The sequence below is a fragment of the Rhamphochromis sp. 'chilingali' genome (assembly GCF_963969265.1).
Source record: "Rhamphochromis sp. 'chilingali' genome assembly, chromosome: 6".
Lineage (NCBI taxonomy): Eukaryota > Metazoa > Chordata > Actinopteri > Cichliformes > Cichlidae > Rhamphochromis > Rhamphochromis sp. 'chilingali'.
Window position 1 is genome coordinate 17,427,673 of NC_137933.1, and position 144,179 is coordinate 17,571,851.

General features: G+C 40.6%; 2 protein-coding genes and 1 pseudogene across 4 annotated transcripts; all 3 read right to left on the reverse strand.

Annotated features, from left to right (window-relative positions):
• Positions 1–16,281: 16,281 nt before the first annotated feature.
• On the reverse strand, positions 16,282–85,106 carry pcdh17 (protocadherin 17). Of its 2 annotated transcripts, none has more exons than XM_080885842.1 (5): positions 84,316–85,106; positions 80,964–83,549; positions 55,582–55,640; positions 54,978–55,150; positions 16,282–21,046 (listed from the first exon to the last, which is right to left on the reverse strand). In XM_080885842.1, the coding sequence occupies exons 2-5, from the start codon at positions 83,247–83,249 to the stop codon at positions 20,349–20,351; spliced, it is 3,216 nt and encodes a 1,071-aa protein (XP_080741968.1). In that variant the 5' UTR covers positions 83,250–83,549; positions 84,316–85,106; the 3' UTR covers positions 16,282–20,348. The 2 variants fall into 2 exon arrangements, with proteins under 2 accessions (XP_080741968.1, XP_080741967.1); XM_080885841.1 differs by having other exon boundaries at positions 80,754–83,549.
• Positions 85,107–109,937: 24,831 nt separating this feature from the next.
• On the reverse strand, positions 109,938–115,174 carry LOC308398542 (annotated as a pseudogene). Its single transcript has 2 exons — positions 113,883–115,174; positions 109,938–110,192 (listed from the first exon to the last, which is right to left on the reverse strand). The product of its transcript is annotated as an uncharacterized misc_RNA (transcript).
• Positions 115,175–127,572: 12,398 nt separating this feature from the next.
• LOC308398473 (uncharacterized protein) lies at positions 127,573–131,644 on the reverse strand (the record flags this gene model as incomplete). Its single annotated transcript, XM_080885132.1, has 6 exons — positions 131,208–131,644; positions 130,972–131,071; positions 130,554–130,649; positions 129,938–130,072; positions 128,177–128,255; positions 127,573–127,652 (listed from the first exon to the last, which is right to left on the reverse strand). The coding sequence occupies exons 2-6, from the start codon at positions 131,053–131,055 to the stop codon at positions 127,573–127,575; spliced, it is 474 nt and encodes a 157-aa protein (XP_080741258.1). The 5' UTR covers positions 131,056–131,071; positions 131,208–131,644.
• Between the last annotated feature and the right edge of the window lie 12,535 nt (positions 131,645–144,179).

Here is a 144,179-nt window from a genome sequence, read left to right on the forward strand (position 1 = left end):
GTAAGATGTTTTGCGCGATGACTCCATTTCCTGTTATCTACTCTGGGTATGTTTGTTTTTTAGGAGAAAATTGATTTGAACATGTTTGGATGGAAGACAAGCAATAAACCCAGAGTGCACATCGACAAAATTTGAAAGTACTGTAAGAAAATCGTAAAAGATAACTCTCTGGACATTTCTCTCTCTGTTGATAAGTGTTAAAAAATGGATTTACTATTTCAACCGCCCAACAAAAATCAAAAACTACACCTTATTTAAATTGGTATGAATCCCCTCTTGGTTTTTTGATAGCAGGTCAAAAAGGTGATGAGACACTGCAGTACAGCAATAGCAATGGATTCATGATTGCTACTACTGGCTGCCTGGAAGTCTACTGCCTTTCTAGTATATGCTTAAACCTGTTGATAGGTGATTTTTGTTTAGATCAAAGTTCAGTGATTTAAACAGGATAGGATAATTGTAAAGTAAGTTGCAGTATGGTATTAAAAAGTACAATTTACAAACCCGTGTTAGACAGGTTTTCTACACTAGTAACTCGTGACCTAATCTGCCATTATTATTCCAGCTTCCTGAATCAGCATTAAGATAGACATTTTCAAAACAGGTTTTCCATCCACCCATCCATCCATCCACCCATCCATCCATCCATTCTCTAAACTAATCATTAAAAGAAAAGAAAACAATAAAACAGATAGTCGTTGAAGTTTAATACATCATCATCAGTTTTCAGTTCTAAGACTTTTTAATATTTGGCAGATAGCAACCTAAAATAAAAAAAACAAAAACATGCACAGTTTGTTTCACCTTACCTTACCTTAGTTAATCGGTTATTGCTTTGGTTATTTCATAATTATTTGTTGTAAAAAAAATTGTCCTATTAAAATAATATTATTATTATTTTTTCAGCTTTCTGACTTCCTGACTAAACAAAGATAAACATCCTCCAACCAGAGTTTCTAGCACTGCACACACTTAACTTTTTTTTAGAGGTTTGAAGGTTAGAGAAACAGCAGTCTGACTGAAAATTTGCCAGATCTGAGCTGATTACAAAAGCTGAGTGAATACCACTCTTACCCTCAATAGCAGCCATCAAAATGCAGTTGAGCAAGGCACTGAAGCATCAGCTGTTCTGGGGGTATTACATAGTTGCCAACATAGAAAAACCTGTAATGGTACTGGCCAAGTGTGAGAGCAAAACCCTGAGTGGGTGTCAGGCTCGCAAGCTTTTGGCTGCCTGCTGTGACTCTTACCTTGCCTCGTTTTGTTAAGTCGACATTAGAAAATCAGGTTGTTTTTTGTTTTTTAAGAGCTGTCTTAAGATACTATACTGTAACCATCAAAGTACATTTTATAATTCATAACATCACCTTGCCTAATTTCTTTTTTTGTATCATTGTGAAAGTGGCAGAAGATGTGAGCAGACTACTGATATGCCTTCATTTTGCATTTGAAAGTTGCAGCGATTTGTGTTATTACGGCTCTGTCAAGCTGATGGAGGCAGAATTGATGGGGCCGCTGAGCTGTTGCCGAATGCTCGTATGAGAATACAGGTTACAGTCTTTTTCTCATCAGCACCTATGACACTGTGATGAGTGGAGGCTTGTAGCTTTGACTGACACCTAAATATGGAGGCCTGCCACATACTTATATTTGGATAAGAGGCAGCATGGGACTCTAATTTCAGGGAAACACTTCAATTCATGAAGCATAGCAAGACATCGTTATAGAGTTGTATGACAAGGAGAGATATAATGGAAGAGAGGAGGGTGGCAGGGTGGGTGGGGGATGAGAGTGAAAAGTTGGCAAAAAGACTTTAAAGCCAAGAGAAGCAGAAACAAAAAAAAATATCATGAAATAACAGGGAGGAAAGAAACTCAAATGAGATTGCAGCATCAGCAGAGTGATGCATAACACCAGCTAACTAGTGTATAGCCTGCTTTATTTTGTGCTAGAATAAGCAGAGGTCTAGACATAGGCAAGGGCAGAAACTGCTCATGGAAGTCTATCAAACTATCCCACCAGGGTTTGGATACGCAACTGATATAAAAGAAGAGGTGAAACAAGCTAGTGTTGTGCCATACTGCAAATTTAGGTTTTAATCTGATACCAAGTAAACGCAGGGTCATTATTATACCAGTACTCATACTGATACTGATACTTTTACAATATAAAGCTTATACAGGGAAAAGCAGTGAGTTATCATTTATGAAATGAATCCTCATTAATTTACAAAATGTGAACATATTTTAATGACTACTAAATCAGTGTAATTTACTATGATTACTGTGATTACTTGCTACATTAATTAGTTAATACAACAAAACAAAACGTTTAGCTTTTAATTCATTTTGAAATCTTTTTTTTCGTGTAGACCTGAAATGTAAACCTTCCTGTCTCTAAAGCACTTGGAGTCAGCTTCTGTTTAAATGTGCTACAGCATATAAATAAAACTGATTTGTTTGAGGTATATTTCCAAAAATAAATACATAATTATTTAACACATTTCAGTGGGCTGCTGTGTACTGAACTTAGTACTTAAAGTATCAATCCTATTGTGCTATTATCGATCTGATACCAATACCAGTGTAGGTATCAATACTATCGGTATTTCTATCCGCTAAACCAAATCCAGGTGCAGGCAATGGATTCGTTTGAAAGGTATCAAAAGTGATGACTGGCAACCAAAATTTTTGGTTTAAAGGTAAACCTGAGTTAGTCAAGGTAGAAATCCAGTTGTAATGATAATAATAATCATTATTACAATATTAATAATAATAACAAAGTTAGCCTGGTCAGCCAAATGTTACTGCAAATTTTACAGCGGGGCTAAGATGGCTTGACCTTTTCAGTGTCATGGTGTTCATCTGTTCTAGCATCTGTTCTTGGAAAAAACAGCCAAGACAGAAACAAGAATCAGGACATGTGAGTGGAGACTGTTTGATGATCTGCCCTCTCTTCTCCATTTTGTTTACATGCAGCGTTTACAGTGACCTCTACGATTCTGGCACAGAACCTCACGAGCGCCTCAGTCAAAAAGTGAAGTTAGAAGATGCACCAGATGACAAACAGATATTATAGTCAACACGCTCCTTTCCACGCACATGCCGCTTCTTTAATCTTTTTGTCTATCTCTCAGTCGAGTTCAGTCTGCTAGTGTGAGTGGCTGTATCACAGAGCCCGCTGCCTTCTAAAGCAGACATCAGTGGGTAGTTTATCTAACTCCACAGCCCTCCCTCATCACAACAGACTTCCAGCTGCTGTAGTAGACATCTTTCCAGCCACCACACTGAGGAGAGAAGAGGTTGAGTCCAGCAGAGATGCTCTCCAACACATCAAGCCCTCCTAGGACGTAGGAAGCAGGAGCAAAGGGAGCTTTTCCTCTTTCCTGTGGCTCTCAGTGTGCAAAGATAGTTATTATCAGTAGGAGAAGGTGAGGGAGCACCTTATAAGGCAATGAGGCGCTGAATGATTGCACCTTTTTCTTCCTTTTCTTTCTTCCTTTCACCCCCTCTTGTGTACCTTCCCCTACAGTGCTTCTCTCTCACCTTTCCTCTCCCCATACCTCCTGTGCTGCTCCTTCTCCACACAGCTGACACCAACACAGGTAATTCTGACTAATGTGACAAATAAAGTCTTCTAATCTCAACAAAGCGGCTGTTGCTTTCTTCTGAGCATTCATCTGTGTTAAATCAAAGGTTTTATGCAAATAAATGTTTTTATGGGGTACTTTCCATCCAAATAAGCAGCTGTATCACGTTGTAAGCTGAACAGTTTTGAATTTACTGCGTAAACAAGTGTCAGGCTTCGTGCTGAAAAGCAAACCTCGCCAACATTCGCCTGTCAAAAGCAGACTTTTTTTTTCTCCCACCTCTCTAAATTACACCTTTTCTAACGAAGAAACATCTCCTGCAGGCAGAGAGCTTTAAGTTTTTAATCAGGTGTGTCTGCTGTGTGATTCACCTTCTTTGCTATTTGAAACTGCTGTGACCTTAAAGAGCTTAGCACAACATCTCTGCTTCCGCCACGGAGCTGTACTCTGCATGTAAAGCTTTATGCTGTCACCTGTGCAAACTAGATAAATAATGCCGGCGAAATGCTGCAATTCCACAAGTAAAGATGTCAGATTTGTGGGTCTGTGCAGTCTCATCAGTCATATTCAAACTCTCATCTCCAAGGGCTTCACACACCCTATTTTTTCCATTTCTACATCTCATGCTTGTGGGGAAGTACATTACCGTGTTTTTGTATTGGCGTGACAGTAAAAGCGTTTAAACTTTAACAACTATACAACTGAATATATGGTGGCTGTCAGGCTGTATGCTGTGTTTGGCTGGGAAGAACATTGCCAAAGCACAGCTGTCTTGTAAGTGAGGGTAGGTTTAGTGCAGCAGCAAGACAAAGCGTCACGCTGCAGTATTTATGAACAGTTTTTAGGGGGAGGTACTGAGTGCTCTCTCACTCTGTGTACTCTCCAGTCTACATATCCTGGCCTACATAACCTATATGTGACAACAAGCAGTCGTCTGTTGAGTGCTGTCTGCTATCCAAGGGAAAGTTTTGTGTTCCATACACACTGGCAGCTCATGCAATTTAATGTGCAAAATACCTATTCATTGAGCTATAGGTACACAGTGAAATGCCACTTCACAGCGATCATAATATTTAGCTTCTCTAAGGAAGATCTACGCAGACAGTCTTGGGTGTAAAATGCCAAGGTTTTGAAAGTGTGATGATAAGAGTTACTTTTAATTGAGGTCAGTGGAATGTAATTGTGCATTTAAAGTTAGAATGACCAGAAATGTGAAATTGGTAGTTATTCAATTCAGTTTTATGCACATCGCACCAAATCACAAAAGCAGTGGCTTCAAGGCGCTTTATATTGTAAGGTAAAGACCCTACAAAAATACAATAAAGATTTCAAGTACCATAGTGTGTTGTTAATGCAAGTATATCGTGTTAAAAGGTTTAAAAAAAAAAAATCCAATTATGCCAGCATAACCAAAAAGGGCTGTGCTAATTAAAGAAGCAATTTGCCTTAGGACTTTTGATTTTTGGTAATGTAATTTAATATTTACCAATTTACAGGCGTGATTTATGAAAGGCTACCACAAGTATTTCCAGGTAAGAAGTTGCAGTATTATTCAGATTAAGACTTTATAATGTAAAAAAAATAAAAGAATAAAATATAAATTCAATTAAAAAAAATCACTGTAATATGTCATCATGATACCATTTTGGAATCCAAATTTTGTACAAATAAAGCATTTTAATTATTAGAAACATCCCCACAATGTTATTAACTTCTTGTAATACTATTGGTATTGATTTTACCTCGCTTTCTATTATTATCCAGATATTTCCATTGGCTATTATAACCTTTTTACCTTGCCTTAGTTAATTGTATCTGGTTATTACTTTCACTATTACAAGGTATTATGAAATTATTTGTTTTTAATCAATATGATCATCCCAGTATGAATATAGCTTAAAACAAAGCTACACACATACACTACCAAAAAGTTTGTCAAAAAAAGTCAAAAGTTTGGACACACACTTTCTTTTGATGGTTCTTCTTTATTTTCATGACTATTTACATTGTAGATTCTCACTGAAGGCATCAAAACTATGGATGAAAACACAGGAATTATGTAGTAAACAAAAACGTGTGAAATAACTCAAAACATTTTTTATATTTTAGATTCTTCAAAATAGCCTTTTTTTTTTTTTTTGCTTTGATTACTGCTGTGCACACTCTTGACATTCTCTCCATGAGCTTCAGTCACCTGAAATGGTTTTCCAACAGTCTTGGAGGATTTCCCAGAGATGTGCATGATGAGCATTTGTTGGCCCTTTTGCCTTCACTCTGCGGTCCGTCTCATCCCAAACCATCTTGACTGGATTTAGGAAACTGTAGGTTATCTGGTGCACAACTCCATCACTCTCCTTCTTGGTCAAATAGCCCTTACACAGCCTGGAGGTGTGTTTGGGGTCATTGTCATATCAAAAAATAAATGATGGTCCAAATAAATGCAAACCTAATGGGATGGCATTTCACTGAAGGATGCTGTGGTAGCCATGGTGGTTCTGTGTCACCAGCAAAACACCCCCAAACCATCACTCCTTCACCTCCATGCTTCACGGTGTGGAACGACGCATGTAGAGACCATCCGTTCACCTTTTCTGTATCGCACAAAGATATGGCGGATGGAACCAAAGATCTCAAATTTGGAATCATTAGACCAAAGCACAGTTTTTCACTGGTCTAATGTCAATTCCTTGTTTTTTGGCCCAAACAAATCTCTTGTGTTTGCTGGTTTTCCTTAGTAGTGGTTTCGTAGCAGTTATTTGACCATAAAGGCCTGATTCATGCAGTCTCCTCTGAACAGTTCATGTAGAGATGTCTCTACTACTACTGTGTCTACTACTGGAACTCTGTGTAGCATTTATTTGGGCTCTAATCTGACGTGCTGTTAACTTGCCATTTCTGAGGCTGGTGACTCGTCAGCAGCAGAGGTGACTCTCAGTCTTCCTTTCCTGGGGTGGTCATCATGTACTTAGCTGACTGGACTGGTTCTTGCCATAATATGAATTCTAACATTTGTCAAATAGGGCTGTCAGCTGCCAACCTGGCTTCTGCACAACATAACTGACGGTCCCAACCCAATTAAGAAGGCAAGAAATTCAGGCACCTGTCAACACAAAGGTGTTGACAGCAAAGAGCTGTCAACACCTTTGTTGACAGCAAAGAGCGGCTACTTTGAGTAATTTGAGGAAAATATAAGACATAGTTATTTATCAATTTTTCCTTTGCTATATAAGTCCATATATCTTGCTAAAAATAAAGAAAAGCCATTAAAGAAGGTAGTCTAAACTTTGGACTGGTAGTGTTACATACATTATTCCTACAAATACATGCATACAACGCTACAAACTACCACCTCATGTAAACTTTATGTCACAGCTGCCCTAAATTAACAGTGCTGGTAATTACCAAAATTATATTTATTGTTTCTATAATCATTAATCTACCAGCATGTTCAAACTCTTTGATAAAAATGATTTTTATAATGCTAAAATCTAATTATTGTTGTTGTTATCCATTAATTTTCATATTAACTGTTTCACCCAAAGAAAAGCTGACAAAATAGTAAAACACATGATTATTCTTTTAATTAATATGCTAAATTGGTTGTTTACTTGCATTTCAGAACAAAAAAAATATTTTTAGTGGTTGAATGTTATGCTTGATTAATTTATGACTTTTTTTTTAAAGAAGTCCATTATGCCGGCGCAAATTTGGGTGTAAAGTTTTGAATTTGATTAGTTATTTTCTTTAAAAAGCAAACAAAACAAAAAACCTACAATTTATAGTTTCAAAGAAGTTTTTGATAGATTTCTAAAATATTTGTATTTTGTTTTTATGACAGATAAGCACTGGACATATATACAACCATACATACATATGTACATACATCACAGGCATGCAGGCATTGGGAAATGCTTTAAATGACCCTGTTAGTCATCACTGGGCATCAGTCTGTACCCCTGTGGTTGGTGCCATCAGGAATGGATGTGGTCTAGATACCGCACAGGCCTCTCACTACCATGCCAGATGCAGCTTTGCCACTCGTGGCACCATCTCAACCTTTGAAAATTTAACGGTTCATGTACATCAGGTCTGAACCATCTGGCCCTCTAAAGAGTGTTTGCATGTCAAAATGACCTTGGAGGTGATGAATGGACAACATGATCAGCGCAAAATTCCCCTTTTTTATTTTATAATTTATGCTTCTTGATCACATAGTTCAGTTTGTCACACTAAAATTAAAAAGGGTGTTGTCGTTTAAATGTTTGCCACACTTTTATTTTTAAATATAATTATATGTCATATCTGTCCTTCTGTGCTTCACGAAATCTGAATCCCTGTCACTGGACATGTTACACAGAGCCAACTTGTCACCTTTTAAGGCTGTTTGCTTTTCCAAGTTCATCTTAACATATTTTTACAATTTTTTATTTCTTTCATCTCTAAAACATCATATTTGAGTTTCAGTTCACATATGTATAAATCAAATAAGATTTGCTGTCAGTTCAATAACCCAGTGATCCTCTATTGCACCTTTGTTTCCTCTCTCTGAAGTAGTTCTTGCTTCTCCGCTCGCCCTCTCCCTGTCTCTTTCTGCCGGTATCTCTGCCTCTTGAATTGAATGTTTCTGATATGTGGTTACTGGCTCCACCACCCTGCCAAGTGTTCATTGTTTGTTGTTTCTCAAGTTTTCATCTTTTCTCACTCTGCGTCTCTCTCACCCCAACCGGTGAAGGCAGATGGTTACCCTCTCTGTGGCTGGTTCTGCTGGGGATTGCTTCCTGTTAAAAGGATATTTTCCTCCCCACTGTTTCCAAGTGCATGCTCAAAGGGGAATAATCGTATTTCTCCTATAATATTGTCTCGTACTGTATTGTTGACCTTTGTAGGTAAACTGCACTGAAATGACTTATGATTATGATTAGTTGTCGTATGAATACAAATGAAGTGGTCATTTTGTGTGGTCTAATCTGCCACCTCTATGATTAAGATATAAAGCTACTTCGTTATGGTAATTACTGACAAGTAAGATTGATCACTCTATGGTTAGAAGAAACACATGTTATATGCATTTACATAATACAGTATATGCATATAAGACTTGCTATACAAAGTGTAGAGGCAGAAAAACAAGGTCATGATAATGTTTTCCAATGCTTCTTTGCTTCTAGTTTCTCCTTTAGAAGGATTTTATTTCCTTTTCTGTAGAAATATGTTTATGTGCAAAACACTGGTATATTGATGTGTCTCATTAGCAAATATGGGCTAGGCAGCTTGGGTATGTGAATCTAGTGTGAAAACAATCAATAGTTTTATCAATAGTGCCATCTGTTGAGCAGTCATCTGGTCAATAAATTGATACATTAATCAACTTAGAACTACACATGAGTTCTAGACTCAAAATGAGCCATTTGGCTTGATTAATTTATCCCCGTTCGCAGGCTTTGACGCACAGTGTGTCACCTTATTGTAAACGGGTGTCAGGCACATTGTGTCACACAGGCAGAGGATCTGAGACAGCACTGTCACTATCCCCCTGCCACTCAACTGACACTCGAAAACAGGGTGTTCAGATGTGCACTGGGCTGTGATCTGAGCTGTAACACTAGCCCAGATGCACAACACACGCACAGTTACACACTCACGTAACTCGTTCGCTGGGTGGTCTGGAGGAGGAGGGAGGCAAAGAGAGGCAGGAAAAGAGCAGTATATCTGAAGGGTGAAACATTAGAAGGGCATCTCTAATGTTTTCCATTAAGGTAACGGAGATGTGATGGCAAGGATGTTTGACCAGATAAGCACAGAAAGAGACATAAATGGAGATGCACCAATGTTTTTTTCACGGATAACCTAAGGGTAACATGACTTAACTGTGACTCCTAATGCACAGCTTGCAGCAGTGCTTCAGTGTTAAATTGCGCTTTCATATAAAGTTGAATTACTACCCCGCCCAAATACAGGCAAAATACTGTATGTGCAGTGCATTACCCATTATGTGCAAGATATTTTAATCCAATATATGCAGTGCAGACATTTGTGCAGTGGAACCTCAAACACAGACAGGCAAATGGTAAAATGATTTTACTATTGTTGAGCCAAACTGAGAATCTTTTAAGATAATTTCCGTGCAACTGGTTAAGTAAATGTCAGATAGCAGTCAAACAAATCAAACACCCAAACCAGGGAGCCTTTGTGCTATGTGGCACACATCTCTGGGGAGTGCCTGTTATTTACACCCTCTCATCCTGTCGAGGTTGGTGCTGTGCGGATTCATCACATTCTCACTTTGTTGGAGATCAGCTTTAGACTGCTTTAACTGTCAGCCGCAGCCCTTTAAATCCCACAAGGCCCATTCTATTTGCAATAGCCATTAGCCGAGGAAAAGGCCTCTGTCTGTCGCGCTGCTTATTTAGCAACTCTTTGTTTGTTTTTCCCTTGCTGATTCTTATTTGATCGTTCAGTTTCTCACTCCTAGATGTGGACTGCGTATTCATTGTGTTTCATTGTATAAGTTTGGGGAATAGTTGACGGTGGAGTTGGGGGGGTTCAAAGCTCTAAAGGATGGTCTAATCATATGCAGGCATGCTGTCAGAGGCTTTAATCGCCTTTGTCAGCCATGCCTCTGAGTTCAGAGAGGGGCCGACATCCCTGCATGATACCCACTGCTGTGCTCATACTGGATATACATAAACTTTGAAAACAATGGTGCAAGGCAGAAGAATAGGGGTTTCATCCGACTAAAAGTTGCCCGTTGCCATTGTTGTATACGCTATAGCATACCAAAGCCAGTAGTTTCACTGAAATAGAACAATTGAAAATGTGCCAACAGACAAATGTCTCACAGATTTTCAGCGGACAGTTGGGTTTCAAGGCCAAAGCCTTAAGCCAACACAGTGAAGAATTTTCCTGGTAAAACCATTCATCATGCAGTTCATGCAGACTTTCAATGAGCTGCCATAAATTCTCCACTCTATAGATGACAGGAAATGTGTAACATTTTGTTTAAAACTGCAAAGCATATTTTCACTGGATCAGTGGATCTCTGTTTAATGGTTTGCCATGTATTTCTCTGCCACACCCTCTACCAACTACCCTGCGTAGGCCACTTCAGGATAGCGGCAGTGCCGGCGAGGAAAAAGCCCACAGACCAGACAGAACTCGTAGCACTGATTTGTATAATTGCTTGGAAATGTCATTCATGTTCTTACTTTTAACAAAGAGAGTCAATATGGCAGATAAAGAGCACAAGCTAGTTAAAATTAATTATATGCCCCACTAATTTATTTTCCTTATCATGAGATTTATTGTGCAACAAAACATAATTGGAGTTTGTATGGAATCACTTCAGTATGCGTGTGTGTGTTTGCTTTTCTGCCTGCATACATATTTGAGTGAAATTTAACTCAGCGTCGTGCACGGTTTGTTTTTTGTGTTGCGCTGACCTCAGATTGGATGATGCTTGTTCTTTTTAAAGTTTTCTAACCTTGTCTTTAGTCCTACCCGGGAACTTATTTCACAAAGATGACTCTTGGACAAAGAAAGTTTAAATATAGAGTTCACTGAGTGGGTAGCTCAGGATATATTCCAAGGAACATTGTCAAAATGACATTGTGGTAAGGCTCAGTTAATGATGGCATGGCTAATTGATATTAGAGCATAGGATCAATGGTGCAGCTGTGCCAAAGGAGAAAAGCTTCAGTAGTAAGAAGAATATCCCGAAGGTCATATTCTGTTACTGTAATATTGACCTTCCTGTTCCCTCCTGACATTCTGTCCAAATCACATCCTGTTGTTATCATCCAGCCATTTAGGTATCTGTCTTCTCTTTCATCCAATACATCCTTTCTGTGATGGCCTCTGTGGCAAGCTATCAACAAAGCCGCAAAGCCTAACAACCAAATCGCTTGCTTGTTCACTGTTAAAATAACGGTGCGAGCATAATGCAATAAGGAAGTGAAAGGAAATTGTCATCATGTCCACAGATTTACAGATTACAGGCAGCAGTGTACTGCAGATGTTTAGTGGAACGCACCACTTTCTATCTGCTATAAATGTGAACAAACATGAAAGACCACATGTTCAAACATCCATATGTACAGTAGTAGGTAGTGAAACTGCAAGAAATTCAGAGACTCCAACAACTTCAGAGTTCTCAAACTTGAGCTGAAACATCAAAAAGTAAAATAAATAAATAAATGAGATAAAATGAAGTAATCATAATACCCATAATGGGAAACAAAATAGGTGAACAGCATTGCTTTAAAAGTCTAGGTGGCATTTAGTGAAAGGTCCTCTTAACACTTGAGTGTCTTACACATGAGACATTGGATATTTATTGATTCAGCAGTGTCAGTCAGTCCTGCACTTTGCCAGGGGCGCTAATCCATGTGATGGAATTCATATGTCTACTTCATATTAAGTTTCCCGTGTTGCTTATTGACCTTTTCATCTAGCATTTTCCCTCACTGATGTGAGCTGGCCCCTTCACGGAAGCTGTCTAGAGCCATTATTTTGCTGCTTTCGATTCTGCTCCGGGTAAGAAACACGTGGACACTTACACACTTGAAAGGAGGGTTTTCATGTGTAGAGAACCGACAGTCTAAGGTACTGGGTGCAGTAATAAGTACAGTCAGGTCCATAAGTATTTACACAATGATGCAGTCTTTGTAATTTTGTCTCTGGACGCCACCGCGGTGGATTTTAAATCAAACAATCAAGCTCTGATTGAAGTGCAGACTGTTACCTTTAATTGCAGGGGTTTTGCAAAATGTGAACGGATTACAGTTATTTTCATGCATATTCCCATTTTCAGAGGCTCAAAAGTAATTGTTCATTTGACTGACAGCAGTCTCACAGCCAGTTGAGGCCTGTTCCCTCATTATTTCATGACAAACTAAGCAGATAAAAGACTCCAGTTGGTGAACTTGCATTTTGGGAGCTGTTCATTGGAATGAGGTCCAAAGAGATGTTGAAGAAAATTAAGGAGGCCACCACAAGGCTACCCCCCCCGCAAAACGAACAAACAAACAAACAATCAAACAAACAAATAACCAAATACATCTTAAAAAGAAGGAATGCATTCACAAGTTCAGCAAGCCTGAGAGGCCTTTAAGACCAAGGAAAACAATAAAAGCAGAGAATCACAGAAATCTTTCTTTGGTTAAGGAAAGAGCATTTTCAAGGAGGTAGGTGTATCATTCTCCAATCAGAATACTTCACCATGAATGCTGATAAAGAGGGTTTACCAACTGGTTATACTCAAGATTAGGAAGGCCATATTAGACTTTGCCAGAAAGGATCAATAAGAGGCTGCTCAGTTCTGGAAAAACATTTGGAAATAATCAACTTGATATAATTTGTACCAGAATGATTGGGACTGATAAGAAGGAGAGATTCTGCTCATGATGTGAACCATACCACATTACCGTCAAACATGGTGGAGGCAGCATTATGGTATAGGCATGTATGGTTGCCAGGGAAACCGGCTCACTAATGTTTATTGATAACAAAAGTAACAGGTTGACTCCTAAAGTGTACAAAAGTGGAATAGCACTTAAATGGATAATGAGCCAAAGCATACTGCAAAAACCAACCCAAAAATTTCTCAAGGCAAAGACATGGAATATTCTTCAGTGACCCAGGCAACCAACTAATCTCAACCCAATAGAGCATGCTTTTCAGTTACTGAAGACAAAAACGAAGGCAGCGAGACACACAAGCAGGCAGCAACTGGAGAAAAAGCAGATTTTGGTGATACCTGTGGATTCTAGACGTCAGGCAGTCATTGGATTTTTATCCAAGTGGTAAAAACAAACGTTCACATTTAAAATGATGTTAGTTTGTCCAATTATTTTTCAGCCTCTGAAAGTGGAACAAAATAAATTAAAATGTAAATGCAATACTTCTGTTAAACCCCTTGAATTAAAACTGAAAGTCTGCACTTCATTTAAAAGTTGAGTTTTAACAATTGGCAAGTTTTAATTTTTCTCATCTGCCAAACTTTTAACATTAACTGAGGGTGAAAAACGGTCACAACAGACGGCAGAGAGACGGGAATCTTTCCGGACATTTGCATGCTATGGTCAAAGAATCGTGAGCAGTTCCAAAAGTATTCAAATGAAGTCATGTTTAAATCATGTTTAGTAGTAATTTGGTGGCAATGAAGCTATTAAGGCTAATGATTTATAGGTGCATTGATGCTTCCGAATAACAGAAAAGAAATGTATAACAATCAGCGTAAATAGCTAACGATGATATACACGTACAGAATGGGGCCATTGCCACTCCTTCTTTTCTCCTGAGTTATACTTTCCTACTGCATTTCTAACGTTTCCAAATTGTTAGTAAATAAACATTTTCTTTTTCTCAGCTGTAACTGAGTTTAATGCATGCCGGGCAGAAACAGCCCGTAGCGCTGGTTTTCGCTAGGTTATATAATGGAAATAAGGAAAGTTAGAAAAAGGTCATCTGGTTTTAAAAAATAAATAAATCCACAATTACTGTTATTTAAGGCGTAAAGGTGTTGCACTTTGTAAACCTGCCATCCAACACAACCTTCTCTGGCTGACTCCAGTAAAGCTGAAGCTGGGAAAGCACAAGAAAGGAAAGCAGTTTAACTGTATAGGAACATCATTTTTAGGTGACAGGGTTGTGTTGTGAGGCATACATTTATATTACCAGGGTCCCTCACGTCTCTTTTATGAAACCACACACACACAATTACAGCCATACACATAACGCACATATTTTCAATTTGCAGTACCTTCCTGACCACAAATGAAAGGAGGATCCTTGTCCTTTAACAATACAATATGATGAATACTTTCTTGTCTTCATGTTGAAAAGATCTTCTCTCCATTTGCCCTTTTAGCCAGCTCAATACAGAACAGCACTTGATTAAATCCCATCAGCACAGTTATTTGGATCAAGGACCTTGATTAAAATGCTGAAATATGAGTTTGCTATCTTGTGTTAGGCTTAAATCACAAACTCATTTTAGTGACTGACAAAACGAGCAAACAATCAAACAAATAGAAACACCATGTTCCTGTTCTTATTACTGAAGCTATAAATAGAATTTATGATTCTGTCCTCTCTTTGACATCAGTTTGTTTTTTTACTCATGCATGCTGTGAAATACAGTGTACACAATGTACTAACAGACACTGAGAGGTGCCTATTGCGCACTTGTGGCTTCTACTTATCGCGTATTACATCACGTCATTACTGTTTCGCACTTTACTGCAGTTTCAATAACAACTTGTGTGAGTTCAGAGAAATTCTGATTAGAAACGATTGGCACATATAATATAGGTAGGAAGGTACAATTTAGGTTGAAAGGAAACTCTTATCACTGGGCCAAATGAGACAACCATGCGATGCGTGTACAGCCACTGCAGTCCTACAAGCTGTGTGTGAGCGCCTCGACTATCTTTTTAATTAATATCTGCCTCGAGGCAACTAGTTAGATGAAAAACATAGAAAAAGCTTTGGTGCATACCAATGGTCTGTAAATCCAGGCTGGAGTAAAACACTCTCTCTGTGGCCAAAATAAAAAGAGTTTGTTTGAGTCCAATTCAAAAAAGTTTTTTTTGTTCTTTTTGTTATTGAAATGTTGCACAGATCGATATTACTGATACAATTCATTTTAGCGTATTTAGAATAAAAAACGCAAGTATGTGGGGAAAAAAAATCGTGATATTTTATCACATCAGCATTGAGAAATGATCCACTTTCAGGTTGTAGGACATCTCCGTGTGAATGCTTAGAAGGACCGCAGTCTGGAAAATTACTGACTCGAATCCTTAGACAGCAGTACGCTGATGGATCCGTGGAGTCGCAAACACAAAGAGCCATATGTACTTCTGCAATTAAACAGTAATGATGGAATAGGTTCCTTAGATAAATGTAATGGTGTATCATTAGCTCCCATGGTCTGTCATTTTGTATTGGGAAACACTGAAATAAGACATTAAAAACCCATTTCAAAGCAATAATACTTTAAGCACCAGTCAGCAGTTCAAAAGAAAGAAAAAAGTTTGTCTACACTAAACACTAAAAAGAAGGTCAAACCTGCCACTCGGAGCATCTCTAACGTAACACACAAACAAATTAGGAATTAAGCAAACCAGATTTGGGAGCAATGTGGTATATCTAACCAGACCAGCATTGAAAAGGCATCAAATTGGCCGCTGAATGAAAATCTAGCTGAAGGGTAGAATACAAAATCTTATTTGAGAAGCAGTAGTAGACATAATTTCAACCGCCAATTTGTTTGCCTCTAAGCAATTCAAAAAAAAAAAAAAGAAAAAGAGGCATGAGCAGTAATCTTTATGTGGTGAAAATGTGAACTAATGTAATGAATCGAGGATCATTTGCCCACAGCAAGTTTCTATGTGTGTGTACTTTGGTAGGATTTGCTCTGCGCATGTGAATTTAACATTGAAGAACACAATTGGAAATATTTCTGAAGTCTTTTATCTGTTCCAAACTAATCTGGCACTCGCTGAGTAAACAATGCATTCCTATTTGACAAGAAAAAGATTGGCTCCGTGGACGCACATGTGAGGTTATCGCTCGGGAGACGAAGGGGAAATCAAAACAAAGCTGCGACTAACCAATCCTCAACCGGCTCATAAAAGGACAAGAGCAAACGTTATTAGTAATTGCTTTTTTTATTTGAACTTTTCATCTTTTTTTTTCTTTTTTTTTTTCAGATAGATCACAATGAACACAGCCTTTAGACAATAGCAGTTGAAATAATCCATACAAATGAATGTCTCTGGTCTTTTCACCAGCTGCCCATTGTAGCGTGGAGTCCTATGCTATCAGTGCGGGCCTGGAGGGTGAGGGGACAACACTGACAAACATTGGGTGCTTGCTGTAACTACCAAAAAAAAAAAAGGCATGTTGTCTGTGTGTGTGAAGCAGTGGCTGTCTGAGTCCATGTGCACCTGCGTCGGTGTGAGTCAGAGACCAGAGGTGGTTAGCCACATTCAACAAGGCCCTGTCCTAATCACTTGATAAAACCAACAGTCTCAAGTGGGCAAAAATAACCCACTCTAGAGTTCAGTAATGCACTGCTAACAGTGTATGATGCCAACAGTGTGTAATTAGACAACAATGAAAGGCCTTACATTGTGCTCCACCTCCCACTATGTGTTGACCTCAGCAGCAGCCTCTGCTTTATTAAACAGCAAAAAGCCTGAGAGGGGGGCCATGGCTTTAAAGAATACCTTCTGTCCACTGAACCCAGCTCATTTCCCCATTTGCCCTCACGTTTGGGAGCGTACAGACAGTGGCTGGGCCTGTGGAACGCCATTAGAGGGGACAGCACTTTCAGCAGCAGGGCTCAAGAATCCTGGGATGACCTCTGACCTTTGTTGTTCAGTGAATGTCAAAGTAAAAAAAAAAGAAAAAGAAAAAAAGAAAGAGACAGTGCAACAAAAGCGGTTTAATTTAAGGGCGAATTAAACCTCTCGAAAAGAAGGAACAGAAATCAAGGAGTGTTTAGTCAAAATATGAAGGCATGAAAGTGAATTCTGCACGCGCACACACACGCACAGAAAGCTTGTTCGAGCATGAAGACTGAGCACAAAGAGATAAAAAGAAAAATAAAGCATGAAGAAAAGTGTGGAAGTGTCACATTTGTCTGGGTAGTGTTTTGCCCTCTCTTTGAGCCTTTACCTCCAAGGGGCTAGCATTTAAATAAAAGGCAGTGTGTAGCTGAAGTGCCTTGGTGTTATTTTTGTGTATGTGTGTGTGACAAGACTTTTTTTATGGATCACAGTTGTAGCGTGCTCGTAGAACAGCACATTTTAACTGTTTGTATGTTGTGAATGTCAGGTTTGCTTGATTTATCCAGATATTTGAAAGAGATAACAACAAGGAGAGAGGAAAAAAACTCATTTAAAAAGAGCCATAAATATTTTCTTCCTCTGTCAAAATCCTCCAAGTCCTCTCTAAAAACAGCCTCTGCCATCTCCCAGGAAAAAGAGCAAGGGTAAGACGAAACCAAATACTCTGCAGATGAAAGAAAGGAGAAAAAGGCAACGCATACTTTGCTCCACAGAGGCGAGAAAGCCAGTGGCTTAGGAGGAGAAAAGTAAGCAAATGAAGGGTAGAATGCACAAAATGTAAAAAAACATGGCAAGTAGGTACAACAAAATGGCAGACTGACAAGAGAATGTCCAAACATGCATCTCAATTAAGAAAAAGGAAGCAAAAGAACTCGGATGTGATGTGTTCACAGGACTGAGGGTGTTATATCTGCTGTTGAGATTCCCATTCAGCTCTTCCCGGTGTTAAACGTACCAGGAGTCGTATGGATCTGAAGTCACTGTTCCCTCTCATGGCTGCATCTCCACATACATTTGGTGATTGTGGTCACATTTTTCCAAAACACATCTAATCTAGTAGCCTACTGTTCTGCGTATTTTACCACCAGAGAATATTAGAAAAAGCACCTCCCGCTATTATTTCAGAGAGTGGCCGAAATGTGCCAAAATTGTTTCAAAAATAAATGTCTGTATCTTTTTTATTCCTCTTAAGAAAGCCTGAATGCGAAGTCACATGGCTCTATAAAACCATGTACCTAAACAGCAAAGACATCAAAAAAAAGGAAAAAAAAGAGAACTTCAGATAGAATTTTAGATGTCAAGTTTCTCTGCAAACTATGATAATTCTAACAGGTATTGAGTACATACATAAACAACACAGACTGCTGAAAAAAGAACCTCGTTTGGTCCTTTATAGAAAATGCACATTCTGGTGGACCAGGGCTTTATAAGCAGTCACAAGCTCCACAGATACAACAAGCTCTCTGCAGAGACAGTAAGGCAGTTTTATGATCACCAAGGAAACCACTCCACTTTCCATATGGCAGGTTTCTTTTTTTGGAGATAAAGTAAAAACATAATGAACAGAAAATACGTATACTAGTTAAAGAAAATAGCTGCCCTGTAAAAATCTGCTCAGCAAAAATATTTGAACTGTTTTTTTTCTTGTGGTTGTTGCTTTTTGTCGTTGGTTCGAACCGTATTCTAGATCAGCTGGCTCATGAAGCTTTCAACAGTTATTGTATCTGATCCAGCTGGATCTCAGGGTAAAAAGAGGCGACATCTCAAAAGCACTGAAGCCAGCCTGCAAAGATGCAGAATAGAGATGGAAAAAAACGAAACAAAAGAGAAAACACCAACATAAAACCCAAACTAAAGCAAACTCACAGAGTTCGACAACTACTAAGGCAACTTTTGCCAAATACAATATAAGCCCAAGTATATTGCAACACAACTATATATTAATTTAATAAAATACACAATATAGCTTTTGTACACATAACAATTTGGCTCAAATGCACAGAAATTGCAGTAAAATCAATAAAAAATATGTCAATTTTTTTGATGTAAACACATCTAAATTGGATACATTTACACATATAATGATATTATGTATAGTGAGAATGTGAAGGGACATTTTCTTCTTCGCTTATATTTTTGGATATTTGTCTTCGAAACAATGGCAGTGTCCTCTGTAGTTCTTTCAGTTAATACGCCGCTCTCGACCTTAACGCCAGGACACATTTCGTTTAGTTTCCTCATTTCGTCTTCTTTTTTTTTTCGTTTTCTTACAAAATGTATAAATATTTTTGTTAATATTTGGACACTATACATGGATTCATACATACAGTCATCTATATAATCATATAGATATCATCTTTTCACAGTTGAGGAAAAATGTCCCTTTTTTTTTTTTACAACTTGCCTTAAGGCAGAGCCACACACATGATAATTCACCGTACACAAGGGACTGAAAGCTGATGACGTACATGTATAGGACAATTCCACAGATGGACAGTTGTGTTTAAGCATTTGTGTCTATGTGTGCGTGTGTGTGTTTGTTTGAGTGTGGTGAGGCATCAGTGCGTGTGTCAGCGTATGTTTGCGCAAAGTGTAGTGCACGTGTGTAAACTTGTGTGCGTGCAGCTACACCGGTCAGCAACGTGAACATTTAAATAGAGGTGTGAGACAGACACAGCTTACACATGTAGCTACAGATGACAGAAGAAGCATGGTTACACTGGTAATAATTCACCTTCAGCGGGACACTGAAGCCACTCCGACCCCCCAGTTCATAACAAACCCCTGCGAACACACCCCTGATTAACCAATCTTTTCAGACACAGGATCCAAACACTTAGATTAAATTCAAAAAGGATAAGGTCGGCTTGTGGATTTCGGTCTTTTGACTGCCCCAAAACGATTAGAATTTGTTTCTGCGTCCACGTCGATTGTCGCATCTGACCATAAATAGTCCTTTTTCGATCGTTTTTCATGTCCATCACACATAACAGAAATCCACCTACACACTTAAATATGTAGGATTTCACGAGACCATGAACAACACACTTATGAGCTGGTGGGCACTTAGATAATAAGCTTGCGAGGTGCCTGAGGCGAGAACCTCTGCAATTTGCTTAGGAATCCAAAACATAAGAGTTTATAAATTCAGAAGAATTCAGATGTTTGTTACCAAGTTCCTTTCTGTTGGTAGGGATCTCAGCACCGAAACTGGTGCTGAATGACTGATATATTAAATGTTCAGTGTTTTCTTACGACAAATACAGTGAAAAGAGCTCCTGTCATAAGAGCCATTTAAGCTTTTTTCAGTTTGTTTTGGTGAGAGTTTTGGTATGAGAGTTTGTGGAATAGCACCCTACTCCTCTCTCTACCGTCTTGACTTCTTTTTGCTGCAGTTCTTTGTGTCACTTCCTGAGTGTGCCAGTGGCTTCACTTCCCCTGCAGTCCTGCAATAGTTTGTCGATGTCTCTCACCACCTGGTCAGCGTCCATTCCGTCACGGCTTGCATCTGGCTCCACCTGCTCCAGGACACACTCCATTTCACCTGCTGCCTCTTGGCTGATCCTAGAGCGAGCCTCTGCGAGCACCTTGGCCACTGGGTCTGAAGGAGGCAAGGAAGGGTAGACCCCCTGTTCTCTGGTTTGTTTGGTGGGTGACAGGTACTGACCATCAGGAGGACCATAGTGACCAGAGCAGGTGGCCGGAGGTGGTTTGCCTTCGGCCCCGTCGGCGGGGCTTTTGACTGAGGAGCAAGGAGACATGGTGAAGCAGCCCTTGGTAGGACTGCTGGAGGCTGAGGGTACCTCTTGGAGCAGTGGGCTGAGAGCACGTTTCGCCTTCAAGTAGGGCTTGACGTTGGCAACCAGGACGGTGTGGTCACGTCTCTCCTTGCCAAAAGTACAGAATGTTTTCTTGCCATTGGGGTTGACAGTCTCGTAGGTCTCTGTCTCTGGCACAGTCTCCATCCCTGCTGGCACAAACATATTGTTGCGGTAGTCGATACCCTCTGCCTGGTTTCCTCCAGTGGGGAACTGGGGCATCCAGCAGCGGTCAGAATGACCGAGTACTCGGCACTCCTCTGTACAGTTCAGACAATCCTCATCTGCAGAGAGAAAAAAAGGGAGAAGGAGTGAGTGGACGGAGAAGAAAGTGATCTTTATGTCAGTAGTGAGCACAGAATTGAGTACAACCACACAGGGAGAGGGTAGAAGATTCATAGAAGTATCATGGAACTGAGCTGCACAGGAAGTTGGAGCCTTAAGTCTTAGAACTAGAGCCAGTCCTAATGAAATGATGCAAAAAAGGAAGTGCCCGATCAGGCTCCCCCTATCAAAACACGCATGCACACACACTTATATTCATGAACACATGCACATATAGTACGTGCACATAGCTTTTCAAGGGGACTGGGGGACACCTGCTAGCAATTTCCAAAGCCCTGATCAAGGGGATGGCAAAGCATACAGAAAGGATGGGGAGGGAGCAAGAGGAAAAACAACAACAGTTGAGGTTTGGCAAAGGCATAGTGCCGTTATCATAAATTCATGTCAGTGGGCTTTGAAGCCCTCCCTAGACAGAGAGGCTGTGCCAAATGGCTTGTGCTTCTTCCCTGTGTGTTTGTGCCTGTTTATTTGTGTGCTCTTGTTGCTGGCGTGTGCACGCATGTGTGTATAAGTGTGTGTGTGTGTTCCCCGCTTTCATCTCTATGCAGAAGGATGCACACTCTGGCTGATTATGGGAGTGTTCATGCCTGTGTCAAACGGATCCAGAACTTGGTTTTAAAAAGAATAATAATAAAAGAAGAAGCACTTTTTTCCCCTCCTTTTGGGCATAAGTGAAAAAAAAATGTGAAAAATGAAACAAAACAAACAACCAAAAAAAAGCATCTGTTGTCCCATACTAAATGGAATTTCTACATTGGCTGGGTGGGACGAAATCAAGAGGACACACAGAAAGACAATATCTGAACAGTTCCAAGAGCACAAATAAAATGAACACAAATAGGTCCTTGTTTCCCATCATCATGAGATGTGACCGTGAAATATACTGTAAATGTGACAGAAAAACATTATCACGCCATTAGTTAAAGACGCATAAACTTAAAAAGGGACAGGTTGGGGCAATCTCACAAATGTTATAACACACAGGAAAATTTAACAGCCATCTCCGGTATAATAGAAAAGGTTATTTGCACAGACGTCTAAAGAGCTCAAGCTAATTGCATATTACTTTTGAGATACGCCATGCGCCTCTTTCTGTTTGTGGAACCATATATGGTAAACACCATATTTCCAATTTCTTGCAGAAATGCAACACTAAGGCAGCTGTCTCCAGGGAGAGAAGCAAGGCAGTTCTAGTCACAGGATTTTCATATCTGTTTATGTAGCCCAGTAAAAGTGAGAGCAGAACAGGTGGCAGACAGAAATAATTGAACATAGCCATCTCTCTTGCTCATTTTCATTACAGCTTGTCACCTCTTTCACCTCTCTGGCTGATAGGGTTGCCAACTCCCTGAAAAATAAATAAGGGACACCTCGTGGTCAGGGCCGGGCGACCCAGTTGTCTTCACCCTTCCCAGTGTGGTGAATTTTCTAGCTCTTTTTTTGTGTGTGAAATTATTTTTTTAACCATTTGACTTGAATTTGATTTAAGTAGATGTGTATTCTTTGTGATATGAACACATGGGAAACAAATGATCATTTAGCCATTTATTTTTAGCTCAAAATGACAACATTAACACAATAAAACAGGTCTCCTTCTTAAACAGAAGCCTGTCATGCTTAACTTTTGAGAATATAAGTAAATCTTTCTTTAAAAGAACTCTGTCCTGCTTAACTTAAAATAATAGAAAACAATAGAAAGAAAAACATTCTTGTAACAGTGCACATTTAGTGCATTTAGTACAATTGGCTTCAGTTGAGGTATTATTTCAGCTTTTCTAATGCTAATCAGCTGCTCCTGTTTGTAAACCCACTTGCTCCGATGATTACGCATCATAACTCATCATCATTATTCATCTATGTATTACTTTTATGTATTAGTCATCAATTTGTTGTAATCATCTATCCTTGCAGTTGTTTATTACACAAAATAAATTATATTATCACACTTCTGGCCACATAGTGCTGATATTCACTGCACATGCCCATATTAACTTTTTCCAGCCAGGTGTTTTCCTTTTTCCATTCTTCCCTTTCTCTGAGGGGAACAAACATTGCTGCTCTAAAGCTGGGCTCACACTGTGCGATTTTTGGCCCATTTTGAGCCGATTTTTGAGTGATCGGACCGATTTTGGCCTTCATCGTGCGTCGTGTAGTATACGTGGGGTAACGAGAAGTGATTAACACCTCACGACCAGCTCCCGATCATCAATCGCTCGTGAGGGTGTCACCACAGCCGCTCACACTGCTCGCGCGCAAACACGTAAACATCGGTGAAAAAGATGGAGCAGCGCGGCTGTGCAGCGTGTGATCTGGACACAAGCGATGGAGGCACAACTTGTAGAACTTTGGAAAGCTCATCCGAGCCTTTTCGATGTGGCATCACAAAATTATCACGACCACAACAACCGTGAAAATAGTTGGATTTACATTGCTGCTCAGTCACAGCTGCCCGATCATGTTTTTCATTAGCAATTTAGCAAAGTTGATGGTGGTGGTGTGTGTGTCTGTGTGAGTGTAAGACGGAGAGAGAGAGCGCGACAGATTTTCTGTTATAACCTTCATTTTATGGAGGCACAGTGTGAGCACTCAGGTCGCATCAGAGCATCGGGCGGTATAGTGTGAGACCTGCATCGTGACCTACCAACTGCGAGTCAATCGTGCAGTTTGAGCAGGAGCTGAATAACGTGACTGAAAAAATCGCACAGTGTCTGTCCAGCTTTAGGTGTACTGTCGTCCGAGACTTGCACCGCAGTGTCGGCGTTTGTTTCCCTGTTGGCCATGCTTCTTGTTGTGGTCATTTGTTGTCTTCCGGTATTTTCTCCGTAAGCGACCTTTCCTCGACCAATGAGATGAGTGGTAATCTGAATTGTCATACTCGTAAGTGTGCTGTCAGCTCATTGGTCACAAAGCAGGAGAGGGGCTGGGAATTATGTTTTCAAACAAAGCGTTAATTCCATTAACATTTATAGACTACTTTTGATTCTCACTGTATTACGGGACAAAGTGCGTCCCTTATTAGCTCAATACGGGACGTGTACTTTTGTTTCGAAATACGGGACGATTCCGTATTTTAAGGGACGGTTGGCAACCCTACTGGCTGACTGTTAATGATTTAAACCTTGATTTCTTCATTGTTGCACACTAAGTTTGGAACCAAAGCACATTTTAAAAATCAGCGTAATTTATCTTCGTCTAACAAGCCTGTTGTGGTTTCAGCTCTTGAAATGCAAATCGGTAGGTGGAATTTAGATGAATTTGTTACCAAGGAGAGTGTTTGCTTTGGCTTTGTTTTAAAGGCAACATTAATTGCAGTTAAAATGAGGCTACTAAGTGCAGCATTCCACTATTGTTTCCAACTAAATGTGAAAAGACAACATTGCTGTTAAGAGCTGCGACGCTACCCCCATCAATTCCATTGTGCAATGCATGAACCTCTGCAGCACGGTGAGAGTGCTGCTTTAGAGACCACAAACTTGGGACTAATACAATCTTTGGTTGATGCGAATGAGCAGGCAGAGTGGATGTGCTTGAGTGCACTTGGCTAGGCTGTCTTTGCTGTGTTGCGGGTCAGCAGTCTAGATTCCTAAGAGACTGCCCTCCTAAGCTGTAGAGATGAGCTTAACACTTCACAAATGTTTGAAGAAGCCAAACAGTGCTGGCAAAGAGAGCTTGACATTTCCCATGCTGAAGCAGTCATCTGAAGAAGAAATAAGGTGAGCTGGAAAGCAGAGGCCAGACCAGTACGAGACGGACTACATTTAAATAGTGTGGGGGTGAGTGCATGCGTCTGCACGCACTGAGAAATGGGAGAGTGTGTGCCTGTGTTTTGTGCAAAAAGTGATTTGGGTAAGAAAGTATAAACAACATGTCAAAGCGATTCGGTCCAAAGCTTGTGCATGAAAAACAAAAAAACAAACCTGAATGCACTTTCTAATGACAACGCGCTGTTATTGTGATCCATCACCAAGCTACAGCGTACAGGGAATACATGTAACCACGCTTGGTTAACAAACCAGTGTGTGAATTCCAGACACAAACAATTCATCTGGCCTCAGCAATGTCTCGTGATTGTCCATTCAACACGTGTAAATTAAATTATAAATAATCCATTTTGACATATTTCCCTCTGTTTAGTTGGAGGAATCCTCTGATAGATTATTCATGTCTCAGCTGCACGTTCAACCTTGAGGCGTTCTCCTCATATCTATGACTACCAATATGACATATGAGAGCAGAGGTGACATTCATCTCGCACTCTCCCTCCTTCTCTCACTTTCTTCACCTAGGCTTCACCAGCTCTCTGGGATGGGCAGTAGATGTCTGGATCAAGGACACATTTGCCTGTGTTGATATGGCCACCAGGGGCATGCTCAGCAGGTTCTCTCTTGCGATTATGTGGTCCAATATAAGCTACACCGATTGACTGAAAATCTGCTCATCTGAACTGATACGGCAGTATAAATATTTCCTATTTATATTAGCCAATCATCGAGGAAGCACATTACCTGCATTATATCTCCACCGCTTTATACCTGCACTCGTTTGGCATCTTCAATTTGAAGTCGGTATTCTAGATATTTGTTGTAAAATCAAAACCTTGAGATGAAAATGAAGATATTAATATATACTTTCACCATGCACAGAGATTTTTTTTTATCTTTCTTTGTTCACTCATTTACAAAACTGGCCTAAACACCAGGCACTGACATTATAAAGAGATATATATATTTTTTTAGACTTCATCTTACATTCAAGTCTCAAAAAGGCCTTAAAGAGAAACAGAGCTGCTACGTTTAGCAGGGTTAATTGCCTTACTTACGGGCAAAATTTCAAGAATGCGCGACAGTGACTTTGATAGGACATCTCTGTAGCTGCCAGTTATCTTCAATGCTAAAAGCACATTAAAATGGATATAAAAGTCAGAAAGCTGCTCTAAGAAATATTTCAGCAATAGCAAAAGGACACAATGTTTCAAAAGAAAGCAAATAAGTACATGATTCGTGTTCACTGTTTTATTTGTCAACATCAGTTTTGTGAGATGAGCCAGAATAAGATAATACGTTTGGTGAAAAGAAAAAAAAAAACGCTGAATGAAGGAACTTTATTGTCTTTAAAATGACCTAATGATCAGTAGTAACACCATGTAACCCACAACATCATTAAGGCTATGTTCACACTGCAGGCGAAAGCGCATCAAATCCGATTTTTTTGACCCTATGCGACCCATATCTGATCATGCTATGACAGTGTGAACGGCACAAATCCGATATTTTCAAATCCGATCTGGGTCACTTTCGTATGTGGTACTGAATCCGATACATATCCGATGTTTTAGAAAGCGACTGCTGTTTGAACGGTCAAGTCGCATTAAATCCGTCTTTTACGTCACTGACACAAGACAGACGGCAATTATCAGCGCCAGAGAAGCACCCGACAAGACATTGCGAACGCTTCCTGGCCATCCGGTGAAACTGCTGGGAAGACAACGTTGGAGAAACGTTAACATTTTATTTGTACTGCATAACCTGCAGATTCTGACAGAAATCTGTAACTATCCTTTGAAGCACAGCTCCTCTAAAACAGCAATAAGGATCATTATTAGGTTATCTACATTATTATGTAAATAACAAAATAACAAAGCAAAAATTGGGAAACATGAAGTCCAAAGTCTTTATATTAAGGGCCATCAGTCAAACAATATTGTTTGCTCTTGGTCTAAACAGAGCGCGTTGTGTGTGACGTCTTCTTTTGCGCATGCGGGCCGCTTTGAGCGTTCACACTAGAGCGTGTTTGCTGTCGCATTTTATTTGTAGTGTGAACGAGCAGACAAAAAAAAATCGGATTTGATCAAAAAATCGGAATTGAGCATTAAGGCTACGTTCATACTGCAGGTCTTATTGCTCAATTCTGATTCTTTGATCAAATCCGATTTTTTTTGTCTGCTCGTTCACACTACAAATAAAATGCGACAGCAAACACGCTCTAGTGTGAACGCTCAAAGCGGTCCGCATGCGCAAAAGAAGACGTCACACACAACGCGCTCTGTTTAGACCAAGAGCAAACAATATTGTTTGACAGATGGCCGTTGATATAAAGACTTTGGACTTTCCGTTTCCCAATTTTTGCTTTAAGTTATTTTGTTATTTACATAATAATGTAAATTTACATAATAATGCAAATAACCTAATAATGATCCTTATTGCTGTTTTAGAGAGGAGCGGTGCTTCAAAGGATAGTTGCAGATTTCTGTCAGAATCTGCAGATTATACAGTACAAATAAAATGTTCACGTTTCTCCAACGATTTCTTCCCAACAGTTTCACTGTCAGTTTCGATGTCTTCTCCGGAGCTGATAATTGGCGTCTGTCTTGTGTCGGTGACATAGAAGACGGATTTAATGCGACATGACCGTTCAAACAGCAGTCGCTTTCTAAAACATCGGATATGTATCGGATTCAGTACCACATACGAAAGTGACCCAGATCGGATTTGAAAATATCGGATTTGTGCCGTTCACACTGTCATAGCATGATCGGATATGGGTCGCATAGGGTCAAAAAAATCGGATTTGATGCGCTTTCGCCTGCAGTGTGAACGTAGCCTAAATCTCTCTGAGAGCTAGCTAAACTGAAAGCTAGCCATTACCCTTTTTTGTTATGCTACATTTGATCAAATTTAGAACAGAACATTTTGTGTATGATTAATACTTATTAACACCAATTTGAATTCCTCTGTGATGTTGTCCTTGGCCTTGTTTTCCAAGGAAATCCATGTACTGTAAATAAGTTTTAAGAATTTAAGAATTATCGCAAAAAACACGTCTTTTGAGGAAGATTTAAAGCTGATTTATTAGTAATGGTTGAATTAGAGTCTTTACATAGTCCAAAAGTTTGGTTTACATTTTTTTCTGCTTTCAGTCAGTTCAATAGGTCGATCTTAAGGATCTACCGGGCTGAAGCTGTGTTTCACAGAAGTGTAGGATCTATAATCGGGAACCTTTCATAAACCTACTACATGAATAACAATCGAGTTTCCAGAGTGAAAAGCCAAGAAAGAATGAAGATGATGTTACCAAAAAAAAAGAGGCTGAAAAGTTACACAACCAGTAGATTAAAGAACTGTGTCGTGCTATCGTTTAGTAAGTGATCACATGCATTCACACTCTTTTACTGTTTCACATTTTCAGCTTAACAGAAATTTCCATTCACCTCAGCAGCACAGCAGCAGTTAAGGTGTTATTCTTTAATGAGCCGCAAACACCTATTGAGTCTTTCTAAATTGCAAAAAAACCAAAAACCTCCCTCTCATTTGCTGACAAAAAGAAAGTCTTTCTAAATTAACACTTCATTAACAAGGACCGGACCACATGACATGACACAAGCAGGCAAAGCAGTGACTAATAGAGAGGTAATGGTCACATCTCTCTAAATAATGAGTTGTTTTTTTTCTCTCCTCTTCAACTAATTTTTCAAAGTTTTAGGCTGGATGCTTTCAATATGATGTGCACAGGGTGTGCAACGAAACCTGTGAGTGTAAAAGTGTGCCTGTGTATCAGTGTGTGTCATAAAGCATGGTGTGATTTCCCTAAACAGCCTTTTCTCCCTCCAGACGCCTGCCCCCCTGGCCCTACATGCCCATCCCTCCTCGCTTTATTACCCAGCCCTGTGATTAATGTCCCACTGTCACACACTGTGGTTCCTGAGAAGGGAGGGGTGAACCAAGAGGGAGGTGTACTCAAAGGCTGCGGCTAGCAAAAACATAACACTGGGAAAATCCATAGCATGTTAGAGTGCTCCCTAAGTTCAAGAACTTGTTAAAAAGTTACAAATCATAAATTTCATCAGTCGTTTTCCTCACAGTCACACCTGGGGAGTCTTTAGACAGCTCTATAAGCTACAGAAGTAGCCTATGAGGCTAAAAAAAAAAAAAAAAATCAGTCAGTGCATTTGTGTATATTTGCGGTTGTGTTGTGGTGAATTTCTCCCATACCACCCAAGGTGGACAGGAGGAATGGCAGCTGACGAATCGCGCAGAGCATCTGTGACAGACCATGACTGCACCTGTTCACCTGGGGGAGCTCGCAGTGTGGGTTTAGGTGTGCATGTGTGTGTGTCATTTTCCTTTTAATCTCCTCACCTAGTTCTATCTAGCCCAGCTGATCCATCCGTATACACCCACCCACCCCACACGCACACACATTCCCACATTCTCAGCCAATCAGGGTAACTAAATATTTGGACTGCACAGATGAGAGAGTCTCCACTCTGACTGAGCCTAATGTTTGCTAAATATCTGACTTCTCAGGTCGCCGGTCGACCAAAAACAGTACTTAAATAGAGTATTTCAGACTTTGGGCCTTAGTGAGCCGACTGTGCTACATTATCTTGTCAAGAATTCAGTTGTCAAGGTAGACTGGAGGGGCTACACAAGAAAATAAATTATATATAAAAGAAAGCAGTATTAATTAATGATTATTAATGAAATAGATTTTAATGTAAATGCATTTAAAATCTATGGAAGTGGTTTTATGCTGCCTCTGTCATTTAAGTTGTTGACAGACCTGTTATGCTTTAGTTTCTTCCAGATTAAAGTCAGTCTATATTTCTTTTTAGCAGCACAGTTTTGCTGTGTTGAAAATGAGGACATTACTCAAGTGAATTACTGCATCCGATACTGTTATGAATCTAAAACAAAGCTGTGCTGGGAACGTTGGCTGTTCTCTACAGTTGGCCAGTATATTTTGCCAACTTAATTTCAAGAGGCTGGAAAACAATAGTATTTCCATGAAACTGCTGCTTTGGTGTACTCATCACAGTTTGCTAGGGGACCAGCATTTTACGCCGGTCTACTGCTCCGCTTGAAACCAAAAACAACACTAAATTTTGCCTGTGATGTGATATAAATTGGTAATTTGGAGCAAGCTGAACGTTTAAATAGACTTTTTTGCTCCTCTTTAACTTATGTTCCTGCTAAATTGTGGAGTCGATGTAAAGCATACCTTAGAGATGTTGAGTGAGTAGATTTTATTTTTCATGTGCAGTGGGTGACTTTGCACAATGAGAAGGGTAGTCCTCTCCAGCGTGATAGATTTTATCTCAGTTGGAGGCATAAGAATGCCGACTTATAGGCAGAAATGCTTGGCAGCGGCGGTGGGGAGCACTGGGTGGCTGGCACAGAAGAGACAGAATCAAGGGCAGATATCTTAGGATCAAACACGTCCTCTCTTCAGGCGTTCCCTCATGAGCTACAAGTCCCTCCGTCAGCTAATGCCTGGCTAAGTTGTTCAAAGAACACCTTGGGGAAAGAGTCTTTGTGCATAGGAGAGAGAGGGATAAAAACTCAAGAGGAAGAGGAAGAGGAGCATAAGCTCATATTCAAACAAAAACAAACACACAAAGCCCAATCAATGATGAGCAAGCACTGCTGTGTGCAGTGGGTGGCAAGAAGGGTCTGTGGGTTGTGTAGATGAGGGCAGGCGGATGCTCCTTAGCTTAAATGACACGGTGTGCTCAAACAGCACTTTTCCTTTAACACAAAGCAGAAATGAGGGCAGTAAAATGTGGGATGCAGTCCTTATAAATACAAATGTGTTTGCAAATGATTTACGTGGTTTTATAACCGCTGCTGCTTGTGAGCGCACATGTGTGTGCCTGTTGACGTCCTTGCGGAGTGACCACTTACAGTTTTCCCGTGCCAGTGTGCAGGCAACTTGAGGACATATCGATTGGTTTTTAATGAACCTCGATTAATATACCCAGTTCGAATATGAATAGACTTCCCTGAATTTAGTGCATTTTGAGAACATGTTTTAGACTTGCAATTCACACACAATCCATGAGCTCCCTGACAAAAATATCAATTACAGAAGATTTCCACCCGCTTAATTGTTAGCAAAGGTCAGCCTACGCACAAGTGCGATAAAAAAGAGGTGAATGTCAGCATTTCTCTGTTTGTTGACAGGCAAATCTCAGACTAGAAGAACAGGTTCCACAGTAATAAACGGCCACGGGAACCTATTCAAAGCCAAAAAAGAGCTGAGGACAGACAAACTGTTGTTTATCTGTAACCACATCTTCGACATGTGACAAAGTTCCCACTGTTGTGTTTGAGAAACCCGCTCAGCCAAGTTCTGCGTGTTCTTCAATAAGAGATTTTCAATGCTGGAGACACAGAAACAAAGGAAAAGAAGGCTAACCGCAGAATAAACAAAGAAAAAATATATATTATCGAGCATGCAGCAGCTCTGAGTATTCTGTGTTCACGGCAGTCAGTCACTAAATATTGTATGGTCAGTCAAGACAGATTCTTTCCACGGACAATCCTCCCAACCCCCCGAAAAAAAAGTCTTCCTTTCCAACCTGTGACTTAAGACCTTGTATAATTCACATTTCCTCTGGCAATAGATCGCTCCTCTTTCTTTCACCCTGTAAGTGTTTTAATGGTGGAGCAATTTCAGGAGAGTAGCCACAGGGAAGCTATTAGATATAGATGTCTGAGAGGAACAGCCCTCAGACATCTATCCTACTGTCATTAAGCTATTTATACCTAGCAAACAATAAATCTGAAAAATCTATAGCATTGAAGAACATTAGCCATTGTTTATACAAGCTAACTCTACAACAACTCTGCACTAATCAGCTCCAATGCAATGTGTTTATCATAAGTTAATTTAACAAAATCTTAATGTTGCCAGAGTCCAGAGGACTTTAAAGACAATTCCTCACAAACATCCTGCAATGGGTTATCAATATGCATTTGGCATAAGCCATATAAAGTCATATAAATACAGGATTACAAAAAATATTTTAAATATCTGTAAAAATAAATATAGAAATTGTACTATAAATAATCTTTAAATGTTTTTTCTTATATTGAAAGCATGTAGAACTACATAAATGTTCAAAAACAGATCCACAGGTGAGTAATATTTTCAAACACCTCTTTAAGACTCTTTATGGCGACGTGTTTGAAAGTAAAACATGCTCATGCTCTCTGAGCCTGGCATGCCGACAAGATGTAACAAAGAAAGAGAGAAAGCCGCAAGTCAATAGTATCTTGCTACCTTTACCTGGAGAGAAAGACATGGAGGGTGGCACAAAGGGTGGCAAGGAGACAAGAAAGGAACTTATTAGAAGATGAGGCGAGAAGCGTGGTGAATCAGTGGCTAATCCTCCGTTTCCTCTAAGCCTGTGTAATTAGGACATGGGGGATTGCACCGTGACAGGGGATGCTTCTGGACCGCCTTGCTTCTCTCCCCCCCTCTCTCTTTTGTTTATTTCTTCCCCCTTTAGCCTGGGTTTATGGCAGTTTGTCATCTAAATATAGCGTACTTGTGTGTGCCTTGTCTTTAGAGTGTGCGCATCACAGCATGTTCACTCATAAGCAACACAAATAGACACAGCAGGCCTGCACAATGCTTTATTTCTACTCACTACTACTTACTGTTTGCAGATGTGAAGACAGTGCACTCTATTTTTTCTCTTCTTTTGTCTTCGTCTCTGCATGACACTTTTAAATCGTTTTGGGGTATATTTGTGCGAATCAAATGGGCTTTTCAGTTAAACAGCACTTCTTCCACCGCATGCCAGTTCAAAACAAACGCAATGTGTTCAAAGGGAGTCTATAGCCCAGGATCCTCAGGAGGAGGAGAGCACAGTATGGACCGAGCATTAGAGCAGAGACCAGAAAGGCTGATCAGCATCCTTCTGCCTGTTAACAGCCTTAATCTACTTCCTTCCCCCAGTAGACGGCAAAGAAAGTTGCCTTGGCCCATTTAGAGAGACAGTGAGCACAAGAAATAAAGTGAGAGCGAGAAAGAGAAAAAAAGAGGGAGGAGGCAGGGAATTAAAAAAAAAAATTAAGCCGAGAGAATCAGTGACTCACCAGCTCATTACAGAAATCCTGTTTCTATCCAAGGAGAAAACAGGTTTAAAACACCCTATTAAAGAAAGAATGAAAGGAAACCTTTTGTTTCTAATTCACATAGGGTCGTCTTTTGAAGTGCTTCCCTCCGACAAATTTTTACATTTTAGCCATGCTGCATTAATGATCCACTTCCATTGCTCTAGAATTGGGGGATCTTTTCTTAAACTGACTCGATTTGTTGCCTAAAAATAAAGCGCCGCGGCCCTGTCCTGATAGCCGACCCAAAACAACACGAAGAACTGTGGAGGCTTCATTCGGGCAACCCATACAACAAGAAGATCAACTAGACATAAAATGATGTCACATTTACTGAATTAAATCACTTTCTTTTATTGTCTCCCGCTCTCTGTCTGCCCCTCTGTTTGTCGCTCTCTTTTGAACAAAAGGATTTGAACAACTCAGAGTGTCATGGCTTTGTGCAAGTAATCATTCCCATGTGTGCTGCTTTAGCAGGATTAGGGAAAGTGCTTCTGACGCTCTGTCTCCACAGAACCATCACTGTAATACAACACTTACACACACAGCATAAAGCAGAATAGTACTAACCTTACTATTGCATTAGGACATGGTTCTCCCTCATATCAAATGATAGCACTATTCTGCTTTGCAACCGAAGTCTGAGATAAAATGCATTATCATACAAAAGAAGGGCAAATGGAAAATTCTGCAAGCATTGTGGATATTCGACAGGTTGTTGCTACTAGCAATACTGTTTCCTTAGCAAGTAAAACAGCAGAGCCTGATCAATAATATCAGCAATACATATTATATATTAGCTGAACCGCATTGTTATGTTGTCATAGAAAGAACTCATAAATAATTATACTTGATAAATATTTTGGAAATTTGTTTAATGTGTGTGAAAGAAGAAAATCTTGTGCAATCTATCAGATTTTTCAATTACCAAGTATCAGTATCGGTGTTGCAAATCACAATTTTTTTAATTGTAATTTTTGCAAGAAGCCTTAAATATTACTAGATGACGATGGAGGACAAACCCTTGTGATTTGCTATGACATTCGTTTTTCTCAGACTAAATTCTACAGAATTGAAAAACCAACCAACCAGAGCATTTCGCATTTCTTAGTGACACTTTTAAAAATGTGTATTTCTCTTACATTACTTCGGCTGAACTAAAAGCATCCCCTGGGTGAAAATCCCCCCACAAAAAAAAAAAAAAAAATAATTGTGAATTTAATCACGTACCTGACATGACACCACTCAGATGTTTTCAAACAGACTAATCTGACAGACCAAGCCTGCTTGTTAGAGTGTGCATAATATTTTCATTTTTCTTCCACTTTGACTCACTGGAGCACAGAAAGTCAGTCTGTCTACATTAATCGAGTGTAATCACAATTCCTTTAATCAGAATCGGCTTTACTGGCAAAGTACGCGCACACATACAGGGAACTTGCCTCCGGATACGGACAGTATCAGCGTGACATATGCTCTACATATTGTTATTGTCTATTTATATGCGCAAAGGTCCAGAGTGCAAAAATGTTGGAGTAAATGATGAAATAAATAAGGGATGGATCAGCTGTTACATCATACGGAGTATCTGATATCGCCGTGTTGTCGTTGTTGTTCCTGCATCATCATAATAATGTTGGTTCAGGACCAACATTAGTCATGTTGTTCTGATGTCATAGAGAAAAAGGCCCTCATTTATATAAGAAATCTTTTAGAAGAAATGATGCACACTTTAAGCTTTTGCTTTATTCATTAATAAAATGCAGTAAATGCTGGGTTTGCTTTTGATAACTTCCTGGTTAACAACATCATTGGTCATTTGCGATGTTGATGCTTAACTAACATTACTATGATGGCGTAGGAAGAACAGCAACACGAGAATATGAGATCATGCACAATATATATGCACTATATATATATATATGCACTACATATATATATATATATATATATATATATATATATATAGATATATAGATATATATATATATATATATATATGCACTACCTATATATATATATATATATATATATATACATATATATATATATGTAATTTCTTTACAGGAATGTACACCATTTACATGTATTTTTAAATATTATGGCACAAGTTAATACTAGCTACACAATAAATGGCATATATTCAAGTTAAAATGACTTCTTCTGTGTGCATGATCTGTCATATAAAAAATAGTATGATGACTTACTGTCATAAAATGGGATCACCCACACCCCGACTGCCTGCTGAACACTGGAGCGAAGCTGCCAAAGGAGGGAAGTAAGTGTGAAAGCACACCAACTGTAAAGCTACCTGCCACGCTGCATACCACCTACCTTCTCTAAATTCAGCACTTCAGGACGTGTACTCATGAGACTAATATGTATAATAGGAAAACTGTACACTTTAGCACCGAGTCATCTGATCAGTCGTGCCAATGAGCAGCACTGGAAAAACCCCCACACCCCCAACCATCCCACCCCACCCACCCCCTCCAAGGATATTGGCGGGTGTTGAACAGAGGCTAAGTGGAAAGGTGAAGTGCGGTAGGTTGAGTCGATGGTGTTGGCTTTCTCAGCTCCGGGGCCTAACACATTTAGAGAGCTAACTGACACACTTTGGATGTATTAGCAACAGCGAGCTCTGCCAGCCTCTCTATTTCTGCTGCGCCACCTCCTCCTCCTCCTATCGCTCTCTGTCTGTCACTGCAATCTCCTCTCCATGCAGAAGAACATGCCTAGTGTTTCAGCAGCATTGCTTTAGCATTGATGTTCCTCCATGCGCCAGCCAAATTGGTGTTTGCCGTCTAGACACTGGTTGCTTATGTCTCTGTATGGATGAATATACGCAAACACTAACACTCTCACTCATCTGTTTATAAGCATGATTAGATTAAAAGAAACTGACGGAAATGCAATAATAGTCTATTAGTATAGCCGTCGGGGAGGATAATCATTTCAAATAGAAATGTGTTTTCCATCTCACTATCTAATTTATACTTTCTTTGCCTCTCCATCTGTTTCACTCCTGAGACTAGAGGGTTATAAGCGCGAGGCTTTAAAATAGGCTGGGTTCAAGTCCCGGCCACTGCAATAAAACACAAATAAATAGAAATATATAACAATAAATACCTTTCAGACTCAACTCATAAGACAGAAAACCCCAAGGCTGGAGGACCCCAGCTCTCGCTGACAAATGTATGCATTGAATTTGAAGGTGAGAAAAACAACTCTTGTCAATCTGCACTGCCCCATTCTATGTGACGCTTTAAGATTAGGGTCAAAGATTAGAAGGCTTACACAAGATAAGAATGGGATTAAAGGAGCTCAGAGATGTAAAATTACAGATCACAGAACCACTAAAAACACACCTGAATTGTAAACAAACTCATAACACAGCAGCCACCTGTCCTGCCGGACAATATCAGCGTCGTGGGGGGAAAAACAAAACAATGTATTCCTGACAAGAGAGAGGGAAGTGGGTATTATGGAAGCAGCATCCAATATTCCAGAGAGGGATTCAGCACACATCAAAGGCTGCCTCTGCAGTAAGTCTGTTAGATTTGGGATTAATGGACTCCAGAGGGGCCTGGACACACACACGCAGGCACACAAACTCACAAACACACACACACACACACACACACACACACACACACACACACACACACACACACACACACACACACACACACACACACACACACACAATCCACTACCACAACTCTGCCTGATAAGATTCACAACCCAGGCTAGCAAAGCACTGCAGTGCAGACTGAGCATCTATCCTAGTAACTCTCCTCAGTAGGCTCTCAGCTGCAGTGTGATACAGTGTAACAACATGTGATAAGTCAGCGAGGGGCGGTGAATGTAATTTCTTAACATTCCAGTAAATGTTGGAAAATAAACGCTTTGTATTTCCAGGTGATTTGGGGCCAAGAACCCAGGGAATGCGGCGCAGCTTCTTTCGGCCACGTTTATTAGATTGTTTGGACTAGTTCTTTATTTTGCTTGTCAAAGTACAAAGCACATGCCAGGAACGCACGCATGCCTGCACATGTGCACACACAACCGTAAGTTGCCTCCGAGCTCCAATGAGTTCATGCAAATTGCGAAAATGCAAATACGGGTGGGTAGTAAGGCTTAGCTGGCCTCTGATCCATTTTGAGGAATCTATTACGTTTAATCTCGACAGACAGAAAGACAGTCTAATCCGAAATCTGACTTCCTTTCCACGCCAGTGCCCAGCCTCTTCCTTTTTTGCCCCCCACCCCCTTCATGCATCCCATGCCCTCTGGGCCGAAACCACAGGTGCAGGCAAATGCAAACCACTGGGTGGAAAATGCTCGTTGACAGCATTCTGGTGTGTTTGCGATTGGTCAGTGAACAATGAGGGAGTTTCCTGAACCACTTGTCGTGCTGATGGAACAGCTGGACGCCAACACCAGACACAGATCAGGGTGGGAGGAGACCATGCAGAACAACAGGGAAGTTAAGACCTAAATGAGATTCAGCAGAGCTTAAGCTTACTGTCATTTTGCAAACTGTAAGTCGCAAAGAAATGCAAAAAAACCAAACAAACTCATAAACAAAGTCCCAGTTTGTTGCTGTTTCACACTGCAAATGTTGGGGGTTTTTTCTACCAAAAGAGGTGCACTGGATGAACATAACATCTCATAAACTGTTGAATTTTTCAACAGACTTGAACAACCAAACACTGCAACTTTTTTAAAACAATGGCAAGAAATAACAGTGATGCTCCTGAGCAAATGGCACCATCTTCATTATTTAAATAAATTGTTAAAAATTAATTGATATAAATTTTGGATACCTTTAAAGCCATAAAGATTACAATTATGTGTTTCATATTAGGGCAACTAATAAATAGCTCCTTAGGATCTGACAGATACAGCCTCGGTGCTTTAAATCTCTTTTGGTTTAAAGCATGTGGTGCCATCGTGGCAGAAGAAGAAGAGCTCTCTGTTTTAGTGATTTTCCTGCCAACTTATTTCCTAAGAAAGGAAAAGAAAAAAAAATCGAATGTAAAACTGAGAAAACACTCCGAAAACTCAAAATAAAATTGAGCACAATTTAAAGCTTCACACAACAACAGATTGGTTTGCAAAGTGAGTGTTTGCTAGCACTAGCAGCTTTCCATCATTTCAAATTAAAATCTATGTTTTTTGCTAAATCGGTTTAAATACTGAACTTGCTGCAGTCGTAACTAGAATAGCCAGAGAACCTGATGACGATTCAGTCATCCAGTCTAATCCCAAACACTTCAAATAATCACTAAGATCTTCAAAAGTTTGTGATCCTTAAGATTTCAAATATCTGCCAATCTGATCCGGTATTGGTCCCCTCTCCAAATTCAACAAGACCAACAAACCAACCAACCAGCCAAAGCACAGCTAAGACTTTGTTATTCAGCTCTACTGGAGAGACGCTGAAACTCCAAGACCATGTGACGATCCAAGAAGCTCATAAGAATCCCTCAAAATTCAAACGATTGGATCTGCTGCTAACTCTTTTAGTCGATGATGTCAAGGCACACAAGTCTAAAGTCAGAACAAAATTTGGCAAATCTGATGTATTTGGGACATGTGCCACAAAAATGGCCTTTGTTGGCCAAAAAAACCCATTAGAGCTAAATTACAGATTGGAATAATGCAAACCAGGCGTTTTTACAATAATGTGTTCTGGAAAGATGAATCAAAGATAGTTGCAGGGGGCAATGAGTGCTTGGCAGGTGTTAAACTCGATATAACGTGAACCTTTTTTTTTTCATTCGTGCACTTCAGTTAAGTTAAAAGTTAGGAGGAAATGAAACACATGAAAATGCATACTTTAAAGTTTAGTAACCCCATATTGCTTGTTAGGTAAATGAATAATCATGTGAAAAAATCAAGATGAAGATACTGATCACAATAGTTTTTTGTCAAAATTGAGCCGCTTTAAACCAACTCTGAATCTTTGCACAGGCAGTGTCACAGACTTTTAAAACTTGCAGTCATTTGATTCAACTAGAAATTATGTTATGAGTGCTAAATTTAACCCGGGGTCATCCTTTGTTGAATCGTAAGCTGGCTATGAATGGCCAAGTTATCAATTCTAATTAAATGCTTTTGAAGAGGCAGCACCTGCTAACATCTCACAAGTGAAGCACAGTCAATGTCAGAGACTTGTAGAGACTTGTGAAAAATGTTTTAAAGGGGTAATTTCTTCGAAAAGGATCTATTAATTGTATCCACATAGTAACACATCATCTATTGAAACTTTGTGGAATAAATGAAAAAATGATAACCGTCCTTGTAGTCTCATGAGTACACGTCCTTCACCTTCATCTGTAGGTGCTGTATCAAAGAGCAGTACCCACGTATGTCTGCCTGTCTAAATATGTCAAACTGCAATTTGTTTGTAAACAGCTGCATTGTTGCAAACCATCAATTAATATCTGATCACAATTAATCCGCCTAAAATTAAAAAGGAAGATGGTGGCGATCACCTGTTGTTTGATATGTCTTGAATTCTGATGTGGTTGCCTAGATACAGCAACATCCTATTTTCCATCAGGCTATGTGTACTATTCCAGTGGCTCACTCTGCTATTGTCTGCCTCTTCTCTTTTAAGCACCAACACATTGGCGCACAAGTACATGCAAGCATAAAACCCACAGGCAAGAGCACGCCCCAACCCGCTCTGATCCACACGATCATCCCGAGCAGCATTATCACAATCTAGGGAACTAGATTATCCCTGGGCTCAAAACTTCATCCTCTTTGATCCCCACTTGGGAGGGGATGAGAGTCAGCACAAGGGACCATTACCGAGATTTCCCACTTGTTAATCAAGGCAGATTTTGATCACCTCTAGGGGCAGATGGACAACTGTTTTCAAAACATCGCCACTGAATGGGCGCTACGCTATCAAGGAAATGTCCTCCAGCAACACTAACCCCACAACGCCGCTAAAGAGCCTACACTAATCTCAGCGGTGCTGATTTTCTAAAAACGGCATCAGATTAAAACATTTCAATTAACGTCATTCATTGTGTGTCCGCAAATTGCTGCCACTTCCCTTTAAAATGAGTAACATTGAGTGTTTATGCGTGATACTGGTAAATACTTTTAGCTTCCTAAAGTAAAAGCAAAACTTGAATGGATCTGGGGGATATGTGCTTTGATCAAATGCTTTCTTTAAACCTGTTACAGAAAAACCTACACATCAGCAAAACATCAATCCGTCTACCTCACTGTGGCTCTGAATTTCAATGAAGCACATGTATGCAAACACCCATAAGCACTGTAGGAAGATCCATCGCACTTAGTTGTTTACACTGCAAGCCTTCCAAATCTCCATAATAGATCTTTGTTGTGGTTTGAGGTGCGAAGGTGAGGTCAGCTTGTTAATTGGCTGCTGGTGATTACAGATGCATCTTAAGCTTGCTGACATTGTCCACCGGGCTTTGGAGACCCTTGCAGCTAATGCACTTAGGAGACGCCTGCAATGTACAGAAGAATTACACAAATCTCACTCGCGCATACTCAAGTAGCAATTAAAATCTGTCCCGTTAAGTCTAACCTAGCGTTAACCCTGTAAAGCAGGAAGCTATGGGAACAGCATTTACAGTAGCACATTAGTAATCAGATCAACCTTTCGTTGGCTCCACCCCTCTTTATTAAAATGTTCATGTCTGTCATTCGTGAGTCTTTTGCCAGTAGCCATGAGGGTGTTTCTCCCCATCTGTGGGGCTGCTTCGCGAAAAAGAGAGGCAACGCGGGGACATTTGCAGCCACCCAATTAAATCTGTGTTGGCCTGGCAATTCCTCAAGGTATTGCCATGTGACAGTTTAATTAACCAAGCCCCTTATCTTAATTTAGCAGGATCAAAAAGTAACAAACTGAGGTTATCGGAGAAAAACACTCCCAGTCGCCATCCTCACATGCTCGCAAAGAGACACATATACACATGCTCTCGATCTCCTTCGGTAAGGGAAAGCTATAGTGCGCCATCAAGCATGTGAAAAAGATGTTTGATGAAATTCTTGCGGCTACTAGGGCAAACAGCACAAAGTTACATTTATGTTACAAATGGTTCATCCCACATTTATCAGGGCTCTTTCTTTTTATGCTGCTGCAGTGACACCAAAGAACTTCCTGATTTTGTGTGCATGTGATTGGGTTTAGGCGTGTATTAGAAGGGCATGTGTTTGCTTTGACAGGTTTTCTTTCTTTTGAATTTGAACTTGAGGCTCAGTGACTGCAGGGGAGCCAGGCACCATGCTACTTAAGCCAATCTCCCATGGAGCCTGCCTGCTGTCCCGCCCCTCTTCATCCATCTTTCCATCCAACCACCCATGAGATTTTCTCATCCTCTGATTATTTACAACTGCCTGAGATATTCTTCCTTCCTTTTCGGCAACTGTTTCTTAGATTTCCTATATTTTAATCCATTTATATTTGTCTATATATATATTTCATGCATTCAAACCCCACTGCTATTTCTCTATATTATATCACATTTGCTTCTCCTCTGACATTTTTGATTATCCCATCCACTGCCATCACATAAACCACATCTCGTCTCTTTGTTTTAGCATTTCCTCTTCTTCAAATACTCCATTATCTATAGCACTGCAGGCAGAGGATGAAAGGACATTACTAGTTATGGTTGAGCAGAGAAGAAGTCCCGATGCCTTGGACAGGCCAAGCCCATTTATCTCCCTGGTTCCTGATGCTGTGTAACATGGGGAAACAATGCCCCAGGGCACCACAGATATTCATTTACATCAGCCAAGAAAATAGCCCAGACAGAGGGGCACTCGCACTCGCATCTCAGTGATTCAGAGGAAGATGTGCAGAATTCACTGCAGGAATTTTCACATAATCAAAGCGGAGTAATTCGCCCACTTTGTAGCCGACTGCACAGAATTGATCAAACAATCTGTCGTTTGTTGTTTTTATAATTTATATTGGTACTTCACTCAATATTGTATAACTGAGCACAATACAAGTCCAACTATACAGCATTGTGGCATCCAAATCTCACAAAACATTTTAGTCAACTGATTGTGACCACCCAATTAAATCGCACACGCACAAAACCACTGGTATTATAACATCATGTTGAGATGCCCTCTTTAAGCCGGGTCTGTTTTTTTAAGTTAAATACTTTCAGAAGAAAAGATATCCGGTGTAATGTTTACGTTTCAGAGGACATGAAACATGCAAAACATACACCAACTCAGACCTGGAACCTCAAATAAACTATGCACCTGTTAGAAACGAGGGATTCAGTGTTCAGACTATTATTGTCAGTAAAAGCAGATATCACTGCAGAAGAAAAAAAAATGCACCAATATCTGCAGTCTCCGAATCCAGCACCGGAGCTTCTGCCTTAAATGAGACAAGAATTCATTAAGAGATAGCAGGATGGTGAGATCAGAAACAAAGTCATGTGGAAAAAAAGAAAGATCTCTGCAACCCATAGCTTTACCTCCCACGATATTGTTAAAGCTGACAAGAGAACGGGCATCTCTACTTGTGTGAACTGTCTAGAGGAGTGAATCTGACATATGTAACACGGCCCCGCTTAAAGGTAAAAGCTGTGTCTTTCCGTCAGTCACTCTGTAACGAAGGCAGATGTTATATGTGCTTCATTTAAAGCCATAGCATAAAGTTGGGCTAAAGTAAAGCATAGAATAATCCTCAGCCCATTAAAAATACGAACTGTACCCAGAACAGGCAACTCTTGCTGTCAAAGGCACAACTTCCAATTTCTAGTATTTTACTGAAGACAAAAAAAAAAGTGCAAAAACACAGCATGTAAATACAATTATATGATCGTAAAAACTAAAACATGAACTGTCACATGTCACTTCCTGTGACCTTTGTAATGTGTCTCAAATTTTATAGCCTTTATCCTCTCGGCTCTTTAGCTTCTCGTGATTTGAAAGCGATCACGCTCGCTGGAGGTGGGAGTTTAATCAAATCAGTATTCTTTTTAAGCAGTCTGATAGGTGTTAACTTAAAGTAAAAACATAACCTTCACTTTGTCACTCACTATCATATTCTACTCACATATACAGTGGAACCCCGACTTACAAATACCCCATTTAACAAAAAATTAAAGTTACGAAGGCACTTAACGGCAATATTTCTGCCCGTGTTACTAGGGCTGTTTGATAAAACAATATATATCGGATGACGATATAAAAACATCTATCGTTTCATTTTACGTTTAGCGTTTGTTTCGTGGTGTCGCAAAATAAACTGTTTACGGCAATATTTTTTCATCGTTCTGATGGTCACTGTAGTGGCTATATTCATTTCTTAAAGTTCTCTCTTTCTCTTATATGTAATATAACCACACTACGGACGGACAAGCGCCTGTTTTTATGCGTTGTCGTTAGCAACAGCAATGGTAACACCTTTGCGTGTCCGCTTGTTTATATTCCACGTAAACCTTTCACAATAAAGCTCAAAATCCTGTTGAGACTTTTCAAAATAAACTGAATCACGTGAAAGAGCAGATTGTTTACGGATGAGAAGTAAAAAAGCCGTCAGGTGCTAAAAAAATAAACCTTAGACTCAAACGTTAGAACAGGCTTTTCCCCGCAGCACGCCGTGTAATAAATACAAAGAAAACGGCGGCCGTTACAACTTATGTCTAAAAATGTATAGTTTCATGCATCTGTTAAAAAACTCGACTCCAGGTACACGACGCGCAGCTGGAAACACTTCACTCAAGTCGAGCTGCCCGAGATTCACAGAATTTACAGAAAATGTTCAATTTTTGTGATTTATATCGTTATCGGGACGATAGAATTCTTATATCGGGATATGAGATTTTGGTCATATCACACAGCCCTACGTGTTACGGCAAAATGCCGCGTAACGAAATCCGCTGGCTCTGATTGGCTGAGCCCAGAATGCCCACAATACCTTTCGAATCATGTGACTTGCGCTTCGCTGTTGTTGCAGTCAGCAATTAGCTTATAGCCTATCGTTCACTCAAAAGGCGCGATGGGTGCTTTGACTTGCGAAAATTTTCGACTTACGAAAGACCCTCGGGAACAAATTACTTTTTTAAGTCGGGGTTCCACTGTACTCCGCTGAGGCCTTCAACTGTATTTTTTTATAACAGCTCTGGACATTATCATTATCTCCGTGCAAACAACTGCTTTTCATTTGGTGTTTGCGACTCACTGCCTGGCCATGCCGCAGCTGCAGAGAGCGAGTTTTTACTTTCACCTCGTGTTGTCCATAGCAAAGGAACAGCACAGTAGAAATTATATTAAGCCCTATCATTAAGTTCGTGTGCAGTGCATTTAAGAGCATAACGGCTGGCAGGTAACAGCATGTAGGGTTAATACTAGTTATACAGGATGTTCCTGAAGTCTAGGAGCTTTCTTTAATGACAGGTAAGGTCAGATTTACTTTCATAAATAACTGTTTGTTTGTTTTTTTCTTCTTTGCAGGTGCTTGCTGACTTGGAAAGAGTTAAAGGAAGCTATTGTAAGATGGCATATAAAAGATTTAACTTTGGCCTCAAAAAATAAAAAATAAATCAAATCAAATCTGGATATTTCACCGGTGTAAAAATGTTTCCAAAGTGGAAGTAGGTCATAAATTACCACAAAAACAAAAAGGCAAAAACTCCCGAGGCCAGCACTGCTCTGAGTGCCAAGATAGCAACAGATATCTGCAACAGCAGTAAACCTTCAAGGACTGTTTTTCCCCCACTAACAAACTCATCTTTTGCCTGTAAGCACTGCAAAGAATGACAACCGTCAATTAGTCAGTTAATTAATTTCCATTTGAATCTAATGTATAATGATTTGAAGAGCAGCAAAACAAGCAGCGCCTTGCTCATTAACAGTACAAGTTAGATATTTTTACTTTGTAAAACCCTAGCGTGCCTCAAAACTGGAAACCCAGAGGTGTACGCGAGAGAGCGCTGAGAGAGAGAGAGAGATGAGAATGGTCATGTATACGGCTGAAAAATGATAGGGGGGAAGCAGAGGCTATCAAAGCATATGTAAAAGAGCTTGGTTAATGTCTAGAATTACATCGGAAACTCTCTAACACACACACACGCACACACACACAAAAGCACAAATGCCCGGCTGTCCATGGAAAGAGGACAGATGGCCGCGGAGTGGCTCTGGTCCAGGGAGTGACGATGTTCTGTATCATTATAATCTGCTCCGTAGTATCCTCCCTACTGCTGTGCTGGACAACATGTTTCACCCACTGAGAGCAGATACTGGAACAATTCTGCTGCTGCTCTGCAGCACATACTCCAAGAGTGGCGCTGTGACAACAAACTTGCCTCGTAACTGTTCTTTTGTTTAACTTTTGGATAGTTGGGGGTGTGGAGGGAAAAAATGATCATTTTGCAGCCCACAATTCAGTGTCACACAATGATCGATGATTTTGTTTTTAATGCAGAAAAAGAAAGCCACAAGGACGGTCTGACTGTAATACACTGCCCGCTCTAAAACCCACTAAATCAGCCTTTTGCAAACCAGGGTGACAGGAGTTATTGCTGCCCTTCAGTCTGTGCATCTAACAGACACACACCACTTCCGAATAACCGTTTAAGCCTGTCGGATGTTTTTCGCTAAACGAATACTCCACGTGCCACCCAGGAGCTGAAAAAACCCCAGAACCCCGGGAATTTAGCGTGCGAGATCTTCTATCTTAAAATATCTTTGAATCAAAAGTTAGAAAAGATAATACCCTAATTGTGTTTGTTGTAATCGCAAATTTAATTTCCAGGGAGAGGTTATCGCCTGGAAAAAAAAAAGAAAAAAGAAAAGAGCTGCACAGCCATGGGGCTCAGGCACACAATGTTAATTTAATTTACAGTACAGACACTACATCTACAAGGTTGTTGTTCATGTGATTACAACGAGAACAACTAGGAGAGGAGACACGTCTGTCACGATGATGGAACTGATAAATAACTGGATTGTGTCTCTCTCTCTCGTGCACGCACGCAGGGTGAGTGATGGTGTGTAGAGCGCAAACACGTGTGGCAGTTATTTTTTTGTTACGTTTGCAGAATGAAAGCCTACGCTCCCTGGATGATGAACACGACGATGATGATATGAGCTACTAGTGTGTTTACAGCAAGCAAGACTGTGTGCGTGTATAAACTGTAAATATGAAACATGCAAACTATTCAAACCGCCCAGCCCAGCTTTCTGAGCTCTATTACGCTCAAATGAGGCAGTAAAACAAACGCATACAAATTCATCTGCCAGGTGTGGCGTCTGATACAAAACAAAGAAGATAGAAGCAGTTCTGGGTTAACAGTTGAATGTTACAGAGTGTTTTAATACTCGGTATCGTCCCTGAGGTTTTGCAGTTGGCCTGACAGTGGATGAAGCCCTAACAATATGGTTGAAGTGTGATTATGTTTAAATCTCCATGACTCTAATCCCTATACTTAGGGCACCTACATTTTTTTCATCAAGCTTCCAGTAACATTCTCACAGTGTTTAACGGCTTTGTGTGTCCTCTCGATGTATTATGAGCGGGCACACACTTGGATTAATGCCCTGTCATGTTCTCATTACACAGCGGTGCGAGGAGAGAGGGGCCGGGGCACCTGTAAGCATTCAGGTTCAGCGGGAGAAACGCATTCCCTGTGTTGTTTTTCTTTTCTTTTCTTTTTTTCCTGCAGAGTTTTTAAGATCAGAAGTCCAATCATGCTATGTCGAGAGGTTATAATGGTGCTTAGAATGAAATAAGACATATTTTTACTCACTGCTTCCATAAACATGCCGTAATTATTCATTGCGGCTACCAGGGGAAAGGGATAATGTCAGAGATTTACGGCCCGAGTGGTAAGAGTCTGAGATATTCATCAATCCTCTCCAACACTGTGGTGCCACAGTGCTTGAGAGAGGCTTCACTAGCTGAATGAGGATCAGGGGGTGATGCGCCATGCAGTCGGGCCCAGGTTTAGAGGTGGAACTCGCACTCCTGCAGCCAAGCTCATCAGCTGCAGCTCGAGAGGAAGGACACAAGAACGGACATTACCCTTCGTGAACTGCAATCATAACAGTGGAATTTAATAAAACTTTGTGTATTGAGGAAAATAGAATAATCCCTTTCAATCTCCCGTAATGAGAGAGAAGAAATCCTAAGACTGTGATATTTCCCCTCCCTTCACCCCACAAGATTTTAGGCTTTCAACAGGATTCCACTAGCTTAGCTGCAAATCGCCTCACTGCTGTGCGATACCGCCACATCCTCTAAGAACGGGGTGAACACAGGATCTGGCACATGTGTATGAGCACACAAACACTCACAAATCTTATTTGACTTTGAGTGAGAAGTCCAGATTGCTGATGGTTCTCATTTTCCCCACAAGGGAAGTGGTTGGTGATGCTGCCATGAATCAGACTATCAGCCCAGTCAGGGACAGGACACAGAAAGCTGAGAAGACGAGGAGCACGAGAAGATGAAAGACAAATCCTCGCTTCTCAATGGCTTGCACAAACAGTAAGAAGAAACACGAGCATCTGCTGTTTTCAGATGACGGTCGATTTTCTAATCTACTACCCAAGGCCATGCTACACACTTATAAATGGATTCTCTAGTGGTCTGATACTAAGACAGGACAGATACTTAATAAGGAGAAACTAAAACTCTGCTTGTTTTTTTGTTGTTGTTATTTTTTAAATTACTGATTACTCACGAAAAGAGCCAACAGGCATAAAAAAGACGCTCACGCTGCAAGAGTTCATCAGAACCATGCACATGCATGTCTCTGCTGGTGTAGACACAAAGCACTGGGTGTAAACATACCTCGATGGCCTCAATTAATCATGTTTAAAAAGACAGATGTGACGGCATCACACGAAACTATGACTCCTCCATATGCTACCTGTTTGGAGTAATGTTTGCAAACTGACTAATTACAACAGTCTCTGACGAAGCCTCTCTCTCAGCAGATGTTTGTCCATTAACCTGCAGGAAAAAAAGACTTTAACATCGTGTGAAGAATAACATATTAACAATGCCCCTTCTCTCAGGGTGCACACTAAAGTTTAGCTTTATCTATCTATCTATCTATCTATCTATCTATCTATCTATCTATCTATCTATCTATCTATCTATCTATCTATCTATCTATCTATCTATCTATATATATATATATATATGCGTTTCCATTTTCATTTACTGAAACACATATATGTGCAAACATACATTGAAATACAGAATATGATGCAAAATCAGTCTTCAGGAGTATTCTTCATGCTTCTTAAAGCCTACAAAAGCCAAACTGTTTCTATAATGTTGGTTGTGGGGAGGCCAGTCCATCACTGATGGTGTTCAATTGTGTATTTTTCTAGTCACATATGTTTTTTACTGCACTTGCAGTGTGTTTGGGATCACTGCCATGCTTAAAAATGAAGCCGTTGCTGATCAGATGCTTTCCAGATGGTATTGCATGGTGGATCAAAATCTGATGGTACTTTTCTGCATCTGCAATTTCATCAATTTTGACAAGATCTCCAGCACCACTGGCTATAATGCAGCTCCCAACAGTCACTGCTGTATCTCTCCTGACCTCCATCGTACAAACATATGATGATTTGAATCAAAGGCTTCTAATTTAGATTCATCACTTTAGTCCAGTTCTTGTGTAACTTGTCACACCTCAGCCTTTTCTCTCTGTTTTCCTAAGAATGGTTTGTTGACTACCAAACTTGTACTGAGACAATCTGATGAGGCTTCACTAAACAGTACTAAATGGATCGAGTGAAAGGCCATTTGCATCTCTGAGGTCCTATGTCAGGTCCTTGGTGACTTTTTTCCCTGTTTCTTCTGGTTTTTAGGTACTGATCGAATGTGGAAGATATTTTTTAGGCCTTCCACTACTTTTTTTTTCATCCTCCACTGGTCCAGTTTTCTCAATTTCTTATGACACACTGGACACCACGCTGAGATATGCCAAGTTTCCAGCTAATAGCTCTTTGGGAATCACCTTGTTGGTTCACAAATGCTATTTTGTGCCTGTCAAACTGGCATTTTTCATTCAGCTAAAGACATGGGAGGAAAATATGTGCTTTTGTGACATGCTGATGGTAACAATGTGCCTAAAGATACAATTTAAAATTGGTTCCATCTAAGTTGTCTATTTTATATAGACACAACACTAGTTCATTCATTGAATTAGGTGCTTTTTTTATTCAAAATGATTTATAGCTCAGTGGTAATTGCTTTAAAGAAAGGTCAGATACAAGAACTGGACGGAAAATGAGTTAAAAGGCAGAAAAAATGAAACATACATGAAAGGCTCAGTAGTAGCAGTACTGTGCAGAAAGTTCAGTGCTTCTGCACAGTACTGAAACTATTATGCTGCATTTGTCGTAGCTGATTATGTACAAATGTTCTAACTCCACGTTAAGATTTATAAGAGGTATGAAGATGAATCTGCAGAAAAATTTGATGCACATTAAGCTGTGATATTAAGAGCAGATTTGAAAACCAGCGAGTTCTAAAGCTCAAACCCTTCACACCTAAGCAGCCCACTATTTGACAGGCCAGAAGGATTACAGCTGCCCTTTGTGAGTATATCCAATTGTAATATTCATTTTTGCCTTTGCCTGTTAAACCTTTTAATGAGCAGCTCATGCAGGACAAACAGAGTACTGGGCAGGGGTTAAGTTAGGTGCAGGCTACACTGTGTAGAACTATCACAGGTATGGAGGATCTAGTAATAGGAATGTGAACCATTAACCACGTTTTCTGATACTGAGTCATCATTTTTCAGCTCCTTCGTCGCTGTTGCTTTTTAGTTTCATCCGATAAATCGGAGTCACGTTCTGGCTGTGCCGTAATTTCATCAAGACTCCAATTTGGATTCAATGCCCAGCGGAAATGTTTCAAGGAGAAGGATGCATCTTCAAGCAGCTTGTCTTTCAGCAGTTTGACTTTTTTTTATGACTTTTTTTTTCTTTCTGATTGCTCCGTCTTTCACTCACTTTGACTGAAAACTTTACTTTTATTCTAAGCAACAATTCATCCCTAAAAGGAAACCCACAAAAGAATTATTATTTAAAAAAAGAGTGGCATGAACTCATCCATCAGACTGTGACAAACCGTAATTCACCATAACTATTTATAATAAAACTTTGCGCTAACAAATACAACCAAGAAAACAATGATATCTCAGTAATATGTGTGTGCAGTGTTTTTGTTCCTTGTAGAATTAGTTGGCCACAAAAAAGGCTAAATATGAATATCTTCAAATGACATAAACACTGTGATCATGATTAAGCACAATAGGCACCGTTTACTGGCCAAAATTCACTATTTGTATCAATAATGTACGTGCACATAGCGAACAGACAGTGTACTTACTGAGCTGCATTCTGAATACAATTTCAGAAGGATTCAAATTAGAGATGTAATACACATCTACCCACCCTATGAAAAACGTGTCTGCATTTATCTGTCCATGAAATATGAATGATGCTGAATGGAACGGCCTTTTCCACAAGTCAGATAAAGGTTTATTGAAGGCCAGAGTGAGAAGGATAGAGGTTGCCATGGCTACAAGTGTGAAAAGGGCATCTGATCAGACTTCTGACCAGTCAATTAATCTTGGAATTGCATTTTCTTTTATCAAAAGGTTCACTCGCGATTCAAAATTAATTGCTCCGAATAAAAAGGAAAAAAAAAGAAGGAAATTGTGGGGAATCAAGACCCTTTGAAAAAATACAGTAACGCAGGAGTCTTAAGATTAAGGCTGCCACGGGGGGAAGATGGGTGAATATTTAAGATGGATTGAAGTCTGAATAGTTAGTTTGTTTCCAGTGTGCAATGGAAGAGAAAGCTTATTATTCAACAACATAACTTTTAAAAGACTTAATTTCCTCCTGATTGTTTCGGATGTAAAAATGTAAAGTCATGCCCTCTTTTATTTTTTATCTCCAAAGTGTTGCAAGGCCATAGTGAGGACTCTATGATATCCTATACGTATAAAAGTAAGGAATTCATTATATACTTTTATACTGAAATTGCAGATATTCCCCACATTATGCACATTATGTTCACATAACATAACAGAGTATGTTTTTAGCTATTCAACTGTCTATTTGAATAGCTGTATTCCCTTGTGTTGTCTTGTTGTTGTGTGTGTAAGTCGGGGGGGGGGGGGGGGGGGGGGGGGTGTCCTATTCCTCTGTGGGGCAACCTGCATATGGCCAATAAAGCATTCATTCATTCATTCATTTAGCCACCTACTAAGCCACTGTAGCAGCAAATACCTTGACCAAGACATAGTATGAGTACTGACAATAAAGATGAAGTCAATCTGAAGCCAATGCTGACCAACTTCAAATTTCTTGGGTTCTAATTGTAACGTTCTTGATCCCTTACCAACTTTTTAGGCAAGGAAAATGTTTAAAATCCACCAGGGAGGCAATCCAATTTCATAAAATGTACCCATTATATATATATTTATACATATAAACTGTTCGCCTCCCAGCTCCCAGGACTCACTCTCTTCTCATCACCATAAATTGCTGAACACCTACAGAGAAGACAACCATCTTGGAAACAAAGAGCTAAATACGGCATCATCATTTATTTATGTAGCAGATCTGTGCGTGCACTTACATCACTGTTTAGTCATATTTGTGCCAGGAGTTTGTGTGCGTGCGAAAAATTGACAAAAGTCTGACATTTCCCCTTATTCTGAGACATTCACGAGCTGTGGGATGCTGTGGGGGTGGGGATTTTTTATCACCCCTCAACAAATAACAGAGGAAAGTACATTTCATCACTTTCTACCATGCCGTCACAGAAACACGTCTTTCGCTGTCTTCCCTCACTGTACCCACACTGTCCTTGTAGTATCATATCCTCCCCCTGCCCCCCACCCCCTCCTCTTCTGTCACACTCGAGTATCTCTCTTTAAAACAAGGCAAGAGGCGTTTTGATTATCATAATCCAGTCGCAGCTAATTAGGATAGGTCAGCTGGTACAGTTAAACAGCATCCGGCCCCTTCTATTCTTTCTGCTCTTCCTCAATCATCAGCTCTCTCTCTCTCTCTTTCTCCATTTGCTCGGACAGCTATATCAGTGGGTAACATCTCCCAACACCACTGCCGCCTGTCTGTTCGTGATAGCGACTGTGGCAGTCATCTCCACAGAGGCGAGCGATGTGCTGCCAGCCACTCCGCTAGAGCCAGACAAGCCCACATTAATGTCTGCTGCAGCAGGCACGCTGGAGCATCAATTAATCGGCGTTTAAAACTGGCAAAAAAATGCATTTGATATACGCTTAATTATAAGCTCAATATAAGCTTAATTAATACATTGCTACCACTTTTGCGGAGCTAATTAATCAATTTGAGAGTGATCTGTGGTGCGAAGATGTCCAGATGATGTTGTCTAGCAGGATACTGCTGAACACTGGGCATCAGAGGAGGCGATGGATTGCACGGACGGTACGAGGTTAATGTATGTTACTCGTGGCAGTTACTGAAAAAGAGGAGAAAGGAGGAAAAAAGCCAACGAGAATGTTAAAAATAGAAATTAAAATAAAAAACAAAGACACAGTTGTAGATACGCTGTAGGCTACAACCTAGCAAGTATAGGGGCTATGACTAAAACAGGGTTGGGAATTGATTGGGACTTGAACTACATGCTTTGTGCACTTGTAGTTCTGTTTATACGGAGCCAGTGAATGAGGCCGCAGTGTTCTGGCAGGAAAGCAGAGAGAGCTACAGAGAGTAATTGGGAGGGCTACGCTTAGAGGGAAACAGAGGACTTAAGATGGGATGAACGAGGGAAGGAGAGGAGGGGGGCAGAGAGGGAGAGAGAGAGACCTATGAAGGAGATGCTAAGTGCTGAGATCTGAAGAAAATAAGCCTGCAGGAATACGACCCCAGAGACAGTGACCAATGACAATCTCCCTTTTCTTTCTCCTTTTTTTCTCCCATCTGATAATAGACAGACCTGCGTCCTTCCATGTGGAGCACGAGAGTGCGCGCGCGCACACACACACACACACACACACACACACACACACACACACACACACACACACACACACACACACAGAGTTTTATTTAAATATTAGGCAGAACCTGACTGTGGCCACATCATATTCCCTTTTAATAGTTCACGTTTGAGTTTCCTCTATTGCATTTATTCTTTGATTTTTGGTTATTTTTTTAAAAGAAAGTCTCATCAATTAGGCATAAAATGATTCAGTACCAATAAAGACAACAGTAGCACTAAGAGTGACTGACCATGACTGCATCGTGTAATATTTAGGTGTGGTTTAACTCACAGCGAGGCCTTTCAGCATTCAACTGGTATTTTTGCAAGTTAATAAAGACAAGCTGGAACACCGCCAGAGCGATGTGTACCACACCTCACTTCTCACTACCACTCCAGCACCAGGGTTTGGCCTCCTGCTCCAGCCCTCCCCCACAGGCCTAGCTAAGCCTGCATGTTATTGGCAAAACACAGCCAGCTGCAGCCAGTTAACTGTCTAATCTCACATCAATCGATTTCCCCAAACAAGGAGCGGTAGAGAAGTGTAACGAAAGTCATGGAGCGGGGCTGAAAACAGAGCAGAGGGTGAGAATAAAGTGAGCGAGAACAGGCAGTTTATAGCCCTTCACTGAGCTTCCAGCACCGCTGGCCTTCGCGCGTATATGTGCGTATTGATGCGATCTTTTGTACGAGAACAAGACATTCCTGATCGAAGCAACACGCAGGAAGGGCGGAAGGACGGGTCGCAGCTGGCGCAAAGGCCGACGGGGTCAGCACGCATTCGTCCGACACCACCAGCAACAGCTTTTGCACGCCGACTAATGCCCCAAACTCTCTCGTCTCCCTTTGTCATGTGTCTTGTGTGTAGAAATGCGATCCATTTACTCCCTCTTGGACAATTAAATGAGAACATTTTCAAAATGAGAAACATATGGAGCTTTTTAATTGTCCAATTTCTCTTGCCAACATGTGTGGGCTTTTTTTCCCATTCTAAAAACCAGTGAAAAGGAAAAAAAAAAAAACGCTATCCAGTGAGACATGCATATTGGAGCACAGAGTGTTGCACAAATTGTCATTGTCCTTCCGCAAGAAGTAAAAACAGCCCGTCTGTTCCCTGGATTAATAGCGTCATTATTGAGAATCCATGTTCAGGATACAGGACTGTACTGCCGCATCCTGTCAGCCAGACTTGGGAAATCTGTATCTCTGTGGGAATCTGTGTTTTTCCTAGCAGGTAATGATGCACGCCGATGTACACGACTGGCTGAAACCGCAGGGAGAATTTCACCTTCCCGCCCTATCACCTTACACCACACCCGTGTGTGATCTTGACTTCCTGCTTCCTTCCCCTGACCCTGCACGAATCATGTGAGGTCGCTGGGGTGCGAGGGACCCCAACAACTCATATCTGGGGAGTTATTGTTCTACACATGTCATGTGTAATCTGCCCGACCCGCAGCGCTTATAATTATTCATATTTAATCACCGCAGTACAAAGCTACATCGCCTGCCGCTCACTAAGTCATTTTCCATGTTACATTATCAAAGTTTCAGAGATGGGTGCTCGAGGAAGGGGACTAAATGGAGAAGCTGAAGTAGTTGGGCTTATAAAAACATAATGGGCTTGTCTGCTTTGATAAACTGAGGACGTGTATAGAATGCACACTCGCTCACACCCTCCGATACAACCGCACACCCCCATGCACTTTAAATGTGAAAAGTGCAGAGAACAAAGTTGGGGAAATAAAGTAGCCAAGTATAAGTTCAGATTGGGAGCGCTCAGGCAAGTCAAAAGCTCAACCATTAATACAAATAACTTGAGCTGAGCACAGAAAACGAATTGAGTCCTTTTTTTCTTTTTCCCTTATTCAAGTGTGTTGGCCTGCACGACGCTCCTTTATTTCTCGTGTAATCACATTTTTTTCCGGTAAGGGCTCACCTTGCTCCAGGGGTGGTGGTTTCACGCCTGCAGCCTTCAGCTTGAGGGCTTCTTTTGCAGACATATCACAGCAGGAGCCTTTGTTGGTGTCCTGGTCACTGTCAGCCTGGTCGCTGTCACCATGACCGCTGTCTCTGAGGCTTGCTCGCTCAGGGTCTTTGAATGTTGAACTACTACACAAACAAACAAATAAAAAAAAAGGACTGTGAGTGCTGAGTGTGGTGGAGGATTTCTTAGTGGGTGTTTTTTAACCCTCCAAGGAAGTTTAGAGACACCATTCTTGAATGCCAAGCAAGGAACATTATTATAATGATTTAAGGATTTAGGATGTAATAAAATGCTTCTAAAAATACTGCACAAGCTTTGCTGTCTGCTTTGAGTCCAATCCTGTGTGTGATAATGTTCTAGTAACACAGAATATTTTTAGTGACCGACTTTCAAGCTAATTTAATGTACACGACCGTCTTCTTCCTTTTATTACTCACTACAGTTCATTGTCAGCGCAGTTAATGTTAAAGTAGTTTGTGGGGAATAAAATAAAGCTGAAAAAAACGAACAAACAAGGGTCTGATGTCTAGTCAAGGCCACAGATCTCAACCCTTACCTTTGAACAAACTGTTGTCTGCTACCCATATAATTAGGCTCCGTGGGGAAATTGTCCGTCTGTTGAGAAGAGAGAGAGACAAAAGTATGTTGTAAGCACGAAAGAAATGAGTCCTGCTGCGAAACAAGAATTCCTAGTGACATATGATTAATTATGCATAAAAAAATAAGGCAGAGGACAGATTAGGGGTGATAAAAGCTATAAAATTAAAAAAAGGGAGCCCTACATGGCCAAGATTTGAGCATTTCATTAACCACATAAGGCAGGCTAATTAGCCATTTGAGAGTAAACCACAGAGCTGAACATCAAATCTGGCAGACATCATATAATCAATGAGCGCTAGGACAACAGTCTCGATGAAAATAGAGAACATTGCCGATACGGTTCTGGAGTCCTAGTCGGACTGTTTGTGCAGAATTTAAAATGCTATTTGCTCCTTGTTCCTTTAACAACATCTCCACGGGAATCTGCTGACACTCTAAGAATATCCTGCACTTTTTTTTGTCCTTTCTATTTTTGTGCACAAAAATAAATTGTTTGTGAGGAAGCGCATCTTGCATGTGCTGGACCCTGTGGTGCTTTATTTCATATGGGTAACCCGATCGCACACAGGGGCCTTCTACTAACGTGAATCGATAGGAAACTAAAACACATGCACATGGATGCAAAGAAACAGAATGACGTCTGTGATAAAGCATAGCAGTATAATGAAATACTGGTAGAAGCCCTACTGCATAAACAGGATAAAGCACTGTATGACTTGAAGTTTTACAGGGTAGATCAGTGTCGTGGTTTTGATCATGTTAAAGGAAAATCTTCAGAATTTCCAGAAATAGCTAAAGTTACAAAAAATGAAAAAAACTTGCAAGATATATAGACTTCTCAGCAAAAACACAGGGAGAGGGAAAGTTATATGCTTATATTTAGGCGAAATTATTGCGAGGATATAAACCAAGTCATGCTCAGGTAGGGAGGAATGGCGGAAACAAATGTCTTTGAGAGATATAGCTTTCATAGTGTTGTAGCAGTATTCATCACAGCAACACAAATAATTACCCTGTGTTGTGCACAACTCTCTGTGTCTTGAATTCGTGGCGGTTAAATGTCATGTTTAGTGAGTAATGTCTACTTGTGCCAGAGTTTTTCACATGCACAGCTTGACTCACAGTCGATAGAGTATTTCAATGTCATCCGTGCGCAGCGGTGGCTCGGTATGAAAAAGGGTGTGTGAAGGTCAGGCGGGCCACCTCAGTTCTTTGACCTTCCATGCTTTCACCAGCACCTTTATCTCTACCTAAACACTTTATTCTGCCTCAGCCTTCAACCAATACTAAAAGAAAACACCCACAGAATATATCAAAGACTGGAATCTGACCACGAAGTAAGGAGAAGAATGAATGAAATCGTTTGGCATTGAAATGATAACAGCCTGCGTTTTTTTTTTCTTTTTTTTGGAAAAGAGAGTTGGGAGTTTTTATATTGATGTGCCCCTTCTGTACTTTTATGACCAGGGTATCAACCTTGGGCATATTTTTCAATCAACTCAGCTCTGTTAGCACTGAGCAGGAGGAAAGGACATTAACAGAAAATAGTTTTCCTGCCGGTTATATGGTTTAATTTATTTTCCACACCTGTGCACACAAAACAAATAATATCCTTGTGAACAGAACTTTTACTTTTTCATTATTACAACAGACTCAAAAAGTTATTTTTTGTCATCCACATGGACCAAAAAACCTTGAAATGTCAACGGTCTGTTGTACATTAGCATTAAATTTGCTTTGATTAGCACGATGAATGGAAATGCACATCCCCATTGCACGGTAAATACGATGGTATTTTGTTTGGTTTGTTATCAAAAAGGGAAAAGAGACATTTCACACCTAAATTACATGCTCCACCCCGCACGAGCCAATAAAAAGCACATTAAGCCACTTCATAGGACCCTGTTTCCTGCCAACTATTCCAGGCTGATCTTAAGGCTCCATCTCTTCCTGCCTGTCTGTACTGCCCAACCCTTTCACTACAATGGGCCCCTTTCTAATTAATGGGTCGATAATAGCCGGCACGAGATGCTTTGTACTGAGCCGGTCAGCGCCCGCAATGAATACAGGATAATCTGAGGGAAGGTGATAAAAAGTGGATCATGTCTGTTATCTTACTGTTATGATTTCTAGTAGTATTATTAAACGCTGTATCAAAGAGTTAATTAATTAGTTTAACATTACAAGTGCAGCTGACTGTTTCATACTGCGTGTTTCCCAAATGTGAAACCTCATGAAAGTGATCTGAATAAAAAGAAAAAAAAAATCTAAGTAAATTGAGTGGAACTAAACTGACCAAAACTGCAGTATCTGTATATTTGGCCTATGATGGTTAAAAATCTGACTCATTTACTGGCCTAAAATATGAGTTTTAGACCTTAAAGGCTCAGAGAAGCACTGAACCCATTTAACGCGAGATGAATTCAGTAGTTCTGGGTCGATCTACTTTGTGCAGATATGATCAGAGGTTAGGTTGTTTGGTAGCGTGGATGAAAATTGCAAAAGCATGTTGTCGATTTGAAGTGAATGATGCGTTGTATCTGCTCCATGTAGCAAGGCCACAGAGGTCAGAAAGATACTGAGTACAGTGAGGCTGAGTAAGTGTAAAAAGCTGCACTCTATTCTGTATTCCCATTCAGGTCCCAAGACTGACCGCTCAGACAGCCGGCCGATTGAGACAAATGGGACGAGCATATTGGAGTGCTATTCTATTCTCAGGGCATGCTGGTGCATTTTGGGGCACTCTTCATTTCTATGGGGCTATATTTGTGCATATCAGCCTATGTTTGTGTTTGCGTGTGTATTTGATATCTTAGGTAGGAATGGTGAACGAGGACAAATTGCAGATTCTCTTTCACACATCAATGGATTGCTCTCTTTTATTCACAGGAACAAGAGTACACCCCCTCCCTCCACCTACCCTGTTAGGTATGATACATGCATTTGTCCTTTACTGTCTGCCAGGAAAACACACACGCACACACAAACACACATTATTCTCATTCAGTGTATGCTTGTGAGCACATGCGTTTCTTCACATCAGGCAGTGCAAGTGGCTCCTACTCAACCCCTTCTCTGTAAGCTAAAAGATAAACCCTCTGTTATTATGCGTTGCTATGTATCTGAGTGACATCATTCCTACTGGAAAACTTAGAGCGGATTAGCTAAAGCTATACAGAAAAAAAAAACATGTAAAACAGAGAAAATTAAAGGAACCGATCATTTTTGTGCAGTGGAAGCTGGAAATACATGAAAACAAAACACACACACAAAAAAAAAACAGAACGTCAGTAACATAGTAGCTCTTTCTGTTCATGACTCATCACAATTTAGAGGTTATTGTAATGTGCAAAGTGCAAACACAGAGTTACAGGTTTTGTTGTCTTTTGGCTCTATTGCGCCCACCAATAAGAACTAAAATCCAGCGAGAAGTCAAGGAGGCTGGCAAACAGCAATGTCCACAACAAACTTATCTCGTTTCACTAAAATCTGACCAATCCTGTAGGGGAGCAGTGATTCCTGTGAAGCAACAAATGCAACCTTGATTAATAAAGGCTAATTAGTTGATCATTGTGTGCAAGTTTCACCAACATCTTAACTTTACCCAGGAGGTAAAGTGACAGGAACAGGCAGACGGTGGACGCCTCGCCCATAAAAACTGAAAACGAAAGGCATAAAAGCAAAGGGAAAAACATCTTAAGAAAGGGGTGGAGACAATAATTACACTGCAATGATAATCAACTGGCTCAGATGCACAAGGGATCAGATCAACTTAACATCCAAATATCTTCCTAGAGACAATCAACCAATCAATCAATCAATCAATCAATCAATCAATCAATCAATCAATCAGTCGTCAGTTAAGTAAGGCTCTTACTTAACTTCTAAATAACCTAAAAGGGGTCCAGTCCAAACAAGTAAACCAATGACAACTCAACAATCACAGTTAGCCCGTGTGAGTCTAGATACTACTTTAACATTGTTTCAGCAACAAACTGGTGATTTGTGCAAATGGATGTTTAGTGTAAAGAAAGGCCTCTTTTTGCTATGTGATACAAAAAAAAACCCCCACTGGACTGTTACTTTCTGTGACTAATCTCAAAGAGAAGGTCGTCCGATATAACACTGCAAATTTAAAGGTTTTTTGATACATTTTTTTAATTTGTTTTTTAACTACCAAGCACACAGGTAATGGTGAGTGACCTGCAGGCTCTGTGTGTACATAGTCTAATGAACAAGGAACAAGAGAGAATAAAAACAATCATAATACACCAACGATGGCAGAGCCTTTCACCATATCAGACTCAGGTTATTTTACACTAGAGTTCAGGTTTCAGGTTTCTCCACCACAGACAGAAGAAGCAGCGCTCGCAGCATCAGAGAGGGGTGCGTATCTGCAGCATCCCCCTTCCACGAGCACGTTGTGCGAGTGCTACGCATTACAACTCTGCCACAAAGCTTCCACCTTTTTCGACAGCATTCCACGTGCCGCTCTTCCCTCGACACCACAGAGACTGGCAGTGGAGGAGGAAATAGCTTCACTCCTGAATAAGGAAGCAATAATGACAGTCCCTCAGCCAGAGGCACAGAGGGGCTTTGTCTCCAGAGTTTGGTGCTTTAAAGTCATTTACAGCATTATGTCTGAAGAAATGAGGCACTGCATTCAAAAAAAATTTCAGTAAAAAATTACAATTTCAGATGAAACGAGATGCATTTTGTATGCAGATACAGTCATCTACAAAACCGCCCTCATTAATATAGTCAGAACGATTAAATCTTTACTAATAGCACTCCTTCAGTTATACAGAGAAGCTTCTTATAGTTTTACACATTACTACGCAAAATGCCATACCCTCCCTCCCCCCTGGTAATGGGCTGCTCTAATGTATAAACATCATCATAAAATAGTCTTTGAAAGAAGAATTTTTCACATTAAGACAATTTTGGATTTCAAGGTGACATGGCATTCTTTAGACATATGTGGCGCAGGCACGATACGCAGGCTGAAAATATGCCTTTCGATAGGACTATGAAGGCTTTCTCTAAGGGAAAACATCTTTTTGCAACGTTTTATGGTATGTTGCACACGGACCTATCTGACTCCACTCTTCAACTCTATATCTTTTTTTAAATGTAAGTGCTTTTAGTTTGGCTTTGATTTAGCCCTGTAAAGCCTCAACCATGAAATAATTGCTAGAAAGTTCACATTTTGGGGGGAAACCTGAGATTTTATTGAACCTTCTGACCTAAAAAACGTAACTGTAATAATGTAATTATTAATTAAATTGTATCAAATTAAAAATATGTGCCATTGATTTAGTTCTTTTGTGGGGGGGAAATCACACTTATATGGAGGTCTCAAATCATCTCATGTATGCAGGGACAAAAGAAAAATCCTTTGCAATTATTTTGAAGTCGCTCTACTCAGAATGACAAGCAAAAAGGAAAAAACTCTGTAAATTTCTCCGCTGGTTGCATTTCTACCACACGTCAGCGGCACTCAAACACTTAAATACAACCTCTAGCATAATTCTAAGGTGCCCGGGTGAGCCGTGCTGTTGACAGAAGTTCAAAGCAGTAGTTAAACTGGTGTCTCCCATGTGTGAGCGAGTGCAGCTGTATAAATGACACGAGGCACAGCTAAAATCAAGCATGCGTGCTCAGCAGCCCTCTGTATAAAGCAGAGAAAAGGCTAAAAAAAGGTTTCTTTATGCAGTGCTGTGAATCATCAGGAAGGGGCATTCACACCTGGCCTGTTGTTGTTTATTTTGCCACACCTCTAGTACAGCAACCTTTGAATTCAGCTACTTTAATTTTACAGATATGCTGATTATGTGTACACATGAAAAGAAACCCTGTGGTTGTCTTTTCTTATGAAAACAAAAACGCATCGATTATAAGAACATATTGGGAAGCAGGTTTGATATTTTGCTTCCAATGAGCCAAAATTTTAAAGACTTTCTGAAGGTCTTTTCAAAGTAATTTCTTTTGACACTGGCTGCTTTTTCACTAACTTCAGCTCAGTCCTTGTAACTGACCGTTTTGTTTGAGCCACAACACTGACCTATGAATCATTCAAGTACAAAAAAGGGCACCTAAGTGGAGAAAAGAATCAGTGTTTTGTCTACATAAAGCAGACACATTAGCAAAAAAACAGTTTTAAATGTATCTTTAGCCACTTTGTTACCAGTAGAAATGTTGCGAAAAGGCAATTTGTTTAGTTGACTTGATAAAAATCTATTTTAAAAAAAGCCAAAGATAACACAGTGTCACAGACATAAAAGACTATTTCTGCTCCAACAAGGTAATTCTCAAAAAGCTATTAGCTAAAAACCATATGCACATCATAATGTCTCATTATGGTGTGCATTTGAGAAAAGTGGAGCAGTGAAAGACAAAAGAAGAAGTGGTGACCCTGAAAACTACGCACAGCAGATGAATAGTATCTGAAAATCGCAGCCTGACTAGACCTGACTAGGGCTGTGCGATATGACGAAATATATCGGATGACAAAATGAAAATATCTATCGTTTCGTATTATACACTATTGTTTGTTTCATGGTAGGGCTGGGCGATATATCGAGTTTTTTAAAAATATCGATATATTTTCATACGAGATATAAGATGTGACAATATCGTTTATATCGATATAGTCTATGTTACGTTATAATTATAGTTGTGGAGCCGCAGGTTTGCCTCTCTTTCGTCCACTTTTGTCTCTACGCAACGTTACTCGGCCTCGCCTCTCCTTCACTGAACACAACTCCCCCTCCCCCATAGCTTCACCTGCAGGCAATGACAAGATGAAAGCGGAAAATCTCCGTTAGCGAGTTACCATGTGTGGGGCTGGACGGCGTCAACGTGTTAGCGAGCTAACCGCGCTAACGACATGCAGCCCGGAAGGGCTGCACGGCCTAAAATCCTTTCATTTTCTCAAAAATCGACAGTGCGCAATATGTATGAATTCTGGTTGTGCTTACTGACCGCGAACCGATTTTATGTGGTACACAGCGCTCAGCAATCTGTCAAAAAATGTTTTAATATGACTTTGCTAAGCTACGGAGCTGCACCGCTTGATGGATTGTCGGAGGATTACGGCTACCGGGGAGGAGCCTCGCGGAGTGATACGTACTGTGCTTCAACGTAATATTACCGTACTGTGTGTGTATAAGGACCACAAATGGCACCTGTTCAGAGACGTGGTGCAGCTGTGAAATCTGTCTTTGTTATTATGCTCAGCGTCTTCTAGTTTACATTTTGACTGCACAATTGTGAGCTTTTTGTTATGCACAAAAACAACATTGTTTTCTTTTATTTATGGACCATGATTATTTAATAAATGCTGATAATTTATTTTTGAGTAATTTCTTCATGTACATCTACGCTGTATGTAAATAAAAGTGCCCGTGTGACATCTGGGACACAGTGTGACTAAGAACTCTCTTTTTGTTCTTAACTTATGGCTTTAAAAAAAAAAATCGAGATATATATCTTATATCGCCATGCAGCTAAAAAATATCGAGATATGAATTTTGGGTCATATCGCACAGCCCTATTTCATGGTATCGCAATATTTTTTCATCGTTTAGATGGTCACCACGTGGATGCAGGCACAGAGAAAACCAGCATGGACAGTGAAGATGAGGCAGAACCAGGTAGCTCCAAACAGAAGGACCAGTCACAAAAAATCGAGGACCTTATTCCTACATGAGCGGCTACCTCTGCAGCATGGACATGGTTTGGTTTTGAAAAGTCTGACATGGACAGAAAACTGTACTATGCAAATTATGCCACAAACTGATCCCCACCACAAGTTCAAACACGACAAACCTCTTCAACCACCTAAACAAGAATCACGTGAAAGCGTATGGAGAGAGTTTACAGATGAGAAGGAACAAAAATGCACTATTTTGAGATGTATCGTTATCGGGATGAGAAACGTCTTATATTGGGATATGAGATTTTAGTCATATCGCACAGCCCTAGACCTGACTCGGGACCTGAGAAATGCATCTGGCCCTTCAGTTTATCCACCTACTCTTTCAAAAAAGTCTCATCAGAAATTGTCTCATTGGGAGGGGAGTGTCAAGAAGCAACTGATAGAAGGCTGAGGTACACAAATTACACAAGAACTGGTCTGAGAATCAGTGGCAACAAGTCTTATGGAGGCCGAATCCAAATTTAAAGTTTTCAGTTTAAACAATATGCACAGAAGAGATCAACAGTAAGCATCTACGGGTATCTGTAAAACATGGTGGAGACTGGTTTGGGGCTGCATTTCAACCAGTGGTGTTGGACCACTGGATGGCTGGATTGACAAATATGAATGCAAAAAAGTACTACTACTACTAACTATTCCTGAACACTACTTATAGAAATTACAAGAAAGCATACCTAAGAGAGTTCAGGCTGTGTTGAAGAATAAATGTGGTCACACCAAATATTGACTGTCAAGCTCGTTACAATTGTACAAGCTCTGTTTTTGTCTTATATGCTGTATTAACATCTATGTTTGCGTGTATTTCAATAAATCACAGCAGCTATTTCCCATTTTTCTATCAAATCATAAGGAAATGAAGGTTGACTGAAGAATTTTGAACATTACTATATGTATTTCCTGCATTCACAATGCTGCATCCTTTTGTCCATGCATTATGAAAGAGGGTTCATTTTATTTGATTTGTTTTTTCAGAAATTCTAAAGGAAGAGAAGAAAGCAGAGTACATCTTGTGAAATCAGTGGCAGCACAACAAAAACATATCAGTGGGGTTTATCTCAGAATATATTGATTATTTGTCCCACTTGTAGTGATTTGTCATTTAAAGCATCTTTACCGACAGCCTTCCAATCTCTTGTACTGAACTCCACTTCGGTACCATGAATCTAATAAACTCGGGCTGAATAAACTTGGCCACTGTGTTAAAGGTGCCACTGCCTTGAAATACTGTGTTTTATTAAAACTACTACAGGGCTTTTTGTAAAATTGCTGGTTTATTATGTAGCTGGTGACTCAGACAGCTCTAATCCAACTCAATAGTCTCATCTTGTTAATCATGGTTTGCCGCAATTCATTATTCATAACAAATGCATTTCTTTTTATTCTTATCATTTATAAATTTTTATATTTATTGTTCATATTCATTTAGTGGGAGTGGGGGCTTTTCTTCATTAGATAGGGCTAAGTAGCACTTTAGAGGCTTTTATGTATAGTCGCATAAACAGCGTGACCTCTCCATTGCATATTCATTCCTCGCCAGCAAACACACAATATTCATAATTTGTATGCAACCACTCTGATTGATTGTCTATTATTTTTGGTTGACCATACAGCAGCATTAGAGAAACTATTAGGGGCCCAGCAGAGTGCATGGAGTCGCCCAACTGGCACAAGGGCTTTTTTAAAATTATTATTCTTAGTCTTTATTTAAGAAACGCTGCACTGAAAAGAAAACAGAAAAGAAAGAGATGAATTGTTATTCAAACCACACCATAGTATAAAAGACTAAAATCAACGATAGGTGAGAAGAAAAATAGAAAGACAGCCTGTGTGATTACTGATGATATATCATTCCATTTGAAGAAGAGCCTCAGCAAGTGCATAATATATATAATTTTCTTTTCTGTCTACAAATGACTACTTTGGTAGCATTTCTAAGGTAGGATCTTTATGTGCAACTGGGATTGCTGCATCTGCCTTTAAGAGTAACAGCTATGAAAGAGTCTATCAGTTCTAAGAGCTGCTTTTGTAAAGCACATTCATCTATTTGTAATAATGTTTGTCGTTTAATTTTCCAGACTAAATTACTTGGAGAGCATGAAAAGAACACTCTGGGGGATAAACGCAGCCTGAGTCTAAGAGATGGTCAACAAAGCATTGTTAAAATCTTATTCTTAAGCCTGTCATTATCATCTTGAGAATCAACTCACGCACAATAAGAAAATGCAAACCTCTGGAGAGAGTGCATATCCTTGAACTTGTTTCCCTGGCTTGCACTTACACACAAACTTCACACACACACTCTCACAGGTACAGGAGATCTGACAACCTAGCCTGTTTTATAATGCATGAAAAATCAAACGATGGGGTAAACTACATCCTGCATAAACAAAACGCCACAGACGGCTTGTGTCTTAATACGCAGTGATAGAGAACAATCTGTTTACCGCAAAATTATAATACATATATATAAATATAATTACCAGTTTTTAACTCCTTTGCAAGTAATTGTTTTATTAATTGGCTGATTAAGCCCGTACTGAGCGAATCATCCTTATCTAACTAAAACGAACAACATTTCATAAACAACAATAATGCTGACCAACATCCCCTTGGGGAAAGATTACAATTATCTGCCACACTGGCAACACACAACACATGCTATGTACTATGGCAAACTGTCAGTGTCTCTTTTTTTTTTTTCATTCCTTTTCCTAAATGAAAGTAAACAAAATGAATGTGACCCACTTTATGATGCATCTGTGGTATGAAAATGCTCCATTCATAAAGAAGATTGATCTGATCAGACCATCAATGAGGGAAATGCAAATGACTCTTAATAAATATTTAATGTTAATAAAAGCATCCTCTTCCTATACATGTTAGAAATCTTGAAATCCAGACACTGGAGGTTTTGTGTATACAGGTGCATACCTTAAAAGCCAGTAGTGCGATACTAGTAGTACTATAATACCATGTGGGGTAGTTACTCCATTAGGCATTAGCGAATACTGCCAATCAGAGGTATGACAGTTTTGTCATTTTTTTAATCTTTTTTTTTTTCGTTTACCTATAACATCCCCCAAAAATAGAATCATTCTAGACATATTTTTCAAACATAAGAAACAAAAAAGAAACCCTAAGAATGCAATATTGTAAAATTGCACTGCCTGCTCACCAGCTGCTGTACATTTGTCTTTAGGCAAACCAAATGTGGGATTGCTGAAATGCCATGCAAGTGGGATATTCAAGCAGTAAAATTAATTCCAGTTTCATAAGGGTGGCATTGGCACAATTCACATCCTAACAAGCTGCAAACTAAATTCAAATTGAGTGAATTCCTATGACTGACCGTGGGGTTTTGGAATTGAGTGAGAAGTCTGCCATAATCCTCTTCTACCAGACCGGGGAATTGGTCTCTACATGTGTCAGGGTATCAGTGTATGTGTTCATCTGTGCATGTGTGTGTCATTGTATTATCCATGTTGTGAGGAAATAACACTGTTTACACAGCCACATTATGAGTACCTACAGATCTTTTGGGGACAAAAGCAGGTTAGCATAAACTTAACTTAAATGAATTCATGTTTAAAGGGCAAAACTCAGTTTAAGGCTATACTTTACAAGTTCTAGGGCACCTAAGTAACAAATTCAATAGCATAGTCCATGAAAACTGCATATATTTAACTCAAGTTGAGAAACTCAGACCTATATAGGTAGATCATTGTATTATAAACTATATAATAAATCCAAGCTGTTACTAGCCAATAGACTGTGTTTGCTTGATATGCCCACATGGACTGAAACTTGGATTTTCCTGCCAGTGTTTTGATATAAACACAAACTCATGACTGAAGGATTTCATATCAGCCTTTACTCCATTTTTGCTATTGTTTTAAATGGCCCTGAAGTATTGGACACCATGAACAGAGGTCAAAGTTCAAGCAATGTGAGCTTTGACCATTGTGAGTCCACAAACTCATGACAGCGCTTACTGCAGGTGTGCTTTGGTCAACACAGCAACAAACTGTTGAGGTGTCGCTTAAGCCATTTAAAATTATTGGTTTCAGAGCTCAGTGGTGTTGCTGGCACACTGTGTCTCAAAGGGCCACAGAAGTTATGATTAGGCGAGTAGGGTAGGTCTGCCAAAAAAGAATCTAAGTCAGTATAAATGTCCCACCGTGGGAAAATGTGTGTGTGTGTGTGTGTGTGTGTGGATCCAGTGAAGGAATATATTTATTAGCCAGTAAGTGTGCCTTTAGTGATGTCATTCCAAAACCAAACTCACCAATTTTCAACATGTTTATTTAATTGCTTTATCATATCATATCATAAACAGTTAGGAATTAGGCACATCTTGCTCATACTGGGATAAACCCAATTTTTTCTTCTGAACTGCCACGATTCCTCCTGATTTAGTTGCCGTCATTGCCTGATGTGAGCCCATAAGAAGATGGGTGCACAGAGTGATGAAGCTGACACCAAACGTGCCATCCAAATGAAGAAAACTGCAGAAACTGAGACTCAGCACCGACAATAGTTCATTCATCTGATCAGATAAATAATGTGTCATTTCAAAAGCTCTTTCAAAAGATCAGATACACCATTAGAGGATCTGTTGGGAAATTCTATGCTATGCTACCTAGCAACCCTTCATATCTTTTGTTAAAAGTATGGCAGCTTATTAACACATAACCCCAAAGTTATTAGTGTACTCGATGTGTTAGATAAAATGACTGCTTATTTTTATATATTACTGAGAAAACATATCAGTCATTTCTAAGTATGTTTATATCCTTGTTCTGGTGTTCTAAGGGTAGGCGGGAGGAGGTTTGAGATTAAATTGTTTTCTCATCTCAGTTTTTATAGTCTTTACTGTATTTTGCCGTGGAAAAGATAAAATAATAGGACGTTTTTGGCGAGCCACTATGACCTGTAGCCTCAGTTTTCCCGGCCTTAGCTGACATGAGTGGCACTAAGTGCGGTCTTCTGTATCGAGATGCTCTTCTGCACACCGTGGTTGTATTGAGTGGTTATTTGAGTTAATGCTGCATTTGTATCAGCTCTGTAATATTTTATCGTTTTTTAGACCATCCTCTGTAAAACCTAGAGATGGCTGTGCAGGAAAATCCCAGTAGATCAGCAGTTTGTGAAATACTCAGACCAGCACACCTGTTAATACCAGGCAGGTTCAGAGTCTCTTAAATCACCTTTCTTCCCCATTCTGATGCTCAGTGGCTATAATGTGATTGGCTGATTAGATATTTGCATTAACGAGGAGCTCAACAGGTTCCCCTAATAAAGTGTGCAGTGAACGTATGTGAATGAAGTGGTGACTGAGACGAGTATATATTCATATACTGTTCTGGAGCCAGAATAATGAAGTGCAGTCGCAGTTATGTGCAGAGCAGTATAATGAGGCAGCCTGTTCGGTAGTTGGCACTCAAATACCAAGCCAAAAATAATTATATAGGACCTGCAAATTAAATAAAATTGCCCTAAATTACAGCCTCCTAAAAAAAAAAGAGGCAGACTGGAACATGTTGTGACCATATCTCTATTTTCCAAAAAGTACGCCTTGTTCTAATCTTACTCAAAAATTAAAGGCCTTGTTAAATTTGCAGTCATCTTCTGCAGTATTACTGTATGGATGGAGTTCCTACCAGCACTGCCGTTTAGAGCAGGGCGATATGACAAAAATATTCATCACGATATAGATTTGAAAATTTGCAATAACGATATAACTGACGATAATTGACACTAGACAAAATACTTTGCAACTCCACAATTTTATTAGTGCAAAAAAACCCATCAATGTATTTTCACTTAAACAAGCAGCTGTTTTTTGCATTAAATTTATATAAAAATGTAACACTACAAATGCAAATTCCTTCTTGCTGACAGTTTAACCAAAAGGCATTTCCAGTGGAAATTGGCCGACATATCCTCAGCATACCCAAGTATAATATCCACAAAACTTAAAAAGAGTTTATACACACAATACGGTAATATTATGTTGACGCACCGTACGTATCACTCCGCGAGGCTCCTGCCTACGATAGCCGTAATGCTCCGTCAATCCATCAAGCGGCGCGGGTTCGTAGCTAAGCAAAGTCGTACTAAAACATTTGACAGATTTTTGAGCGCCGTGTACGACATAAAATCATTTTGAGGTCAGTAAACACAACCAGAATTCATGCATAAGGCACACGGGACTATAAGGGGCACTGTCGATTTTCAGAAAAATCAAATGATTGATTTTAAGTGTGCCGTATTTTCCAAAAAACACGGTAATAACGACGGCCCGCTGGCATGCTCTACCAAAAATAGTGCTCTGTTGTGTATCTGATGGACGAAAGCTAAACCAGTTTCACACCACTGAAGTTGCAGCATTTTTACAAACCAATTCTGGTTCATCCGTTTCATTCAACGATCCGCTTTCGCCCTTGTCATTCTCCGTCGCCACCGTGCCTTTTTCGCCATGTGCGTATGAAAACAAAGACACTGCGCATGTGTGTTTTACCCATATTCTATCGCGATATTTCATGTTCTTATCGTTGCCCAACATTATACCAGTATTACCGTGAACGGTATGATACGGCCCAGTCTTAGCTGCCATCTCTGCAGCCAGCTCGCAGAAAACTTTTCTGAAGAGGAGGGGCATCACAACACGGCATGTTTGTTCTTCTATCAACACAATCCACATCTGTGGCAGTTTAGCCTCAGGAGTAAATGATAAATGTGGCTTTTGGCATACATATTTATTCCAACACACAAAAACCCTTAACGCAGCAGTTTGCCAGCTTTCTAAAATAGCAGTGTTGTTTTCCCTCAATGCTTGAGACATTTTATGTAGACTAACCAGCTGGTCTGGGAAGCTTACAGCTGGGACCAGTCTTAGTATTATTGATAAAAGAAAATATGTGAACTTGGGGTAAAAGAAAAGTGAATGAGGATTGGGAGATAGAGGACTTTAGCTAAAGCTACATTATTTATACACCTTTGAAACTGAGGGGAAAGCATGAAAAAAAGAAAAGGTGTGTAGTGTATGATGATCTTGATGCACTAGATACTAATCATTCAGTACTTGCTCATCAATAGTTACAAAAGCTCTGCAGTTAACTGAAGTCATGAGTCAGCTTTGACCTTCCTTAACTCATTATTCCAATGCCAAGTCAGCCCGAAAATCTAAAGCAGAGCTAACACACTGTTCATATCTAAGTGTAGGAAGGAGCAGGAATATAGTATTTGAGCACTAAGCAATTTGAAGTAAAAAGTCTGACAGCTTGATAAATATGCTTGTTTGTTTTGGTTCAGAAGACTGACAGCCCCCTAATGTCTGTTCACTAAATATGAACTTTATGGTGACAACAAGACTTGAATGTTCAGCTATCGAATCAACCAATCACGGCAATTCAGTGCATTTAGGCCTGCACTCTGGTCTTGAGCATCAGAATGGGGAAGAAAGGTGATTTAAGCAATTCTGGATATGGCTGGTCTGAGTATCTGAGAAACTGCTGATCTACTGAGACTTTCTCCACACCACCATCTCTTGGCTTTGAAGAAAAAGGTAGTGAAAAGAGAAAATGTCCTGTGAGCAACTGTTCTCTGGGTGAAAACGCCTTGTTGATGCCAGAGATCAGAGGAGAATAGCCAGGCTGCTTGGAGGTGATAGGAAGGCAACATTAACTCCAAAATCCACTTGATATAACCAAGATGTGCAGAAAAGCATCTCTGAAAACACAACATGTTAAAACTTGAAGCAAATGAGTCTCGGCAGCAAAAGACCACACCAGCTCACCAGAATTAGACAACAGACGGGTGGATTTGGTGTAAAGAGCATGAAAGCATGGATCTAACCTGCAGCCGTTCAGATTGGTGTTGGTTGTGCAATGTTTGCAGGGATTGTTTTGGTTTTGGTTTTTTTGCTACACTTTGGGTCCCTTAGTACCAAATGAGCATTGTTGGTGGTTTAGTCCATCCCACTATAACCACAGTGGACCAGTCTTCAGATGGATGCTTCAAACAGCATAACACAAAATATCACAAAGCTCAAATCATCTCAAACTGGTTTCCTGAACATGACAATGAGTTCACTGCACTCAAATTGCCTCCATAGTCATCAGATCCCAATCCAATAGAGCGCCTTTGGGATGTGGTGGAACAGGAGATTGATATCATGGATGTGCAGCTGACAAATCTGCAGCACGTCAATATGAACAGAAATCTCTCTGAGGTGTGCTTCTAGCACTTTTTTGAATCTGTGCCATAACGAATTTAAGGCAGGCCTGAAGGCAAAATTGTCCCCAACCCGGTACTACCAAAGTGTGCCTAAAAAGTTTGCTGGTGAGTGTATGATTACTGATAATAACTATTAAAGGGGTGATAACATTGAAAGGGATGCACAGAGCCAGTCCATCCAAGCACAGTTGTTAAGCTAAGTTAAGCAAACAGTCTGTTTGCTATAGCAAGAAATAGTTAGCAAATAGCAACAGCCAGAGACAAAGGCTATGTAAGTTACCATCTCCATGTGTTTATGTTTAAAGTGACTACATTGAAACTGTAAACTGCCCCAGGATAGCCCCACCCTCACCTGCATGTTTCATACGACAATGACAAAAGCAGTTTCTTTTAGGCATATCACCTACACCTAGTTAAAATACTTGTATATGGCACACAGTCAAAATGAGGCTCAAGCTAATATTTTGGTAATATTGTCAGGAACTGCTGCAATTATTATGCAAAGTTCATTCTAAATGGGGAAGAAAATAATTCTTCTTTAATATCTAATTAAATAATGGGGATTTACACAAGTAACTAGAAATATCTGCAGAGTAGGGCAAACACTCAAGAATACATAAAAGACATTCATAAAATAAACTCACCAAGTCTGTATCCTTCAGCTTTTGGAGTCATTTGTAATAAGCTAGTATTTGACTTCAGCTTATGTTCACATTTTCCAACTAATTATTAAACCCTCTCATCGTGTACTTATCCAACATGTATTCTATTTTTATTTAGGAAAAAAAAGAAAGAAAGAAAAAGCTTTTTTTGTAATTTAGTGCTAAAACAAGCCATCATAAATTGTGGTCTTGTTTGTGGGTTAACAAGACAGAAGCTGAGCGCTTGTGAACAAAATCATTAAAGAGCAAATTATTCCGTTTGAATTGATGGAGGAAGAGCCATTCTGTGGATGAAAGGATTTTAGATATTTCCCCAAAGCACCAAACCAAGGCCAGACGCAGATACATAAATACACACACACAGAAAAAAAGGCACAGAATGCGTGCATATGTCTAATATCAATACATGCACAAGTGCACATACACACACCTGGGTTCTCCCCGTCTGCTGCAGATGGACTATGTTTCACTTCAAGGTGACCTATCTACTGTACATGTATCGGGTCAGCGGGGGTGAGGCAGCTTAGCCAAGGAAGGAATGGAAGACAGAAAGGATACTGTCCGTGCACCTGGGTAAAGGCTGACAGGAAAGGCTTTAGGATAATGCTCCGTTGTCAAAGTTCCGGACGCTGGTTTCTCTCGCTCTCTTTTAAGTGTGTCTATGGTGCATTAAGAATCTGTCAGAGCAGCTTTAGTATTAATCAACGAGCCCACAGAAGAAACAATCGCACATAATCTCGCGCTCTAAACCCCGGTGACCTTCTCTTCAAATGCATAGATGAACTCCCCTTCAAACCACAGTCATTTAAAGACACACGCAGAGGCAAGCGCACACACACACGCACACACACTCTCACAGGCCCTGGCACCAGCGCTGGTAATTTGTTTCCTCCCCACTCTCACCCTCCCTTGCAGACTACCTGATTGGTTTCTCCCACGGCTGCACCCATGTCTCTCCACCTGGGAGTACATCGACTCAGCATGTCAACGTGACCTCAGAAGAGGACGCATTTTTAGACAGTGTGTATGTGCATGTGTGTGTGTGTGTGTGTGTGTGAAGAGAGACATTTTACCCCATCAATCCAGGGAGTAGAGACGAGGGGAGAGGGAGAAGAGAGGAAACAGGAGAAAAGGAGACAAAGTTCCATTCATCATCTCAGCAGCGTTGAGAGTGTATAAAAAGCAAGACGCATTCAGAGTCATCACTGAGCCAACGCTTCCATCGTGGTACTTCATTTATTAGGACAGTGCGCAGATCAATACGCCAGACATATACACCCTGTACTGTTGACAAGATAATCTCATCATTATGAATTTGGCTTGGGTCGTCAGTAACATGAGCAATCGCGACGCTTATCAGAGATGACAAGAGCAGAAAGAAAGGGAACCCTAAAATGGGGAGAGAAAGAAAGCACGGGAAAGCCAGGGAAGAGCGAGCGAGCGCGAGTTCTTCTTTTACTAAACAATGCTCAGAGCGATAGATAATGAAAAACAGTATTTCAGTACCAAACAGAGCAAAAATCAATAAGAAATGGAGCAAACCAGCAATTGATCTGTATGCTAAAGGCCCCAAAAAGATTTCTTTCTAAGACATAAACCCAGAGAGGGGGGCCAATTGAGTACATCTGTGTAGTACAATAGAAAAAGATGAGACCGGCCAAATATCCCATTTTCAATACACCATTAGCACTCTGCATCGCCGTCGCTACCCCGAAGAGCAGGCAGAGGCGACGTCTGACAACAAATCTTGTGTGCCCACCACTTAAAGGGCCTTTTGTTTAGACAATAACATCTGAGAGCGCCGACTCATTCGCCTCTGTTGCCACAAACACATAACAGCCACTGCAAAACACAGCGGCTGTCAATTCCCTTCAGACGCGCGCAGGGCTTTAGACATGGGAGTCAGATTTCAAACTGCGCTGCAGATAAGCTGGAACAGAAGAGACAGTGGGATCTCTGGATCGCTCTTATTAGAGCGTCAGACGTTCGCAGAGACATTCACAGCACGTGCACGCAAAAAACAGAGACTGGCAGAGTGAGGAAACGAAAAAACAAAAAAAAAGATGCTCCTCATATTGCAGCAAATTGTAATTTCCTGATTGGGAAGAGTGTAAGGAGAGAGTGTACTCTCCCAATCGGTAGTGATTGCGTAAAGGGAAAGAAGTTGTTCGGAAACAGACTGTTTTTGACACGCAGTTAGGTGAATTTAGAGGACATAAAACGGTACTCATTGTGTATCCCTCCAATCAATTAATCTCATTACTAATGTAGCTGTGGAAGTGCTGAACTGTAAAAGGCAAGGACATGGGGAGGGAGTGAGAGAGAAGGAGAGAGGCGAGCGGGATAAATCACTCCTCTAATACTAATGAGATAGAAGGTGAGAACAGATTCGCATAACTCATTCTTTCGGCTGCGTGTTGTTTCTGCAGCACATGCCTAGGGGGCACGGTGAAGGAAGATGTGGCAGAAATAAAAGCTCTCTCCGGTTGGACCGGCGCCAAGACACAGCGGAGCGAGCGAGTTCTACTTTGTTTGACTTTGAAAGTGTTTGATTTACAGCAAGGAGACCCAGCTGCTGGCAGCTCAAAGAATGCATTGCCACGCCGTGTGCAGCACGCAGCCGTCGGTGTGCTTGTGTATGTTAGCGCGCATTACTGTGTGGTCACTTTTATCTATACCCATCTATTGCTGCGGCTGCGACTCCCCGCTGCCTAAAACGTTAAGTCTAAAGACCCCAGGAGGGATCTAAGAGTCTTCAGGGGGCAGGCGGCCACTACAGGGAAGCCCATTCCAATCTGAGGGAACCAGCAAGACCGGTGCTTCAGAGCACAGCTGGTGGTAGCTCTGAGGGTATGTGTGTGCACGCACACAAACCCCCCACAAACACAGGTAGACACATGGTAGCTGAATGCTAGATTCCTCCACTGTGAAGGTTATGCTTTATGTTGTGTTCTCGTTTGTTTGGGAGCTCTGTTAATGCCTGGTTGGCTCCTTGTGCCTGACTTGTTTGAGCACAATGCCAGCAGCAACAACGTAACTAGGGACATGCACAAATGTTTATTTATCGCAATCATCCGTCTTCCTTTTTTTTCTCCTCCTCCTTTTATGAAATATGACACGTCGGAGGGTATTCTCTATAAAAAAGAACACCTTACAGTAGAATGGTTGTAAAGTGACAGCATCGACGGTGTAGGCGTGCACCTGCCAGTGTCAGCGTGGTCAGGAAAATAAGACACAACGGCAGCCAACATCAGCTCATGGTCTCAGCAGCCTTGTAATTACAGAACAGCAGAGTAATTAATAAGTCGCAAAGGACTCGCCAGCCCGCATATGAAAAGTAAACCAAGCTAATCAACGGCACTTGCTGCTCAATGGAATGACATGATAAGTTGAAGCTCTGGTGTCAGGGAATTAGGCAGAAGAGTGCTGCTCATCCACTCCACCTCTATTACACACAAACACGCATAGAGGCACACACAAACACACAATAACTAAGGAGTGGATGTCTACTGACAGGCCACAGTCTTATTATCATGCCCATGTCATCTCCAATAGGCTGCTTCCTACTGAACCAAGCAAATTGGTTTAATGTGTCCGGCCAATTTGGCTATCACAGAGCTCAACTTGTGTTTTCATATCCTGTTTCTTTCTCTACCCTCGCAAAAAAAAAAAAGAGAATACAATTCTTCCATTGCCTTGCACTGTCACCCTGGTGGGTCTGTTAAAAATAATGAAATTACGCAGCGCACAGGCACGGCAGCTCGCTAAAAGGACATCTAAATAACACCAAAACGTGGCACTCTATACATACAGCACGTTGTTTTTGTCTCTTCTATATCCGTTTCAGTTTGATCCACAGTTTGATTTGACTTGAGTTTAAGTTACAGAGAAGGAGTGCGAGTGTGTAGCGGTGAGCATATAGTCAGGGGCCAACATTTCAATTATTCTGCAGGGTTACTTGGATTTTTGAAAACTTGCAATAAATAAAACATTGACTTCTACAGCTGCAGTGAAATCTCAAGCAAATTCACCGGATACTCGTAGCATCTGTATTTGCAATGAACTGTTAATTGCACGAATGGAAGTTTTATGCCTGTGAGCCTGTGTGATGTTTTCTGTGTCTAAAGAAAACATTAACAGTGAGCGAGGAAGACAAAGACAACAGATGTGTGCGTTACTACCACACCGGACTTTTCTAAAGTCTTTCAGGTAACTTTTCTAAAAATCTAAAAGCGTCACAGCCCCACAAGCAGAGGGGAAAACGAAACGCACCCTAAGGACAGGAACGAAGCGAACGAACGCTCAAATTCTGCTTCTGTCAGAGAGTCTGCGTCTTCTGTTTCCATCTTGGCCGGCGTTCTTGCCCACCGTCTTCCGCCCATTTCCACAAATACGTAGCCAGAGACCATCGATGCTTATCGTGACATCTTCCGCTTTCCTCTGATTTGTTAAATGATTTATTAATGAAAGAGGATGCAAACATAGCTGCTGTTCTGTGCATTACAAGAGCTGCTACAGCAACGCTGTTGAAGTGCGCACCTTTGCGAGCACCACAGATGAAAATGCCAGTAATGGCAACTAATAAACAACAGCGTTTCTGTGTTTTGGCTTAAGAGAGATGTCCTAATTTACAGCACTTCCCTCAGGCAACGTTCTACTGGTATCTATCATATGAGCTTTGGGGAGATAAAGAAAAAAATAAAAGCGCTTATTAATAATTCAGATTTTTAGTGTGTAGCGTTATGTACAGTAGCAGCAGGTTTATTTGAGGAAATATATAGATATACCCTGAGGTAAGCTGATATTTTTTAAGGACTGGCAAGCTCAAATAAAATTAATCTTGCCCAGTGACTCAGAGCCTCAACTGGGGGACAAATGCACACAAATTCCAAAAAGTTTTTTTTTGTTGTTTTTTTTTTAACTGTCTCCCATTCCTGAAATGACTGCCTGCGCATCCAGTTGCTATGCTGTCGATCAAGGTTTCAGTGCGTACAGGTTTACCAAACTTGTTCCAACAGAAAGCTCTGGAGGAAAGTAGTTATCTAAAGATGAAGGGAGAGAAATGAAATAAAGAGTGCTTTTCTATTCACTGCCTCAGTGGCCACTGAGGTGTGGGAGCAATTTCAATACAATGCACAGCGGAGGCTTTGATAAGACTTTTCAGCGGAATCCTCAAAAACAGTCTTCACACGTGCATCTGTGTGTTTGGGTGCACGAGCGCGCGCGTTTCTTGGAGGAAGGGCGTTTCAACGTTCGGACAAATACAAGATTGTCACGCTCATAAAAGAGTAGGGGCTCTGTCACGGAGCCTGCCAGCTAAAGGCTTAAATCACACGCCTGGAATACACAATGACGTTAAACCTACACACATCCACACACACTCACACAATCTCCCTAAATTATGCAGAGTAAGACCATTCCTCGAAGCATCAATTTTCAACATCTGCTCCGGCTACATTGCTGGCAGGTATGTGCTCAGTCTAAACAGTGATTTTTTATTTTGTTTGTTTCTTCTTCTTAGTAAGTACGCTTTTCAAATGATCACAGTCACCACACTTGACGTTTGTTTTTATTCCAGGAATATTTAATTCACCGAATAGGATTTTGGATCTTTTTATTGTGTGTGAACTCAATCCCAAAATTCCATAAATTCAGATATTGTCACTCAAAGAAGTGCGGCTGCTCGCCTGGCAAATCCACAAGAAAAAGAAAATGCTATATTTCATGTGTATGAATGTCTGGCATTTCTCATTAGAGCAGCAGGGAGTCTTCTTTGCAAATGACAAGTGACAGTGTCAAGTCAGCAGAGACTGGAGCCCCGTTCCTCCCCGTCACCCCACACAAGGCAGAATGCCGCCACCTAAAGGCAGCTCTTATAGCCTTCCTCACACCCCCTTTTCATTTCTTTTTTTTTGCCTTTGTATTACTTGCACCTTATTAACGCGAACGGTCTCCCACTAAGACGAGAATCTGCTTAATTAGAGTTTTGTGGTGAATCTAATTAGAAACAAAACGAATCAATATGATAAAATATGGGCCGTTTGAACGCCATGACACAAGGTGTCTCTAACTGTTTGGTTACAGTGATGATGTCAGCTGTTCACAAAAGTAAAAGAAATGGAAAAAAGAGGAAGGTGCATACTAGGTGCACATGGCTGCCTAAAGCATGCTCGTGACAGATTGGACTTAAGTGTGAAGTGATGAAAAGTAATTCCTTCTTCCCGAACACTGAGACAATTTGCTGCAGACTGGTCTTAACCTTGATTCTACGCTAAGTAATTCCCTTCAACGCCTTAAGCAAAATTAGGCATCATTACTTATCATCCATCTTCTTATTCCAGGAATTCTCTCTACAAATGAATCTGGCACTGTGGTGACAATGATAAGGGCAGCAGAGCTCTGCTGATGTGTTCGTATTATTCCCTTCTCCCAGCTAGAAACCAACCCTAGCCTTTCTGCCAGCTCACTGCTATAAAACATCATTAGAGGCCGGAGTATGGAGAAAGACTGGAAGTTGAAGACAACTACAGCGGCTCTACTTGGAACAAGTTTGGTAAACCTGTATGTACAGATGAAGACAGCGGCACTGAGGTGCCCTTGTGAAAGTGATTGACCATGCGATATGCTCACCAAGTTTATCCATCTCCTTATTTATTTTTTTCCCATATAGCCTCTCCTTTGTGACAACTGTAGTGACAGATGGGCTGAGAGGCCTTGGGATCGATAGAAGGGGAATTCTGTCTTTGTTTCCTGACATTTTTCCCATAGCCACGCTAGCCGACTCAGGTTACTTACTGTCCACGCGCAGGGAGAAGCGAGGATGGAGTAGGGAGGAGGGAGGAATGAGATACGCTTCTGTGAAGCCTCTGAAGAAACTTAATGCCTCAGGCCATCTCCCTCTACACAGGTTTCTGTTGAATAATACAACAGAGCACCCTGAACGCCTGATGCGTCGAAGGGGACCGTCTGTAAACAAGACACCAAGGAATGTGTTGTTGCCTTTCCTGCTAGTTTCCCCTTTGACAGTCTGAATAAAGAGCGAAAAGGAAGCTCTCAAACTGTATGTGTGTGTGTGTGTCTGTGTGTGAGACAGCCTTGTGTTGTCCAATTCATCATCACTACATTAACAGAGAAACAGCCTGCAGAAAGGCCCAGCAATTATTCTCTCTCTCTGATTAGGAAGCCTTAACGATCTTTTTGCTGACCCTTGCCCTGTGCAGCTGGTTCATAATAGAAGCAGGGATGAGGCTGAGAGTGAGAACAACAGACAGTGGTCTTCCTCCCTGGTGGGAATATGTCACATCTGATCACCGTCACGATCAAGTCCTCATCCACTGAAAGCAGTGGGGAAGCAAAAAATGTAAAACAGAAAAAAGAAAAAAAGAAAAAAGCTAAAAATTAATAAAGTGCAACTGGCAAAAATGTCATGCCCTAACAGTGTCAAGCAGTATAAGACTATGATATAAAATTCAGTGCCAAATCATAGCATATGTTCTCTCAAGGTATATGTTCTCTCATAGCATTGTCAGATGAAAAACCAACAAGCACTTGGAGAGAGTGGGGAAGAAGATGGAGGTTCTTTTAGCAGGAAGAAACTTACAGAACCAGAATCAGGGTGGGCGGCCGCTTTGGCCAGAATAACGGGTAAATATCGTAATAAGGGTAAACTGTGCCACGACTGCCCATTATCCCCAGCATTACATACCAATGTCTTAAGCAGGCTCTAATCCTTGTCTGACACGACAGACTTTTAATGGGCTTAAGGCCAAAGACACAGAGAAGTTATCACATTAGAGGCTTATACACCCAGTACTCCGCTCAAAGACTTATGAAGTAGCTGTGAAAATAGGTACAATCTCCTAATCTCTAGGAATTAAAACCCACTAGAATAAACCTCATATAGCTATAGAATTTCATGTCTCACCAAAAGAAAAGGGAGAAAAGAAAAAAAGAAAAAGCATCAGTCATTACTTGGAGGAGCTTCACTATCACTAAGACATCTGTTGCTGTCACTCTGTATATGTTTAAATTTAGAAAATATTCAGGTAAAAATCATTTAAACAAAACTGATCTAGATGTAATTTTTTGGATTAAAGCAAGAACATTTCTTTGGAATTATGACAATGGTCCAAAATAGGATATATACCTGCTTATAACACACGCTAAGCTCTTGACTCCACAGCAATGAGATGACAGCGACCGAAAACTGATTTCAAAAGCCTGCCGTGACATATTCCAAGCACAACCGATTTGTGTTGATGTCACTGGCTCTGTTCTATGAGAGCACCAGAATGACTGTTTAATCCTTCTAATGCTCACCCCCCCACCCCCCCCTCCTTTCTTGTCTTTGTCTCAGTGCTTCTGGGCCTCTCTGCCTGTCCTTGTCCTTTTTTTTTTCTTTCATTTTATAAAACAAGGGGTGGGGGGCCGATACAGGAAGTGGGACCTTTGTGAGTCCTGTGACGTAAAAATGGTGGCACAACAGTGAAGGAGTGCAATTTCTCTTACCTGTATGATGGACATGCGGTTAGTAGGTGTGTCTGTGGTGCTGGTGACTGGGCCTGTGAAGCTGGTGTGGCATCCCACGTGGCCTTGGGGCACGCTGAGGTTATTGGCAGTGGGTTTGAGGTACATGACCTCTGACCTTGGTGAGCTGAGTGGCAGACGTGTCTGGTAGTCAAAGTACATGGGAGAGGTGGCCAAGGAAGGGCTGCTTACCACATTCATCACATTCATGGCATCCCGCTCCTCCACCTCGCTCTGCACCAGCATGATGTCGTTCTTGTTAATCTTCTTCTTCTTCCCTTTCCCCAGCTGCGGGTGCGAGTACTCTGCAATGCGACAATTGTAAGTGCGAATCTCCTTGTTTTCCCGCTTGCACTTGATAGCTATGGTCACCATGGCAGCCAAAAGCATGATAGATATGATGCTAAGAGTTACAATAAGAGGCAAAGACATGTCCCAGTTCTGATTGTCCTTCATGTGCGGCAGTCCATCAGGAGGTCGTCCATTGGAGGCCTTGATGATGAGCCTGGCGGCAGCGGTCAGAGTCGGCTTGCCGTGGTCCGATACTCGAATGATCAGCTCAACAATGGGGCTCACGTCGTCCCAGAATGGGTGAGCCGTTCGTACCTCGCCGGTCACTGGATCAATCTCAAAGAGATGTTCCTCATTGCCATCTGATATCTCATAGGTAAGCCGCCCACTTTCACCGTAGTCATTGTCTACCGCCCTCACTGTGGTGACAATGTAGCCAACGCCAACATTACGTGGCACGTGGATTTCAGCGGTATCATTCTGAAGAAGCGGCAAAACTATGACAGGGATGTTGTCATTGACATCCAGAACACTGATGCGCACTGTAGCATTGCTCTCCAAGTGCGGAGATCCTGCATCCTTAGCCAGAACCTTGAAGTCAAAATATTTTATTTGCTCATAGTTAAAAGATCGAACAGCATAGATGGCTCCATTAGCAGCATTTACATTAACATAGGTGTTGACATCACCCCCACTAACATTGGAGTTAATTATGCTGTAGTACACGGTGCCATTTTGCCCAAGGTCTGGGTCATGTGCCAGAACTGACCCCAGGTATTCCCCAGGTATATTGTTCTCAGGAATCTGAAGAAGGTAGACTGACTTGGTAAAGCGAGGGGTATTGTCATTCTCATCCAGGATCTTTACTGTGAAGGATTTTGTGGAGTTCAGAGGAGGTATGCCGTTGTCTTTGGCCACAATGGTGACATTGTACTCGTCCTGCATCTCCCTATCCAAGGGCCTGTCTGTCACCACTGTGTAAAAGTTGTCATAGTTCTCTTCGAGTTTAAAAGGTACATTACCTAGGACTCTGCATTGAAGCTGCCCATTCCTGCCTGAGTCCTTGTCTGTGACACGGACAAGAGCAATGACAGTGCCTGGAGGAGCTGCCTCACTGATGGCCCCCTGTCTCACAGACACAAAGCCTATAGATGGCCAGTTATCATTCCTGTCAAGCACTTTAACGGTCACTTTACAATGGCCTGGGATTGGATTGGGACCTAGATCCTTTGCCTGGACGTCAATCTCAATAACTGGGCTTTCTTCATAGTCAATTTCACCCTGAATCTTTATGACTCCTGTTCTTGAATCTATGGAGAAAAGCTCTCGGATTCTCTCTGGAGCATAGCCACTAAAGGAATAGACTACTTGTCCATTGTTCCCCTCATCAGGATCGGTGGCATTTAGATCAATCAAGACTTTTCCAGGAGGTGAATTTTCAGGAATTTCCACAACATACGAGGGCTGATCAAACACAGGGCTGTTATCATTGGAATCAATAACTTTAACATTTATCTGCATGGTGCCTGACCTAGGATATTCGCCCCCATCAGTGGCTGACAATATAAGGGTGTGATGGCTTCTTTCTTCCCGGTCCAGTGGTCGTTGAATAACTAATTCTGGGAATTTAGTCCCGTCACCACGGGATTTTACCTCCAAAGAAAAGAGATTGTAGTCATCGCGTGTTATTTGATAGGTTTTCAGGCCGTTTTCCCCTGCATCTGGGTCATGTGCGCTGGTCAGGGGAAAGCGTGTCCCTGGGACTGCATTTTCAGAAATGTCAATATCAATCTGATCCGAAGGAAACATAGGTGAGTTGTCATTGATGTCCTGAATATCTATCTTGATCATGCATATCTCCTTGTCGTTGGCAAACACTTCCATTGAGAGCTGGCACTTGGGGTTTCTCTTACACAATGTTTCCCTGTCGATGCGCTGTTTCGTATACAGCAATCCGCTTTGTGGGTCCACGTCGATGAGATGCGGGGCTGAGTTCTCCAGCACTCTGAAGTTGGCTTTCTTACCCTGTCCTCCCTGCCCAGTCTGTTCAATTCCAAGTCTGGCATCTTTGGCAATGTTCCCAATCACTGTACCCGGACCCTGCTCCTCTGGGACAGAGTAATTCAAGTTTTTCAATGTCAGGGCTTGAGCCCACAAGAGCAGGAAAAAGAAAATAGAAAGATACATCTCCACTCAGTTAAAAGCTGCTATGATCTGTGTTGAGATTAGCCCCTCCTTTTAACTGTTGATATTTTGCTCAAATGTGGTATTTCTGTTATCCAGGACAAAATAAAGAGTTCTGTTCATCATGCGAGGCCTTGACATTTGTCTTTGTGGATTGTTTTTGCTCTGTCGCTCTCTTCCTCTGCGAGCAATCAGTGGCGCTGAGCACCTAATTTATATTCAGCTGAGCATCCAGACTCATCTGAGCAATAATCGGGATCCAGTCTCCAAACAGAATAGTCACTGCAAAGTGTTCAAAACCACCTAAGAAGGAAAACAGAAACAAGATATAGATGTTATAATATACATGAATCAATTAGCCACTCAAATGAAAAGACACTGAGCCGCACTGGCCATTCTGCCAGTAAGAAATCAGATCCACCTCTGAGCCAAAAATGAAACAAAGCTCATGTGTAATTCATCTCCACATTTACGGAGGAAGCTTGTCAATTAGTTAACCTTGGGAAGACACTCCACGCAGCATAAAATATATGGGCAAATAATGATTCTCCTTGTAGCTTATTTACTCCATAAATACCACATCCTCAGTGCATGTTTTTTCAATCTATCTCTAATGTACAATGGACTACCTGACCCGAGCGCGATAATGGCCCATTCACACATTAGGAGAACTCAAACTGGAATAGGACAACTTCAATAATGTGGTATCACTGCAGGCGTACAACTGAACACGGCCTATTGTGGCGGCTATTTGAATAAGTGTGTATAAAATGAGCCTCTTACACGCATTAACAAATCCGCATAATCCGGATATTTAAAATGAGCCTTATAAAAATTCAGAAATGAGCTGCCAACATCTCAGCACAGCCGTGTAATTCTCTCCACTCGTGCTCTCTGCCTCTCTTTCTCCCTCTTTCTGTGAGAGAGATTCATCGCTCCTTGGAAGAAGACGAAGAAGCTGTTGCATCCGCATGCATGGGGATGGTTGCGAGATAAGGTTTGGAAACGAGCAACAGACAGCGGAAAAATAAGAGAAGAGATGTCAAATGATTACAAATATATAACTTACCAAAAGAAACTGCGCAAATAGTCCAAGGATAGAACTGTACAAAAAAAGAAAAAAAGATAATAACAACAAAAGGAGAAAGACAAAAATTAAAAACAGTCAGTTCCAGCAGGGTTTAGGGAGAGTTTCGTCTCCTTAGCCCACTTCGGTAGGTGCCACCCGTATCCTCCTTCTCCTCTTTGTGAAGAGGGAGAGAGGGGGGAAAGCCACAAGCCTCCAATGCACACGCAGGCTACAGTGCAGCGCAGTGGAAATAAAAAAAAAGTGCTCCAGAAAAGTATGACTGTAATGTCAATGAGCTGAAGTCCTCTCCGCTGTCTGATTAGGATGCAGCGGCTCGCCTTCTGCCTGCAGTGAGTCACCGTTCTTCAGGAAGGAAAACTGAGAAATACTCTACGAAGAAGAAGAAAGGAGGGGAAAAATCCAGATGTGTGGTAAGGTAGATCCAAAGTGAATATTTGAAAGGCAGTCAGTGTTTTTTCCGCCGTTCGAGACAGCACAGAGTTACTGATTCCCGTAGTGGCATTTTTGTCCTTGCCCGTCGTCCCCGTCAAAGTCCACGCACACACACATGCACACACACACACACACACATATATTTATATATATACACACAGATACACAGAGAGACAGCTGCTGAGGTGGTCAACAACAACGCCGCATTCCGGCACAAGTCTCCCCTATATCTGTCAGGAAATGTGTGATTTCCTTCAGCACGCACGCACAGTCGTTATTTACTACTTCGCACACGCAGCACAGCCCTAAGCCCACGGAGCGCTTCCTCTCACTGACTGAACTCCGGACACCGCATGGTGCATTAAACATTGTCGCTACTCCTCTGGCAGCCAATGAATTTGAAGAGGTGGGAAGAGAAGGAGGGGATTCAAAAGCCGCTGTGGGTACCGACTACAAATGATTGGTGGCTTGCAGTTCACCGGTGGCGGATGGGTTTTTTTTCAAACCGCACTTCATTGTTGTTTACAATAAAGGAAACGGTGCGTTGGGGAGGGGGGGCAGGCTCGCCGACATATGCACTGGGGCCAGGATGAAGTGGTTGGAAGTGTCCGTTAGAGCATCAAAAAATAACAAGACGACAGATTTGAATCCAGTGGAAGTAAATTTCTCTGGTACAGAGAGCAGAGACCTCCCTGATCCCGACGTAAAAGCGCCAGTTTAGTTCTTTGGTGCACAACTGTCTTAGTTTTCTTAAGAGGGATTGTGAGTGTTTGGGAAGTGCACGTTTTAGGAGCTACTTATTACACTTCGCAATTACCGGTCTCCTTTCGCGGTTTTTATTTAAAGTTCTAGCTAGAGGCTTTATTTGCCGTGCCACCTGAGAAGCAGCAGAGATTGCGTTAATCATTTCCTATGTAATTAAAGCTGCTAAATGTCTAGGCAACTGTGTGATGGGAATTTATGATACATTTTGAATTAAGGACTGCAGCAGGCAGCCTATTCGATAGTGACAGTGAACTGTCATGGCTGTTTCAAACGAGAACAATTAGCAGTAAATAGGGTTGCCAACTCCCTGAAAAATAAATAAGGGACACCTCGTGGCCAGGGCCGGGCGACCCAGTTGTCTTCACCCTTCCCAGTGTGGTGAATTTTCTAGCTCTTTTTTTGTGTGTGAAATTATTTTTTTAACCATTTGACTTGAAGTTGATTTAAGTAGATGCATATTCTATTCTTTGTGATATGAACACATCTGAAACAAATGATCATTTAGCCATTTATTTTTAGCTCAAAATGACAACATTAACACAGTAAAACAGGTCTCCTTCTTAAACAGAAGCCTGTCATGCTTAACTTTTGAGAATATAAGTAAATCTTTCTTTAAAAGCACTCTGTCCTGCTTAACTTAAAATAATAGAAAACAATAGAAAGAAAAATATTCTTGTAACAGTGCACATTTAGTGCATTTAGTACAATTGGCTTCAGTTGAGGTATTATTTCAGCTTTTCTAATGCTAATCAGCTGCTCCTGTTTGTAAACCCGCTTGTTCCCATGATTACGCATCTTAACTCATCATCATTATTCATCTATGTATTACTTTTATGTATTAGTCATCAATTTGTTGTAATCATCTATCCTTGCAGTTGTTTATTACACAAAATAAATTATATTATCACACTTCTGGCCACATAGCGCTGATATTCACTGCACATGCCCATATTAACGTTTTCCAGCCAGGTGTTTTCCTTTTTCCATTCTTCCCTTTCTCTGAGGGGAACAAACATTGCTGCTCTAATGCTGGGCTTACACCGTGCGGTTTTAGGCCCATTTTGAGCCGATTTTTGAGTGATCGGACCGATTTTGGCCTTCATCGTGCGTCGTGTAGTATACGTGGGGTAACGAGAAGTGATTAACACCTCACGACCAGCTCCCGATCATCAATCGCTCGTGAGGGTGTCACCACAGGCGCTCACACTGCTCTCGCGCAAACGTAAACGTTGGTGAAAAAGACGGCGCAGCGCGGCTGTGCAGCGTGTGATCTGGACACAAGCGATGGAGGCACAACTTGTAGAACTTTGGAAAGCTCATCCGAGCCTTTTCGATGTGGCATCACAAAATTATCACGACCACAACAACCGTGAAAATAGTTGGATTTACACTGCTGCTCAATCACAGCTGCCTGATCAATGTTTTTCATTAGCAATTTAGCAAAGTTGATGGTGGTGGTGTGTCTGTGTGAGTGAAAGACAGAGAGAGCGAGCGACAGATTTTCTGTTATAACCTTCATGTTATGGAGGCACAGTGTGAGCACTCAGGTCGCATCAGAGCATCGGGCGGTATAGTGTGAGAGTACATCGTGACATACCAACTTCTAACCCCTGTGAGTCAATCGTGCAGTTTGAGCAGGAGCTGAATAACGTGACTGAAAAAAATCGCACAGTGTTTGCCCAGCTTTAGGTGTACTGTCATCCGAGACTTGCACCGCAGAGTCGGCGTTTGTTCCCCTGTTGGCCATGCTTCTTGTTGTGGTCATCTGTTGTCTTCCGGTATTTTCTCCGCAAGCGACCTTTCCTCGACCAATGAGATGAGCGGTAATCTGAATTGTCATACTCGAATTGTCATAAGTGTGCTGTCAGCTCATTGGTCACAAAGCAGGAGAGGGGCTGGGAATTATGTTTTCAAACAAAGTGTTAATTCCATAAACATTTATAGACTACTTTTGATTCTCACTGTATTACGGGACAAAGTGCGTCCCTTATTAGCTCAATACGGGACGTGTACTTTTGTTTCGAAATACGGGACGATTCCGTATTTTAAGGGACGGTTGGCAACCCTAGCAGTAAATGTCCCCTAAGCAGTGGAACAAGGGCTAAGCTGTTCAGTCATAAGTAAGAGTATGTTGACTATCTGTGCTTTTAAATGTGTGCTAGACAAAATAAGGAATTTAAATAAAGCATTTCAGACTTTAGGAAAATGTGATGTGCATCATTATTATTATTTTTTAAAGCCTTTCTCCCTAGCAGCATCGCAGACAACTAACTCAGGCAATATTCAGATTCAACAATATTAATAATACAATTAGCTTTTAACTGCAAGCTAACTCAGAGACACTTCCACCTTAGCTGGGTCAGGACATGCATTCAGAAAAACTGATTAGAAAAAAGTAATAAAAAGTTTTCCAATCAACCCACTGTGTCACACTGTTGCTCGTCATCATCCGTCCCACGGTTAGTAACTGGTGTGTATCTGCAAAAACGGCAGATTACAGGTCAAGAATTTTCAGTGGTACTTTTGGCTCAACTATCGCTTCATCATCACTTCAGCGCCAGCAGAGCTTCTGCTTCGCCAGGGCTTTACTAAACCTTTCATTTGGTGTTGCTATTTCAACACGTCAGCTTTGCTCAATATAATCATGTATATACATGGGTCTCAACCTCTTTGACTTTCCCGCTGACCTTTCTCCCTGACAGGGGGAATGACAAAAGTGTCAGATACATTCAGTCAGATGGCGACCAAAGCTCATTATTAAACAGCAGGTTTGATGTACTAATGTCAAGATGTTGATAACTGATGAAGGTAAATGTCACATCATTGTCTCTATCTGTGCGCTGTGTGTGTTTGTGTGGATCTGTGGTGCATATTTCCACTCCCTCACTGTGGCCTTCTTTAAACTTTCTCATGTGGGTGTTCACAGAATTAAGAGTTGACGTGGTGGACTTGTACCAAGCCAGTTTTTTTCTTCTTCTTCTTTAAAGTCGATTGATTAGCAGCATTCTCTGAAATAATTTCTACATAATTCAGCCTGCTCTTGAACTGAAGTCGAATTAGTTGTTTTCCTCAAGACCGCATTGTCTTCACCGTTGGGTTTTTCATAATTTTCCTAAATAAAATGATTGCTTTATTTTGCTTTTCAGCTATGAAATGCTACGTAGTGAGCTCGAACAATGTCTGGAAAATCACCTGCCTTGATGAAATGTCGCCAGTGCTGCCAGAGATAAACCCAGCCATTAGCAGCTTTCTTCATTAGCCCAATTAAATGGCCCTCAGGAAATGCACTGACAGAAACCGTATTTGGAATGGGCTGCTGGTGAACAGCTGCATTAAAACCCTATTTTGTAAATTAAATTTCAATCTAATGGCAATAGCCTTTCTTCAGGTGATAATAAGAGGAAGAAGGCCTCTTCCTGCCACACTGTTTAACACATTTTTTTTAATTCCCTTTTCCTCCTTTTCCTATAGTCTGATTCCCCCTCCCCCCCCCCCCCCCCCCAACAATGAAAAGTTTAACACTCCTGCCACTACAAAGAAATTTAAACCATACGAAGCCAGAGTTTGTTCTTTTTCTCTGCTACCTCTGTCAGAAGAAGAATGGAGAAAAAAAATCAGAGCTGACTTTTACACATGGAGAGTTTTTTCCAGCAGCAAACTGTCACCTCTGTCACCACTACTTTTTACTCGGCTGTTGTTTGTCTCCCACATAAATTCTTGCCATGTTGCCATCTGTATCTATGTCTCTCTTCTTCTTTTTCTTCTTTACGCTGTTCATCTGGTTTGCCACATATAAGGAGAGGGGGTGTTTACATGACTTTGCTGGGGTTCAGCAGGAGAGAAAAGCTGGTTTCCTGTGTATCTATCAGCCCACTGTATGGCCATATTGGGTGAACGATGTATCAGTAAGGCTTTGTTTTTACTCACATGACGGTATGAAAGCTTAGAGCTTCACACTGATGATGTTTTTTAAGGAAATGTGTCTCCTTTGTTTTTCAAAGAGATAAGCCTTCGGCACTGTACATTAGCTACAGCACCCACCCAGTCTTGCTGCTCTATAAATATTAATCTCTTTCCAACAGGTCGCTTGCATGAGATCCGCTTTACTGAAAGTTAGTTCAACCTGCATTTGACCCCAAATACTGTATATTTTACAAGTTAATCCCTGAGTGTCTAAAAGAGGCTGTTGAAGCGGTAGCTCTCTGCACTTTAACGGCACAACATATCCTCAAATTGAACAGCAAAAAAACTATAAAAAAAATGCGCAACATAAAATAATACCCTTTCAGCTTCATTTGTTTTTGTCTTTTTATTCTCTGTTTACTTGCAGTTCTTTCTCAATACCTTAGTATCTAAAGGTAAAGTGTGTGTATGCTTCAAATGAAACACGTTGTTATTTTTAAGGTAAATTGTGGCCGTATTGAAAAGCAGGGTGAAAAAGTCAAAGAAAAGGACACCATGAATTTTGAAAAGGAGATAACATTTTTAAATTCATAGTGAGTCACTGAGTCTTAATAAATGTAATTTAAAGCACAGCCCTGATGTAAGAAGTTCATTTTAGATATCAAAGCTGTAGAACCCAAGTTCTACAACCGTGTCATGAGCAGAGCGGGACGGCAGTGTCAGATACCATTGATCCATTCAGCAAGATGGACAATGTGGGCTTAACTCACTTCTGTAATGCTTGGGCCACAGGAAACACTGTTTCTGTGTGTTCACCTTGCAAGAGCAGCTCCCCGACCTGGAGTATCATCAAACCTGAAGCAAAGCAGTGATTTATGCAAACGAGATCATAGACAAAAATAGTGAATTTCTAATTACTGATTTCTAATTCATCAGTAAATGGGCCGTGTGTAACAAACGCTTCTTTTACTGTGGTTGAGCACAATCTGAATCTGTTTGTGTGCCTGTTTTCTCTTTGGTTTAATGTGTTTGTCGACCAAATGTTCAGTGTTTGTACGGGTCGAGAAATATTTCCTGATCAATGCTCGAAAATGATTCTGCCTTATCAGTGAAGAAGCTTTTTTGTTTGTTTTGAGATTCTCACTTGTGAAGCAGCTTGAAAAACAACGAGTTCTCAGGTGGTTTTTTGTTAGTTTTTCTCTGATAGGAAAATAACACGGATGCTCTGTAATTTTACAGCTATAACCATTGTTTTATTGGAATAATGTTTGTCAGAACATGTGATTTTTTAAAAATATAGATTCCTAAAATCAACGCTCATTGTTTGGACAGGACTTAATGAAAATAATGGCCACAGTTTTAGACCTTGGTGTGCTTATTATGAATTTGAACAGGGTTACTCTAATGAGTAATCTTCATTGCAACTATTTCAATGAATTCATCAAATAACTGGGTACATTTGATTCATTTTCCTAATTTTGTCTAACAAGTATTTGGATGTGGGTAAGAAAGTCAAAATGTCCTCCTCCTGTTGACGTTTCCTCAAGTTCAATTTTGAGCATTTCTGTTTTGCCAGGCGGGCTTTAATCGGGCAGAAATGTAGGAGTCCTGTACAGAAGAAAAAAGATTTGACTATCCGAGAAAAGTCGAGTCAAGTTTTTACAAAAGATGCAATCTCCGGCAGTGAATGGGGCCTGTCTAGACGCAGAGAAAGCTTCTGGTTAGCAGCAAGATGTGTGGAAGAAATGATTCTCGTAACATGTTTTCCTTGCCGAGCTCCTTTCTTGCTCAAATATCATGCCTGTAGAGGCAAACATACAAAAAAGCTAAAGATCACAAAGGCAAAATTTGCACAACACAGACATTCAAACGGACTCTCTCCATGTATACTGTTACAGTGGTGGATGCTCATGTAACCGGTGTGATTCTGCGTTGTGTCTGTTAAAAAAGGTAAAAGAAAGAAAGGCCTCCAAGTAAATCATTTGCCCACTCCAGCTCCTCTCCCACAGGGGAATTGTAGAAAAGGGGCTGGCATTTATTTTTACATTAAACATAAAGTATGAATTTACACGTAAGATATTTGACATAAGATAAAACAAAAACAACATGAAATCCGACATACCTGATAAAAAAGGTAACAGAAAGAAAGGCCTCCAAGTAAATAATTTGCCCACTCCAGCTCCTACAACCAAATACAAGCAGTGGGGAAGAGGGTTAGCTCAACCCACCACAACTTCCAAGCTAGCAAGGAGTATATATTCATGCTAGCATTTATGGCGCCTAAAACACATTTATGATACACACATACTACACACTTATAACATCTAACAAAAAACAGGCTTAATAATGACAATAATTGAACTAAAATCGCAATCAGAAACATCAGGGTGGCTAAATATGAATTATATGTGTGTTTTAAAGTGTTGGGAAGAAATGACACCCACCTCTCTCACAGGGGAATTGTAGAAAAGGGGAGAAGCCAAATGGGTACACTGTATTTATAGGGTTGCACCAAAGAAGAAGAAGAAAATAATGAGGAGGGGCTCTAACTGATAATGAACATAACTACAGGCTTAGAGGTCCTAAAAGTCGGGAATAAAAGGAATGGTTTGTGTAATTATAACAAGATGTGATTTATGACCCTGTTACACTCATATTAAACAGTTTCAAACAGAGTATTTGGACTACTAACCCAAATTAATATGTTTTCAACCAATTACAGTTTATTTTGCTTGTATATGCTACATGTAGCTAGTTACTCCCAGCATATACCTTTGATCCTATATACACACGCCTGCACAATGACTTTTATTCACTTCAAAGTGAAAAGAAAATCTGTTGAATACATAACAAAACAACCGATACAACCACTTACAGCTTCCAACCTTGGGAAGCTGTGGTTTTGCTTATTAATATTAGCAGAGATTAATTAAAGCAACAATCGTGTGTTTATTAGACGGCATAAAGGGCTTACTGATGTGATAGAGTAGCCCCATGAGAAACAAGTCACAGGCAAAAGCGTTTCATCAACACTTATTAGCAGGACTGAGGTTTTTTTTTTTCCTTTTCTTTTCTGGAATGCTGACAATTTCAAACTGCTCACTCTAATAAACCATCATTCGCACATGTTTGTTTCACAACAGCAAGGACATCACAATAAAGATGGTGATATTCAAATGATAGCAATTTGAATGTTCGCACTAATGATGCTTCTGGCAAATAATGCATAAAATGGCCTTAAGAAAGTGATACTGTGTAGTCTATAATTAAAGCTGTTTAAAGGCACAAATTGATGTTGGATACAGATCTGAAATTCCTGACTATTTTTTCAACCTATTATCTTTCTTGCTCTTAAATGCAACACATTAAAAAAGTCAAAAATATGCATGTTTTAGTTTTGTATTTTAGTCCATAGAGCCATTAAAAGGACTCTATCAGTCAAAAAAAGTTTAAAAACTTCAAGCTTAGTATCACATATCATGTCAAGCACTGTTGAAAAATGACTGTTACTATACTTTCTCAGTCTGACTTTGAGTGCATTCAAGAACCATAAGTATTTCAAGAATATATATACACACACAGCACAAATGGACTGTTTTTTATCACTTGACTCATACACTGTGCTGAAACAATAAACTAGATCATTTGATATACTGATGCTGATACTTCTGCCAGTGTTAAAAAAAAAACTTGCCAGCACAGCTTTATATGTTTAATGCTCAATCTTACCATCTTATCTCAGTCTAAGATAATACTAATTTCAGATGGTGTTGTTTCCTTAGATTCTTGCTTGCAGGGAGACGTGTTTCTCAGTGACACTGAATAATGTCTATACTGTTCAAGAATATACCCAGACTTGTTCCTCCGTTTCATCCGCTTAATCTAATTTATATTGTAAAGGACAGAAATAAGAACATGGACTACTTTACATCAAAATAGGTCAAAGTGATTTTCTACTGCCGAGATAGAATCATGTGGGTCACTGCATTATTTCTGGAAATTCAGACAGAACAAGTGTTGTAGGATTGTTGAAAATTACCAACCAATTTTATATAGGTGACCCAGTAGAGTGTCTATATTTGTCGTGAATAGGGTTTACTGTATTGGCGTGAGGGAGAGGATTTGTCTCTCCCTCTATTTCACGTTTCATCTCACCATATCTGGACTTGATCATCTTTGTTCTCTCTCGCTGTTACATGCCTGCCAGTATGTGTAGCTGCCCATGCCTGTCAAAGCAGAGCTGCGGCATTACTGCCGTAACTTTTCATTTAAGAAAAAGAAGTACATTTTAATGGCTCACGGTTTTGGTGTCAACCAAGCAGTTTCAGGTGCAGTGACTATTAATCATGCTGGATATCAAATGACTGATCTCAGAATTAAGCCCAGATATCTTAATTGTGCTATTTTACTCAACACCACTTCTGGGTAGCGCTGTCATTTTGATTTTAACACATTGGGGATTTGCAGGCAGGATTTGAGATTTCTTCTTTGGTGTTTGGCTTGACTTGGACTCAACTGGGCCAGCTCAATTTGTCTTGTCTAAGGCGATTTTGACTCTAGGGATGTTCACAGTATCACCCTCTGTAGCTAAGAATGTCTGTCTCTTCCTTTTTATCGCTGTCTCAACTGCTACTTCTTGCTTCTTCCTTTTTTCCCCGTCTGCGCACTACAGCGACCACTCCTACTTCTGCTTCCCTCTCTGCGACCTCTGTCTCAGTCACCCTGTAGTGAACAGGTGTATCTGTCTCTCTCCTGATGAGTTTATTACTCTGAAGTGTCTCCATAGTCCCCGTGGACCCCCTGCCTCCTAATACGCTTATCCCTCACAGCTTATGTCAGCCGGAGTGGGTGGTCTGATAATGCTCCACTTGATCAAGCCATCCACATCAGGGTCCATCTGGTCCGCAGTCACTTCGGTCAGCTTGCATGTCAGTGGCTCGACACACAGACAAACACCCATATAGAGTAACCTCCCCCTCAACTATTAAAGGTGATGGGGTGACACTGCAGTGTGGAGTCAGTGATAAGCTCTTCAGACCTTTGAAATGTTTCTGGAACCTCTTTTTTTTTATTGTCAGTGAACTTGTATGGAGATTAATGCAGAGTGACTCAGCTTGGTTCCTTCAACACATCAAGCTGCCTTGCTCTCAAGAGGAATCAGGAGGGAGTTCATTGCATATACAGCAGCTGAAAGAATGAATTCTCAAGTCACTCTGAAAAGGTATTCACCATTTTTACAATTTAAATAGGTAAAGCTTTATGTTTATCAAATAGAAGCTACAAAATAAGTTTTTTTGGTATTTTTTTTTCTTTGTGGTTTGATTTGATTTTTTAATACATCATTGAGGCAGTTTTACTGATTTCAAATATAACCTGGAGCATTGTAGGTGATGTGGGACAGCAGTAGAAAGAGGAAGACTTATGTTTTCTCCCATTTCAAATACAAAAGGCCAGCTGGTTTAGCAAACATCTGCTTAATAGGATACCCCACAAATCCAAAGCAGTGTTATCATTCATTTCAATTTTTAAATATTTTTTGATTTTGTCTTAAGGGTCATAGTTGTTAAAAATTATCCTGAAAAAGTAAATAAAGTGAGAGATAAGACAGTTCCTGAAATGGCCACTTGGGGTAGGCTTCAGTGGAGAGTTAGTCTCCATAGAGTCCCATGTTAAAAGGTCCAATGTTACAGCAGAACAACAGCTGACAGCCTGGTACAACTGCACAGGTAGTGATTAAAGGTGTAGCTGCCGTCTGTCTTCTAAAGCAAGTCACTGATTGTGACTTCTCGACCGTGTTGGTGACAGCGGTGGCTTTCATGCCATTTTTAATGCAAATATCTGACAATATCGACTGCCCAAGGAGTCTGTTTTCCAGTTTCTGTGAGTCAAAGTGTGCTTCAACCGTAAAGGTTATGGATGCTCCTTGCTGATTGCTAACTTAGTCATCCATGCACCGGGCCAAAACATGTCATAATCCTAGAATGATGGCTTCAGTATGGAACCACATAAACCCATGGGTGGTGTTACATGTGTTTTCGATGCAGTTTAGGATTGAAATATGTTGAAATGTTCCATAAACAGAGGAAAAGCAAAGTTGCATTAAGGCTCATAACGTGGCTTCACTGGTATCAGAGTCAAATGTTTTATACGTACAGTACCCGAGTTTACAAGACTGCATCTTTTTTACATTCATCATCTCACTCTCCACAGTATATAAATAACAGCAAGCTAACACTTGTACTGAGTATTCCACTGTGGCTCTGTGCTATGATCCTGGACAGCAAAGGCAAAACAGGAGGCTTTTTTTTGCTTTGTGTTAAGCAAGATGTGATACCAGCCCCCACCGCCTTGTCTCCCTTCCCATCTCTCACTTGTGTGTGCGTGTGTTTTCCCCCCCTCTGTCTTCTACTTGCAAATGCCTGCCCCTCCACCTTCCCACCAGGAGATATCAAAGGGCCTGAAAGCAAAACAAAGATTGCTGCCCATCCCTGATGGAGCAGCGCGGCGCTCGCGCTTAGATGTGCATCACGCTCAAGTTAAAGTGCACCACCTGATTCCCTCTGAACTGCTGCAAGTCTTTGTACACTCTCAAGGCCTTGAAGTATGCATATGGGTTGTGTTCATCATCAGTAACTGTAAACAACAGCAGGAGACAACCTTTTGACTTCATAAAGAGCCTACAGGTGCTACTTAAATGTGATGTTTCACACACAAACTAGCATCAACTGCGGTGCTTACATTCAGTGCATTCCCCACAAGCATCTTAGTGATTTACTGAACCAGAGCTGCTCGCACTCGCCTAAGATGAATGGACTGAGTAATAATAGCTTATTTACAATGATTCAATTTATGTTGTTTTCATTATCCATTCCCCGTGTTTTCAGCATCCACACAGTCCTCATCAGCTGAAAAAAACAAAACAAAGCACTCTATACTTTGCACCTTTACTTTAATATCTGGTTGTCTATGGCAACCGCACATTAACCTCCTTTTGTGGATGCAGAAGATGCACACAGCTCACACAGCCCCGTCAAGTCTTTTCTCTCCGTCCTTCATCACATTCACTACAGACATTTTAAACAATTCTGTTTCATTTGCATCTTTAACATTAACGGCCCAAGTATTAGAGATGGAACATCCATCTGCTGAGAGGAGCGGAAAGGCAAACACATTAACACCATCTAGTGGTAAGCCTCGAAGAGCCTTTCTGAGCCTCTTGTGTCCCGCTGCATGAATACACATGAGTGCTGCGCTGCTTCACTGACAGCCACTTTATTTAGAAGACCTTTAATAACACAACCACATTCTCTATTTTGCCTTTGGTCAAAATATTAGGAACAATTTCACCCCACACTGCAGAGAATTTGACCTCAATAAAACATAAGCACTCCCGGCTTAATATCACCCATCAAGCAAAACTGCCACGAAAAGACTGTTGCTGTACTTTGCTTTACATTTCACTTGTTACGAACAAGGTCACCAGTGAGTGTATGTTATTATGAGCTGCGCTACCATAATGTATATCAGCAGATAAAATAGGATCTCAGAAAATGAATTAAATTGTCTATTCTGGTACACTATCGTCATGCCTTGCAGATAAGTGCTGTGATTAAGAAAAAACTAGAGCTAATTAGCCAGATAATAAAGAATTCTGAATGTCAAGTAAATTATGAATTCACTTCCAGTGTGTTCAGGCATTTATCTTCAAATGTGTCCTTTTTAAATCCCCCTTTACCTGTTAGAAATTGCCAGTACTCCATGTTTATATAATAGATGAACCCATTTGCCGGGGTATTTAGAGACTGCTAATAAGCCTTTCTTCTAAAAGTCACGAACCCATCTCCAGACCATCAAAGACATCAATGCACATAACCAGCTTTTCTGCGCACATGCCACGGCACTCTCCTTCCATGATTAGCAGACATTTTCTGGTTTGTGTTGCTCATGAAGATGGGGATGTTTGTTTAAAACTAATTCCATTTTTGGAAGGTCCGACTTATAATTTGGTTGTGTTTCTTTGAGCGCAGGATTGGTAGCAGCAGACTGAACTTCAGCAGATTAAATATTGAATCTGTCTGGGATCTTGTAAAACCAGCGCCTCACTGCCGTTTCTCTTTGGTATAGCTGTCACGTTTAAGTCCATTTTCACTGCCAAATGTTAAAAACTCAACACTGTAAAAATAATTTGACATTTGAGTAACAGCAATTACTTCTTATTCAAATACTTTTCAGATTTTTGCATTACAGTTCCTTGATATAAGAATCTGACTGCTCTATGTTGGTGCAGTCAGTTTTTAAAGTATGTATATTGTTGAGTTAAATGAATAAGAAATATAATATAATATTAGAAATTATTCCTACTAAAAATTATTAACAAGCAAACATGGCTACAAAAACTGGAAAAAAGATCCTATATGAAAGACTGTGTTGTAAAACATAGAAGATGAATAAGAAAGCAACACGTATAAGTGGTTCAAACTCACAACATGTATTTGGATGAACTGACTACTTTTTCTGTGCCCCTTTCATTTCTCTCTTCCAGTCTACCATTTTTTTTCCATCTCTAGTCCTCTAAGACCTCTGATGAGGGCCACGCTAGAAGCATGAGTAAACATGGCAATTTAAGGACACTGCATGTAATTGTAGTCTTCTGCTAGTACAAAAGGAAGAAGGAGGCATGAAATCACAGCGTGATATTTTTTGGGGTCTTATTATGGACACACACATGGAGAGGGTAGGAGATAAAAGGCAAAGAGAGAAAGCAGGGAAACATGTAGACTGAAAAAAAACTGAATTTGCAAATTTTTGGAGGCCTAGGTAGCTTATTTGTCGAAACTCCGAGAAATTAATTTAGGAAAGTATGGCAAACCTAATGGGGATGCTGGGTTCTGTTCACAGACAAGGTTTTGAATACTGCAGAGTAGTTTATTTTTCCTATATGTATATTATGAATCAGGACAGATGCTTTTGATAAGGAGACTTCCCATAAAATTGAATGACACCAAAACATGAAACACCAAACTGTATAGGTCTTTATCAGTTTTTATTTTTGAAACTTTAAGAGCTACTGTGATATGCTGCTGTGTGTCTTCGCTTTGAAGTTTCATAGCCAGTTTAGACAGAGACCTCATGTCAACACGCTGCACTCTAGCTCTCTCCATGGTGCTGATCTTGCTCACAGGTGGCTCTTGCTGTGCGCTCTCTCTCTCTTTCTCCTTTGCCCAAGCCAGCGTGAAGGCTGCAGTCAGCTGGAGGTTCCAGCCAATAACTTATCATGTCTAATCACTGAATTCACTTGTTGCCAGGCTGTTAGTGTTTCCTGTTTGCTGAGTCTTTAGTTCACTTTTCACGCCTCCCTCTGCCAGAAATTACCCCTCTCAGTTCTGCTGTTTTCAGCACAGCCTCGTTAGTTGTTGTTGTGGTTTCCGTTTGCCAGGATTCAGGTATTCCGCCTCCTGTCTTGTCCTTGTGTCTATGTCAGGATGACGCTATTAACTTTCTCTCTCTTTTTTAAAAACTAAGGAATCAAACATTTTAAACTACCTGCTTTTACATTTTAGTGACAAACCACATCTCTTGTTTAAAAAAAAAAAAAAAAAACTAAACTAAAGACACCAGTGACCTCCTTATTTGAGCCTCCCACATGCTCATAAAAAGGTGGTCAGAATAATTCAATGGGCAGAATTACTGTAAAAATATGAGACCATGTGATTTTGTTTTTGATCATGGCCACTTTTTTTTTTTAGCACATTCACTCTAACCTTATATATTTTATTTGCTTAACTGAGCCAGTTATACCCTTGTTATTTAGCTAAAAAGATGGTGGAAATGATCAGTAATGTTGAATGGCACAGAAACTCATTAACAGAACCACTGAGACAATTCAGATCTCCTATAGGACATTTTGGCAGTGTTTTGTTATATTTCTGATGTGTTGTTAAAAAATAATTTACATGTGATTACCGAACACTGGGTGTCAAACTCCCTTTCTCTTATTGAGATGCACTGGATTTGTCATTCTGTCAGGAAATGATCTTTTTTTTTTACCCTTAAAGGTGCATGATATGCATTTTGATACACAACAGTGAAAGTAAAAGGACTTCACCACCTAAATATTGATGGTTTAGTGTGCTGATTTTGGCAACTCACAGCTTCACCTGCACACCCTTGCCAGTGCAACTGCAAAGATTGGCTTGATTTCAGTTTTGGTTTTTTTTGTATATTAGACTAATAAGTGGGCAGATTTTGTTATTTATTCATCACATGGAAATAATGCTGAACTTTGAGCTATCTCAAACCTTGGAGCTCTGTCTACTGGGTGAATGCCCCCCACAGTTTTCTGTTGTTTTACTCAAGGTTTCTGTCACTTTCTCTTTTTGCCCTCTTTCCCTCTTTTGACACTGGGACTTTTTCTTGTCACTGTCTAAGCTACATGTGGAGAACAAACACATCTTCCTGTTTTGGTTGTGTTTGCGTTGTATTCTTGTAGGTAAACCATCTAAGCGATAATTCTATAGGCACCTACATTGTGCAGTTAAGTGCTGTTTAATAAGGATTAGAATAATAAAAACTTACCCAATGCAAATTTAACGAAGTGTTATTTTTTAATTGCACCTTCTTCTCCCGCCGCCTTTCTTTTCTTTCTTTTGATGTGCCACTTTACATCATCCAAATCATATACAGTGATGCTGTTTTTCTCCTCTGTTGTTGATGCTTGTTAAGTTTGCTGCTTAAGTCTCTTCTTTCTTTTAGATTTGCTGCCAAGTTTAAGTTTATTTTTACCTCTAATTACTTACCTATTTTTAATTATTCTCTTTATTTATTCTTTTTATTTATTTACTGTTTTTTATCCTGGGAGAAGCCAAACCAAGTTTCATTGTACTATGTATAATCTATGTATAATAATAATAACAAAGCTCATTCATTCATTTATTCATTCAGTTGTCACAATCTGTAGGAGCAATGTTTATGTGCTTTTGTCTGTTACATTACAGACAGCTTTTTTAAAATGTCATCAAAACACTTAAAGTAGAAGAGCCCTTTCTTCATATAGCTCTTTCTTACTTTAATAATATATCCTATTGTAGTGTACATACATTATGTCCAGTGTTTTAAATGGACACTGGAGCACTAAGCCTCAACATCAAAACAACAAAAAACTTAAGAAAACAAATAAGTGTAAAGAAAGAAACTGAGAATACAGGACGTCTGTAACAGGTAGAATTTGTAATCACTAATGTATGATGTGTACAGTTCTCCAGCTCTACTCAAACTAGAAATAATAGCATTGTTTTTACGAGAACACTGATGAAAAGGGATTTAAACCAGAAAATTCAAAAGCAGAGAGCGCAGTCTCACTTCCGTCTTTCATTTGAGATTCTTTTGTGAGGAGTCTAATGAGTCATCATCATCGATTTTACTGAATTTTTTCTTTCTCTTTTTAAATCCTAAAAATGTTTTGTTTTTAAAAATATTGATCTTTCTCTCTTATTCTGACGGTCTGCCAGACAGTTCCTTAGCAACCGAAAACACACATTATCCCTCGACAGCATCATCCTTTACACTCCCAACTCGGTCCTCAAAAATACATGCGCATGATGCAGCCCTTCAGCATCTGTTTCCCCAGGTCTTGCGTAAAAGAGGCAGAAAATGAGTCTCTTCTCTGATGCAGGAGCATAATGCAAATAGCTCCCAGAGCACAGCACACCACTGTATTAATAAAAAATAGAAGCCAAAGAGGTGAGCACGTGTGACCCTTGACTCTTCAATCCTCCTTTGTCTTTCCTTATATTACCACCTACAATCACTAGTACTTCTCATTAAAGGCCGCCTTCCATTAGAGTGAGTCAGTCTTTCAGAATCCCTGTCTGCAAAGCTTGTGTAATTTTATTCCGACACTCCTAAGTCTCTTTGAATCATCCTTCTATTCAAAATGAACATTTCTAATTTCTAACATACAAGTCCAAACAAAATAGAAAATTAAAAAAGCAGCTTCTACTGTCTAAACAGTAAGGTAAAGCATAAAATATTTATGTGGAAGAATTTATCTGCTTTATAAAAATCCAGCAATAATTTATTCAAAAATGACTTTAAAAAGCAAATAAGATGCAATTATTTGTTTAAAGGTTTCCTGCTGGTTACAAGAGAGACACCAAAGATGCTTTTGAACACATATTCAGGTGCACTCTGCACAGATGGCTATTATTGTTATCATAGTGTGTACATTTGCAAAGTGACTGAGATAAACAAAAATAGCTCACCTTTGTAAACTAAATTACGACTTGTATCAAATTTTAATAGATTCAACCCACAGAAAAAGGAAGAAACAAACAAACAAACATTTAAGCAAACACACTCACCAACCACTTAATTAGATACACCTGATCAATTTCTCCTTAATGCAAATATCTCAGACGTCATCAAGCAGCTGTTTAAGTTCAAACCAAGAATTCGAAAGATGATTTAAGAGACTTTGAACGTGGTGTGCTGGTCAGTGCCAGATGCACTAGTCTCAATATTTCAGAAACTGCTGATCTGCTGTGGTTTTCCCCACACAACCACCACTAGGGTTTACAGAGAATGGTTCAAAAAAAGAGAAAATATCCTGTGAGCAGCAGTTCTCTGGGTGAAAATGCTTTGTTGATACAAAGAGAATAGAATGGACAGACTGCTTGATAGGAAGATAGCAATAACTCAAAAACACATTTGTTACAACAAACTTAAGAGCATCTATGGATGCATAATATTTCAAACCCTGAAGCTGATGCGTTACAGCAGCAGAAGGCTGATAGATAGATAGATAGATAGATAGATAGATAGATAGATAGATAGATAGATAGATAGATAGATAGATAGATAGATAGATAGATAGATAGATAGATAGATAGATAGATAGATAGATAGATAGATAGATAGATAGATAGATAGATAGATAGATAGATAGATAGATAGATAGATAGATAGATAGATAGATCACAAAAGCATACCCTCCTTAGTCCCAGTACGTACTTAACAGGTTCAGTACAAGTGCAAACTCAGTACACCAATCTAAAGTGAATGGGTATATATGACAGGGATGAAAACAAGAGAGCAGAGTAAATGGTGACCTCACTTGATTTATAGCTTCTCTTCCAGGACTGAAAGGCCAGGTGTTTGGACTGCTGTAATCCTTGTCTCTCTGTCAAAGCAAAGGCACACTCCTGCAAAGATGCCTTTTAGCCCACCTGGGCCCTTATTGGATTACCTGTGCTTTTAAACAGAATTACTGCCATTGTCAGGTATTTTGTACATGTTGGGTTGTGATTCATTGTTTGTACTTGTGGTAACTTTGGTTTTATCCTTCGTCTCTGCAATAACTGAACAGAAATTGTCTCGCTGTCTTTTCAGTGTGCAGGCTGACACATGATACTCTGAGATCTTCAGAGAACAGAATAAAAATCAATAGAGGACTTATTGAGAACTTCAATATAGGTTATCCATGACTGTGACAATATTGGCTTTGCTGCTCTTAGATCAGCTCGTTTGGCTATTGTTATCTAGGAAAAAGAATCTCTAGGAAATAAGTTGTTATATATTTTTTTCCTGTTATGGAATTGAAGCCCTAAAAGAGTTTGATCTTAGTTAAGACTTGATTCATGTGTATTTTGTGAGTTTTTTCCCCACTGTTTTGATATTTTGACTTTTGTGGATCCACTGCACTATAATGGGCCACTAAATCCATCCTGCAGTGTTGCAGAGATATTTTTATATGCACATTAGAGGAATGCGCTTCAGCTTAGACTATTTTTGCTTTCAAAGTGCTGTGTTACACACAGCGATGCATAATGCACAGTGCATCATCATCATTCTTGTGTAATGCACATATAGATGTGAAGTGGTTCCTCCGTTAAATGTTTAAAGGTCAAAGATTAAGCCTCAAGTTTCTTTCACTTGCTTTGATGCAACATGCTTAATGTTCTAAACAGATTCCCCCAAACAGCTCAAACTTGCATTAAAAAACCCCAAAAGTTTTCTCAGTTTATTCTTTATGTTGTTCCATTTGGGCAAATGACTAAGAACAACCGTCTACAGATTGATCAAATGTTAGTTTCTATGCCTTCAGTTTATTAATTTATATTTATCATGTGCAAATCAGTTATCATATGCCAATATCAACATATCAATAGCCCATGTAATCATTAAACTCATGAAGTGAAGTAAAAAGTATAAGCCATAGTAGTTAAACATATTTATTGAACTTGAGTGCAACAGAGTTCTAACAAATTGGAACATAGAGCAGCCTGCTGAGATGAACATTTTATGTGGCCAAACGTCTGCCCACGAAGAGGAAGAGGAGTAAGGATGTGTGGCAGTGCAGCAAGAGAAAGACAAAAGAAATGAGCAAGAATCAAAGTAGAATTTAAAACCTTCTACCCTTCAAAGTAATCACTTTGATACGCAAAATCAGTAATTATAGTTTTGCTGAAGAAAAAAGTGTCAGAGAGAATATGCAGGAAAAGATATTTGGAAAATTTTAATAAGATGAGGACACTTCTAGAGTCGGCTCTTTCTGTCAGAATGCATAAACATTTTGACCACTATAGTTTACACAGCGTTCAAGGAATTTGTCATTTTGTTAGTAAAAGCATTCGCTGATGCAAAAATGTATTTTTTATGTCTAGTGTTTCGCTGCATGAATGAGCTGTTTTGGGAAATGTATCTTCAGAACTTCAAAAATGTTCAAATAAATATGCCAAAGCAACTGAGATAAACACTATTCACTGTGATACGTGATAATATTTAGTTATTCTCGGTAAATAAATGTGCCAAAACTGTTTAGGGAAAAAAAACAATACTTTACCCAAAAGGCTACAACTTACCCAAAACCTTTTTGATCATAAAAACATTTTACATCAAAATTGGTTCTTTGGTCATATCAGTCCTTCTGCTGTCAGACCAACAGACCAACTGGAAATACTTATAATAGTAGCTTTTTGCTTTTTATGAAGACATTTCTGTTTCAAATCCATGAGAGTCTAGTTGGACTTAAATTCATGTGAATTTCTGTTAAATGTGAAGCAGCAGTTTCACAGTTTTTACAGTTTTATTACAGTTAAACACAGTTAATGAATGTAGCAGATTGATGGCAGACAGACCCCATCTTATTGCTATTCCATCCCTGTCACGATGCACGATGCAAGTTGCTATAAACACAGCTCCTGATCATGAGTGAATGACCTGGTTCCCAACCACTGCTCTCACTTTGGTGACTGTAGCACAAAAGAACACACCTTGATCCCAGACTTTAAATCATAAATATTGTTTTTATTAGTAAAAACAGAATTTCTAACATTGTAAAAGCAGATGCATCCCTGATTTAATTATTAATTTATATTCTGAGTTTTTAAATATATCTTAAAAATATAGCAGTGTGAAAATTACACTCAGCAAAACCTTTATTGGTTACAATTTAATAAACCAAAGATGTAAAGAATTCTGCATCAGTAAGGTTACAGAAACAGTTTTTAACTATTTTAGTAGAGCAGTGAAACAGTGGCTCTAGTTCTGGCGTGGCTACACAGATGTGCATGTTTCTGTGTCTGTGTGTACCTGAGGTAGAATGAAAGTCCGTTTTAGCATTCCGAACAATGATGGAGAGATATTTAAGCTTGCATCTATTTTTCCCATTCTTGCAAAAAATCATAAAATTTCCACAAGTAGTGTTTTTTTTTTGTTTTAAGTTTTCAGATCCTAGAATTGTTGCTGTGAATGTGAATGCAACAACAAAATGCAAAACGTGAAATAATTTCAGTCACTTTCCTTATGGCATCGTAACAAAAAAACATAGACAAAGACAAAGCATAGACAAAAAAAAGAAGAAGAAAATGTGCTGCAGTGCCTCAGTAGCTACTTCCAGTACAGTCCCACAGTCCATGTAATGTGAGTGTGCGACTGTGAGTGGAGGAGTGATTCACAAACTATGACTTCAACATTTCGAGACATTTCATTAGAAAGAGAGGATACTGAAAATCCCTGGAGTATCTAATAGAAACACATTCTGTCAAAGCACCAAGGCTACATTAACTATGGCTGCAGAACTACCTGTCATGAACTTTACATTGCCACTATTGCATTATATATAAAGAAGACTCTAGTCTGTTTAACAAGAGAATCACATTGGTAATTCTTCTCGAGTCTCATATCTATCTATCTATCTATCTATCTATCTATCTATCTATCTATCTATATATATATATATATATATATATATATATATATATATACTTTCAAATTGATGCCAGTGTAAGAGGGTTTAAGAATTTATTGCTCACGGCTCTAATGAACAAAAACTGCTCTTCTGCAAATATAATAAATACAAAGAAGCTGAATTTAAAGTGACAAGTTAGAAAATTGCAGTTTTTTCTAAAGCTGCCATAGGAAGCACCTGACTCTGCAAGGGCAAAGTCTGCAATCCCGTCACATGCTGATTGGTTCAGATTCATCTGAATAACAGCTTTACCCTCTTCAGGTATAAGTTCATGTTTGCGTGCACGTCAGTTGAGTCTGACTTGCATTCTAAAGAAAGCTTGATGCTCACATTAGCATCCCTCATGGAGCCCAGGCAGAGGCACCCTGGTCATTTGCATGCAGCACTTACACTTGCATCTGCAGCCTCAAACTTACTGACATATATAAACAGGAAGTAATTTTCCATTGGCGCAACACTATACAGATTTACTTCAATCTCTTCAGTGGCTCTGTCTTTAAGTAGCACACTACACTGAGCACCATTAGCAAGTGCAGTTTAATGCACTACTTTATGTAGTGCATTAAATATTTAAAGCATTGTACTTTTATTGGTGTAAATGCCCAGCAAGGTAATGCCTCATACAGTATCCTCAATCCCACATCATAAAAACACATTTATGAAGTATAATTAAGGGTTAACTACTCAAGTAAAGTGGGATAATTTTACAATATCATTTTATCAAACATGCTCCCTTTTTTGCACTCCATATACACCATTTTTCTTCAGTCAGATGACTCCTTCTCATTGGTCAATTGTAACAACAATGCAAAAAAGAAACCAGGACATTTCTGGTACCAGAAATTTGGATCCTTGCTTATTCAGACATGTGCTTTTAGGGATGATTCATATAAAATAGTGACATCATAATCCTTGGTATTGGTAATAAATTCTACCCTCCATCCCCTTTTCCATCTTTATGTATGAATGAACATGACAAAAGTTCTTACACATCACAGTGGTGATTCCCTTTCATTTGAGTTTAGAGACAGGATGTGCCCAGACATACAGAGGGAGCTAGGAGTAGAGCCACGAGGTGGTTTGGATCTCAGAAAGCCTCCAGGCCCACTTGGAGGTTTTCCGGACACGCCCAACAAGGGGGAGACCTTGGGAGAGATTTTATATCTTATTTGGAACTGGAACACATCAGAAAGCAGCATTACAAAGTTCCAAGAGGACTTTGTAATGCTGCTTGGTAGAAGGACATCTGGAATTCCCTGTTTAACCTGCTGCCACTATTAATAAACTTCAAAGAACCACAAGACAAAGAATGAATGAATGGCTGGATGGACGTATGGATGGTGATTCTCTCAACAGCCTCAGTTCTGTATTTTCTCACGAGTAAGGTTATCCTGTACACCCATTTAATTCTTAATAGGGTCTCTGAAATATAAAGACTTACTGTAGGGCAAATGTCCTTAATTTTGTCTGTGTGAGTCTATAATGGTATATCATTTAGATTTGTTGAACTTATTAATTGTTGTGCATTTTGTGTAGATGTAATCAACTGTTTGCAGATTTCGATCCTGTTGCTCTGGATTACACTGCTGCTCGCTGCTGCTCAAAATGCCAGTGCTATGTTCAGTAGCTTTATGCTGAAATTTCAGTGTGACTTATTCGTTAGGTTACTGTTAAGTCGCACATTTGTTTATTGTTTTTGTTTTCACAAACAATGTTACAGGGTTAGAAGGGTTAAGTTATTACTTATTATTGAGGGAGCATCCTGCTCAACCCGATGTTGTGACATAGCATGTGCTTATATAAACATGTCACATTTCAGTGTTGCCATGTAAACTTGTTTTAATTTTCATGTGACAAATTAATTAGGCTTTTTATAAAATGATGACATATTATAAGTGCAGTGACAACGGTTAATGCCTCTGCTCTTGTCACTTCACACTGTTAATTGCCAGTGGGTGAATCAACTACACTTATTTTATAATTTAATCATATGGTGTTCTAAATACAAGGTTACATTATTTATTAAAGACATAAATATGCACATTGTTTATGGTGCTCTTCTAAAAAAAAGTTTAAACTTTTTCTCTAAGAAGACAGTGATTAAAAATTACACCAAAGACTATTATTTCCATTAGCAATTGGAAAGAGTAAAAATAATGAATGATTCAGTAAAATGTGTCAGCATCTGTGCTTTATTTATTTATTTTGACAAAAATTGAAGAAAAAAGGAACATTTTTATAGATGCTTTTATCCTGCTGCCACAATAATTTGGTAAAATTGAGAAACTTAACAATTAGCCTGTGTAACCCTTTGTGTGAAAACGTTTAATGTTTTATAAATACACCTGGATGCACATTGTCTTGTGCTAGCTGGCTCTTCATCAACAAAATAAGAAAGGCTAGTAGTGGCTTTCCTCATGCCCTTTGATTTCATATGATACATAAGTTGTATTTGCATGTTTAGACCACTGAGACCCAATTCACCACAAAAAGGAAAGCAATTGTAATTAATCATAAGAATTTTTATTACTGCATAGAAACAATAGAAACACATGATCTTCTAGGACAACAGCAACAGCAGGTTTTAATTATAAACAAGAATAGAGTTTCTCATCTTTGCATTTTTAAATATATGTCATAATGATGACCATGTACTAGAACATGATCTGGACCCAGTGACGTTATGGTGGTCTCTCTGGGGAACTTCAACTGGCAGCCAAGGTCTGCTATCATCTGCTAATGACATCTTAATAATAGAAGGGACCTGTCCTTCATAGGACAGCTCACCACTTTCCTCCCTGGGCTATAAGTGGGCTGGCCTTATTTACTTCCAACCTGTGGTACTTTAATATTTAGGCTAGTTTATCTAGTTTAGGGCCTGGTAATACTGTCATCTGAAAAAAGGGGTCTAACCTGGTACTAGCAAGGTATAACTTATGAAGTCCAATGTCTAAAAATGTAGAAATTTTGTAGTAAACCTATGTAAACTATCAACATATGGACTAAACATATAGATTTTTGTTTCCTAGAAATGTAATGTTGTTTTTAATTGGAAAATGCTTTAAGGACCAGATAGCTGCTCCTCCCTGAGTCTGATTCCCTGGAGGTTTCTTCCTGTTAAAAGGGAATTTTTCCTCCCCACTGTCGCCGAGTGCTTCCTCCCAGTTGGTCGTTTGATTGTTGTTTCTCTGTATCATTAGAGTCTTTACCTTACAACATAAAGTGCCTCGAGGTGACTGTTTTTGCATAAGATAGGATAAGATGAGATAAGACAATGCTTGAGACAATGTCTTTACAAAGGACGAGTCAAAAAGTGGAACAGATGAGAGAGTGCATGTGTGCACATTAGGAGTGTTCTGCACTCATGTTGGGTTTGAGATGACTAACATAACAGACGTGCCTTTTTATTAACAGCCACAGCAGTGAGACTGGCATTATTTTCACCTTGTGAGTGAAAAAACAGTGTGTCTGCTGTGGGAAGAACCACAAAGGAGATATCCCAGAAATATTACTTTAGCAGGTGGTCATAGGTCTGTCTGTCCATGGACACACACAGAAAATAGCAACACAGCAGCAAAAAGAAAATACTGCTTGTTACACACCGGCCCGAAGCCGGGGTGCAACACAACAAAAAGATAAACCCGATACATAATAACGACAAAAAAAAAAATCACACCACGGCAGAATGACGAGAGTTGGTTAATTTATTTACTGAACAGGTAGCGAGCTTCAGGGTGGGCGATGCCAAAACAACAAACAAAACACACTAGAAAGAAAAACAGAGCTAACTTACCTCCCACGATCCCAAAACAAAATACAATTCTCTAACCTGTCTCCCTACCCGAAACAGGAGAAAAGAGGGGAATAAAAGAAAACGGCTTCCCACCCCTACAGCTACCAAGCCCAGGTACAACCCCTTTTTCAGCATTAATATTGCAGCCCCGTGCAGTCACACACCACGACGGTCCCCAGACACACAGCTCACGGGAAACCAGGAAGTCTGCTCGCCGACCCAGTCCAACCCCTTTTGTAGCTGGCCTCTTTCCTTCCTCCACCAATGGGTGGCCTCCACCTGGAAACAAGCAACACTGAATACAAATACAAACAATAACAACACCGTACCGCAAATAATGACCCTGGGTCATAACACCCCCCCACCTAAAATCAAGCATCTCATTAGAGAGATGCTAGACCTAGTATCAAAAACATTAAAACAAACAAACAAATCGAACACTTCCTAGGGGGAAACCAGACTCATCAGTCACTGTCTGTGTCATCACTGATGATCCCCTGCAGGTTGGCCCATTCGGACATTTTCCTGCGACCTCTGTGGGTATTGTTTTCCTGATCACTGTCTGATTCCGAGTTTAGAGTGCGCTGATATTCAGAGGACGGACAGTCCTGTTGTTTCTGACTTGCTGAGGCACCCCTGCGTGTAGGTCGACCTTGTGTGGTAATGATGTTGTTGACATCAAGAGCAGCCAGTTCTTGAGCTTGCTCTCTCTTCATTCTGTGTCACAGTACGGCTGTGTGCAGGCAAAAGTAGGACCCAAACGCAAACTCACGGAGACGAAACGTAAACTCAAAAACACAGCTTTAATGCTGGCATAAAGTGAAACACAAAAAACAGTACTGAACTTAAACTGGGGAGACTAAAGCACGGGGAGAAATCACACAGCTATGAGGGAGGACGCAACACTGACAAAGAGAAACATGGGGCTTAAATACACTGAGGGATAACGAGGGGGAATGAGCCACAGGAGGAGAGCACAGCTGAGAGTAATTGAGCAGGACGAGGCAAGGGAAGCAAAACTAGAAACATTAACATAGAACAGACTGTGAAAGTAAAACAGGAAACACACTGACGGAACTCAAGACATGTGGACTTAACAGACTGGGGGAGACAGAACATAGGGATCTGAAACATGGAACAGAAAGGCACAGTAGATCAACATGAACATAACAACGCCACAGGGGAAGAGTAAAACTGAACACGATGAACACAGAAACACCAGACCTCTTCACAATAAAACAGGAAACATAATGAGACGTAGACATGACAACCCAAACTTCACAATGTAAGACACAGACATGAAACACATGAAAAGCAGGGGAGATTTACCATAGTTGGAAACACGAGGGGGAAATAATAAGAACTAGAAACACTTAAGCATGATAACAAATGAACTTAGGAACCTGAAGGGCTTACATAAACTAAAACATCAAAATGAACTAAAACTCAAAACACTGGGTCATAAGACCCAGGATCGTGACAGAGCCCCCCCTTCAAGGGCGGATTCCAGACGCCCAAAACCCCGAAAAGACAAAACAAAAAGACAACCCACCAAGGGCGGGCGGCGGGGGCCCAGGACGGAGGGCCAGAAACAAGGCCACAAAACCAAAATGTCCACCAAAAGCAAAGGAGTGCAGGGAACAGTTCACGACTCCCCAGGGGGCCGACCCGGAGGGTGACGGTCCAGAAAGTCATAGTCCATGTGATCAGGGGGCCGGCCCGGGGGGCGACGGTCCAGAAAGCCATAGTCCAAGTGATCAGGGGGCCGGCCTGGGGGGCGACGGCACAGGAGTTCATGGTCAAATAGTTCCGGGGGCCGTCCGTGCGGACGGCAACGGCGGCGACATGGAAACAGTTCAGGGGGCCGACCTCGACGGCGGTGACGTGGAAACAGTTCAGGGGGCCGGCCGAGCGGAAGGCGACGGGGCGGGAACCGTTCAGGGGGCCGGCCATGCGGAAGGCGGCGGCGGCGCCCAAGTGTCAGGCGTACCGGCCGAGGCTTGGAGGGCACAGGACCAGGTGACGCTGAAGCAGAGGCTGAGGCCGGACCAGGCGTAGCAGAAGCACAGGCAGAGGCCGGACCAGGCGTAGCAGAAGCACAGGCAGAGGCCGGACCAGGCGTAGCAGAAGCACAGGCAGAGGCCGGACCAGGCGTAGCAGAAGCACAGGCAGAGGCCGGGCCAGACGAGGACGAAGACTCTGACGAGGCCGGGCCAGATGAGGACGAAGACTCTGACGAGGCCGGGCCAGACGAGGGCGAAGACTCTGACGAGGCCGGGCCAGACGAGGGCGAAGACTCTGAGACTGAAGCCGGAGCCGGGCCAGACGAGGGCGAAGACTCTGAGACTGAAGCCGGAGCCGGACCAGGTGGAGCAGGAGCAGCTGATGCAGAGGCCGGACCGGGCGAGGATGAAGGCTCTGAGGCTGCAGCTGACGAAGCACAGGCTGGAGCTGCGGCTGACGAAGCACAGGCTGGAGCTGCGGCTGACGAAGCACAGGCTGGAGCTGCGGCTGACGAAGCACAGGCTGGAGCTGGTCCTGGCGTAGCAGAGGCAGAACCAGGTGACAGTGAGGCAGCCACAGGTGGTGAAGCAGAAGGTGGCCAGACGGGCTCCTCAGGCCCTCCAGCTGACGAAGCACGAGGCTGAACGGGCTCCTCGGGACCGCCAGCTGACGTGGCGTGAGGCCGGACGGGCTCCTCGGGCCCGCCAGCTGACGTGGCGTGGTGCTGGACGGGCTCCTCGGGCCCCCCAGCAGACGTGGCATGAGGCCGGAAGGGCTCCTTGGGCCCCCCAGCAGACGTGGCATGAGGCCGGAAGGGCTCCTCGGGCCCCCCAGCAGACGTGGCATGAGGCCGGAAGGGCTCCTCGGGCCCTCCAGCAGATGTGGCATGAGGCTGGTGCGGTTCTCCTGAACCCCCAGCTGACGTGGCATGAGGCTGGATGGGCTCCTCAGGCCCTCCAGCTGACGAGGCATGAGGCTGAACGGGCTCCTCGGGACCGCCAGCTGACGTGGCGTGAGGCCGGACGGGCTCCTCGGGCCCCCCAGCAGACGTGGCATGAGGCTGGTGCGGTTCTCCTGAACCCCCAGCTGACGTGGCATGAGGCTGGATGGGCTCCTCGGGCCCTCCAGCTGACGAGGCATGAGGCTGGATGGGCTCCCCGGGCCCTCCAGCTGACGTGACTTGAGGCTGGACGGGCTCCTCGGGCCCTCCAGCTGACGTGGCATGAAGCTGGACGGGCTCCTCGGGCCCTCCAGCAGTGGAAGAAAACTGCTCCGCTGCTCGGGATCGCTGACGGCGTGAACGCCGTTTTCTCCGGGAAGGAGGGGGAGGAGACGTGCCAGCCCGCGAATCCTCCAGCGGACCGGGCTGAACCTCCTCCGAGTCTTCATAGTGGAGAGGCCGATCCGGGCGGATGTGTACGGTGGAAACGAGGAAGTCCTGGATGAGAGGGTTTAGCGTGCCAAATAGCCAGGGAAGTCCAGAAACCATCCTCTGCAGACGGATGGCTAACTCCTCCTGGTACTCTTCAAAGGGCAGCGCAAACCATTCCTGGCATAGAAACTCCACCGCATAGATCATGTCCTCCCGGAGCTCAGCGGAGGGATTATGAGTTGCTGGGTCCATTGTCTGGTTGCGTCCTTCTGTCACAGTACGGCTGTGTGCAGGCAAAAGTAGGACCCAAACGCAAACTCACGGAGACGAAACGTAAACTCAAAAACACAGCTTTAATGCTGGCATAAAGTGAAACACAAAAAACAGTACTGAACTTAAACTGGGGAGACTAAAGCACGGGGAGAAATCACACAGCTATGAGGGAGGACGCAACACTGACAAAGAGAAACATGGGGCTTAAATACACTGAGGGATAACGAGGGGGAATGAGCCACAGGAGGAGAGCACAGCTGAGAGTAATTGAGCAGGACGAGGCAAGGGAAGCAAAACTAGAAACATTAACATAGAACAGACTGTGAAAGTAAAACAGGAAACACACTGACGGAACTCAAGACATGTGGACTTAACAGACTGGGGGAGACAGAACATAGGGATCTGAAACATGGAACAGAAAGGCACAGTAGATCAACATGAACATAACAACGCCACAGGGGAAGAGTAAAACTGAACACGATGAACACAGAAACACCAGACCTCTTCACAATAAAACAGGAAACATAATGAGACGTAGACATGACAACCCAAACTTCACAATGTAAGACACAGACATGAAACACATGAAAAGCAGGGGAGATTTACCATAGTTGGAAACACGAGGGGGAAATAATAAGAACTAGAAACACTTAAGCATGATAACAAATGAACTTAGGAACCTGAAGGGCTTACATAAACTAAAACATCAAAATGAACTAAAACTCAAAACACTGGGTCATAAGACCCAGGATCGTGACATTCTGACCTTTTTCCATTTCTGAATAGTTGGCTGACCATGTACACCAAGCTCTTCAAGCTCCTTCTTCAGAACAGCCACCTGGGAGCGGCAGTCCTCCAGCAGCTTCTTGTAATTTCTCCTCACGCCGCAGAGGGCAATATAACGTTCAAGCCTCGCCACCGATTTGTCATCAGACTTTGGTTTTCTGGTGCTCTCATCTTTCTTCACACTCTTCTTCATCTTTTTATCATTTGTTTTATCAGTCTTATTTTCTTTTTCATCTTCCAAAGAAGGTAGTGATGAAACTGAGTCTGGGTCACTGGTTTTCTCTTCCACTTTTGTATCTTCTTTTTCACTGTCAGAAGACTCGTTGCTCCTAATTTTGTCACTCGTTTCTGACTTGCAGTCTCCATCTGATTCGTTTCCTGCATCACTCAGTGGTGTTCTCCTTCCTTCATCTTTACTGCTGGTTACTGTCTCGACGTTCATTCTCACCATTTTCTTTGGACTGTCACTGCAGTTGCTTTCCTCACTGAGTTCCTCATCAGAAGACTCGTCACTGTCAATTTGACGATTTTCATTTCTCTTTTGTTGTGATTTTTTCACCTCTGGCTCTTCACCATCAGCTTGAGATTTGGCATTTTCTTCATCATTGCTGCTTTCCTTACTTTCTGTTTTGTTGTCCTCTTGAACCTCAGATTCTGATGATGAGCTTGAATGATTATTTTGTGATTTCTTTGCCCAGGATTCATCTTCACTCTCACTCATGACCTCGTCATTTCCATTTTCTCTTTTCCTTTTGTTCTGGAGCTTCTTAGTCTCTGAGTCACTTCATCATTATCCTGCATTTTCATCAGTTCCTCTTGCACCACCTGTTTCATGAAAGTTTTTACTTCTGGCCTTAATGAGTCACATTTGTTGTGTGTCTGATATCTCTTTTTTAAAATTCCCAAGGTCAGCGTGCTCAGGTCTGCCTCGTCACGGAGTTGACCACACACAAACCTGCGGATACCTGCTGCCTCCTTCTCCGACACCATACTAAAAACCTTCGCCGTCCCACCATCTACCCCCGGAACAGAACTATCATGCGGCTCAGAGCCGTCCGGAAACATTTCGGATATGTCCACCTCACCACCCAAGCGACGAGCTTGAGCACGAGTAACCACACATGCCGGATAAACTGTGGGGTCACCCAGCTCCGACGGGAATTGGCATAACCGATCCGAAGTAGGACACTCAATAACTTCCGGCATAGCCGGAAACACTTTTCCCCCGGCCAAGTCATTTCCCAAAACAAGATCAATGCCTTCAATTGGCAGCTGATCTCGAACCCCCACCCGCACAGCGCCCGATACGAAGGACGAGGTCAAAGTAACCGTATGGAGAGGCATGCGTAAAAGACTCACCTTGATACCCCACACCAGCAAATCAGAACCACAGTACGACTGCTGAGAAAAAGGCACGACTCCATGCCGCGCCACCGAATGCTTCGCCCCTGTATCCCTCAAGATGGTGATCGGAACCCGGTCCCCCGCATCACCAGACAACGATAAAAACCCCGTCGAAACAAACGGTCGAAACACCTCATCTATCCCCCGCGGAACGACGCCAACCGGCATTAAGCTAGGGCGGGTTACCGCGGAGCAACACTGCACGGCCCCCCCCCGAAATGTCGGCCCGCGCCCCCTCCCTCGCCCTCAGCACGGGACAAGAAGCAACGAGATGACCGAGCTCATGACAAAAAAAACATCGGCGGTCCCCAGCGGCCACCGTAGGGCTACGCCGCGAGAGCGGGGGAGAACGCCCCCCCCCCACCTCCGGCAAAACTCTAGAACCCCGACGTAACGGAGGGGAAAAACCCCTCTTGTGCGTCAAAGCAAACTCATCTGCCAGAACCGCCGCTTTCGCGAGGGAAACGACCTTCTGCTTGTTCAAATAAACAACCACCCGCTCCGGCAGACACCCCTTGAAATCCTCCAATAACATCAACTCCTTCAACTGTGCAAACTCCTTAACCTCACTAGCCTGGCACCACCGATCAAAGAGCAAACCCTTCTCGCGCGCAAACTCCACATAAGTCTGATCCCCCCCCCTCACACACTGCCGAAACTTCTGACGGTACGCTTCAGGCACCAACTCAAAAGCACGCAATACGGCAGCCTTAACCACACCATAATCTAAGCTCTCAGATGCTGACAGGCTAGCCCACACCTCCTGAGCCCTACCCACCAGCCGACACTGCAACAGCAAAACCCAGACCTCCTCCGGCCACTTTAACGCGGCAGCCACACGCTCAAAAGCAGGAAAAAACGACTCCACCTCTGATTCACAAAAGGGCGGCACCAATTTAATGTGCCTCCCAACATCAAAATCCTGACGGAGAGCCGGGGCGGGACCAGGCGCCGGCGGCGCAGGGAGCACAGAGGGCGCAGGCGTGGGCGGCGTAGAGTCAGGGGCACGCGGTGGAGGTCCGCGCTCCAACTCCAACGCCCTCACCCTCAAATGCATCGCTTCTACCTCCAACCGGTGACTACTCAACTCCACCTCCTTAATGCGGAGCAACAACTGGAGCTCCTCCGCCGACGACCCCACCACCGGAGCAGGAGGAGCCACAGAGGGGGCGGCCACAGGAGGAACAGACAACGGAGCCAACGGCTCCATAGCCGCCCCGCCCGTCCCACCAACAAGCGGCACGCTCGACAGCAAACCCCGCTCGCTCAAAGCCACCGTGACAAGCTGTCGCAAATCATCCTTTTTCACCCCCGCCGGCGCTCGCACATCAAAACGGCCCGCAATAAGCAGCAAATCCTCCCTCCGACACCGACTCAACTGCTGCAAGGAAGGCGCCTCGGCAAACTTATCCACATCAAACTCCATCCGCGGCCACCCACACAAACAACCCCCAAAAACACAAAAAAAACCCCACACACCCACACGAACCCCACTACACACAAACGACCCCGAAATCCCTCAAACGGACGAGCCCCCATTTATGTTACACACCGGCCCGAAGCCGGGGTGCAACACAACAAAAAGATAAACCCGATACATAATAACGACAAAAAAAATCACACCACGGCAGAATGACGAGAGTTGGTTAATTTATTTACTGAACAGGTAGCGAGCTTCAGGGTGGGCGATGCCAAAACAACAAACAAAACACACTAGAAAGAAAAACAGAGCTAACTTACCTCCCACGATCCCAAAACAAAATACAATTCTCTAACCTGTCTCCCTACCCGAAACAGGAGAAAAGAGGGGAATAAAAGAAAACGGCTTCCCACCCCTACAGCTACCAAGCCCAGGTACAACCCCTTTTTCAGCATTAATATTGCAGCCCCGTGCAGTCACACACCACGACGGTCCCCAGACACACAGCTCACGGGAAACCAGGAAGTCTGCTCGCCGACCCAGTCCAACCCCTTTTGTAGCTGGCCTCTTTCCTTCCTCCACCAATGGGTGGCCTCCACCTGGAAACAAGCAACACTGAATACAAATACAAACAATAACAACACCGTACCGCAAATAATGACCCTGGGTCATAACATGCTTCAAACACGATCTTGGGACAATGTCAGGAGAATCAAGTCAGGACATTGTCAGCATTTGCCCTTTCCCACACGTAGCACACAGCAGAGGATTCTCCACCTTAGATATATTCTCACTACTGAGGATAGTGTGCTTTCTTTAGACAAGAGAGCTGCGTGTGTGTGAAGAGTTTACATGAGACAGCCCACATGATGCCCACTGCTCACTGTAAATTCATGGGACAGTTACCTGTGCTACTTTCACCTGGGAATGATCTGACATTGTGCCGACTTTGTTTAAGGGAACTCGTAGGGTAAAATCTATAAGATGTCCCCCCTGATTTGGACATTTGCATTCTCATGTAGCATTGTGAAAAGTTCAAGGTTGCAGTGTGTACGTGTGTGTGTGTGTGGAAAGGGTTACACAGTCACACAACTTTACAAGTGTGTGCCTGATGATGAGCGTGGTCCGACAGCTCATTGGCATTGCTGCTGCTGTAAGCCTATCGTAAGATGGTCTCTTGCGTATAGCTGTTCTGACTTAGAGGAACATATAGAGACTCCACCAACTAGCACCTACACTCCTTCCTCAAATTAATCCACTGAGCTTGTGCATGACGTGAATCACAACATTGTACAAGGTGCCTTTATTAAACAGCTTGTTATTCAGTCAAAACAATTAGGACTGTGCATTACACAGTGGTATCCTGGCAACTGGGTATGGCGAAGCAGAAATAGAAAGAGACAGGGAGAAACAGGCCCATACAAGCTGCCATAACTGATTTGTTAAATTTGACTTCAGGACTGTTGATCTACTTATTTGTTTTGCCTGCAATGGATGCGGTAAGTTTATGGGTGAGATTGTCCAAGTTTCAAGCAGAGGCACAACTGTGAGTCCAACCCACAGGCCCTTGATAGAGCCAAGCAGCGCTACAGGGACTTGCTACAGAAGATAATTTTGACAGTGGCTCGAGGGCTTTTCGCTACAGTTATTTAGTATTCCCACCACACAGACGCACAGGCGTATATGAATGTGCATGTGCTGCCCATATATCTTCGCATCTTACCAACACATGGCGCACGTATGCACACAGACATAAAGAGATGCTGTACTCGTCTATCGATTGCTTTCTTTTTGATGTTGAGTGTGTCCCTGACAATAGCATTATTAATAATAGTAATAATACTGCTACTACTAGTACTACTGCTAATGATAATGATGCAATTAGGCTTCACACGATACCCTTTGTTTTTGTTCTTAAAACACATATGCTTCCACATTACTATACAAGAGATGCAGGCAAAAAAATGAATAAATACATACTATATAGAAAGAGTGTTACACTTTATAAGAAAAAACAGTACCTGTAATTCAAAACACACAGGATGGAGATCACCTATTTCTTTTTCTTACTACTTTTGTCAGTTCGTAATCAGACGATCGAGTTTTTATGGGTAACTAAACACTCACTCCTTGAGGCTAAAAAACATATTTGTTCAGCATGACCATGTACTCTACTATAATATATATTATAAATGGATGGCATCCTCATGAAATGGAAGAAGAATTGCAGGCAAAACAACATTATGTGGTCATTATTTAGATTATTCTTGTGGTTTGACCTTTACCAAAGGGTTAAAATAGATTAAATTTATATTAGGAGGTTAATGGACAATGTCTTTATTGCTAAACTAAATGAAAACACATTAAAAGTGATACCCGTAGATGTAATGGTGCACAAGCACTTAACATGTGCAGACACACACACACAGACTCACGCACACGTATCACTTGTAGATACACATCATTAGCCACAGCAGGTTTTAAAGTGGCAGTTTAGGATGACTTGTCACTCACTCTGCTGCTTCCACCGCGCTACATTCAAGGCTGCCAGGCCAGTAACGACAGCAACGGCGGCTCCCACCACACTACGCTAACAGCTAAGCAGAACATAAGGTGACATTGACACAGCCATTGCACCAGCTCTGACTCTGCCCATGACGTCAGTGTCCTTCGAAAGGGAGCACATGGGATGTGGGCTGGCCGAATCATGTGATCGGCCATCCCTATCTCTATTTGTCAGAGCCTCGGCTGTAACGCGCCTACCTGTGTGCTGAGAAGTGGGGTTGATGCATGATGCACTGCGTACCACAAGTACCATTCAGAGAGAGAATGAAAGACACAGTCGCACAGACAGACAGACAGAAAGGACGACAGAGAAGGAGAGATATAAAGAGCTGTAGCTCTGGCAGTAGAGTACTGTGGCTTTATGCCGTCAGTCATGAAGCGTCCATAAAGCATTCAGAGATAAGACTTAGCAGCATTTAAAGCACATGGTTATAAATGGTTGACCGTGACCTTAATGTCTCGGGGGGGGGGGGGAAGGGAGGGGAAAAACAAAAGGAGGAAGTGGAGAGGGGGGGTCAGGAAGCTGGAGGAATGGATATAAAAAGATTTAAGGGACAAGAAAAGGACGGAAATGAAGACGTGTGATATAAAAGGATGTTAAAGGCGTACTGTCCAGAGTGAAGTGCAGTGATAAAGAGAGTGTCAGACTGATCATAGTGTCTATAAAGATGTTAATAGGAAGCATAAGGAAGGAGAGGGAAAACGGTGACTGAAAAGACAGTTGAGAGCACATCTTTCATTTCTTTTTTGGTTTACTTACATTGTTTTGAAACGAACACGACCAGAATATGACCATTTGACCTTAAACGCCCTTTCTACTGAATATTTTAAACAAGTGAATAAATCAAAAGGCAAAATAACGGACACCGTTTGAAAACCAGCTTTTAAAAAAATAAATGGGTGAATTCTGTTCTAAGGAGCTTTGATCCTTCATCTTCTTTCTTTCGCGTCTGCCAGGGTCATAAAAAAAGTGTTTTTCTAATGTATGCGTGTGATATTTGATTTGTTTATCGTATTACTGCGCCTTTTTAACATCTCCATTACAGTTTATTTGATACAGCTGAATTGCATTTCGGCATACCTCTGCACTTTTTTTACACCTGTGTCTGTTTGCAACTCAATTAGATATGACATTGTATTTGACTCAAAGCTGTTTTCACAAGCAGCTGCAATTGGGGGCGAAGGCAGCGCTGCTACCATGCTTGTCAATAAAACCACATTAAAATGAACACATCATAATTACTGCCTCTATTATCCTTCAAGATCTAGGACAGAGGCGCCCGCTCGTAATTGGCTGACTAACTACCCCATATGTGCATGGCCAATAGAAATAATTGTCCTTGTGTGTAGCGCTGACATGTTAACAGAGTCATATCACAGTTTGTGACTAAAACAATCACTTTCAAGGTGCTCCCAACCAACATATTCCAATTGGCAATTATTGGTTCGGCTACACAGACTGTTGCAAACATTATTAACAAACTGCTGCATGAAACAGCGCAGCTACATTTATGGACTTATTCCAGCTAAGACTGGTTCAACAATTGCTATAAAAACAGCCTCACAGGAATCAGGAAGGCAGCAGCACTTGTTTGTCTTGTGTATAGGAAGCTTTACCATCACTCTAACAACCTGGTGATCAGTAAGCACAGACAGGTGTTTTGGCTATTCACAACATTATGCAAAATATCCATAAAACCGGATCCTTTCATACATTTGATAAACAAGATGAAGTGGACTCTTTCGCATATGGCGCCCGCTGCAATCTTGCAGTGGCTCTAAGCTGCTTGAGTGGATATGATTTATTCACGATTTTAACTTTGCGAGTAGTCGTGGCTTAGTTTCAACACTCCTGTTGCCACACACACAAAAAGAAGGGAGAGATTAAGAGACTAATGCTTTTAGAACCAAGTGAGGCTGTTGGTCGGTTGCAAGCTTTGACACTATGCTGTTTTAAATCTGCAGAATTGAAGAGCTTACAGAGGTAAAGATGTAGTAATTCTCTCATCTCCTAAAGGATTTAACAGTCCTCATGATGAAGGAGGAAAATGAATCTTTGATTAATAGTTTGGATAGGGCTATGCACAGATGTAGATAACATCATTCTAATCTCTTCCTCTAATGTGTCACCCCCTCCACCCCCTCCATCCCCACCCCTGCATTTCTCTTCGCTCGTGTGTACAGAACAGCATGAAAAGGCGAGGCAGATTGTCCAGTGTTTGAAGATAGATTGTTTTGTAAGCCAGCTGTGAAACAGGGATGACGCCGTGAATAAGTTACATACTCAGATCAGACCCCAGTGCTTGTCTGAAAGATGTGATCCAAGCCTTCGTCTTCTTTTGCTTCCAAGTAGATTAGATTAGAGGAGGGTTTTTTGGGGGGTGGGGGGCATTGAGTGCTCTTTACTTTCTTTTGCTCGGAATAAAATCTTACTTTAAAGTTTTATCTGCAAGCGCTAACCTTTCAACTGCAGATCTTTTTTTCTTTTCCTTGTTACATTTCTGTTATTCATTATCCCCGGTGTTGACCTACACTGTGTCTTCAGAGTGTTTTCAGATATTAATGTGGCACAAATGTGAAGTCTTTGCTGAATATTCCTTTTGCTTATGGAAGCTTTAGATAATCTTCTGATACAATCAAATAAAAGGGAAACTGACATTTGCGAACACGATTTCCCTTCCAAACAGGCTTTTGAATTCACAGAAGTAGGATTTTCTTTTTTTTTTCATGGTGCTGAAGAATTGCAATAGTTATAATGAGCTGCCTAAAGTTTAATTTTACCCAATTATTCCGCGTTCCTGAAAATATGACACAGCGGGACTTAAACGGTCTCTTACTCTTTGCTGCTGTTTTGATTATCAATTAAGCTTAGTGTGATTAAAATCGGTCTGAAGGATGGCCGGACTGGTTGGAAACAGAGTGACTCATCAATAGCCACATTCATCAATAACTTCTCTAACTATGCCACCTCCTCTTCATTTCTGTCATTTACTTTTCTCTCGCCCTTGCAATCTGCTTTTCTCTTTTCCCTCTCGACCGCTGGGCACAGTTCAATTCATGCATATTATACTGTGCATGTCGCACATTGTGCACAGCTCAGGGCTTTCCTGAGTTAGGTTTTGGGTAATGATCAAATTAATTAAAGAACATAAGCTACAAATCAACATCTCAATTGTTTCTTTTTGGAGACAAAACTTGGGCACATACATGTATATGATTCACTATTCATCATCTAAACACGGGCCTGAGTGGGATTTTTGTTTGTGTTTATAACTGTGTGTGTGTGTGTGTGTACTGTAGTTGACTAAATGGGTGGCCGTGTGATAGAAGCTCATCAACTGAGTGATAATCTAATTACTGCTGCGGACTAAGATAGATGGAGCCACGCAGCAAAACACACATCTTTGTAAGATTTAATTTGCGTGGTAAAAGCTACACAAATAATTTAGGCCCTTAGAAGAGATATGAATTTTGATGCAAGTCTATTAGTTATCGCAGCTCTGAAATGGGGTCACATAACTCACAGCGTGCAAGCCTGTCGACAAACTGAGAGTCTGTGGCAACAAACTAAGAAACAAATTGAGTAGCGTTACTCCAGGATGTGATTAAAACCAAAGGAGAGTGACATTTTGAGAGCTATTAGTAATTGGTGACAAATGTAATGGCTGCCAGTGATGGATACAGCTCCCTCACCTCTGCCTTTATGTTCAGCCTGAATCAATTTTTTATCCGGTCTCTTTTTTGTTTGATAGGAATAGAATATTAAAGAGAGGCTTTGGAGAAGGACGGCGATACCTTATTTGGCAGGTATCATGAGTGAATATGAGGAAGTCAAAGCTGGTTTCAGACATGCATGGAGATGAGACAGTTTGCTACAAGGGAGACAGTATTTCTGTAGCATTTGACCCCTGCAAAAAGATGGCTGTATGCGTGTCCCTTCTCCCAGATATGCAATGCAGATTTGCAATCTGTCAACTGAAGGCCTCAGCGGTCTAAATAATTGGATTTAAAAAAAAAAAAAAATTGTAACCCAGTGAGGTCATTTTAATCAATTCTTGTAATTACAAATTACAAATCACCGTGTGCCAAGGGAGCTTTGTGACATGGCTGCTGTAAAATGGTTTAAGGCACAGGATCAGCTCGCCAACTCCTTTTTCTTGCTTTGGTGGAAAAGAAATGCTTTTAAATGGTTATAAGTTTTGAGTCTAATTTATGGACTTCACTTCTCAGGTTCTTTGCTCTGATCTAATTAAATTGGACACGGCTTAAATGAGAATGTTAATATGTTGTAATATTCTGGCACTATAGTTAGCAGGCCTGATCTGAAAGAAGGGCTTTTAATAAAGCAACACCTTTTCACTTGTACTATATTGTGTAATAATTTTATCTGAGCTGCCTTAAATGAACATCTTTTCACATGTTTACTACCAAGCAGTTCATCTGAGGTAAGTGGCTGCGCATAAAATCTTCATCCAACTCTCATTTCTTTAGATTTGCCAGGAAAAGCAACGAGCGGCAGTTTATTGAAACAGTATGAATAGAAATACATTATATAAGGCTAAAAAGAAACACAGCTCTAAGGAGCTGTATTTGGTCTGACCACCTTTGTTTTTCAACGCACCCTAAACTCTGTTTTTAAAGCTTTCTTCTAATTCTGTTAAGTAGGCATCAGCAATAGTTCTCCTTCTTGGAGGAAATTCAAAGCTCTTCTTTGGATGTTGGCTCGGTTCTCTGTGAGGAATTTCAGATTTGGATTCATCACCTGTTGCCACTCTTCTTTTTTTGTTGGCATAGCTCAGCCTTTTCTTCCTGTTTCCCTTCCTTAAGAATGACAGCCACGCTTCCACTGAGCTCATTTCTGATGAGGCTTTAGTGAATAGTAGATGGATCAAGTGAAGGGCCAATTGGATCTCTCAGGTCCCGTGTCAGGTTTTTGCTGGATGTTTTCCTATTTTTTAAGGACTTTTCATTTCTTTCAGATGCTGTTCATCTCCTGAAAAATGCCAGGTTTTCTGCTAATAGATCTTTTCGGATCACCTTTTTGGTGCAAAAATACTATTTTATTTCAAACTGTTTTATTGTTGGCTTTTTTGTTGTAAATTCAACTGAATAAAGGGGAAGAAATTATTGGAACAGTGTGCTAGTAAGTTAGCAGAAGACATAGCAACTTCAACACACACCAAACTTAAGTGATTTTCTTCTGGAGTTTCCATTGTTTATGCATTACATCATAACCTCAAACAGTAGCATGAACGTTTATGCACTGTGCATTCAGTTGTAATGTCCAAATGGGTCTTGAGGATCTCAGATATTTTCCATCATGTCAGAGCGCCAGCCAGTGGCGGTCCTAGCCTGTTTGGTGCCCTGGGCAAACACTCCCTCTGGCGCCCCCCCAATGACACATCTGCTTACCTGTATCTTTTGCTCGTTTCTCCTCCTCTTCTTTTCTATTTTTTTCTAAACTGAGCACCTGATGGCTTTGAACTTTTCTTGTCCATCTTCCATTGGTTTTGATTTTGCACTTCAGTATGAACACCCATCCCCCACCCCGAGGATCACCACAACATAACCTAATGAACCTAGACCCTTAGTTCACAGATTCACTTTGTCTAAGGTGTATTTCTGGGATTTCGAACAACCCAGGATTCTGATCATGAATACATAATGGGCTTGGATTTACAACATTATAAATGAAATGTGCTCTACTTGGAAGCAGCCGGCCATCCTCCCCTGTCGACGGGTTGTGTGTGAGACTTTAAATCATCAAACTGTAAATTATAAATTTTAAATTGTTATTGATCCCTTTACCCCTAGTCCTAAAGTGTATATTTTCTTACTCTTCTTATATTTATTGTTTGTTTACTTGCACTGCTGTAACTTGAGCTTCGTTGTCTCGTCTCTCTATATACTGGACTGTATGTAGCGGAGATGACAATAAAGTTTACTTTGACTTAAGCAGCGAGCAGGCGCTCACTTTTTGCGTATAGAATTTCGAAAAAACATTGGTGCAGATTATAAGTTTGTATCATAATGTCTGGTGTTTTCGTGTTTGTTGGTTTGTTTTTATTTGTTTTTATTTTTTTTTTATTTTGCGAGTTGGTTATTAGATGCTGCTCCAGCCTGCCAGAGAATCCCCCGCCGCCCCGCCCTCTCCTCCCTGTGCTGCAAGCAGCAGGCGCACCTCGTAAACGGAGGGCACCCTTACTCCCAGCAAATGGGCGATAGAAAACCGATCGGTGCCTATGCCATTCCCAATATGCGCTGGCTGACGTCGGGGCAGCATGAGTACGAGCAATGTTTTTTATTGCTCGTACTCATGCCCTGGGCAACCGCCCGTGTCGCCCGTATCAAAAACTGCTACTGGCGCCAGCAGTGTGTCCCTACTCTCAACGCTTTGATAAAGACGAGTTCCTGGAATACTATTCATCCATCCTCTTCTGCTGACCCAATTCAAGAGTTGTGGGAGGGCTGGAGCCAATCCAGGATGCCATAGGGCGAGACACCCTGGACAGATGGTTCACACCTGTGGGCAATTTAGAATCATTAATTGGCCTAACCCCACTAATTGCATGTCTTTGGACTGTGGGAGGAAGGTGGAGTACCCATAGAACCCACGTAGACACGGGGAGAACCTGCAGACTCTACAAGGTGCTGTCCAATATAATCATAATAATATAATTTAAGAAAACTAAACAAAATGTTGGATAGTTAAGAACCAGACCAAATAATGTGAAATTGTTGGTTTTATATGTTCGTATGTTTGTATTGTTGAAAAACCCAAGAGCAGACAGCACCCAAAGTTATGTTTATAAATTCCACAAACTGAATGATCCATTATTTGCTTTTCAGTTTAAAAGTGTAAATGTTTGAAAAGAGACCTTGTACACCAACAATTTCTGGTGACACGTGCATACATCCGAAACTCTTTAGACTGAAAAGAAGGAACATATTCTCTACACTTTTATAAACCGGTAATCCTGTTCCTTTCAGTCAGCCATGCACTGGATAAAAAGGCTTGAAGTCATTTGCAATTCCAGGCTTGGACAGTTCCAGGTCCATGTAGCACCTGAATAAAATTAAATAGTGTCACCACATTAGACCAAAACTTGTGAAAATATGCTTCATTCCCAGCAAGCATACAGCAGTCAACACATTTAAACAGCACAACAGCTAAAAGCATCTTTTTTTCTTCCTTCGTCCAGAAATTGCAGGGTGCACAATATTACCTCTACTTTTAATCATTTTTTTTGATATATTCATTTAAGGAAGCTAAATCAAATCTGTGTGTCGGACGTGCTAAAATAATGGTGTTTGACTCTTCAGTTTACATTGGAGACAGTTTAACTGCTTTGAAGCAGAGAAACAGAAAATGGGCCACAACAGAAAATGCATAAATTGTTACCACAAATAAAACAGGTAAGTAAAATGGTAAGACACGCAGAGGTCGGCTCAGGGTTGGATTGCCTGCGGAACTCAAGGCCAACAGAAATTCATCTTCCAGCTGATTTTCAGTGCTCTCCTTCTCCCTCCGTCTGCAATGGAAGCTGTTATTTTCCTCTTCAACATTTCTCCTTTTTACACCTCGGTCTATTTCTCAGTTGTTCAACCCCCTTCTTTTTTTAATCCCCAGACTGGACTCGACTGTATTCTCCAAGTGTCTTGTTGATAGGCTCGGAGAATGTGATTCAGCTGCGGAGACAACCGCTCATCTGTTGTCCTTCTCATATCCACTGCTAATCTCCCTCTCTCCTTTCTACTGTCGCTCCAACTCCTTCATTTCTGTGCTGACAGAAGCCCATTTTAGATGGAGTGTCCTTTTGCGTCACATACCTTTCTCATCAGCGAGAATGAGGTTTTTTTTTCCACATATCCTACAAGGCCCTCTCACCCTCAGATTTATTGTCAGTGTGGAGGCTGAAGTTGACTGCTTCCTCTCTGTGATGTATTTTCATTGATGCCCTGACACTCTAGAGTGTAGAGATGAGCTTTTGCCATCAATAAAACACACTTTTGTTGGTGTAGACGTACTAGTAGATCAGTGTGTGAGACAAGACGTGTACAGAATTGAATAAAGCGGTGCAGAGACGAAACATTACTTAAATCTGCAAACTGAATCCAGTTTAAGTACATCACACTGTCTGTTTTACGCTAAATTCCTTGCTGCACATCCATTGTTAGTCAGCCCCCTGCAGATCCTTTCTCTCTCTCTCTCCTCCACCTCCACAGCTCTTCCCCATTCTGCTTGCTTCTCTTTCTCCTGCAGCACTTTACCTCTATCTGTCATCGTCCTCTTCCTCTTTCTGCCTTCTTCCTTGTATCCAATTGAGGGCTGTGTCCTTCACCTTGCCCTCATCTAGGGAACAGATCAATAGAGGCTGAGAGAGGCCAAGCATTGCTCTTTCAGTGAGATTTTCACTTTCACGTGGATTTGGTTGCATGAGCATGCAGGAATTGAGGCACACTGATACGTTTGTCTAGCGATGTCTCAGACCTCTTAGATGAACAAATTAAAGTGTTCACATCTTTTTTTCCCTTTTTTAAAAAAAAGCACTTAAAAACATGCTCATTTTACAACATACAGTCATTTTGTTAGTGAAGTAAACTAAACTTGCCAGAATTTTCAGTCCAGAATAAAACAGAATCTATATCTAAAATATGGCTGTTTTTGCCATTGTGGTGTTTTGAAACTGGACATGTGAGTAGAGTTGTCACGATACTAAATTTCAAACATGATACTGATACCAAGGAAGTCAATTAATCTTTTAGGGTACTGATGTCATTAGTTTGGTAGAACAGGGTTGTTAATCAGTTTTGGGTGCTTTGGTGTTAATGAAGTTAAGGATGGCTCGGCATCCTTTTGTGCGCTCTGCCCGGCACCTTGGAACCTGATCACCTGCAGGAACACCTCGACCACTGACATTACTTTATATTTTTGGAGAAGTGTTTCTATTGGAACCTAAACAAAGGGTAAAAAAGACAACACAATACATCTAAATACCCAATCTAATATCTAATACATCTAAATAATTGAATTAGTGAAGAAGAACAGCATTATGAACAAGTTAAACATTAATTTTGGATTAAGTGTGGTATAAAAAAATACTGTAAGACTAAACTGAACACCGCCTGCATTTTAAACTGACCACACAGCTGGCTACAACAAAATAAGAAACACATTTGAATAAATTATTGTAAGAGCAGAATAGTTAAAGTTGATCATCTTGTCCGCGTCTGTCTGCAGCCTCTCTCTCATCCATCATTCCCACTGCTCAGCCTCAGTCTGCAGCTCTTTATCTTCTCAACTCTGCCCCTCAGGCATGAAATCCACCCTTTTCAGCTGCTCTGCTCCGCGTTTCACTCTTTATTTGCTCAGATTAGTTCTCCACACTCTGGATACTCTGCTCAGTTCAACTTTGATTCCCCTGCTGCTTAGTACAGCAACCCAACCAGTTCTCGGTGTATCTGTAATTCGCTCTGTCACAGCTCAGTATTTCGTAATTATTCATTTGTTAGCTACAGTCTTCTAGCCACTGTGTTAATGCTAACAGATTACCAATGTGGCTACTAGGTAATTGCTAACAGCTAATGTTAAGATTAGCTAGATTAACGTTTATGAAAAGTGTTCAAGGCTTAAGTGTTGTTGAAACGGTACACTGTAAACCCGAATCAGTTGACTGAACTTAAAACATTTGTGGAAACTGATTACCTCAAAAGTTTTAAGTACACAAACTCATCTTTTCTAAGTATGGGGTACTCAAAATTTGTATTTATTGTTAACTTAAAAATTTAAAATTATATTTTTATTTTATTAATTGAGCTTTACTTAAAAACTGTATATACTTTAATTTTAATATTTTTGTGTTTTTTGTAGTTTACTATTTTGATCCAACACAATGCAATTATATTACAAACTAAATGCAAATTATATGATTATTAATTAAAAGAAATTTATTATTAAATGTTTGAGTGTAGACTAGTAAAAAAAATTAGAGAAATTCATTTACTTTACATTTTGTTTATTTAACATTTTTTATGGAAATGTAAAAACATCACTTAGTGTTTTTATAAAACCACTAACATGGACATTGGCACCATAAAGTGAGCATTATAAATTCAATGTAGAACATGTATCTTTTTATAAAATCACAAAGGACAACATCAGTCCTAATTGCATCTTTCTCAAAATACATAAATTCAAAATAAAAAGTCAAATACTAATCACTTTTGTTTGAAAAAGAAATGAAAAACAATTTTATAAAATGGGTACAAATAAAGATGATCATCTTCCAAATAACCAGAGCAAAGTTAGGTAAACTGATGGAGTTAAATCCACCCAAAGTCTGTAGTAAACTTAAAGTGCTTTAAATAAAGTGCTTAAAACAAAGTGCTCAGTAACAGAGTGCATGTCCTAACAAACATTGCCTTATATTCCTTCCAGAACTACTCTTTCAGCAACAAATCATTTTTAAGAGCATGTAGGCAGGGTTTCAGAGGTTTGCCGTCAACAAGCCCCATGAAGATTTTTTGGACAAAGGTAAATGTGTGAACGAGCTTCCTGGGGTAGTCTAAATGCAGAGCATAGATCTAGCCAAACAATAAGGCAAATGCATCTGCAAATCTGGGAATATCACGCATCACCAAGTCGCCTTCCACCACAATGGCCATGCTTAAGGAAGTAAAATGGACTGGACTGGTCTGGGAAGCGCCGTCGGTAACCACTGTGAGAAGGGCAACTGGAGTGTCAATGAGGGTCGACTCATCCAATGTGTCCGCCTGGAATAGACACAGTATCAATAAGTAAGGTTGGTTTGAGAGAATGTGACAAGCAAGACCTGTAATCTAGCAAAAAATTCAGCAGTGTAGTGGGTTACTTTGTAACGGGTTAGGGTACTCTACTTTTTTGAAAAATGTACATTAATGCGTTAGCTTCTTGCATTACATAATTAGTATGTTTGTTATTTTTCTAAAAAAAAAAAAAAAAAAAAAGAAGTCATTTTTTATTTTATGACTTTATCTCAAAAAGAAACTAAATCTTGACTTCAGCCTTGTTTTTGGGGCCACCTGCAGCGTAGCCGAAGTGCTGTGATACGCCTGTGCCCTGCTCCTGACCCTGTGTGTGTGTGTGAGGGTTTTCTAAAGAGAGGGTATTTTGCTTGTACAATTTGGTAGCTGCTAGGGTATTAAATTGTATTTAAAAAAATCCATGGTGTTTTATCTCACTGGCAGAATTTAAGTGATGCAAAAATACACTTACATTACATGTCTTAAAGAATTCTGGGTCCTCCTCCCGCAGGTATACAGGAAGGGCACGAAGCACTGCAGTGCGTTTCACGTTGATATCAGGCGCCTCCTAAAAAGGGAAAAGAAAAGTTCATTGAACACAAAGTTTTCAGGTGTCATTCTTTTGGGGAGAATACATGTTTATGAAACTGCATGACATGTGACTCTACATAATTTTGGAGACATTTCTTTTAAGACACAACCTTTCTGTCTCTTATGACAAAGAGTCTGTATCTTACTCATTTGACAAAAATCCTACACAGTATTTTAAAGTAACATACCAGATCAGAGCTGTAATCTGTATAAAACACAGATGTTCAAAGCAAGGAAAAATTGAGTTTTTATCAGTGAAACTTTTAATTTGTGTTAATTTTATCATTATCAATATTCACCTGAAGATCATAATGATTCAGGATGGTTCGCAGAGCCTCTGATATCTTGCCAGTCCGTGCAGCCTTCTGTCTGTATAGAGCCATAAGTCGTGGTGTGTGTCTGTCAAGTTCAGCGTAGAACTGGTCAGTGATAATTATATACTCAGCCATCATTACAGCTTTCAAAAATTTCAAAAGTACACTGTACATTTCATGACAAAATAAACACTTAGCATGGTAAAAAAAAACAAACTTACAATTACTGCTGTTTACTTTGAGTGCAGTCTTGAATTCTATGGCCGATCATCCAACAGTCCAAAACATAGGTAAGAATTTCAGATGTTACAAAGTCACAGGCCATCATTCCATTTAGTCATGGTAAACAGTAACCCTCTTTTAGTTTTAAGTTTTTACCATATAATCAACATTGTCTCACCATGTATAAATTCTGTTAAGTTGGAAAAAAAAAAAAGCAAAAAAAAAAGCACAGAATACATATGAATTTACACTGCAGTTATTTTAAAAAACCAAGCCAAACTGCGGGATAAATCTTTGCAAAGACACATTGTTATGCAATAGTACATAATACATCAGTGAGATACTTGTAATATTACACAGAACTTCTACTTACAAACTACTTCTTTTACAGGCTGCTGCTTAAGATAGAAGTTGCCACTGCTAGCTAAGTCACTTTTGAATGATGCTAATGAGAAGAAGAAAAAAAACCCGGCCGAACAATGAGGCTGCTGTTGTAAAAAAAAACATTTACTCAAAAATCATAATTAAAAAAGCAGTATTTACTCTTAACTTCTAAGCCATGTACAATTATAACTGTTTGAATCGTTAAGAGAACAGAAAAGTTTTAAGTTGTTTCAACTTTGTGACGCATTTTAATTGTTGTATCCACAAACTTTATAAGTCAGGTGGACTGTTGGGGTTTACAGTGTAGCTTTACTGACCTCTGAATTTCCTGCTAAAGTGTTGTCTGCAGGCGCTGTGTGAAGCTGTGTGTCGACTAGAGGAAGCAAGGACATCAATACTATATTGATACTATATAATAATGTGTATCCTATTCAATATTCATGTGTAGTTTTGATTAATATCTAAATTTCTTTTTTTTTAAATTTAGTGTTTTAAAAGTACTGCTCATTAAGTGAGGTCATTTGTTACACTACTAGTTACATTACTTTTGCTTTACTCTGCAGCATGACCTCAGAAGAATTGTTCCATACTGTATTTATCAGCATATAATATGAGCCTTAGGTTACATGCCTACACCCTAGGAAAAGGGCATGTTGGTGATTTTTTTTTATCTGTCTGCCCAGATGATTGAAGGAGTTCTGTAATGCAAGAATGACTACATTAGGGTTGAGCAATTTGTTCTATAGGCCAACTATCCTATCATCCCCCTGATGAACAATAGCATCGCCATCTGGCGGCAGAGGAGGTTATCCACCCTCCATAATTTAATTTATTTTATTCCATAAATTTTGTTGTACACATAAATTCCATTGTCAATGTAAAATGACAATAAAGGGCTATTCTATTCTATAATGTGTGGCCCAAACACAGAAAAATAGTGCATGAGGGAGAGAGAGACACATGCACATCAGGAATTTATTTTTCGCTTCCAGCATGAACAAACATTTACACGCTGACATGCAACGACTGTCTGTAATTAGCTAACATAAGTGGATAGTAGAGATGTGCAAAGCAGCTGGTATTTGTATCTGTGTTTGTATTTCTTGAGGGGGGAAAAGTATTTGTATTTGTATTTGTATTCGAGTAAAATTCAAAATAGGCTTAAAAATCCTTTTTTTTTAACTTTACACTTCTAATTAACGTTATAGTGTAAGTATTCTTTAATTATATCCATTATAATAATTATGGATATGCAGTATTAGTTGATGTTTTTCCATAAATCCAGCAATTAACATGTAACAAGGAAGGTCATTGAAAAGAAAATAACATAACAGCCATTGCCTCATCCATGGTTGAAACCAACCATTGTGAACATTATGAACCCCACCACCACCCGTCCTTGTTGGAGAACGCTGAACAGACAGCGAAACTGACTTGCAGGGGCAGAACATGGTTGTGATTATGAATTGGTGCTGGTGGGGGGGTTGGTGTTTGTGGGGGGAGTTGGCAGACAGTACCAGGAGAGGATGCTTTAAGTGCATGTGATTATGCATAGCAGATGTTGACAGATGTTTGATATCTCTGCCTCTGCTGATTTGACTTTTGAAGACATTACATATCACTTTGGTTTCATCTGCAGCACTGACTGTGAAATGCTTCCACACAGAACTTGAGAAGTTTTTTGGCTGGTGGAGGACCAAGAGGTGGCTCAGCAGCAGCAACGCTCTTTTCTGTTTGGTTGCCCAAATCCATGTGGGGAGTGTCAGCTAAGTTAATGAGTGATGGGAAGCTCTGCTAAGGTTAACTAGGAAATAGTCTACATCTTCCTATCTGCAAAAGACAGAGTAACTTAAACGTACCATATAACTCCCACAAGTTATAACTCACCACAACTACAAAAGCATTGTTTTAACCTTTTAAACTGAACATTAACGTTACTCTGTCAACAGCCTATTGTCTAAATGACCGAGCTAACAGACCTATGTAAACAGAACGAACATTAGAGCACCCAACGGCAGACGTCAATAATGCAGCGTAATGGAATAATATCCTGATCTTCGCTAAAGTTATAAACTGCTTCATCATTGTTAACGTACAAAAAAAACCTATTCAACAAAAATAGTGATGGAGTTCAGTCTTTTGTGCTCAGCTGAGCCGTCTCTGTTGCTGTGTGGAGCAGCCTGTGTCACTCACCTCTTTCACACGTCACTCACTCATCCGGTCATGTATTGCAGTCTCATAAGGAAACTCAACTTTTTGATATTAAGTTTTTCTTGTTCACGAATACAAATATTTTTTAAAGTATTTGTTCAAAATAAGTATTTTTTAAAAAATAAACACGTTATTTGTGCCTTCCCGAATACCGTATTCGGGTTCTGCTCCACCCCTAGTGGATAGATATCAAATGAATAGCTAAAGTGGGAATAAGGCATAACACTTGCTAGTTCTTATTTACGTCAGACCTATATAGACTTACACTATACACTTGAACTATATGAAGCTTATGGACAAGTTCAATAAGGACGATCTGTAATCACTCATCTGCCTGCTTTCCTGGGTGTTAGGCTGCTTTTCTCTTCTTTACATCACTACCACTTTCCCACGCTGTCAATCTCAATACTGTCATCATTATTGTAGTTCAATCATCTTCTTACCCAACTTCTTTAGGCCAATCAGCTTCTTCACTGCGTGGTTTCAGTCTTGGTCATAGGAGTCTAATTGCCAAATACATTAATTTCTCTAGTTTTCTTTTGATTTTTCTGGTTATTTTCCATCTGCCTATGAACTATTTTCATCCTTTGCTTCAACACAACACAAACTTTTAATTGAAACTGAACTGAAACTACTTCATTGCTCTGCTGCCAAAGGGTATCTGAAACACCCTCCAGTGGTTCACATTAATTCAGTCCGCTATAATAGTTTGTTTCAATAATTACGTCAATTGAAATGATTTAAGCTCACTCTCAAAAAACAAGGAGAGGAAATGTGTATCATACCTTCCTGACCAGTTGGGCATGTTGCTAACATGAAGTCAGTCAAGGTATTTCAGAATATGTAATGAATACTACCAGAAGCTGTTCACTAATCAGCTCTAAGTAGTCCTACCTAGCTCCCCTGATACAATTCTTCCTGAGTAAACACAATTATTGCAGTCATGTTGGATATTTCTGATGCGAGTCATTTAGCGATGAGAACTGAATGAGCTATACAAAACTAAACTGCAGCAAATGGCCACTAAGCTTTTCTTACATGCCTAGAGGCCATTTTTTGTTTGCTGCAGTAACCTCCTGTGGTCTAGCTTTTCCGACAGAAATGGAGATCCTTCACTGGCAACTGATCAAGCCCAGTCAGTGACATACATACAGTTACATACAACAATCTTGATTTTACTCTAGGATACCAAATAGACCATAGATAGAACATTTCAGCAACCGCATAGCTAGAGTTCTTCAGTTTAGCTCATATTGCTAATATATTGCCAAATGTATTCAGTCAACCATCCAAATCATTGAAGTCAGGTGTTACAGTCACATCCACAGCCACAGATATATAAAATCAAGTACCTAGGCACGCAGTCTGTTTCTTACAAACATCTGTGAAAGGTTTGGTTGCTCTCAGGAATCAGTGAATTCCATCGTGGTACTGTGATAAAATCCTACCTGTTCAAGTCTAGTTGTGAATTTTCCACACTATTAGATATTCCACAGTCAACTGTTTATGGTATTTTTAAAAAAGTGGAAGTGACTGGGATGGACAGCAACTCAGACACAAAGTGGTGAATCATGGAGTGGTGAATCATGCTTCCCCATCTGGCAATCCAATAGATGAGTCTGGGTTTGGTGGTTGCCATGAGCACTTCTCTGGCTCTAATGTGCCAGGTGCAGTGTTGGTCAAGTTACTTGAAAAAAGTAATCAGTAACTAATTACTGATTACTTCCCCCAAAAAGTTATCCCGTTACTTTACTGATTACTTATTTTCAAAAGTAATTAATTACTTAGTTACTTAGTTACTTTTAAAAAAACACGATTTACAACCTGAAGAGGTGATAAAGCGATAGATCTTTCAGCCCAATTCTACTTTTTCTACATAATCCATCATACAAAATGTAATCAAATGGAAAAGTCTCTTTTTTTTAACTTGTTTTATCAGTTTTAATCTTTTAACTTTATGCATCAAGCAAAAATTTAATTATATGCAACATTTTCTGACTTGAATAAATTAGTTTAACATTTAAACCTATTTTCTGCACATTCCAGCACATAAAATAAAATATTTTTTGTGTTTACACTCACTCTTTCAAATAGATGCAAGTAAAACACAGCAGAAAATAAATAAAGTCAAAGACTCAGCAGTCCTGTTGCTCTATTTTCACCTGTAAAGCAGGAGCAGGGCAGGCAGAGGTTTACCCTGGTGCAGGTGTGCCGCGGTCAGTGGAAGAATCTGCGAGTTTCTCTGTGAATTTCCCATTACGTCGTTGCGCACTCTGTGCTTGCTTGGAAGTTTAGGGATTTTTTTCGCTGTAAAAAAGAAGTTTTCTTCCCACGCACGATGGACGCTAATGTTTTTGTCACTTTTTATGGAATCAAACTCAAAGTAAGGTCAGTACTTCCACGCTTTAAACGCTGCACGCTCATACTCTCTCCCACAATCGATATGTGATCCATTGTTGATCTGCACACAGCTGTTGTCACTAACGGCGCACTCGCTTCCGTCACTGTCGTGAGACATTCTCACAAAAAATCACGGTTTTAGTAACGCAGTAACGCAGCGTTCCTACGGGAAAGTAACGGTAATCTAATTACCGTTTTTGCAATAGTAATCCCTTACTTTACTCGTTACTTGAAAAAAGTAATCAGATTACAGTAACGCGTTACAAGTAACGCATTACTGCCCATCTCTAGCCAGGTGTAAAGTTTGGTGGAGGAATGGATTATGGTATGGGGCTATTCTTCAAGAGTTAGGCTTGAACCCTTAGGCTATGTTCACACTGCAGGCGAAAGCGCATCAAATCCGACTTTTTTTGACCCTATGCGACCCATATCTGATCATGGTATGACAGTGTGAACGGCACAAATCCAATATTTTCAAATCCAATCTGGGTCACTTTTGTATGTAGTACTGAATCCGATACATATCTGATGTTTCAGAAAGCGACTGCTGTTTGAATGGTCATGTCACATTAAATCTGTCTTCTACGTCACTGACACAAAACAGACACCAATTATCAGCGCCGGAGAAGACATCGCGAACCTTCTTGGCCATCCAGGGAAACTGTTGGGAAGACAACGTTGGAGAAACGTGAACATTTTATTTTTACTGTATAATCTGCAGATTCTTACAGAAATCTGCAACTATCCTTTGAAGCACCACTCCTCTAAAACAGCAATAACGATAATTATTAGGCCATCTGTAAATAACAAAAGAACTTTACGTTTCCCAATTTTGCTTTAAGTTATAAAGTCCGAAACAAGTCTTTATATTAAGGGCCATCAGTCAAACGATACTGTTTGGTCTTGGTCTAAACAGAACGCGTTGTGTGTGACGTCTTCTTTTGCGCATGCGGGCCGCTTTGAGGGTTCACACTAGAGCGCGTTTGCTGTCACATTTTATTTGTAGTGTGAACAAGCAGATAAAAAATCGGATTTGATCAAAAAATCTGAATTGAGCATTAAGACCTGCAGTGTGAACGTAGCCTTAGCTCCAATGAAAGCAACTCTTAATGCTTCAACATAGGAAACAGTTTGGGGATGGTCCCTTCCTGTTCCAACATGACTACACACCTGAGCACAAAGCAAGGCCCATAAAGACATGGATGAGTGAGTTTGGTGCAGAAGAAATTGACTGGCCTGCACAGAGTCCTGACCTCAACCTGACAGAACACCTTTGGGATGAGTTAGAGCGGACACTGTGAGGCAGACCTTTTTGTCCAACATCAGTGTCTGACCTCACAAATGTGCCTATGGAAGAATGCTCAAAAATTCCCATAAACACTCCTAAACTTTGTGGAAAACCTTCTCAGAAGAGTTGAAGCTGTTGCATGGATGAAGAATGGGATGTCACTGAAATTCACATACGTGTGAAGGCAGATGAGCAAATATTTTTTGGTAGTATAGTGTATTTCAAGTTCTAAATTATATCGAGTCAGTCAAGTAATTCAACTGATCATGAAATGATAAACGATTTTCTTTTTTTTTCTCGTTCAGACACCACAGACGTCACATCAGTTTATCTTTGTGTGACGTGGCAAACATTGCCAAGTTGATAATACTCATTTATTCGACTCTGGTGAAGTACTTTGCTGCTAATGTTTCGGTTCAGACAGCAAATGTTAAGACATTTAACTTGATTGCAGGCATCCTTGTTCTTTGGCAGATTCAGAGTTTTTTTTATTTAGTGTTTAGAGTGTTAAATATTCATTCACTCACCTTTAACCTCTCATCCACATCAGCTATACCACCTCAAGCTTAGCTGAAGTATATGCTGTTTATTTCTGTATATAGACTGTACATATCTCACTGCTGTCTTTCATAAAATTAAATGCAAATCCAGAATATGTAGTTGGTGTGTGTGCTTGTATTCGGGAAGTGGGAGTTCCTACAGAGGATGAGTGTGAACATGAGCAGCAGGCCATGGCAGACTTTCAGAGAGGTGTTGTTCCACCCCCACACTCTGCCAGAACATTTTTCATTTTCAAAACCTAATTGGAAATAAACAGGTCGCATGGGACTGGAGTGTAAATTTGATAGTCTGGAAAAGTCCACTTCTGATGGTAATGTTTAATCTTATTATGCCCTGGATCTGCAGTGAGATTATTTCACCCAATTAGACTTGAGCAACAAGCATACAAAAGTAAAGTTAAGCATCACTTGCACATCGTTTTTAAACAGTGATTAGCATACGATACTGAACATGTTCGTCCTATTCTACAGAACAGCACAAAACATACTAACATAACATACTGTAGCGGATTATGGCTATATATCCATGCGGCATGTACTCTTCTCTATCAGTTACATTTTTATATTTACATTTACATTATTCCTGTACAAATGTTGAAATAGTTAATATGTCAAGTATTAATTAAAACTATTAGAATGAGCTATTGGTGCCCTTGGTGTTCTGTGTTATAACGCTCTAAGACATTATAAGCAGATCATTTTAGTTGGTTTCTTTTTTGTCCCTGCTTCATGCAGGAGCTCAGTCTGAATTCTGAGAAATTTGAAGGCCATCAACACTTTGATTTCTTTGTTCCTCAAACTGTTTTGCAGTGTAGTACAGCGCATTACCGTGGCCACAGTCATCAGGGAATACTGTTCCCATAAAGGGCTGTGTATAATCTGTGTTTATGTAGTATCAAGATCAATGGACAGGTTTTCTAGCAGAACATTGCAGATCTCATACTTTCTCTATGTGGAATCTGCTTCTTTGTCTTTCTGAGGTAAATGATGCACATGAAGAAAACATGATTTATTACACAGACACCTTCTTGCATTGCTCCATGCTTCAGTTCTGACATTCATGTGTAGGTATTTTCAGCAGTGGCTATGTAGCCCTCTGTGCAACATCCTGCACTGGTATGTTTGTTCGGCCATCTTTATACCATTGCCAACATTAAGGATTTCAGGAAATCGACCACAGCAGCCAGGTTTTGCTCTTCAGCTGCATAACACAGGACTTTGGTGCCCATTATTATTTCACCAGTTCATGCTTTGTGGTTCTTTGGACCACTTTTGTAAGGTACTGTAATAGTCGGTATTGTGTACTGTCTCTTTAAGACAACCTAAGTTAATGTTTAGTGATGTCACAAGTAGGCCCCACTGCCCTCTGTAGAGTGTGGGAGAAATGTGATTGCACAATGACGCATGGACTGAGATATCTTTACCTCCCTAACTCAAAGTAACGTTACAGGTTGTATGAACACTACTCGCATGCTAAGGCAGCAGCTGTTCAACCGTTCTTTGTAAGGTTGGCGAAGAGTGTGTCCCAGTAACAGTGTGGTTTTGAGTGTTTCTGCCACCTCCTCTCAACTACTGAATACAACCCACATCACAGTATCAATCAGTTTTGAATTTGTTCTGACAGAGTTCTCTAGCCATGATTACACTTAACACATTTGCCCATTTTTCTACCTTCTAAAAAATTAACTTCAACTGTTCACTTGTTGCCTAATGCAACCCCAAAATTGGTAGCTTCCACTCTAGTAAGCTAATCAATGTTATTCCCACATACTAGACCTCTCAGTGGTTTTTAAAATGTGGCTGGTTGGTGTATGTTTTGAATGAGGCACATCACAGCGTCATATTTCCTCAGGCTATTTGTGATATATAGCACATCTGATAGCACGGGGTTGTTCATAAAACTTTTGCAATACCTGTGGGAATGGAGACCTGATTAAATTTTAATGACCCTAACTATTTTTTCATGACCTCTCCAGAATATTTTTAAAAAGGACTGACCTTGCCCCGAGCAAGTAAATTTTAATGACGCAATAAATGCTGAAATTGTGTCCTAAGCCATGCTAGGCTTTTGCCATCATGCCTGCTACATTAAGCACTTTAGGCAGCACAAGTCCTAATGAATACATTTTGCAAACAACACATTTCTTATTCAGCAGACTTGATAAGATTTATATTGATATTGCTTGTGTTTATTACACATGAATCACTTAATATTCAAAGCGCTTTTTGTGCATCTTGGGAAATTTGGCTTTTCAAAGACAAAATGAGGGAATTTTAACATGCAACCTGTTTTACTCTGGTTACCATTACAAATCAGGTTTCTGCTCATTCATAAGAAATGAGAAATGCTGTGCACGGAGCATTTTTACATTTTTACTTTTCACCATGCTCATATGCTTTTTTATAGCATTTGTTTCGGCTTAGTGACATCTACCAGATGATGGATTTGGCATGACAGCTACAGCCTGGAGGTTTGTATAATATTGATCTACACGTAAAGCATTTGTATAATTAAAGTGATTGAATGTTTCCTGTTTTTTTGAAAATCCATCAACTGCACTTTGGATTTTAATCTAAAATGTAACTTTTATTGAGTCGTCTCTCTAATATAAGACCTGTGTAGATTTTTTTTTTCATACCACACATTTTGGCTTGTCACATCAATAAAATCAGAGACTGCATCACTAATAACACAACTGCTCCTGTTTTGACATGTTTCTAAGAAAACTTGAAATGTGTGTGACATGTTAACATGCACATAAACACACTGAAGCAGATAAATTAAATTCACCCACGAGTATTTTAATTTTTCATCCATGTGCTTTTATCCATGTACTACTTTGAATATAAGATCTACTTTTGTGTTCATAGTGTAACTTGGAATTTGTTATAGTTTTCTGAGCTTCCCTTAATAATTGCCCTTGAAATATATTCAGTATTCCTTTTGTTTTTTTTGTTTTTTTTTGAATGTTTGTTAGCAGGATTACTCAAAAAATCAGATGTACATGAACATTTTCCCACACATTAGGGCTTACCTTGAATGATTCTGTATGACTGCAAGTCATAATTGGACAGTCAACATCATACCTATACAAAAAAATATGTCACAAACTAATCTACAAGAACCTACAGGATGCAGGAAACCTGGTTCATGCATGGCATGGTGGGAATTTGTAGCCTTGATCAAGGTGTGAAGTCTCAGGCCGATTTTGTTCCTCTAGTCTCTTTTGTGAATGAATAAACAGAGTGCATGTTCCACATTGTTCATCACAGCTACGGCGGGCCACGAGCCAGTGTACTCCTAGTATAAATGGAGAGGAACAGCATAAAATATTAGCCAAAACAAACATGTTGATTATAAAGAATGGGATTTCCATACTGCAAACCTGTTGTTACCTGGGTTAATAACAATGCCCTTTGGTTCTGTTGGCCAACAGGGGGCTGGTAGAGATTGTTCTGTGTTTGGCTGGAAAGGAAGAAGAAAGGGAAAAGGTGTGTTAGGAATCAGTGAAAAGGAGGAATTTGGATGGAGCTGCCATGCAGAAGGAAAAGAGGAAGACTGCAGAGTGGATTCATGGATGAAGTGAAGGAGGACATGCAGAGTGTTGGTGTGACAGAAACTCTATCCTATCCTGACTCTATCCCCAGCATCCTCAATAGGGATAGAGTGAGATGGAGACAGTGGGTGCATAATCAGATGTGGGGGGAGCAGCTAAAAGAAGAAGAACATTGCACGTTGTTCATTATAATGACGTAGTCATGAGTTGAAACAGGTTTACATGTTTTTCTGAAAAATAATGTCATCATATTGTGTATTATGATTTTGTTGTTTTTCAATAATAAATTAATTTTAAAAAGCACTGGTGCTTTTGTCAGTGTTATTAGCCTTTATTAGCTTACTAACATTGCTCTTCTTCAAGGAGGGTTTGAACTTGCCTCTTCAGCAGTCACACTCTATACCTACTTTATTTTAAGGACCAATTCCAGCATCTAGTCTTCACCAGAATGCCCTCATTCTCCAGTTTTCTAGTCACATCTGAATTGATTAAAAGAGTTCACCACTGTACCTGCAAGACATCAAGCTGACCATCAAGCTGACAATAAAACATACAGACCAACATTCAAACAGATACAGAGGTACAGAATCAACCTCTGTGAGGTGCATCCTAACACCATGTGTAGCAGTGCTCAAGCATGATCTTCAAATTAAGATTTACAAAGGTTATCTTGGCTGTGGTGCAAGTAATTGATGCGAAGCAGAACGTCTAACAAGCAAAAGCAAGTTTGTTTTCTTTGCTACATTTTAGATGAGAAAACCAGCAATTTGTTGTCGGTTTTTTTTTGGGTGAAGTTGTTGATATTTCATTAAAAATGCTGGATTAAGGATTCACTTTGGCAAGTTTGACAGGGCCATGTTCCAGAGATTAAAAAAACAAAAACAAAAAAAAAACAAGTGAAAATAGCACACATCTTTTTGTGTAAGATTTTACATTTTGTGTAAAAAACAGAATACTGATGCAAAGTCGACGATGACAAAATAAAAAGATTTGAAGACATTAAATTAGAGACAATTCTTATTTGGAATGACTTCAAACAACACTTCAGCTTCTCTTAGAAGGATAGCCTCAGGCGCCGCTTTAACTCTTTCGGGTAAGTGCTGATCTCATTCCAGTTGCCTTGCAAGTATATTTCAGCATGCGAGTTGAAAAGACTGAGATGCTCAGCAAGGCTGTTTTTTCCTTTGCAGTGTTTTCAGACTAACCCTCTCGCATCTCTATCATCAAGGCAAATAACGTGACAATTTATATTTTTTATAATAACCTCCATGAACTCTCTTTTTTTCCCTCTTTTGTTCTCGCACACATTATTTCGTGATAATGGAATAACCTGGTAATACACACCTACAAAGCTGCAGCTTTTCTCTTGTGAACCTGGTTATTTAATAGGCTACACTGCGCATCTCTTTTTACACCTCCTCACATTTATGCAGCCCACATACTGTAGTGGACTGATACTAGTAGCAGTCATGATAACAATGATTAATGTGTTCATTCTCTCACATCTACTCTGAGTAGACTGATAAATGCTAGTTGCTGATACCACCCTTCTAAAATCTGAAAATGTTAAGATGGCCAATCTAAATGACAAAAGGACTTTGGTGTATTAAAAAAAAAAGAAGAAAAGGAAAGAAACGTGTTAAATGTGCTCAAGATTTTAAAATGTGTCTTCTATTTGGAATAAAAAGGCTCCTGTGTTTTTGCCTTTGCCCTATTTTACCTTTGTATAAAACCCTTTAAATTTATAACAAAAAGGAAGCGATAATCATCAACTGAGATTTGTCTGCAGAATGCAACTCAAAATGAAAAAATAGTAAAATTAATGGAACATATTTTTTTCTTAATGTTGATGCAGTTCATTTGATACAACAAAGAGGACAGCAGGTGAGGACCTCTTTGTTTGCAATGCTAATAGAAAAATAAGTGCTTACACGGACAAAAAATGTAAATATTTATAACCTGGAGCCATACCCTTGTGAAATCATCAATTCACACAAAAAAAAACTCAAAATATTCAAACAATAGCTGAAATAACACAAATAAATTTCACAGTGCCTTCATCTTCTGCTAAGGTTTCAGCAATAGAAAAATAGAGATTTATTGCTTACAGTTCATTATGTCAGTGCAGCCAACTCGTTATATTCACATTATACAAGTGGATGGAAACATGCATCCATTGGAGGTCAAGCGTGAAACAGCTTAAGCGGCCATATTTCCATTTTTTCTTCCTAATTTCTTTATCTTCTTCGTTGGCAGCCCTGAGACAACCATATGCTATGAAAGTCTAATTCTTTCTCAACTAAGTTTCGTTTACGTGTATAAGGGCCACCAGTGGGTGAAGGTTATATATAGGTGCTTTTATGTGCATAACTTTTGAACCACACGCCTGAGTTCAGTGCAACTCATCATTATTTTCCACTGGGATGTTTTAAACACAACACAGAACATTTTTCAGTGGACGTGATTTTTTTTTCCAGTCTTTACCAGAATTAACAGATGACTAAGATTCACTTTCTAGCCGGTTTTTGATTTCTGAAAGTGTTCAGCAGGGAGGTTGCCAAGTAGTGAGTC

Bases quoted from the DNA above. Each gene is read 5' to 3' on its own strand.
- pcdh17 (XM_080885841.1), bottom strand. From the start codon at position 83,249: ATGTATCTTTCTATTTTCTTTTTCCTGCTCTTGTGGGCTCAAGCCCTG. The intron at 55,641-80,753 runs GTAAGAGAAATT...TCTTCTCAACAG, and splicing joins ACCGCATGTCCATCATACAG to ACGGACAATTTCCCCACGGA. The intron at 21,047-54,977 runs GTGAGCCCTTAC...TTCTCTCTGCAG, and splicing joins ACCACCACCCCTGGAGCAAG to ATGAGGATTGTCTGAACTGT.